This window comes from Lichenostomus cassidix, chromosome 4 (assembly GCF_008360975.1).
Source record: "Lichenostomus cassidix isolate B80296 chromosome 4, HeHo_3.0, whole genome shotgun sequence".
Classification (NCBI taxonomy): domain Eukaryota; kingdom Metazoa; phylum Chordata; class Aves; order Passeriformes; family Meliphagidae; genus Lichenostomus; species Lichenostomus cassidix.
Window position 1 is genome coordinate 71,246,840 of NC_139484.1, and position 144,179 is coordinate 71,391,018.

Consider the following 144,179-nt stretch of genomic DNA (forward strand, 5'->3'; position numbering starts at 1 on the left):
TGCTGTACAATCATTTATACATCTGCAAATTAAGGACAATGTGAGTGCAAAATGCAGTCCAATCATCATTTACAATGATGATTGATGCTGATGCTTCCCAGGCATCAGTGCCTATCTGAGGCACAAAGACCATGAGCATTGCTCAGTGCTGCCTGCTCTGAATTCCACAGGACAGAACAGAGGATCCTATCGAGCCTGTGACTTCCAGGAAGCATAATTCAATAGATACAGGACTGGACCCTTAATACATATCATGCAGCGAAAGCAGCTAATAAGTTTCTAATTCCATGATTATCTTAGAAAATATGGAAATAGGTTTATGACATTTGAAACAATATAAAGTTTATGTTAGGAGTAACAAGTCAGTTTTGTTAGAATTAGAAAATCTGATAAACCCAACCTTAAGGAAAGAGTATGACTGATTTTCTTCAGACTCTACAGAAATGTATTTGGTAGTTACAATACATGTGGAAATTTTCAGACAAAACTAATTTTTCTCAATTAAACAGAGCAAATATACAGCTTTATAGCAAAATCTTCCTGGTTGCAATTCTAACTGTAAGCAAACTGCTGCCCTGTAATCTGTAAAAATGAATCCAATATAAAAGAGATATTTTAACCACACCTATGTTGAAAATGACACCATGGGAACAAGTAAACCAAGAGTTATTGCTTTCTTTTTCTTAGCAATTTTAGATTTATGTTTGTACAATGATAGAAAAGTAACTTTAGCTTCCCAAAGTTTTCCCATTTGGATTCTATAGTTTTTTGAACAGTTTAATATTTTGGCATGAAGAGTTAAAAATCAGTAATTCTGTTGAATTATTTCTACAGGTTTTGGCAAGAAGAATACTTCTAATACACATATGGACAACATATGTATACGAGCACCATGTGTTGCTGCCCTCATTAAGGGTCTCAAGACATTATCCTAAAGTAAATAATCGCTATTGCTAGTACATTATTTGAAAATAGATCAACTTTGATGACATGATATTGCATTTGGGATATTTATCTGTCTAAATTTTAATTTACATAGAAAGTATCTTGGGCTGATGTCTTCCCACAATTCACACCAGTACATGGGGAGGTCTGGCTGGTTTCAAAACATTGTGGGATAACAAAGAGCAAAATCTCTTTGGTATTAAATTTGAAATTAATCAACGATTTCGACACAATATATTGGTCATTCTAGACTTGCCATAATACCATATAAAATTAGGCATCCAGATCAAATTAGTCATCTAGACTTTGCCTACAGTCCACAGTGAGAAAAAAGTGTCACCAGGAGAAACTCCTGGGAGGAAGCATATCTTTACTGCAGCACCAACTCTTGGGCTTCCTGATCAAGGCTGCAAGAACTCATACAAACCTCAAACCATCAGGAAACTTTCAAACAATATTAAGAACATCAGTGCTCCTGAAATTCTTAAGTGGGAAAAAAAAATTAAAAAATATATATATACTTGGGATATATGTATGTAAAGATAAATAAGTAAAAATAAAATTATTTGAAACAAAACAGCTCCCCACAGTCTTGTACTCTTTCAGAGTTGATTTGCACTTGGTAGAGTGACATTAAGGAAGAAATTAGTCACACATTCCATTGCTGAATATTTTTAACCTATATAATGAAACATTTATCTACATTTTCAAAATTTCATGAGTCTATTACATTGATGTAATACTTTCACTTTCTTGATTACTGGTATTCATGTTCATATGGTTAGGTTGTTATACAATTTTTTCAGGAGAAATAGGTCCTCAATGTTTTACAATGTTGAGACAATATAGAGGAAATAATTACTAATGGACATCAGTACTGAGAACATTATCTACATTCTCCAAATCTTTTTAAATATACCTAACATAATTTATGTACTTTTAGGATAAGCAAAAATATACAGAACTGGAAGCAACTCATTTCATTTCCTGCTGAATATGTTACATCAGTTGTTGCAGTTCATTTAATACTCTATTTACTTTCCATAGGTCACCCACTAGGTTCTGCTCATATCCATTACTAAGATATTTACTGAATAAATTAGTTTTCACTGACTGGTTTATTTATTAAATTATTTATCCATTGGCAGGTAATTAATACTCAGAATAATTATACTAATGCTGTATAAGCAGTCTGGCCAGCAGGAACTTCAGTTTTATGTGAAAATGGGGCTTGCTTTGTATGTGTTTTTCAGTAGCTGATGAGTTCCATCCAAGAAAAAATACATGAAAGTAATCTGGAAAAAAACAGAATTGAGAAAGTGATATACCACTATTTTAACTAATGAGTAATGCTTTCAAGAAAGAATTTTTTTTTTTCAGTATAAACTATCTGGACTTCAGTTCAGAGAGCATTTAGAGGTTATATACACTTCCCTGTAACTCCTTAGGTCAACACTCCCAACAGAGGTTACATCAGCATTTTTGAATTTCAGAGGCATGATTCTTCTTCACATCCACAGGAAGAAATTTTAAAATACTGTCACGAACTTCTCAGTCACTGATGCTTGGTTTTCTTCTAGCTGGATACATCAGATCCATTGATGAAACTTACTACCTAAGGGAAAAGAAAAATTAGTTAGACATATTACACACGAATCTTTTAATAGCAAATATTCCAAAGAGAAGGGCATCTTGGATTACTTGGCTCATATGCCTTAATTCTGAGTATAGTTTTGGTACAGTTTTGGCAGCTACCTGCTGGAAGAAGTGTAAGGAGAGTTTTCCTCTGTGCAGATTGTTCTTGTAGCAGCAAGTATTTGTATAAAATTTCTCTTACCTGATTTTAATTTCTAAAAGTTCAAAGATCATTGTGTAGGCTAAATTAGTTGTTGGCTTTCCTGTCATCAGTGCAAAGAAATAGGTGGGGTAAATCTTTATTTGGATGGCCTTCTGTTAGAGTAATATTAAGAAAGAAGGAATCAGGAGGTACCCATGTCTTCACATTGCCTTTAACTCACTAACTTAGGTCAGCCTTTAACTTTGAGATGGCAAAAGTTAAATAAGATGTCTGCTCTTCAAGAACAATCTGATAAGTGGAAAAATTGGCATAATTTAGTTTGGCAATTTATATGTCTCAAAATTAGAGACAAGATGTGGATTGATGAGAACAGAGAAGTACCCTGATAATGATGGAAGTGACCATTTGGCAGATCTTTCATACAGTATTGCTCAAGTTCCTCCTGGGACAACTTCAACTAGAGTAACTTGGCTGGTCTCCAGAAAATTTTGCAATATTTTAAAATGGGCCAGCCATCCTCTCATGCCTCCAAATTCAATACAATTAGGTACATACAAAATATTGAAATTTTTACGGATACTTAAATGAATCCTGGAGTGATTCTACTTACACCAAAATAAAAAGTAATAATTTTTTTTCTTTTCAGTTTTAAAGCAACTGTCCTAAACCCTACATCCAATACAAAATACAAGGCAGTATTCATAAAATCATCTCTGTGGTAGAAGAACCTTGTCTATGGCATCTTAACAAAGGGCCAAAAATTAGTGTACTCTTGAAAAATTTAAAGGAACCATGGTTCCCAGTGGGGTCTACAATGAATTTGCAAGAAGCAGGTGGGATTTCTAGAAATGAGTGAATTGCATGAAGGAGATGTACCAGCAGTCATTTTTCTTTCACTACTTCCAATAGTGTTATCTCTAGGTTCAGAAGAAAGTGAAAAGGACTTAAAACTTTTGAGCTGAACAACAATCCCTTTAATCATCTGAAAACTTGCCTACCACTGATGCTGATTTCCCTTCCATTCACCACCTGCATTCATGCACATTTTGTCAGCTGTTCTGATGTGTGAACACAGACTTCCAAACTGCATATGACAAATTACAGGAAATGCTATTTGTGATCTCTGTCACATTGGAGTAAGGTGCAATCAGTTTACAATAATTAAGATGAGCAGAGTTTGTTCTTTCTTGTTTATAACCACCCTGAAACTGGGATCACTGTAGAGTTGCCCATGGTACTTGAATTCCTTTTCTAAGAACAGAGCAACATGTACTCTTATTCTGTAAATGCTGTATGTGGCTTGTAACACTTGCTGTTTCCCTTCTGTTGATTTTACAAATTTTGACTTTGACTCTAAGTAGGCAAGAAGAGGCATCTATGGAAGAGTAAACCTTATATTATCCTCAAAGCTTCAGGAACAACTGCAATGCTCATTGTCCCCTGTTGAGTTTCAGACTCTTTGAACTCCGAACTAGAGGCCTATGATGCCGCTGCCCACTCCTGGGGCATCCTGCATCGTGGGCACTACAAGCTGCCATCTACTCTGCCTTCCCCAAAAGCCAGCCTTGACTCTCATTGACAAAACAGCGATTAATGGCCAAGTGTGACAGCTACACATCCAACAAAGCAGAGCAGCTCACACCATCTTATGTGGAGCACTAAGTCTGCTGCTGAGGGAAATCAATGGCATCAGGCTGGCCTTTGTTTTTATAATGCTGACTGAGACAAATGAGTTGTTCTCCACCCTGGGAAACATATGTGGTTTGAATTCTGTATGTCTCCTGTGAGCAGAGTCATTGTACTGACGTGTTTTTAAGCAGCTTTCCATCCTGTTAAGCAAAGGTTCCTGACTGCTCCTTTAGGGTCTCATAGTAATGTTCCTTCCATAATGCTGTTCATATTTGTCCATTATTTAAACTGTTTGTACAACTGCTTCTGATACTGGAGTATATTTTTGGGACACAGACCTATTAGCAAAACAAGATGTTGAACCTGAGTTCTTGCCAAAGTTTTGTACGAAGTTTCACCCACTGGATCATTTCCAGTCCCACATGCGGTGATTCTTAGCAGATAATAAAGATGTCTGCTGTGCACATTACCCTAAGAAACCTGTCCTCCTCTTACAAGTCTTTCCCATTCTTGAAAGCTGTTGTAATGTCAGATGTTTCTAGCTATGACAGTTCCTCTTTCCACAATGAAAAATGCATACTCCTAATCTCTTTTAACTACTATGTTTACTTCCCACGGTCTCGTTCTTAGGATAGTATTCAGAAATGAGAAGCAATTTATCCATCTCTTTTCATGTGATTCCAACTACTAAAACTTTGCAGTAATAGACCTTCAGTTGTTATAGGGACTGTTTATATATAGTTAATTATAAATAGGTCTAATAATTCCATTTAGTATTCACAATTTTGTTTATTCTGATCATACTAGAGATATTCATACACGTTAACGTAAGACTTTTTAAAAGTACTAAGTCTATATGTAAAATAGCGTAATTTGAGTGTTTTGGGGGAAAATGTTAAATGGAATGTTGCTCATGATCATTATGTACATATTGAAGCATATCTCTCACGAGTAATTCCTGTGTTGCTTGTGACAGACAGGTGTCAGCCACTGCCCAGGTGAACTTCAGTGAAGAATCTCGATGATAATCATGGAGGTTAGTGTCCAGTTCATAGAGACAAACATGGTGTATCATCATTTTTCACTCAGAGTATTAGGAATCTTTTCTATTTATAGCTGTGAAGTAAAATAAGTAAGCCAAGACTCCCTTTTAAGCTCATCTGTTAGTACCATCCTAGTTAATACAGATTTGCATAATTAATTTCTGTGCAAATACACTGCAACTATTAGTACCCCTGCTGGAAGTAGGCACCTTTAATGTGTTTTGGATTTGTGTTTCTTTTAATTCTATTTCATATTGATCCACACTTAATGGATTAAATTATCTTCAAATTATTGGTTAAATGCTTTTAATCTTGAGTATGTTGCAAAACCATGAAGTTACCCTGTTCTCTTATCTGCAGAACAGTTTTTGAGGTGATCATGTTTAAACAGTAAAATGTCAGAAGGGGAAAAGAAACCCAAAACTCCTATGGTATGAGGAGATTAACTGTAAAGATAAGGCAAGATGCTTTTGGGGCATCAGTAGGCTTTAATCCTGCTAACAAACAGCAGTGTGCTGACTTTGGGTGCTGTCAGGATAGGCTGGCAGTGCCATCAGGGGAACACGTATGCATATATATACATGTATGTGTGTATACACGGGAGATAGACATACAGATATATACAGGATGAATATATAGATGGACAGACAGACACATCCTGTGCATTATACACACACAGAGAAAATGTATCCTCTATATATCCTCTACATATGTATATGCATCTATACATATGCAGAATACACACAGATATGCTTGTGCATGTAAGATGTATTAGTGTAAAGCGGGAGCAGTCGGGTGTCCGTCTGTCCTCTGTCCGCCTGTCCCTCTGTCCTCTGTCCGTCTGTCCCCTGTCCGTCTGTCCCTCTGTCCGTCTGTCCTCTGTCCCTCTGTCCGTCTGTCCTCTGTCCGCCTGTCCCTCTGTCCTCTGTCCCTCTGTCCTCTGTCCCTCTGTCCGTCTGTCCTCTGTCCCCTGTCCCTCTGTCCGCCTGTCCCTCTGTCCTCTGTCCGTCTGTCCTCTGTCCCTCTGTCCTCTGTCCGTCTGTCCCTCTGTCCGCCTGTCCCTCTGTCCTCTGTCCGTCTGTCCGTCTGTCCGCCTGTCCTCTGTCCCTCTGTCCGCCTGTCCCTCTATCCGTCTGTCCTCTGTCCGTCTGTCCTCTGTCCCTCTGTCCTCTGTCCGTCTGTCCATCTGTCCGTCTGTCCCTCTGTCCGTCTGTCCGCCTGTCCCTCTGTCCGTCTGTCCTCTGTCCCTCTGTCCGTCTGTCCCTCTGTACCCGGCCAGCTCCCTGCCGCGCGCTCCCGGCCCGCGCAGCCCCGCGCACGCGCACCGCCGCGCAGGCGCGCTCGCCCTTTCCCGCCGAGGGCCGCGTCCCGTTCCCGTTCCCGCTGCTGTTCCCGCTGCCGCTCCAGCTCCCGCTGCCGCTCCAGCTCCCGTTCCCGCTCCAGCTCCCGGCCCCGCTCCAGCTCCCGGCCCCGCTCCAGCTCCCGGCCCCGCTCCAGCTCCCGTTCCCGCTCCAGCTCCCGGCCCCGCTCCAGCTCCCGTTCCCGCTCCAGCTCCCGGCCCCGCTCCAGCTCCCGGCCCCGCTCCAGCTCCCGTTCCCGCTCCAGCTCCAGCTCCCGGCCCCGCTCCCGTTCCCGGCCCAGCCGAGCTGACGCCGCCACCGCCTCCTCCTCCCCGCTGCAGCCGCCGGCGGCTGCGGATCCCCGGGGGCCGCGGGCGGAGCGCAGCGGCACCATGTCGGCAGCACGGCGCAGCGACGCCCCCGGCACGGCGCGCGGTGAGTGACTGCGGGCGGCGGGCCGGGCGGGGCCGGGCGCGGTTCCGGCGGCTCCGGTTGCCAGCCCGTCGGTGCCGAGTCCCGGGCCGAGGGCGCTCCATCCCGGCGCTGTCTCTCGGGCTGTGTCTCCGCTCTGAGGCTCCTTGCGGCGCACACCGGCAGCAGTGCCGCGGGAGGAGCGGGGGGCGCGCCCTGCTCTGCTCCTTGCTGCTCCTCGGGCCCTCCGGCAGCCGAGGGATGGACGGGTGTTTGTGTTTGCCAGTGCCGAGCCAGCCCGGGCTTTGAGCGGGCAGGCAGCTCTGCGCTCGAAAAACGTGCTCCTATCGCGTTTAAATACGGTTAGATTATGAAATGCTCTTACGTTTTTCAGATGTAATAGTGTAGACGTGTAGTATTTATATAATTGAACGTGAACTGGCCAGTCAGCCTTGTCTCCATCCCTGGGAAGATGATGGAACAGATCATTCCAGAGGACATCACCACTGGAATGCATGTAAAAGGAAAATGCATGTAAAAGGAAAGAAGGCCATGGAATAGTCAGCATGGATTTACCATGGGGAAATCAATCTGATAGTTTCCTATCATGGCATGGCAGCATGGGTCAGTGAGGGAAGAGCAGTGGGTGTTGTCTGCCTTGACTTCACAAAGGTTTTTTGACACTGTCTCCCACAATACCCTTGCAGGTAAGTTTAGGAGCTGTGGGTTAGATGAATGGATGTTGAGGTGGATCAAGAACTGTCTGAATGGCACAGCTCAGAGGGCTGTGACCAGCAGAGCAGGAGGCCTGTAGTCCATGGCATTCCATGGGAATCGATAGTGGGTCCTGTCTTACTCATTTTGTTTATCAACGGTCTGGACAATGGGATAGAATGTACCCTCAGCAGGATTTCTGGTGGTACAAAACTGGGGAAGTGGCTGATAAACCTGAAGGCTTTGTTGCCATTCAGTGGGACCTTGATAGGCTGGAGAGTTGGGCAGATGGAAACTTACTGAGGTTCAGCAAGGGCAGGTGTAGGGTCCTGCACTTGGGGGGGAATAACAGCAAGTGCCAGCACAGGTTGGGGACTGACCTACTGAAGAGCAGTTTTGCTGAAAAGGACCTGGGAGTCTTGGTGGGTGACAAGCTGTCCATGAGCCAGCAGTGCCCTTGTGGCCAGCAGGTCCAGGGAGGTGATTCTCCCCCTCTACTCTGCCCTAGTGAGGCCACATCTGGAGTGCTGTGTCCAGCTGTGGGCTCCTCAGTACAAGAGAGACATGGAGCTGCTGGAGAGGGTCCATTGAAGGGTCATGAAGATGCTGAGGGGTCTGGCCTATTTCTCTTATGAGAAGAGGCTCTGGGAGCTGTGCATGTTTAGTCTGGAGAGGGGACAGCTGAGAAGGGATCTCATTAACGCAGGTTCCGGGAGGATGGTGCCAGACTTTTCAGTGGTGCCCAGCGACAGGACAAGGATCAATGGTCATAAACTAAAACAAAAGTTTCACTTGAACATGAGAAAGAACTTTTTTACATAGAGGGTGGCTGAGAACTGGAAAATGCTGCCCAGGGAGGACATGGATTGTCCCACTCTGGAGATATTCAAAACCCACTGGGACACATTCGTGTGCAAGCTGCTCTAGGTGACCCTACCTTGCCATGGGGATTGGACTGGATGATCTCCAGAGGTCCAACCCAAACAATGCTGTGAACCTCAATTTGTGAAGTGTTTCTCATGCGTATGAAGATGTATAGACTTACTGATGTGCTGTTTTTGCTGTCACATGTGAAACACTCCACGTGCAAAGTAGGAGAGTGTAAGAGAGTGGTGTGGGAAACTGCTAGAACTGGATGTCTAAACTTACTGCATGGGTTTAAAGTTTATCTAAATAGGATGCATAAAAGAGCTAATTAAGAGCAGAATATTAAAAATCAGCAGAATGAAAATCTCATGAAATATAAACATACTTAGTTTTTCATCAGTGTCAAGTTTTACCAAAATAAAATATATGTATTGTCCTTAAACACATTTTAACAAAATATGGTACGGACAAAATTTTTAAAGACATTTACAATTTAGGGATGTTTCCAGCTCTTCAAGGTCTGTGTACTTTTCTTCTGAATGTTTTTGAGTCTCACAGTGCCAACTTGTGCTGGGAAGTGATATGCTGTTGACAGATGGGGTCCAAACAATTTTCAGAATTGATTGCATGGGGAAATCAAGAGACACCCTCTAGTGATGGTTATTTTCTGTTACAGAAGCTCATTTTCCAAGCATAAACAGAATAGCTCAGCAGTACTTTTCAGAAGAAAACTAGCTGCTAGTTTCCGTATGTGATAAACATTTTGTTTTCCTAAGTATTTTACTCTGTTTCTTCTGCTTCTGAAATACCTGTAATTTCTCAGTTTTTGTACAATCAAGTCAAAAGTACAGCATGTGGTATTCTGGATAGATTGAAGCATTGGTTTACTTAATTGCAGTATAGTTTATCTGTCTGTTTGGTTGGGGTTTTTAAAATTGCTTCTCACATTTTGAGAAAGACTACACCTTGAGCTGAAGCCTTGATGTATCTATTCAAAACTTATTTCAATTCCCCCTCCTCTTCAGGATTCAATTTGACAGATTTATAAATAATTTAAATTTCCATGTTCTATATATTATAGTTTTGAATATGCTGACACTGCTGTTAACTATTGTGTTGCCCAGTTATTAAGTAAAAGTAGATTTGAGTTTCTCACTTCTTTGTTAGAGTGATGATCTGTGTATGAGTTTCTGATTATTGTTTTCTTACCAACTAGTAATTAACCATTTAAAAAAAAAAAGTAATATCTCCATGCAATTTTCCAAGTGCCATTGAAAAGTCCTACATTGTCTGTTTGCTCCACTATCTTCTTTTGGTTTTATTTTAATGCATGTGATAATACATCATCTCTATTCTGAGGCCTTTTTAGTTTGTCATGGCTGTCATCATGTTACATTAAATTTATGGTATTAAAAGTATACACACCCCCACACTGCTTTTTTTTATGCAATGGGAACTGTATTTTAATACAAGCGGGAAGTAGATAAGGTTTTTTGAACCATTAATTTGTGACGTCCCTCAAATAGGTGGTTTATTTTCTTCTAGCATGGAATTATTACCATTCTCAGCCCACTGTTGCAAGCTTTTCTTGAAACATGCCCATCAACTACTTCCTCACTTAATATTCAACATAGTCTCTGTACTAGTCTTTCAAGCTTTCAGTCAGTCTCTACTATTCTTAATGCAATCTGTTTGCAGAAAATCAGTATTTTGCTCTGACCCAGTTATATGTGTGCTTAATGCCTTTGTATCTTTCTTAAATGAAATGATGTGGTTATATGTCAGCCCACTAGTCAGACTAGTAAATAAGAGTTTCAAAAGAAGAATTGCTTTAAATAAGAAGTCCATGTCTGATAGTTATTACCTTGTGAAGTCAGCACAAATGATAGTGTTGTATCCATGAAAAATACAGCAGCGTCTCTAGGATCTATGGTGGAAGTTACCATTCCCGATTTCATTCAAGTAACTGATGCTTGGTCACAACGTTAATGTCTGTCTTGTGTCTGGTTTCTGCACCCTTTGAGACACTTGAGACGTTCTGAGTGTGTCAGTGCAGAGAGCTTTGAAGCCACACAGAGATCTAATGGGTTTGGGCCCCTCTGAGTGCAGACAAAATCAAGGGAGAACATCTACTAGATGACATTTTCAGGTTCTTGGGTTTAATTTCAGTTTGACTATCCAGCAGACTTGTTAGACCTGCCTGATGTAAGATATAGAGCACTGTAGGATAATGATTGTACCACAGCACAAAAAGACACTGCTGGAGAAATATTGTGTCACTATGAAAAGCAGGTGAAAATGGAAGAAGGTATGTAATTTCTTTACTGTTTCAATCAGACCTGTATCGGGTTTTATAGCACATCAGCATTCAAAATTAGATTGAGACAGCTCTGACTTAAAACTTACAAAATGCCAGGTAATTCTTTATGTATTTTTAATAGAAAAAAAGTGTGCTTAAGCATTTTTTACAGTGGTTCATAGTATATAATGAAAGGTAGATCTGTTGCAGTTAAAGGCATTTAAGTGATACTTTTTAAGGACTGAATTCCAAAACATGCTTCATTCATTCATATTTTTTCATCCAAGTTCTTTGTGTTGGAACATGGGACTCCAGTATAAATGGTTTTATTTTACATACATTTCTTTCATAAAATACTTAATTTAAACACATTACCATTTTTTTTCTATTTCAGAGTTGCCACCTGTTCCTTCTACATCAAGGACAGGCTTTATAGAGCTTTCTGTTAGGCAGCGAATGAGAGAGAAACTAAAAGCAGCAAGGGTGAGAATCCTTCAGAAGTCCTGTTTGATTGATCAGTCTTATAAGTAACACCCACTTCATTTTGCTTGCTCTGTGCTTTGTGAATTTGAGTTGGGATATCCGCTTTTCTGTTTCTGAAGCCAAAAGAGTATTCAGTTCATCAGTACAGTTATGACCTGTATTGCTGTATTTCTTCTAGAGTTTGTATTTAATTTATTCATAATAACATAAAAGGTATCGTTTCATAATTCAAATGATACAATCATTCCAAGTTCCTTCTGTGCTTTTTGTCAAAAAACTTTTTACATTGTTTTGAATGCAATGGATTTCTTTGTACATTTACTGTGCAATTTAATAAGGCATATTAATTTATGGATCCAGAAAATCACTTAAGCTGATTTTATAATTAAAAGATTCTGTCCCTAATACAAACACAAGTGTTGAGTTCCTGGGAATTATTGTAGCTTTGATCTATTTCTGTTTCTATTACAGCTAACAATTTTTTTCATTTGTTTGCTTAGACAAAAGCTGAAATTACTTTATCACAAGAAGACTCCAGTCTACAACCAAGGCATTTAAAAGGCATCAGAGAAAGAAAATCAGAAGTCAGACTGGATAAAACGGTAAAAAAGTGCATTTTATCTTGCTATTCTTATAATAAGAAAGTGAATGTGAAACATGGAAAAAATCAAAGACTGCACTCTCTTGAAGATCCATTTCATTTATCAGAATTACACTTCTGTTGGGATTAGTAACCAGGAAGGAACCATTCTGATTGTTGTTTTTATTGTATGTATTTAACAGTAATAATTTGATTACATTGATTACATTAAAAGACTTCTACTTTTAATATGTTTGTTTTAGGAAAATGCAGAAGTGATACTCTTATTAGAGTTGTTTATTAATTTTGTATGAAGTGTATGTGAAACTTTCTACATGTTGGTTTTGTTTCTTGTACTTCCTTACACCACGAGGTATTGTTTTGTTGTTAAACAAGTGGCCATCAGATGGACAGAGTTTGAGATTTTCTTTTTGATCTTATTATTTTGAAGTGTAGGTGTAATAGATGTAAACTTGAGAAGTGTCTTCCTTTCATATAACAATTCAGGCCACAAGGAGGAAAAACAGAATGGTAGATGTGTTTATGTTGGCCAAGCCTGATGAAAATCACTTTGAAGCCCTTAAATGAACTTGGTGAAGCAACCTCAGAACCAGTGACTTTTACAGTAATCTGTGTGTACGGACAGATAAAGCTTCAGAGAGCTGGGAGTGGATAAACATGGTACCTACTTTCATGAAAAGGCAGGGGAGTGTCACCCATGGAGTTAGAGAGTAGCCTAGCAATAATTGTTTGAGAGAGAATAAAGCAAATGATCAAGTGTGTATTTCAGCGCCCAAACAATGAACATCACCTTTTTTAAACAATACCAAAGAGGATTTTACTGATTGCAGCAGGAGTTGTCTGAGAAGCTCCCTGATTCCTTTACCTGGGCTGCAGTCTCTGCCAGCAGCACCCCTGCCACTGCTGCCCAGCCGGGCTCTCTGCCTGAGGGGAGGATTTGCCACTGTTGCCTCCTTTTCTCTCCCTTTGGACATCAGCATGTGATTGCTTGTGTTCAGGAGTGCAGAAACAATGATCCTGTCAGCAGTGAAGACAATGAGCAATGAACCATTGCTTCATACTCTACAGTCTGTTTCTTGACCCAGAGGAATTAAGTAATGGTTAATGTACCCTTTTAAAAAAAAATAAATATACAATCAGTTCGTTACCCCAGTGGCACTGTTTCTGTTTTGTTATTTTTTCTGTAAAAATGCAGTATCTAATAACTGTAGTCAACTGTTTGTATTTTTTTATGATTCACTACATGTACATTAAAACTTATGTATATGTTTTTATGCAGTCTGATATTGATAAATTCAGGGAGATGCAAGAGGATGAGTCACACTTACCAGCAAAAGTAAAGTTCCGTGATTCTGTAAAAAAGCTTAAGCAAAAGTCAACAGTAAGTACCAATTCCTTCATTTCAATAATGAATATTAATTTAATTTAAGCTTTATATGACTTCATGATTCTGTTTGAAGAAGCAGCCAGAATTCACTCTTAAGCAGCAAAGGTTTTATTTAATTTAGAAATTCACAAACAGTATATGCCAACAATTGAAGTATGTAAAAGAAACCTTCGTCAAATATAAGAACGGCTTAGGATCATTTGATTAAAAACCCCAGAAAACTCTAGTAAATCCATCTGGACACAATTGCTGGAGTTTGCAGGAAAAAATGTGTCTTCTGTTTAAATCCTTTTTATTGAATGCCACCAGTTGGCAGTTAAAGCATTTTACAGACTAGTATATTGATATGTGTTAGCCACAAAGTACTACTGTTAATTCTTTTCTTAGAGGATTCATCCTAAAGCTAAAGAGTCCTGCGCCCTTCAGAGGCAAAAAGCTGTGCAGAAATTTCTCTTCAAATAATTTACTTGGGTATCTGCAGTATGGCCAGAATTTAAACTTTTGTCTTTCTGATTCACAAATGGTTTATATTTAAAACAATAAGCATGTTAAAATTAAACCAGGTAACCTTTTAAATAAAGGTTTGCAGGAAATATTCAATGAAATGCATAGCAATAGGGAAAGTTTAATGTATCATTTACAAATTTGAGTTAGCTTCAGCATTTGAGTGAGTTCTGTTTGAGATGAATTATTATAACAAATGTTTATACATGCTGCTGTTTCATATTACTAATGGGAAGATTTATTCACCTGCCCTAATTTTCTTATAATGCCATATTATAGTAGCTTTGTCTTCTTTTTTTAGTTCCAGAATGATTTTCCTTCTGAGGAAGAAGCATATAATTTCTTTACCTTCAATTTTGATGCTGTACCAGCGACTGTGAAAGCTGGAGCCAGGAAAAGGAATGGATTAAATGAAGAAGAGGAGGTAGAAGAGGAATGTGTAGAAACTCATGAAGATGAACAAGAGGAGGATGAAATGGTGTGAACTGTAGGATGAATGTTCATATTTTTATTGAGACTTCTATTAATTTTATTAGTCTATACAAAATGGCGTCTTTGGTTTCCTTAAAAATTCTGAAAGTGTACTTTCTCAAGAAACTTTCTTAAGAAGCAGACAAACTAACATGTTTGTACTTAACCTATAGGATGAAGATGCACACCTAGTTAAAGACGATTTATTCGTAGGGCAGGCGGATGAAGATCTTGTAGTAGTGAAACCTGTTGACTGTGAAAGCTACTCTGAGCAAGTGAAAAGGGAAAAAGAATTTCTCTTCATTCCCAGCATGTTAGCAGGTATGAAGATTGTGGTTAACCATTTGATTCCTGGGGTTTTGCATAGTGTGGCACCCTTTGATCTGCTGAATAAATCTTGTATCAACTATCTCTGCCAGTAGAGAGGTGTTTAATTGCAGCTCTCTGACACTGATCATCCAGTTGAGTCTGAAAAGGTGTGACAGGATGGATTGGCTGGGAACATGCACACCTCAGCAAGTCAGCTGCTACACTGGCAAGAAATAGAAACAAGTCTCCCAGTGGTGCATACTGGGTACCAGTAGAGATTGCAATGCCATGTCAACGTATTTGACGTTGCGTGCCTCTGTTTTTTCATGTCTTATAATTTACTTCTGACTATTTCCAGTGTGATCCACTGTGTTCTGATTTTGGGGATACCTTTTATTGTAACCCTCAGTGTAATCCCTCCCTGTTTTGAGATTGCTTCTTGAAAAATACTGAGTCCATACACACAGTGAAGTAGCCTTGCAGGTAGGCCTTTGAGAAGAATTCCACCTGCTGTTATTTGACTAACATTAACTTTTTATGTATGTTCTGTATTTTGTATGAGACTAGCTTAATCAAACTATTTATTAAGAGTAGGTCTAATTAATCTGAAAGTTTCACTTTCCATTGGAAAGATTTAGAAATGGTTCTCTAGTGAGTTGCTGCTCGAAGTTTTTTGCACTGCTGTGTAACCAGTCATTAAAACTAAACTCCACTAAGTAACTTGAAGTATTTTTTGGTAAGGAAATTTTTAGTTATCAGTTTATTAGAATTGTGACACTTAGTGACAATTTTATGAGAGAGCTGTCCTGATTAAAAAAAGATTATGTTTTAATTCTATATTTATTTTTTTTTCTTAGGTAGAAAAATACTTCTGACAGTATACTTAATAGGCAGTGCCATTCATTTTAAGATTTAACAAACTAGAACTAGAGTTACAAGATATTTTACATGGTTTTCTCTTTAATTTCTCATTAGTGCCTGCTTCTGAGAAGATGCCTAGAAATATGCAGCCCAGGTACCTTGAGGATGAAGGTCTTTACATAGGAGAAAGGCCCTTTGTATCACAGTCTAATCAAAATATTTTAGAAAACAGAATACTCAGACAGGACCAAGTAAGTCACTGCTACCTTTTTAGTTGTCATTTTAACCTATCAGTATTTTATTTATCTTCGTAGGTATCTTATTTTTGTTGTTAGGTAAGTGGATGGCCATGCTAATATTCAATATTTTTATAAGAATTATAATTTTGCAAGTAATTTCTTTATAAAGTAAGAAACAATATGTAATTTTGTTTTCCTTTGTAGGGGAAAGAGTGGTTTGGTGATGATGGCAAAATCTTGGCATTGCCTAATCCAATTAAACAGTCTTCTACTAGGCCTCCAATATTCTCACTTGAAGAAGGCATTGCACCAGAACTTGAAACAGTGTATAGAAAGGTAGGCTTATTTCGCATATGTGGTTCCTGAGACACAATTATCCCAGTGCTGCTGTACCAGAAACCCTGTTGACCTGAAGGGTTTTGGGCTAGGAACCATGACTATTGACTACTTTTTGTGATTCCACAACTGTTCTTTAAATGTGCTTTACTTTTTCAAGTATATATCTGGGGTTTTTTCTGTAAAAATGCATACAAAAGGATGAAGAGTTTAGCTGATAGTGATGTTTGAAATAGTAAAATGTCAGTCCATAACAAATATCTTCAAGTCTGTGAGCCATTAGAATCACTGTGAGGCACCCATGGATATTCTCATGCCAACATAGGGTAGTTCCTGTATTAGTGTATGAATAAAGTTTGCTCATGGGGACTGCAACTAATTTTGAGTAATATAGCATCAATTCAGATTTTTGGGAGGTTGTGGGGTTTTTTTCTTTGTTGTTTTTCGTGTTTGTTTTTATTTGCAGGGGGGTTTGTGGCTGTTTTTTATTCAATCACAGCATACCTACCCTAGCAAACAGCAATTTCAATGTGTAATCATCAGTGCAAATCAAAATAAGTTTCAATTAAGACTATTCAGCAAGCTTGAAGCAAGCTTTAATTGTTCTGCTTGCTAGAACTCTATTACCCTCTTGAAAAAGCTGACATTTAAGACTTTTAAATAGAGCACTCTTTTGGGACACATGAGTGTTTCTGACTGTTGATGTTGATACTGATCTAAATGTGGCCCTTTAGTTGATGCTGGTTATAAATATGCAATCCACAGGCTGCGTCCAGTACCACAGATCTATTCTGGGTGCTTCTGCAGGCAGGAAAAAATTGCTGTTTAGATCATGTAAAGATAGGCCAAGAGAACTTCGGTTTCAAGAACACCGTGCTTACATGATCAGTGACATAGAAGTATCTGAATCACTGTGGTAAGACCATGAGCTTAAGGATCCTTTATGGGCAGAGAAATAGTTAAAACATAAGGAATTCAAAGTTAGCATTTTTAGGACAGATTGATTCTTATTAAATATTTTGATGAGAAACTGAATGTGGAAGGATCAGGTGGACTCAAGTGTGTTTCATCGCCATTTGTGTCAGTCCTATAAAAGAGCTATGCAACAGCTAAATTCCCCTCCAAATCCCACTTTTTCCTGTTTTTAGAAAGGGACTGCAATAAACACTACATAACTAACAACTTCATCTTTTACAGTACCAGAATATCTCTGATGAATCTCTTCTGAATGATTCTACTGAGGGAACAGGAGTAGTCAGGCTGAGAGCAGTGTTAATTCTCTTCTGATTTCAGTAACTTGAGAATGTAAACCATGGATGTTTTTCGGTTGCAGCAGGTGAAAGGACTTTTTAAGCTTTGCTGCTGAAAGCTTTCATTGGCCTTCATCGCTCTGAATTTCCCTGGTGTTAGAATGGGGAAGCAAGTAATACATTTGCCAATCTGCACAATCTGCATGCTCTACAAGGAGAGCTGTTCTGTGAGAGCTGAACTGTTTATCCTAGAGCTCAGTTCTAGGAAGAAATAAAGCAATACTAAACAAATGTGTCAAAAGTGAGCTATCAGGCTGTGCTTTTCCTAATCCTGTGTCATTGTCTTCATCACTCAGCAAAACCTTCAGTATAAGCAGATGACTTCTTATTTCAGCCTCATGTGAAAAATTCTATAAAAATTCTATAAAAATTCTGTTGTGTAAAGTATCTGTGGTGGTTTTGTGCCACCCACTTGTCAATAAAGCAAGAGGTTAACACAGTTTAAGACTTAGTATTTAAATGTAGGCAGTGCTAAACAGGTCATTTTCTGACACAGAAACTCATTGAAAAACAGTGTTGTCAGAGGCTGTAAATCCTTTTTTTTTTTCTTTCAGGCAATAAAAATGACATCCACCAATCAGTATTTTGTTGGACCTGGAGATTTTCAGGGGATGTTTCAACTGGATATTGATATTTCTGGACTGATATTCACCCATCATCCTTGTTTTAGCCGTGAGCATGTGTTAGCAGCTAAACTGGCTCAGTTATATGATCAGTATTTAGCAAGAAAACAGAAGAATCTTACCAAACTTCTCACAGACAAGGTATGTTTGTTCTGTCTTCATAACTTACTGAGATGATGATGTGACAGTTTAAGGTAAAAGCTGAATTTGTCAGAAGCTAAAAAGCTAAATATTTGACTGAGGTTGATGTGAGTTCAGTGCAGAATTGCATTTTTAAGATTATGAATTTCTTTGAGCTTCAATTTTAAAATTACCTCTGAGGTAAAAGGAATACAGTAATATTTGCATAGTATTCCTTAGAGTATCCAAAATGCTTTCCAGTGAGTGATGGATAAGGCATTAAAGGATTGTGTACAGCAGCTCTCACAGGGAGACAGCAAAAGACATTATTCGAGGATGGAAGGGAAGTTAGTAAAGTTTAGTTTCAGCTTTCAAATCTAAGTAAAGGAAGCAGTTTAATTTCACTAAATTCTACAGAAGTAGAACCCATTTTTAGGTATATGTCTATGACAGATACTGTGTTCTAAATGCATACTGTTGCCACATTTACTGTGTCACTCTTGTGACGTGGCAAAAGCCAAGGCTGGATGTAGACTCTTCTGTTCCTGGCTCTGCTGCTGACTTGCTGGGTGAGCTTGGCTGGGCTGCTTATCCCCTGGGTACCACCACTCTTCCACCATATGTACATTGGAAGTAATGGCAGTGGTCTGCTCTTACAGTGGTGTAAATGTGTACATGAACATTAGGCATTGTCAGTACAATTCTGATGTCATCAGGGCACACAAGAATACTTGTCTGTCAAAAATTAGTTGGATTATTAAGTACATACACATTCAGATTTCCATAAATTAAAGGTGATGATGATTTTCTACATTAAAAAACTATTATAAAGGAAAAATAACCAATGTATACAAGCTCATTTTTATACTAGTGTAATGAGGGTCAGTAGGTGGTGTATAGATACATCTGAATTTTTATATAAAGCATTAGGTTATAGTTCTAATGATGGACAGATGTTTCATACAGTGTGTCAAAGTAATTCCTGGGTATACTTTGGTCTCTTAGTACTTTTGAAGGCTTTGCCTTAGTGCTCTGTGAAACAGGACATTTGGGTTCTCCACCTCCTCATTAAAAGAATCTATAAAACCATAGAATCATTAAGGTTGGAAAAGACCTCTAAGATTTTCAAGTTCAACCATTAACCCAGCACTATCAAGTCCATTGCTAACCCATGCCCCAAGAGCCAATCCTCACATCTTTTAAATACCTCCAGGGATGGTGGGTGTCCCTGCACAGCCTGTTCCAGTGCTTGACAGACCTTTCAGTGAAGAAATTTTTTCCTAAGATCCAGTCTAACCTCCCTGGAACTTGAAGCCATTTCCTCTTGTCCTGTCACTTGTTACTTGAGAGAAGAGACTAACATCTGTCTACAACCTCCTTTCAAGGGTGGTTTAACCTGGAGAAGAGGAGGCTCATGGGGAACTTTACCGCTCTCTACACCTGCCTGAAAGGAGGGTGTAGCCAGCTGGGGATCAGTCTCTTATCCCAGGAAGCCAGAGACAAGTCAAGAGGACATAAACACAAGCTGTGCCGGGGAAGGTTAAAGTTGCATCTCAGGATGAATTTCTTCACTGAAGTGTTGATTAGATATTGGAATGGGCTGCCCAACAAAGCAGTGGAGTCACCATCCCTGGAAGTGTTCAAGAAATGAGTGGACATGGCACTCAATGCTGTGGTTTAGTTGACATGGTGGCATTTGGTCAAAAGTTAAACTTGATCATCTGGGAGCTCTTTTTCAACCTTAATGATTCTGTGATTGTATTCAGTGATTCTGGGATTTTCTAGGTTTACTTTTAATGGCCCTTCCTCATCCCAGAAAAGGCTTTTGTGAAAGTTGGGGGTTTTTTTCTGGTCTTTTTTCACCTATGCCTTTGATTTCTGAGCTTTCAGAGAAGTCCCTAGATCAGTCTGTTCCCCTTGATTAGATTTGTTGCAGTGATCAAAGTCAGTAAATCTCCCTCATATATCCAGAGATCCTAATTAAAATGTCATGCTGAAGAATCACCTCACAGACCTGGCAAAGCCCTGTAAATACAGAATCAGGACAGTTGGTTTTCTGTCATGTAGTAACTACTTCTTTCCTGTCCAGTGTAGCAGTGTGTCCCTGCAACGCCACAGTCCAGGTGCATTACACTGGATGCCTTGTTAAGCCATGTGTTAATTGTTCATTTGTTTGTTCAAGCTGCATGCTTTGAGGAGTGCTGTGCAGTATAGTATAGAAGGTGGTGGTGGTGATCGTGTTCCTGTGGCTCAACAAAGCATACCTGAATACAAGATGGAGATCAGGTAGGTATGAATTCATTAAATTGTTGGTTTTTAAAATTTTATTCCTTTCTCCTTTACATGTTGGTACTGAACATGATTCATGTCAGACTTTTAAATTCTGCTGTAAATAGCTCTAGACGAATTTTGCGGATTTAAGAGTTCTCACTGATGAGTTGCATACAGTTTAGCCTGAAATTTTCATTCAAAAGTGGTCTAATTTGATTACTTTTTATTAATTACTTAGTAGCTATTTACTGGTGTGTTTTGTATGATTATAACATTTCAGTAGACTTCCCGCTGGATGCACAAAGCTTTTACAGTGCGATAACATAATTTTTTGGACAGACAAAACACCTAGTTTTTTCCATCCTCTTTCTCATTACATGAGTTTTCTTCATTTGCTTCCCATTCTTAGGTATTTTGGCCATGTTTTTGCCAATGGGTTAATACAAATGAAATGACAGAATTTTGTTTTACAAGATTACAGTTATTGTTCTTGGACAATAGCTGGGTAGTAAAAACATGTTACAGTTTTTGGCTCAGTAGTGACAGTTTGTATTATTTTTGGCAGTTGGACAGTGATGAACTGTAAATGTAAGCAGTATGATAAAAAAGAAGCTATTTTGGACATCCATGTTGAACAGCCTTTTAACTAGTAGATAACAAGTCTGAAAGTTTTTCACAGTCTAAAGTAGGCTATAGTGTATTCATTTAAAGAAACAGAAGTATAAAGTGATGTAATGGGTCACATGATAACACAGTATTAGAAAAATAATGTTTTTAATAACAATTCTACTTTCCACCTTGAAATTTACATCTGCTAAACATGCATCCACACACTCCTCATAGATTGGGAATTATTTCTTCAGATTTTCATTCTTCAAGTACACTTGAAGATGTACAATGTCTTGTACATTGGCATCTCTACTGAGCATAAAGTAGTCTGTAATGTATTATTTTGTACTGAAGGATGAAGTCTTCCTTCTATTTAAAATGGAATAGCTTTTGTTAGAATCTTATTAACATATATGCTAGAGGACAAGGAGCAGGAAATGTGCAGTCACCAACCCAGTACTTTGGGGACAGGAGCTCTCACCAGGGAAAGCATGAGAATGGTGATAAGAAGATTCACTGTGGGAATGAAATTCTTGGATTTTGGCACCAGCCCTGAGGCTTGCTTGATGGTGAATTCTAATTAGAAAGAATATTCCTTCTGTGTATCTTACATGTTTTTCTAGATCTTGAGTGCTTTAGTTTCATGTTACTATGAATCTGGAGGAGCTCAGCTGAAATCAGTGAGCTCAGTATTGCCTAAGTAACATGAGATGAGTTTGGTATTATTCTAGGGCTTTTCGTGTCTGTTATTCTTTCTGGCTACAGCTCTCTTATTGGAAGCTGTTACACATATGAAGCTCAGATGGGCTCAGGAATTTTTGCTGTCATGGCGTTCAGTACTTGGACCACATGTGTTGGTAAAATCATCTGACCTGCCTTGTCTTTCTTGTAACACTGCATTTCCCTGATGGTCAGTGTAGAACACTGGTGAGAAATTGCAGACATGTAGCATGGAAAATAATCTAATTGTTTCCTCCACCCTCCAATAACATATGTATACACTTTGCTTTCTGAAGATCAAAGCTGTAGCTTTCCATGGGCTTGAGGAAGAAATGTCATCTGAATACAGACAACTTTTGCAAATTAGTGATTTCAGCCCTACTGTCTTCATTTCCTGAAGCAGGAAGCCAACGTATGCTGTGGATTCTATGACTGAGGTTCTTGTGGGTGATGTGTTTTAGCAGAGATGATTCTCTACTAAAAGGTCCTACTTCCAAATCCAATACATTAGATAAGTGTGATTACTGATCTGTATGTTCCTCCTGCCTTTAAGTTTCATCTTCTAGTGTCACCTGGTAGACAAAAAAGAAAAGGTTATTAATCTACATGGATAAGTAATATTCAAACTGCTAGCTAGTGAAGTGGAGAAGTTACTCATAGTGCTTTCAGAAAAGTCTGCATTTCTTCATGTATTTTTTTCACTCAATTGGCTTATGCTGTGAAATGATGTATGGTGTCTGTCTTCTCTCAGCACTAACTCAGCCTCTGTCTTCCACATTCTCTGAATATTACAAGTAAAAATGTGTTAGTTTACATATTTTTTTTTAATCACAGACTTTGTTTTTCTACCAAGATACTAGTAGAAACAGCTTGTGCTGCACGGACATTTACGTCAGAAGTGTGTGATGGTCATTAAAAGTGCTAATGAATAGCTCTTTAACAAACAAATTAAAGGGTGAAAATGTGAAATACCAATTCTGAGACAAAAAAAAGGCTGTGTTAGTTTTGTTTGTATTAAGAATCTTGTACATCTGTCAAAGGAATTTTTACATTACTTCATCTCTGCAAGTCCTTTTTACTGGAGCGAGAAGCACGTGAAGATTAAAATATCTTTTGTAATGTACGCATGTAATAAAAATTAGTTCATAGCAGTAGTGTAGGTTTCCTGGGCTGTTGTTTATGTGAATTTACTTTAAAATGTTTTTAATTACATACAGCTGTAATAAGCATTTCAAAAAACTTTTGATATCTCTAAAGAACAGACTTAACTGAAGTCAGATCATTCAAAATACAAGAGACTGGAATACAGAAGGAAATCAGATCCTGCAATTTTCAAGTCTGGGTTTTATGCTTCTTGGATTTAAACTACTGCAGCCATCAATCAACCTGAAACCTCCATCACTTGGTTTTTGGTGTCTCAAGTTTTCAATCTATTATTTCACTGAGTTAGAAAATTCCAATTGATTTTGTGCTATGTATGTATATTTCTAGACAAACCAGAAGACTTCGTGATGCTGAACAAGAAAAAGACAGAACCTTGCTTAAGACCATTATCAAAGTTTGGAAACAAATTAAATCCCTCCGAGACTTTCAGAAGTTTACTAACACACCCATGAAACTTTGTTTGAGGAAGTATGTCTTGATAACACTTTTGTACATTATTTGCTAGCAGTGGAGTTATAATAAGATTAGTTAATTTGGAAACTTAGAATTCTGATATGCAAAAGTAGGGCTTTGAGCAATGCTGGCATTGGTTAAGCCTGCCACTATTCCTTTTGAGTTTGGGGAAGCGGGATGGTTAAAACGAGTAGTTACTGTAGCAGAATGGAATACAGGCTAATGAGTAAAGAAAGTTACTCTCCAGAATTAATATAATTATTTGCTATCAACTCTTAGAAGCATCTCTACAAGACTTTGTAAATCAAACATGCTTTTGATACAATGAAATTAATTCATGGAGAAGTAGGTTTCTGTTATATATTACAGTCTTAATTGTAACCCTTATGTAATTTTATGCAATATACTGGTAATTGTTGTTTTGAAGGGAAGAGGTTGATCAGAAATCAGATGAGAAAGCATATGAAGCAGAAATTCAGGCTGAGATAAAGGAATTACTAGAAGAATGTATGGAAGAATATGAAAAGAAAATGGAGGAGTATAAAACTGAGCTACAGGACTGGAAATCCTGGAAGAAGACACAGGTTTGTTTAAATCATTCAATTTCACAAAAAATAAAATTATTAGTGAATGTGTCAAAAATTTGTCCTCATTCAGAAAAAAAAATCAGGAAAGTTAGCATAAATTTTGTAATGTTCAGATACATTCTGTCTGCTTAGAATTTGTTAGTCAGTTAATCGTTAATTAAAAAATTAGGATGTATTAGGTTTTTGTGAAGCATTGTTTTTCTGCTATTGATTTTCAGCAGTTCAGTTCTTTCTTTCAGTTTGTTAGTTTTGCAGCATTCCCATTAAATTCATGCCTTTCTAGCAAAGAAAAAAACATGGATGAATTTTGTGCGTGTGAGTGGTGAAGCAAAATAATTATGAGGTGTTTCTAATGAATAACCAGTTGGTGTCATCTCATGTAAATCTATGTTTGGAAATGTCTCATTATGTTCAGGAACATCTGACTAAAAGATTTAATTTATATTCTAGCCTTTCACCTCCAAAAAGCTTTATTGCTAATAATCTGTACGGTAGTTAAGATGTCAGTTGTGCTTCAAGGGGATACTGAGAAACACAGGTGCTACAGCAACACCCTGCATCAGGATGGTCTTTGAAATAGACTGTGGCAAAATCAGGTTTGCTTTCATAGCTGGGTGGTAATGGGCTGGATACCTTGGGGTAATGGTGATTGTGGTTGAATATAATTATTGCCCAGTTTGAACACCCTGGGGTTTTGGATACCAAAGCAAAATAAAGCTTAAGGAAATGCTTTAAATACGGTTTTCAAGAATCTAGTGTGTCTGCTGATACCTTTATGGCGAGTTTTTTCATGTACGCGCAGGCTCTATGGAAGGCATTTCAAATATTTGAGGGGAAACTGATATGCAGGTATTGGAAATTCTTGTTATCAGAACACAAGTGGGCACATGACTCATTAGCATCATTGTCAGGTCACTTGTAGGATAAGATGAATAAATGTAAACCTTGAAATGAAGGCAGGTAGTCATGAACATTGATCCTAATGTAAACTGTTCGTCCACCAGTTATGCCTTCAAAAATACCATTGTGGCATCTTTTTGTTGTGCTAGTCACAAGCTGTCTTGAGACTGAGAAGATTGTGGTTCCTTCCTTTGAGAGTGAATGACCTTCCTTTCATACCCAGAAGTACTTTATTTTATTTTACTCAAAGTACTTTTTAACTTAATCACTGCTGTTGGTTTCTTACTAGTAGAGATCACATGTATCAAAGACACTAGAGACTAAATAAATCGGAAAGCAAATGCAAGGGCAAGAAGGATAACATAAAATTAGGCAAAGAAAGAAAGAATATTTTTAAAGAAAATTATATGAACAAGTTGTTTGGCTCACTACTTTAGTTAATGAGGAGAATCTGTTTGCTTTCCTTACTTCCTCTTCTGCTTATGATGTCTTAAGTCATGTAGTGGCTGGTGCTTCCAAGCAAGCTATACTTCCAAGTAATCTAGAAGTCTGTGGAAGGAGGAACTAGTTTGCAGTTGTTTAAAGCTGAACATGCATGTAAACACCAGAATTCTGCAGTTTAGGAGATGCTGGAAGGCATATTCTGTTAATTTATTCTTGTTTGGCATGAGGAAGGGATCATTCTGCTAATGCTATAGATATTGCTAAGCTAAAAAAACTTGTGCTCCAAAATTTGTGGCATATGTGCATTTGTTTTGTCAGTGTATGTGCAGACAATGCATCTCAGACAACTGTGTCTACTGGTTGAGTAATCTTCCTTCCTTCAATCCTAAAATAATGTTCGTGGTAACTCAGGCAAATGAGAATTCAGCATCTAGCCAGAATGTTCAAGAAACACACTGATTTTGAAAGTTGTTACGGAAGATTAAGTAAATGTTTTACTTGGAGCACATTATGGTTTTGAAGCATATGAATGGAATGTATTACTGAATTCTGAATCTGATGTAGTCCTTTACAGTGAGAGAAATCTTTTGTGTGTATGTGTGTGTGTAATACTAAAATTATACTGTCATTTTACTGTACATACACCATTTGTGTTTAGCACTTGTGAATCAAGAGAACAAAAGAAATAATTGCAGCAATTGAAGCAAGTTCACAAAGAATGTTGTTTTTATATGCAGAAGTCCAAGAAGAAAAAGAAGAACAAAGATACTCATGTAGATGAAGAATCAGAAGATTATGATTTTGGTGAGGAACGTATAAAACCCATCCCACCTAAAATGGCCAATAGCCTGGAAATAGAGCAACAGGTTAGAGAAAAAGCTGACAACTGCAGAAGGAAACCTGGAGAGCCTATTCTAGTTCCTGAGCTGACCCTCTCAGGAAGCATAACTCCAACTGACCAGTGTCCTCGGTAAGACAAATGTTGGCCAGCAAATTACCTTATTTGTGATTTTCTGTTATTTATTACTTGTATAATTGCTTGTTTATACAACTTCAGAAGCATGAGCTCACCATTCTGTTTAGCCTAGAGATGAAACTTCTGCTTCTGAAGTTGATATAACTTAATTAATTTTCAAGTCACATGTAACCTTGTACATAGTCCACATAAAGAATGCGTGTCTGCACGTTCCCTTTGAACCTTCTGATGTTCCTTGAGCATCTGCACAGAACAGGGGTGTAGATACAAAGGAGCTGGTTTCAGTGCAGAGTCTAGGTCACTGCTGGCAGTACCACTCTCACTAGCTAGTTGTTTACACTAGGTCTCTGCTGTAGTCAACAAGGGGTAAAGAAAGAAATTTTGTGCTAAACCAGACATTTCACTTTGGATAAAAGAAAAAAATGTGCTCGTTTTGTGTTACTTTCCACATTTGCACATGCAATTTAAAATACATCTGCTGGATTTCAGTAATTTAAAAACTTAGTTGTTTTGTACTTAGTTCACAAATTGCCTCATCAGGGAATGCTGCTTGGCTGTTGTACTCACAGTGACGGAAAGCTTCAAAATCTTAACTCAATTAGATAACATTTGTTGTGCTTTTGAGGAAGGAAGTGGAAGGGAATTTTTTTCCTAGATAACTTCTTTTATATGGAGATAGCTTTAGTGGATCCAAAATTTGACTTGATAATTTTAAATAATTTTATGTTCACAAGATGATAAAACAGCTGTTAAATAATAGCTCTAAAGTCATTCCTATGTAGTGACATTTTTGGAAGAATACCATCTTTATTTAGGAGGGTTCTGTCTCCTCATGAGAAATGAGATTCTTATTAAAAATAACCAAATAATAAAATGTTACTAAAAATTGTATGACAGCTTGTTTGACATATTTACAGAGCAGAAGTTTTGCGACGAGAAGATGTGAAGAAACGCTCAGCATTTATAAAAGTCCTTTTCAACTCCAAAGAAGTGTCAAGGACTGTTACCCGACCAATAAGTTCTGATTTTAGAGTTCACTTTGGACAGATTTTCAATTTACAAATAATCAATTGGCCAGAGAGTTTGAAACTTCAGGTAGATGATGATTTATCACAGTAACTTTTAAAAAGATGACATAAAATGTAATTACTCCTGTAATGCTTGTGTTTTGCTCTGTGATAGTGTTACAAAGACTGAAAAACCTGTGAAAGACCCATTGTAAATCACCAATCTCGTGCTCCTTCTTTGCTTCTCTAGTCACAAACCTTTTACTTTGCTGCTATATTTTTCATGCATATGCTTTATAGAGGTATATAGAACATAACTGTAGGTTGTATGGGTGGAACTAAATAATTGGGACTTGTGATTAAATATGTTAGTTAATTGGCCTCTTAATTTTCAAAAAACTGATTTATGTCACAGATCAAATTGCTAACATGGTCTTAAAACATTATTTTCCACTCAGTAAAACCATCATAATGTTTACTGGAGGGGAATAAGAAAAAAAAAATTCTAGTAACGTCCACAACTGCCCTTGACTTGATCATCAGCACAGTTAAATCAAGCCACTACCACTCCCCATTCCAAGTATGAATTAATAAATGATTCACATGAATACTTCTCAAAGTTAATACAAGATATATCTAGGGGAAGCAGAATCAGGATCCTACTTCTCCCTTTAGGAGACTTCTCTGGTTAGGTAACATTGGCAGTTCAGGGGAGGGTGTAAAAACCCCTTGTCAGCTCATTTATTTAAGGCAAAAATTGAAAAGGAGAAGGAATACCATTTTTCTGAATGGAGAAATTACTCACATCACTCTGAGCCTGCAGCTGGCTAGCAGAGAGGGAAGCAACCTACAGTGCTGCCAGAGCTGTGTGCCATACCCTGCCTTTCATGGTAAGGGAGAATTAGTGAGGCAGAATCCTTCCAGAATCTTCACCTGATCCCAGTGACTGACACAAGCAACTGTGTTTTGTACAGTGAGGCTCTTTAAAGCCTAGAGTTTGTCATACTCCTCTCAGGTACATTAGAAAAGCAAAGGAAGAATTCAGATCAAGTAAGCTGCTGATAGTTGAAATGCCTACTGATTGGATATTTTAGAAAGTAAATTAATACAATTGCCGTAAGTTATTTATTTCATGCTTAAGCCATAGTAAAACCTTTTGTCTAAATACCCTGCAAGATGTTTTCAACTTCTGAAGAATGCATAAGTAAATTTTTTAATTCTCTCATCGTGGTTTTTTTTCTAGATTTATGAAACAACAGGTATCAGCAGTACTACCTTGTTGGCAGAAGTGTTCTTACCTGTTCCTGAGACTGCAGTTCTGACAGGCAGTGCTCCTCTGGAAGAAATAGAGTTCAGCAGCAATCAGCGTGTGATGTTGGACCATGAAGGAGTTGGAAGTGGTAGGGACTCTTGTGTTCCTCAGTTCAATGTTTCTCGTTTTGCTGAAACTGTGTAGCAGTAAGAGGTTGCAGTAGGTTTCAGAGTAAATTCTGCTAAGAGCCTTTACAGCTTCTGTAACTGAGTTTTCCATAATAGCCATGCCTCTTATTATTGAAATGTGCTGTGGATTTTTTCTCACTTTTTTACTAATTTTTAGCTCTGCATGATAAAAATGTGTCTTTATTATTTGTCATGTATTAGTGGAGCTTTATGAGCTGTAGAAGATGTTTGGGATTTTTTGGGCATTTGAATAATCAGGCCTTTGACACTGCAGAGCAAGCAGATATCAATCATTGCAGCTCCGGTGATTTTAATGTTTTAAACATTAAAAAAACTAACTGAAAAACTGTCCGTAGAAGTGTATAGGCAGAGAATATTTTGTGCTCCTATTTGCTTTGTTGACAACCTGCACACACCTTTTCCCTGGGGCTGTAGGCTGAAGATAAAATAAGGGAGAGATAGGAAAAGGGGAAACAAGAATACATGGTAGCAAATGGAGCTTCCAAGTTTGTATAATAAATTTGAACAGCATTGTGAGATCACTGATTTGCATAAATTTGCCATGTATAAATACAGATAAAGCTAGAGCAGACTAGATAAAAAAATGAGGAGCTAAAAAATAGGGTAAAAAAATCATTACAGCAAATGTATGTGTAAATGTCACTGACTGTGATGACCAGATCTACAATTGTGTGTCAAAAGCTTTAGGACTGACTTTTCAATCATACATAAGTCTTTTGACTCTGAATTTCTGTTGTCTTAATAACAGTATGCTGAATCTGAAAACTCCCAGAAATATCAAATGGTGTGCATCTGTGGAGGAAAAAAAGAGCCTTTGGCATAGCCTTTCCTTCTAGTTCAAATGGAAAGCTTTCTGTAGGTGTAATGGAGTCTTTCACTCATTTTGTAGAACAGTGTTCTTCCTTACAACATGCCCCAGAATCATTGTTTCACATTAACCTTTGTATGTAAAGGCACAGGTTATTTGACTACTCGTTATCTGGAAGTATTTTTAAAAATGTTAAGACATTGGGTTTGAGTGCATAACTATACTAATTTGAATTTTTCTCCCTTGATAGGTGTGTCCTTTTCATTTGAAGCTGATGGTAGTAACAAAATGACTTTAATGACCTCTGGGAAGGTATCCAATAGTGTCTCTTGGGCAGTTGGAGAAAAAGGAATCCCCTTAATTCCTCCAGTATCTCAGCAAAACACAGGCATTCCAAGGTAATAAGATATGAATTTTCATGGGAAACTGATTGTACTAGTATTTAAAAAAAAGTACTTTCATAATAAAGAATTTTCATAATCCTTTTCCTTAAATTTAGATGTTTTACTTTGTGCTATAACCTTCCGCAGATATCTTTTGGTACCTGCTTTTGGTAAATAGATTTTAGTTAGATGTTTAACCTTGTAGCATATTATTTCTAGACAGTTAAATTCAAGCTGATTAATTAAATCTTACAATTTTCTAATAGAAAGTGAATATATTGTAGAGGAACCTTCCTGTAATCATTTTGCTATGAGCGGAGACTCCAGCTCTTTCTTATCTGAAGTGCGTTTGGAGAGGCTATATATAATTTGCCCTGAGGCTGCAAGTTAGTTATTGTAGATTATTTGTCCATTCTGTTGCTTTTATATAATTCTATGATGTCAAGATGATACATAAAAGCTGCTTTTGTAAGGCTTTTGGGTAACTTCACTGTAAACCCATTAGAGTTTTCCCATATTTATTAACATTGAGCAAGTATTAATACTTCTGCTGATTAGTTTGTCAAATTTTTATTTATTTAGAGGCTAGACATTGGCTTACAAATCACTCTGTTACTACTGTTGACCAAGCTGCAGCCATTCAATTTCTTTGCTGACCAATATCAGTATTCTGCTGACTTCAGTGAGAGTAGAATAGCATGAGATTAAAATGTAAAGATGGATTCCCAATGGCTGACTTTAAACTCTGGATACTACTCACTTTAATAAATGGAAAACTGAAGAACTGTAGAAGGAAACTGTCTGTGAAACACTCTTCTTTGAAACACCGTCTGGAGATGAACAGCTCTCTCTGACTTTCCATTGTCTGTGGGGAAGGTTGGAGACAGAATTTTCATGACTAATGTTAGCTTTTGCTGCCTGTGAGCTTTTTAGCACAATTGTGATTCAGTGCCCATTTGTTCAAGACTGGTGCCTAAAGATAAACTTGATGTTACTGCTTTGTGTGCTGCTCCAGTAACTGCTGGATATTTGGCTGATTCTATCCAAGCACAAGACAGACCCAGGAGTTTTAAAGCTTTCTTGAAAATACTCAAGTAAATAGAGAACAAAGACTCAAACTAGCACCCCTAACAAGAGGAGGGCTAACATCCACTCCTGTGGTATTTGGCTAATAACACGCATGTTCTGGTGTATTGGGCTTATGTGTCAAGGTTTGAGTAGCAGTGGGCCTTCAGAGGTGGCCTCTGTGAGAAGATGCCAGAGGCCTGGGGAGCAGGGCAGTGTACAAATGGCCTCCAGACTACCTACCATACTTCCTTCCCTACTATGAATACAAGAAAGTGAGCAGGAGCAACCAGAGGATAAAGACTTGGGACTTCTAGTTACAGGGAGGACCAAAAGCAGTGCTGCATCACAAGAGAGAACCCTGCAAGGGTTTCCCAAGCACAGGCAGTGTCCAGCCAATATGCAGTCTGGACACCACAGGCAGAGCAGAATGCTGGCAGCAGTCCCAGAAGTGATGAAGGGATGATTCAGGCCCAAGGTCTATGCAGAAACAGCAAGGAGAGGGCAGAGACGAGGGCTAGAATGCAGGTCTGAAGGCACCATCCAGGAGACAGGTCAAAGACAGGAGCTAAGATGCAGCCCAAGCAAGGGCTGTATGTGTGAGAAGTTCTTTGTCAAAACTTCTGTTACCTTTCATGATGTGAGGCAGTTTATCTTCCTACATGGTAGTATGCAGCAACGTGGAATAACGTAGGTATATCAGAGATGTATTAATAAGCACCTTCTTACCTTGTATGGAAGTTCCCTTCCACCAGTTCCTTCATATTTCCCCTTTGCTTTGCAATTGATCATTCCCTCAGTTTCATTGCTACAACTAAGAGCTGTGTACTGAAATCTACTATTCAGGTTGTGGGGAGCTTTTTGGATTTTTCTAAGATTGTTTTAATATTCTTTTTATATTGCTAAATCAAATGTGTTTTAGGTGTAAGTTCTGTCAATTATGTCTTTTTAGTGCTTTAAAAAATATTGATGCTATTGCATCCATTGGCACATCAGGCTTAACTGATATGAAGAAACTTGCTAAGTGGGCAGCTGAAGCAAAACTTGATCCAAATGACCCAAACAATGCAGCTCTGATGCAGCTGATCATGGTAAGTGGTGTTTTCAGAGCTGAAGGGCTAATGGAGCTGTGAAACTCCTAGTCCCCAGTACCTGCCCAGGCATGCCAGGGAGGTAGCAGCATTTGAATTTGTGATGGACATACTTGTGTGAAAGTTAAGAAGCAAAATGTCTACTAAAAATATGATTAATCCATTCAGTAGTGCCAAAAAATATCTATAAGGGAGTGTACATACTGATCAATTAATAAATTAAAAACAAATACAGATTTCCAGTGTACTTGTATGGTACTAAATAGGAAGTTGTTCACTACCAAGGATTGCACAAAGAAATCGGGGGTGTTGTAGAAGCTTCGACTTTTCTAAACAACAAATTGAGGAGCTATTTACATAGCTGTTTAATTTACATGGCTGTTTATTTACATGGCTATTTACAAGGCTGAAGTTCTGTAAATGGATTGCCTTTACAGTACAGCTTCCTAGGTTACTCTAGGAAACCATGTCATAGTTTTTGTACTGTCTGATCTTTTGTTTATGATACAAGGAAATAGAATTCTATTGTATTCTGTAATGTATAATTTCATACAACTTGCTCAAAAAAAAGGTACTGTAAAATACTTGGTGTTTCAGTCTGTGTGATCCATCTTTATTGCTTTTGCTTAAAATGAGCATCCTTGCAATATGCATGTACAACTTATAAAAGCTATTTTATAGATTTTTGTCACTTGGTGTGAAAAAGTTAATATTTTTGTTATTAATTTAGGTTGCTACAAGCGGAGAGACACATGTTCCTGATTTCTTCAGACTGGAACAGTTGCAGAAAGAATTTAATTTTGTTTCTGATGAGGAGTTTAATAGATCAAAGAGATTCCGACTGTTGCAGCTCAGAAACGAGGAGGTGGCAGAGTTCCGAAACTATAAGCAAGTCCCGTTACATGAACGAGAAATCAGTGAGAAAATCTTCCAGGTAGAATGTTATCTAAAATATTCCTTTTCTCATTGTAATGGTAATAATATTTGACTTGCAATTAAGTCAAGCTGTCCTTTAAAGACTGCACAACTGTGCTGGCATGAAAAAAAAAGAGAATTTTATTCCTTCAGTCTTTTCTAGTGTTATTTTCATCTAATTAAAATAGCTTCCTTCCAAGGCAATATTTCCACAGCTGTACTGTGTTAAGAGTTAAAAAAATCCAGAAAAATTGCTGTAAACACAAATGTTATAAGCTAGTCTTTGTTAAAGTTCAGACTTTTTTTTAAAGTCTCTCAACTTTTGTTTTTAAAGATACAGAAAGGTAATTCAGAGATAAATCAGGCTTAGACTTATTAGCTTTTGGGCGCTTTTTGTGGAGACAGTTAGAAGCAATGACTCTAACAAGAATTAAAATTTTTTTGTTTTATTACAGCCTGTTACAGATATTTCTGTTTTAGTACATTGTTCCAATTAGCTTACCCTGTCCTTGCCTGTCTGTTAATTACCTTATTGAAATGCAATGTGTGCATTTTTTTTATTTGGGTTATACTTCAATTATTTTATCTCAACTCTGTTATTAGTGTCAAGTCATGCATTTTTTTGTTCTTAGCAATTCATGCAGCTAAGGAGCATTTTAGTATGTTCATTGCCTTAGCAGGATCAGAATCGTCTCAGATTACGGCAACTGCTGTTTCATCCCTACTTCTTCTGACATAAATTTATTTGGAAAATTCCTTTCTTCCTTTCTATTGGATTATATATTTTTTAAAAATATATTTATTTTAACTCAGTCATATCTGGCTCTTTGCACTAAATATTATTATTTTTAAAATTTTAGATTAGTTTTGTATCTTTTATTTAAAGATATGCCACATCTTTGCTTTACCTTTCTGATCCAGTTTATTTTATGGACTAATTTAATTCATTTAATGTTACCAAAATTTGAAAACCATAGTTTAATAAATATGTTGATGGGGGGGTTGTGGTTTTTTTCCAATAAGGATAAATTGGATAAACCCATGATTGCCCATTCCAAGTTTATTTTATATGATGTGATCTTCAAAACTAAGTTTCAAGTGCTATTGTTCCTACTTGGTTTACTAGCTATTTGGCAAAGAAGTCTCTAAATTCGTAGAATCATAGAAATACTATTTGGAAAATATTCTCTGTAGATCATCTGGTCCTGCTTTTTACTGATGGTACTGTTGCCAGCACTAGATGAGGTCTGCCATTTATTTGTCTAGCCAGGTCTTGAAAATCTCCAAATGGGAGACTCCACAGCCTTTTTGGATAGCCTGTTCTAGTGCTTCACTATCCTTCCAGTAATTGTTCAAAAAACAACAAAGATGTCATGTCCAACCTCAGCCTTCCAAGTTGTATTTAATGGCTGCTTTCCCTTGTTGTACTGTCTGGAACTAGAGAGATGATTTTGGCACCTGTCCTCAGAGAGTTGTGGGCAGATCGTGCCTTGCTCATTAATCTCTTCCTCACCAGACTGATTAATTTGAACACCTTGCCCAGTGCAAGAAGGACTCTGAAACACTGGAGCAAGTCTAGTAGAGAGCTACCAGAATCTGTGCAGGGCTGAAGCACATGACCTACAAGGAGAGGCAGAAAGGACTAAGGTTGTTTTTGCAAAGCAGGCAGAGCTGAGGGGATTTCATAATGCATCCTTCAGGCAGCCAGCACTGCAGAGAAAACAGAGTGAGACTCATCTTAGAGGTGAGATGATGATAGATACAAGTTGCTCTAATAGATATTCCAGTTAAATATAATGAAAACATTTTTCACACTCTATTCAAGTTCTAAAACACATTGTCCATCAAGTTGGTAGAATTACCATTGTACTAGTTTGAAAAAAAAACAGTGGGAGATAGCAAGTCAGAATTACAATTTAATAGAAAAATTAAAAATAAATGCAATAATACAAGAAAAAGCACTGACAAAGTCAGATACAACCTGATACCTTGTTGGTCAGGGTGGTGGCAGCAGTCCAAGTGAAGTAGTTCACTTGAAGCAGTGATCCTGTGGAAGGTCTGGTCTCCACCTGAAGGTCCAGTGGTAGCTCTTGTCCTCTGGGAAGCAAGTAGACAGAGCTGCCTTGGGCAGTTCCAAAGCCAGGTTGTACCCAGGTGGGAATGCTTGGCTCCTCCCTTCTGGGTGGAGCATCTCACAAGAGGATGAGATAATTCCGTGAGTTATGTGGTTGGTTCTTGATAGCTCATTAACAGTTATCAGGGGTGAGTCACAGCAGGAGATAACAACCAGTGCCCCATCTGCTTTAACAGCCTCTGGAGGTGGTAGTAGAATACATCTGTATTGCAACCTGAGACAGCCATCTCTAGAGATACTGAAAATTCAACTGTCCAAGGCCCTGAACATTCTAATTGGAGTTGTTCCAACTCTGAGAGTCCAGATCAGATAACCACCAGAAGTCTCTTCAAAGCTGCATTATTCTAGGATTCTGACCTCTTCTTGTAGGTCATGTTCTCTACGCCTCTGGCTGTCTTAGTAACTCTTTAGTGGATCTCATCCAGTGTCTCAATATGCCTCTTGAATTGGCAGCTGCAAACTGGCTGCAGTATTTCAGGTATGCCCCCTCAAGTGTCATACTGGAGAGGCTGGTAATTTCCATTTGACTGTAAGATATGCTGATCCTTATGTATTCTGTGGTTTGCCTTTTGCCAAAAGAACATGTCATTGGTTGTCATTAAACCCACTTTTACTTCAATGTGGCTTTCCAGTCTGTGCCAGCACATTAAATTACTCCACCCTCAATACAGAATTTTGCCTTTTTTTTTAAATTGAGGCATCAGTTGTCATAGTCTTATCAAGAGCCCTCTGAACTATGGTTCACTCATTCATATTAACCACTCTTCCTAATCAAGTATCCTTGGCTAAATTGCTGGCAGTGCATTGTGTTTCCTCATCCAGGTCACTTGTGAAGAAACTAAATAATGCTGGCCTATAATCAATCCCAGGGGCACTTTGCTATTTAGAGGACACTGACTTGACATTTAGCTGTTCATCCTTACTGTTAGAGCACAGACCTGAAGATTAATATTACTGGGTAGTTTTACATGAAACCTAGTTGTGGTTCTAAAATCAGTGTGATTTGCAGACTGCCATTAAGCCTGCAGATCCTGGAAAACCCTGTTGACTTGTAAGCTCTGTTTTTTGCTTGGAAACTGGGTTTTAGCTTTAGCCTTTATTTATGAGACACTTTCCTAAGCTGTGAATAAAAGTTGCATCTGTCAGTAGAGCTTTCACCACAGTCCCTCAAAATAGTAAGCCTGAGAGATACTCATCACCATACTTCTGCCCAAGAACCAAGTGCAGTTCTACTCACCAAGTGAGTTTTATACCCTACGAAAAATAGTTACTAATTATTTTGGAAAGTACTTAATAGGATTAAAACACAGCTCAGATTTCAGACCATCTTCCAAGAATAATGCATCATTTCTGCTTATAAAGGATTCTTCTGATTGAAGCTTCAATAAGTGAAGCCACTTCCAGTTCAAATGGAATTTCAGGTTATAGCAGGAGGTCAAAGTTGAGCTTTAAAAGAAGAAAGGGAAATCTTCAAGTTACTAATTGTAATTTAAACCACATGAATCTCGTGACTGAATGGAATTCTTGTCTTTATTCATGGAAGTTTAGCCTATATTGTATACACTAGTATTAAAAACAGCTTTACAAACTTCTCACATCTGCTGTGGTTTACTGTGATCCATACATTATTATTAATGAAATACTTTGCATTTTTCTTATAAGTGATAAAGCATTGGATATATATTTAATCACAAACTGTAATAAATATCTTTAGGACTATGAGAAGAGAGTGCAAGAGAGGGATGTGATTGACAGCAAAAATTACCTAGATGCACACAGAGCAGTTGTTGCCAACTATCTACAGAAGGTAAGATGTTAAATATATGGATCCACCATATTCCTGTATGTTGCTTCTGTGCCTGGATGCTTTATTTCCATGCATACTAAAATCTGATTCATGTCTAAACATGACCTACAGGCATCTTTAAAATGCCACGTTCGGCCTGAAACTGATGTAATTCAACAAATGGAGGTCTGTGCTGTTTAATACTATTGAAAAAGATGCAATATACAAAATGATTAGCCATTCTGGATATTTCTGTCAGTTTTGCAAATTCTTCTTTGCTCCAGTGTCCCAGAGATTTGTACTGCTGAGTCCCAGGAATTCAGTGATTTCCCTCTCCTCCCTGTTTTCCTTGTTGTAGGCTGTGATGCTAAGAACTTAATTATCTCCGTGAAAGCAGCCCTAATCACTTCTAAACATCATTTAATGTAATACACAGTGTCTTGTCCTGCAGCCTAAGGCAGAGGTCATCTCTTCTATTACATTTACCTTCATTGTTGTATTAGAGTAACATCTTCCCCTTATATTGATTTAATTTATTTTTCTAGTTTTCATTATATTAAGATGACATTCTCTTTAAGCCTAAGGGAAAAAGAAGGAAATATGTATCATCTAACCAAGAAAAGTTTGCAGTTTCAGACTGGCAGAATAGCAAAAGTGAAACATGGCTACCAGTTTCTTACCAGTTGTGGAGATATCAAAAAGTGTATCAAATTCTAGCCTGCCAGCAAAACATGAAATATGATGATAAGGTTGATTTAAAGTAGGACAAAACAAATTGTTGGTTAGAAAGAAAGCTTCATGAAGGAATCATAGAGAAAAAAAGTGTTTAAATCTTCCAGACAAGTGCCAAAGTCCAGATTCAGTATGATAGTGTAAAAAAATTATTTTTGACAAAGCTGTCATATCTGTGTCAGCCCTGTATGTTTTGCATGGCATTGAACATATGGGTTTTGCAGCACGCTGGATAGTAGTGGAGTAGTACAGAGTAGCATACATTATACTACCTTCTTTTGCCTCTTTCTTAGATTAAGTACAAGTAGCCTTTTTAAAAACAGTATTTGGGTATTTTGCACTCTTATGAATTGTCAGATGGGCTTGAAAATTAAATTGCTCATATCAGAACTGAAATTCAGTTCACTCTGAAACATGATCTTTATATGTCTATCACTTCTGATCTTGTGCTAGCACAGAGTATAAAGGCATTACTAGCATTAGTGGTAGGAAAAAAGGACAAAGGCAACATCCTTTCAGTCTTCTTCCAAATAGGTGTTAGGAGAAGAGGGAAGACTGTAATCTCAGTGCTTCACTCTATGCCCTCAGCAAAGAAATGAAAGGAACTAAGAATTTTAAATATTTATTTGAAATCACAGCATTTGTAATACAGGCTTCACCAGTTGTTCTGTAGTCCAAAGTATTTCTTTTGATCCCCATAGCTGGTACCATATAGGTTTCTCTAAACCCTTTTTTGCAGCTTCATTTAGATGAGGAAAAGAGGTGTCTGTTAGTGTCGGTTATTTTCATAATTGTTTCTGATGGTGAGTTGTAAGCAGATGAAGAGGAATTTTCTGATTGTATCCTTCCATACATTCTTCTATTTGTCTAGCCAGTATGTTTCTAGAGAACCATTGTATTGGAAAATGAGCTGCTTTTGCATTCTAAAAAATAGCTGGTGGAAAGAAATTTTTCCTTTGACTGTGACCCTCTTAAAATTGGGGAAAAATGAAGAATTTGTATGTGGATGTTTTGTTTGTGTTTAATAGACAGAATGCAAATATTGGCAGTGGGTTTGGATTAGAAATGCACATTTGTCTTTTCTCACTCCCCATTCACAGGTTCGAGAATCAGTAATCAACCGTTTCCTCATAGCAAAACACCATTTTGTGCTCTCTGACCTCGTCAATGAAGAGGAGATCCTGAGCCTGGGGTAAGAGAGCTGTCTTTATTTGTTCCAAATAAAAAAACTGATGTAAAGCCACCTGCTTTATTTCTCTTTTGCAAAGTGTGTTGATGTGACTGTTGATGTGATTTTGTGTTTAGTATAATAGATAAACTTCCAATCACTGTGTATGAATCAGCAATGTATTGATAAACAAAGTGTGTAAAAACTTTTTAAAGAAAAGGTCTGGTTTTGGCAGAAATAAAGTGACAGCGTGTAAGTAAGATTTAACAGGATATAATGCATTTCAGATGAGCTGAGCATAGTCCAGCTGGTGCCAGATTAAATATTTCCAATTATCAGGCAAATGTCAGCGTTAGTAACACTATTACCAGTTCTACAAGTGATGCCTACTTTCAGAACCTGTGCCTATGCCCTGCAAATAGATTTTGAACTGTAATTTTTTTTATTTTACTTCCCATGTACTTCCGATGCTGATGCTGAATGTTGTTGTATATTGTTTATGTTCAAAAAAGATACTGATTTTGGAAATTACTGCCTTTTTTCTTCTAAGATTATTGCATTTTATTACTTGAGCACTTTCTTTGGATTTTTTTTTCAAATCCGATACATGTATTTACATGTTTTTACATGTATCAGTCATCACTGCATAGATTACTCTTAGGGTTGCTCACTTAAAATCTGTGTAAGTAAACAAATTGTGAAAGTTATTTTGTTCTTTCATGTAGAATCTCATTCTGTTCACTATAAACACAACACCCTTTTAATGCAGTCAAAGTGTTTTTTCAACCAGCTGTATAAATCTAAACAGTCCCATCTGCTGGAGATACAGAGACTTGCTCGCCTAGAAAAGACTTCATGCTTGGTTTTAGTTGATGTTTTCACATCACAGTAGAGAAAAATCCCAGTAAGACTTCAATTAGCTTTTTGTTTAGAATCAAATGTTTAATTTATATTTTTTTCATCATGAATACTTATTCATATTAGATTCTATTTGCAAAGCTTTATGCTTACCAAATTTAAAGTATACCATGACTTGTTTAAAGCATTAATTTAGTGAGATATTTCAGTAACTCATGATTTTGTGTTATTTGAACAGTAATTACTATGGGGGTTTTATATATAAGGAAGAAATGCCATTGGCTATCAGTTTTTAAATGTGATTTTTAAATGTGATTTTTAAATGTCTGCAGTTTTTATCAATGATGTAAACATTACATTCATCTGCATGAACAAAGCATACATCTTCATTTTATTGTTTTCCTATTTGTTTTCTTTTTTCCTTTGGTTCTGCATTGCCTTGGGTTATAAGTTCTGAGGGTCCAGGGTATGTTGCAGTATATTGATTTTTCTTCCTTTCTGTAGCCTGCTGTTCACTGTATATAGCTGTGTAGGTAGATGTTTTGCCTCTTCCATACAGTGGTTATCATCATCTGCTAGATCCCCTGTTTATAGCACTGTAGTTTAGGTCTATCGTGAAGCTGTGTAATTGTCTTGTTTGCATTTTACACAGTTTTGGGGAAAAAACCCAAAACAAACAAACTTTTGAAGTTATGATTCCTGAAATATAAGACAGAATTGGATTGTGCAGTACTAAATAATTGCGACATTTTGACATTTCAGAGAGTTTTGTTTGGCACTAGCAGGAGCAAATATTTCCTTTTTATGTTAGTGTGTAATTTTCATATGTGTCATGGAAAAACTAGAATGCTGGACTATGCAAAACTGACTGAATATCTGGTTTATGATTATTAGTATTTTGGGACTCGGCCTCTTTAAACTGGCAGAGCCAAAACGACCATTAAGGCCAAGAAGAAAAGAAAGGAAGAAGGTCACAGCACAGAATTTATCAGATGGAGACATAAAATTGTTAGTGAACATCATTAGAGCCTATGATATTCCTGTGAGAAAACCAGTGATGAGGTATGTTTAAATGCTTGTTTCCAGTACAGATCCATTTTCTGGCTTCTGCTGTTCTGAGGACAGATGGAGCAATGGATGTTGCAATTCAGCCATGTGTGTTGTTTTGATTCTCATGATAAAAACATATATATACATGTATCTTTTTATTAATGATGATAAAGAACTGATATTTTGTATTTTTGTACATTAATATAATAGTTCTTCGGTAGCTGTGAAATTCAAGACATGTTTTACCAGAAGCTGTCTGAAAAATGAGTTATGGCTTTGACAGCATTATAACTCTGGTACTATCAGATGAATTATACCTTAAGCAAGCCTCTTTATTATACTCAGGGAAATTTTAATTCATAATATCTTAATTAAATACCAAAACCAGATATTAAAAAATCAAGTTCTTCATTGTGGGGTACTATATTTGCCTCCTGAGTGTAGCATGTTGGTCTTCTCCTTGATGAACTGTTTAAGTTAATAACTGAGCCTAATGTGGCTCTGACTAATTTTAAAGGTGACCTTTACATTCAGGCACATTAAGACAATGACTGCACTGCATGATGGTGTGTCATGTAGAGACACTGAACAGTCTGGTTCAGTTCCAGAAGCAATGTATTAGTGCAGTGTTCTCTCTCTCCCTTAAAATGAATACACCTTGCATTTACCTCCAAGGTATTTCCAAGCTAGACAGTTACAGAATTTAGCATCATCGTTTATCTCTTACTGTATTAGAGGTTCTGTTGCATTCCTGTAAATAAGATGATACTGAGAAAAGCAATTCATTGACAGAAAAAAGATTAAAAATTCAATTCATTACCAATATTACAAAAGTAATTAAAACCCCATCCAATCTTTCTGCATTATATGATATCTCATTTTGAGCTTTCTACATGAATAGTTACTCTTTTATAGTCTCTAATGTGGTGTTATCACAAATAAAAGTTGTGTGGAAATACTATAAAAATAAAGATTTTAGCATTTATTTTCTTTACCTTACTCATTGGTTGACAAAGCTGAAATATTCATATGGATTCAATTTTGCCATAGAGGCCTTGCCTGAATACTGTGAAAGCTACACTGTTCATGAATTCTGCAGGTATTCAACTACTTGAACTTAAAAACCTGTAGCTCAAGGAGATTGTGTGGGGTAGGCATAAAAAGGTCTGCAGTTGATAAGCTTTTCAGAAAAGAGAGCCTCCAGGCACAAAATTCTCTTTTGCAACAAGGCTTGTAAGAACTGTACACTTGATACCCCTTTCTGGCATTTTATTTGTGTTGTTTGATCAAATAAATATCTTCCCAAGGTTAAAATTGTAACAAAAATATCAGTAATATTTCCAGAATTCTGTATGGCTGATAGAGAATGTGAGAGCTTCATATTTTGTAATGAATTCTCTGTCTTCCATGGCTGTTATTGTCTTTTTCCTCTTGTAGCAAACTTCAACAGCCATCGAAATCTTCAAGGTCCTTTAATGAGATGTTTGCAGCCTCTCCATCAGCTCAGAACCTACCTAATAGCCCAGACTGGGCATTCAACCAGGTATATTACAAAAATAACATTTTCTGTAAAGTTGTGAGCATTCCTCTTTTCCACAGACAGTAGCATATCACCATCAGAAAGATACCTTATTGGCAGGGTTGCCTTGCCCACTCCTTGATCTCCAAGAAGAGAGTAAAGCTGCAGAAGGTTCAGAGAAGGGTGGTAAGGATGTCAAATACACAGAATGGCTACTGCCCAGTTAAAAATGGTGGGGCTTTCAGCCAGAACACCCATAACTGTGGTAGAAAGGCACAAAATCACGAGTCATATAGACACTGCATAGCGATTGACTATTGCCTGGCACTGTAAGTACAAATGTGAGTGATGGGCAAATGAAGCTGGTAGGAATTAGGTTCAAAACAAGCCTCTAAAAGAAGGTTGTGGTTCTTCATGCAGCAGCTGCTCGGTGCCCAGATAAGTTTCTTCCATGTATTGTGAATGAAAGAGGTTTATTAGTGTTGAAGTGGGTATTGGACAAGTATTTGGAAGAGTGATCCTTTGGGAGTTACTTAATAGAAAAATCATTACAGACTTAGGAAAGTCTTTCATCCGAAAATGTTTGAAGTCTGGGAGAGTAATAGGAGGAAATACCATCTGTGCCTTCTCAGTTCTTACTTTTCTGTGTGTGTTGGCTGCTGGCTGTTTTCACAGCCTGTGCTTTGGGTCCAGTATACTCCTACTCTAAACCTTATGGCTGACACTGAAATTACATTTGCTTGCTATTCAGAACTAAATTTAGCATCTTCCTGAATGAAGATGAAAGACCTTCAGGGTTTTTTCCTGCTTTTCTTACGATTTTCCTTCAAAATTATAGCTTTTTGAAATATAGAAGAGGTTCTGCCGTATGCATTTGAATGTTAATGAAGGCATTTTTAGTCATGTTAGGGGTTTGTTTTGTCTAAATGAAGTTGCTTATCTGTCATAGAAGCCGGTTTCAGGGACAACTGGGATTGTAGCTGTAGGCTTCTTGGATTACAGATAAGAGGATACAAGTGCACTTTCTTCCACTGGTGTTTGGATCACATGTTCTGTTTCAGTACCTTCCCTGATTAGATAGCCTGTAGCTTTTCCACTCTCAGGAGAAAATGTGGTTTTGCCAGTGTATATAAATATATCAAGTATTCTGTATACACATAAACTTTTGAAAATGCTGGCATATAAGATATTTTTAAAAGCTTCATAAATGCTTAGAAGCTCATGAAGACCAATATTTAAGGTGTATTAAAGTTATATCTGGGCTGAACCAGCCCGATTACCAAAAAGTTTATTTTTCTAAATATATTAAATGTGGAATTTCATGTGCACTGAATTTCCACAGAGGTCTCTTTCCTTTGTTTCAATGTCTATTTATAGGTTTTGGTCCGTCCTTTTGTAGAAGTTTCTTTTCAGCGAACAGTCTGCCGGACAACAACAGCAGAAGGTCCAAGCCCCAGCTGGAATGAAGAACTTGAGCTTCCATTTAGGTATGGCAAAATGAAACCAAATTATTCCTGCTTAATAATAATTTAATTTGAGCATGCCAGTTTATCCACATTTTCCTGTACTGTTCAAATAACTTTTTTTATTTATTTAACCTTTATAGAGCTCCTAATGGTGATTATAGCACCCACAGTTTGCAGTCAGTAAAAGATGAAGTCTTCATTAATGTTTTTGATGAAGTCCTTCATGATGCTGTAGAGGTGAGTTCATAATTGAAAGACAGGGTACATTACAGAATATTGTGAGCTTTTTGAAGTTGACAGAACAAGATTTTCCATGTAATAACTTTCCCCCTCTTGTGCTTCTCTTCTATTTTGTCATTGCTTATGATTTTATATCTAGTCAATAATGCAAGGTTGTCAGAGGGAGCAATCTTTACAGTGTTAACCTTTGTACAAATTCAGCTTGTACCATGCAAAATGCTGCTGGAGTTGAACACGCGTATGCAATATGTTTTACTGATATTTAGTGAAATTGGAGATCCTAAAATTGAGAGGCATCATGAATTGTAATCTGAATTGTGTTCTTAACCTTAATTAGAATTTTTTACTTCATTCCAGGTGAGTGATCCCAGTTCTTGTATTTTTTATTAAGTATCTTGTTACGCTTTGTCTCATATCATTTTACAAGCTCTTTAGTGAAATAATAAAAAAACCTCCAAACCATCTATTGGTTGTATGTATTAATTTTTTTGAATGAGACAAAAATTGCAAGTACTAGTGACAAGGAATTTTTGTAAGCTCTCAGTGCTGGCATAACTCCTTCCCCTGTTGAATCCAGTGAAAGCTTTCCTAGTCAATTCAGCATACACAAAAATAGAAGCACTCAACATTCTTGAAAGCATAACACAAAAAAAAATAGTGCACTCACTTCACTTAGAGCAGAATTCTGTCCTCAAAACTGAAATGATAGTTAGTGAAGCAGAAGGAAGAAACTAGACTCTTGAAACTTGGATGTCATTCTAGAGATTTTTTTAAAATAATTTCTAGGCTGATCATACAAGATTTGGAAATCTCTGATAGGCACTGCACATGAAAACAGGATTTTTTAGTTAGGTTTTCATACCATTTTAACTTCGAAAAGCTTTTCTAAATACAATAAAACATTTCATTAGAAGACCAGAGCTTCATTTACTTTGTCTGAGAAGACACTTGTGGACTCCTTGTCAGAGTTTTGAGTTCTCCATCACAGGTTACACAGGACTTGAACCCTAAAGTGCAAGCATATGGTATCATGGACTGTGATGTTATGTTTTCAGCATCTGGTGTGCCTGAAAGGCGTGCAGGATTATCACTGCTGCACTAGTAACAGAACTGATTGTTACAGAAAATTATTACTACAGAATATTTATTAATACCTTGATTAAATTGTTTATTGAATTAAAGAAAATTAAGCTGTCTTACAAAATGTTCTGTTGGGCAACTTTTTAACAGGATGATTGTGAAAGAGGAAGTGGAATTCACACTCGTATTGAGAGACACTGGCTGGGATGTGTTAAGATTCCGTTTACTACCATATATTTTCAAGCAAGGGTAAGTGATTTTACTTGAAGTAAAATACAGAACTGAGAATGAAAACGGCTGGAAATGGAATGTCAGAGTTAATTATGTTGTCTGTAATTGTTAGTTTATTTTTATGGAATTGTTTGAAAATGTCTTTGAAACCACTGACTTTTTTTGGCAGATTTGGTGAGTATTTGCCAGTAAGTTCAAGGTTTTGAAGGGAGAAGAGAGAAATAACACATACTGAACCATGACAGTGCAGCCTGGCTTCCTTCAGTAGTGAGGTTAAAAGTGCAGATTTTTAAGATGGTTTTCCCAGTGGTTTTTGAGGTCTGTGGTATTGCACAGCCTAGATAGATGAGCTAGGAACAGTCACCTAGATAGGTGAGGAAATTTGACTGGACTTTTTTTTTACACTTTCCATGAATCACCAGATTTTCACCTTTGCCTGTTCCAATCCCTTCTTTCTTCCATTTTTAGAACTTTTCAAGAGAAGCTTTCTTCAAGAAATATCAACAGTTAGTCATGGGCGTGGTAGTAAAGAATATACTTCTTCACAAAGGAATGATTATTTTTTTGTTCAGCCACTCATCCTGGACTTAGTTTAAGGAAACTAATTCTTTCCATTGATAGTCCTATCATATGGTAATATTGCTGTACCACTTCTTCTGCATGGCAGTTGCTTTTATGTGTAGAATCAAATCATCATATCACAAAAGTTAGAATCTTCATGAAGTAAGAAACTGAGACATCAGTTACACTCCTAATGACACAGTAATTTGCTCTTCTCTGGCTGTATGGGGCACTTTTCAGAGCCTTAAGGACTTCAAGACAAACTGTGAGCCTTCTTTGGGTGGAGTGTAAGTCTATAGGAGTCTCATTTAATTTAAGTGCAGTGCTTGGTGATTTAAGTAGTTTTCTTGGGCTGTCTGCAAGGCATAACAGAACATAATTGCCATGGGATTCAGGAAAGTGTGGGATTCTTTTCATTACTGAGAAATTTTGGACAGCATATGTCTAATCAGGCTTACTCCACTTGTTTCTGCTAGATCATTACATACTGTGATCACCATTGCTGTAGGTCAACAAACAAAAACCAACAAGATCTGATGCTCATTTTTAGGGAATTGTTCCACGCTGAATGAATGAAATTCACCTGAAAAGTGTATCTGCTTACAGTCCTGAGAGATTTAATGGGCAGACTTGATATTTTAACAGACTGCTTACCAATACATATTGAAGGACACAGCCACCATCTACAATCCATCTTTGAGGATTTCATATACTGATGTTGACCTCTGTTCTTCATACTTCTTCTTGGTCTTTCTCTTGTAGAACCAGAGTAGCTCCAGAATTCCTCTCAGATACTCTTCTGACTCTCTGTGAGGAGGTGGTGGAGTTTGTGATTGCCTAGGCATAGTGTGAGTGCTTGTATAGATCTTCCCAGCAGTAGAGGTTCTTTCCATTTGAATAGGATTTCATATGGAATTTGAAAAAGCCTGATCAGCACAGTGGATATATCAAGGTGCATCTCGCAATTAAATTTCAGTAGCAAATGAAGTATTTCATCATCCTGTTATAATATACTGCAGTAGAAATTTTGAGTGATATATTTAGTTTTCTCCTCATAAAAACTTAATTTTGTTCTTTCATGTTTGATGAGCCATTCCAGTGAGTCATCTGTTCATTTTCCACATCCACTGAAGATACCCTTTCTGGTGGCAGTTGCCTTAATTGTGTCCAAATCAGGAGCTTAAATTTTTTCTTTTTCTCTTAAAGCTGGATACTTCCACTGTTGAAACCTGCCCAAGCAGTGTGGGGCCTGTCATCTCTTGTCTCATACAGCCCTTCAGAAAGACTTTATTCTCTGTTTTTGGTGGCAGAGGGAGCTACAAAGGGCTGATGAGTCCATCAGAGCATTCTGTGGGGAAGCTGGGTAAATGGGCCCAGTTCTAGTTCTGTCCAAGAAGCATCAGTACTTTCTGCATGGAAGGGGTCTGTCTTGGAAAGTGTAGTCCTGCAACCCATATTTTGCCATTTTTTCATTTCTCCAGGTAAACATAGCCATGTGGCATTTGCTGTTTGAAAGAAAAATAATGAAAGGCTGGCACTCTTCTCTGTAAACTAGTGTGTATGATTTTCATTTCATTAAATATTGATGTTCATAATTTGCAAGAGAGACTGAAATCAAATTGTGATTAATATATTTAACAATGAGATATCTCATGTTTTCCCCACAATTAATCAACATAAATGACATATACTCTCATTTTATTATTTTGTAACTTAGAGTAACAATCAAAAGAAGAAAATATTTGGACACGAGTAGCAGATTTATGTGAAAGAGAACTTTTGCTTTTTTGCTTTTAATGAAAAGTATTTCTCTGTATCTGTTGTAGATTGATGGTACGTTTAAGATCAATATTCCTCCAGTCCTCCTTGGCTACAGCAAAGAAAAGAACCTGGGAATGGAGAGAGGTTATGATTCTGTGCGAAATCTGAGTGAGGGCTCATATATAACACTGTTTATTACCATTGAACCACAGCTCATTCCTGGAGAGTCTGTCAGAGAGAAGGTAACTCATCAGTAATTCTTCATACTCTTGTTCTTTGTTTCCAGTGGTGCAGATGCATATTAATAGGTCTCCCTAGTGTACCAAAGGATGTGAATGCACATACAGAAGGACATTCATACAAATTTAGTGTGGTTTATTTCAAATTTTTAATCTCAGTTCAGTTTAATTAGGTGCATCATTAGGTGAGATGTGCACTTAATGCATGAGAAATAACTGGGCCCAGGTATCAAATTTTACTCTTAAGAGAAAGCAGATTTGTATTCATATCTGTGATCATGTAGTTTTTCCATGTACTTCTGTAAACAATAAAGCATTCATGTGAGAATTTGTGAACAGTGGACGAGAAGGAGTGGCAGGTGCAAAGAGTATTTTCTAGCTTCTGTGTTTATACTTGCTTCTGTGTTCAAATGAGCATTTATTATTTATGGCTTCATGCATGCTTCCAGATCTTAAAGATAATAATTTCTAAACAGCAGCTGCTATTTTATTCACTTTCATTAGTAAACCAGAAAAGTGCCTTAGACTAACAACAGTAGTTGTTACAATTCTTTGCTTCAGCTCTCCAGATGCAACACATACACTTATTATAGAAAGATTTTGGCATAAAATGAAGAAAAACTAACTAAATAATTTGCCATCCTTTCTTCCTATTCCTGACCTGTAGTTAAATTTGAAATGCTTGTGTGGTGTTTTAGGATGCTAAGCATAATATTAGTTTAATTTTATGATACCTTTTTTGTTCCTTTACTTACTTTTTCCTCTCTTTCCTGCTGTCCTTCCTGAACCTCTGTATAGATGAATGAAATGCTTAAGAAGGTACAATATGAATAAATCAGTTGAGATATTCCTGTTGTTCCCAGTTTAAGATTTGGGTTTGTGCCATTCAGCAACCTTTTTGCAGTTTTTTGTTACTTGACTGTGACATAGTAATTGTTTTTTTGCCAGTAATATTTGCAGTAAATTGGTACATATAAATTTACAAGGTGCCAGAGGCTGTACTTTTCTGCTGTTAATTATAGTTGAGAAGAATCACCACTCTGTGCCTTCTCTGCTGACTTGGAGGTCTAGCTAAAGGGCAGTGCCCAGCTGTTCCACCTCAGGTTAGTTTGAGAAAAGCAGTAAAAATTACAAAAGCAGCTTATTTTAAACAAAAATATTATGAAGGATGAACTTTAATTCTCAGCACCAACAGTATACAAGGAATTCTAAGTAGATAATTTTTACTGATCCTAATACCTTTAAGATGACATCTTAGGTGACATATGAGGAAATAATTGTCATTGTTATATAATTAATACGTGCTTTTGAGTCCTACATTTTCTTCTGAAAAATCTCATCGAAAAATATTGAAATTTTAGACACCTCTGAATTGTAAGGATTCATCTAAAAACCACTTGAACCTTCTCTGCAAATATTTTGGCATTGAACAGGGTTGTTGCAGTATTATTTATATAAAAATCACTGGGATTTTATGTGTAATGTCAATTGTGGTTTTAATGGAGTGCTATGGGAATAGCATATAGGATTAGTACCTAACCATAATTGCATAGTTTTGACTTAATATGTGGTGTTACATCCTCATCCCCACAGTGTTACTTGGCCATAACTTTCACTTTATTTCAGTGCTTTAATAAAGCCAGCTTATACATATAGATCATTATGGGCTTTCATAAGTAAATGCAAATTACCTGATTTTCCATTACCTTGACCTTTCTTACATGTCTGTAAGCAAAACTTTATACCACAAGGCAAGTTCACAATGCTATTAGGAGAGAATTTAACACTCCTCTTATTATCCTGTAAATGGTGAAATATGGCCAAATACAGTAAAGAATTAAGTCCAAACTATAAATAAAACTGGTTTCATATAAATTCTACTTTCTTTTGAAGTTTGAGACCCAAGAAGATGAGAAACTGCTCCAGGCAGCAGAAAAATATGAAGCTGAATGTACATCAAAGTTTCCAAGCCGCCAGTGCCTAACAACTGTAATTGACCTTGATGGGAAAACAGTTTTTATTACCAGATATATCAAACCTCTGAATCCACCACAGGAGCTTCTTGATGCCGTCCCCAGTAGATCTCAGGCAGCAGCAGTAAGTACTTAGAAAAGATAGCAAAGTCTCTGATGTACAGATTTCAAGATGTTTGTTTGTTTGCCTGTGCCATGTCCACATAAGCAAATTGCACCTTTGTGTCTCTGCTGTACAGCTACATCTTTTGCAAAGTAAAAACTACAAATATGAAATAAAGTAGTAATGACTATGTGTGATACACAGTAAGTTCAACTATAATGATACTGTGAAATGATAATTGTCTTCTCAGGGGAAAAAATAAGTAATTAATGAATATTGTCCTTTAAAAGACAAAGAATTATGCCAAACCTCAATGGCAGTAAATCATATCAGTCTTTGATAAAAGTTCTAAAATGAGCTAGTTGCTACTGTAATGAGGTTACTCAATGTTTTGTCATTGATATCTGTGGAAACAGCAGTATTCTTCACATCTGGTGTAATAACACTTGAGCATTGTGAATTAAAGGGGTGACCTGCTCTGTTTTGTTTTCTTGCAGGAACTGGTGGCTCGATATGTTGCTTTGATTCCTTTTTTGCCAGATAGTGTGTCATTTGCTGGAATTTGTGATTTATGGAGTACGTCAGATGTAAGCAATGCATTAAACAGAAGTTTTTTATCCTCTTGAATGTGATGTTACATCCTATTGGCCAATATTTTTGGGGGGAGGTTATACTAGATTAGCTCTTGAGGTCCCTTTAGACCTAAATTATTCTGTGATTCTGTTATTGTGAGGACTATTTTCCTTTGAGCCACTTATTTCAAAGAATAAGGAACCAAAACAACCAAAAGTTGCTCTTCTGATCTGAGCCAAAAATTTTATCTTTGATAGCTTGAAATTAGCTAAGAATACTTTGGAGCTTTAAAGTGTCTCCTGTTTTTCCTCACTTATAAACTAGTCCATAATATCATAGTTATGCACAAGTGAAAGGATGCTGACTGATGGTGACTTTATAACTAGTCTTAAAAGGGATCACTGTCATTCCAAGGAACTACAGAAATGAAACTGCATGTAGTGACAGCAATAATGGGATATTTTGCTTTCTCTGTCACATAAATCCTGTCATTTACAGAATAGCAGACATTGTTGATCATAGATAAAATTTTTATGATCTCAGAACTTTTCTGAAAAAATGTCATTCTAAAAAAGGACAAGGACCCTGGTTCTTGTGAAAAGATCTCAGATCTCATGGATTCTTACACCATTCACTCTTCATCCTGTGTGTTGAAGCAGTGGCCAATAAACAGTAAAGATCAGTTGCAAAGATCTGAGAGGACACCTTGCTTCCTTGCTTCAGATGTGTCAAGAAACATTATCAAATATTGTAAGTTGATAACTGCCTAAAAAGACTTTTTTTTTTAAATACCTCAATCAGCAATTTCTTTATCTTCTGGCGGGAGATGAGGAAGAACATGCCGTGCTCTTGTGTAATTATTTTCTTGGCATGGGCAAAAAAGCCTGGCTTGTCATTGGAAATGCCATTCCCGAGGTAAGAGGATTTTGTCATTTGGCCAAAGTGTTAACTTTTATTTTGTGAAGTCTTTGGCCCCCAGCAATGGATAGTTGTTTCTTGCTGGGGTGTTTTTCCATGATATTGTCTAAACATTGGTGCTGGGAACTTATTATTTTCAGCAAAGCAAATAAAAAATTGAAAGTACATCTTAGTATATGTCTGGGTTTTTTTCCTGGACCTCTGTTTCTGTGCTTAAACTGGCAGTAGTTGTTGACATAATACAGTACCAAGCATCTGTAACCCTAGATGTGACTTCAGCTTGTATAAATGGTGCATCCAGGACACACTGATGGAGACAGTCCCTTCACAGTATCTCAGTCATGGATACACAGACTGTGACAGAGTTTGTGTGGCATTTGGTGTAGGTTCAGAGGTGACAGGAGAGGGTTAGGGGCATGCAAGGGATTCCTAATGGTACACACACAGCTCCTGATTCCCTCTCTCTGGCTGATGGCAGAGCTGCAGCAATGGTAAAGCTAGGTGAGCTCAGGCTGGACAAGTCCCTGTCCCTCCCTCTGACCTGCTGTAACGCAGGCAGGTGAGGTGTCTGCTCTGCCTTGGGCTGCTGGGAGCCACTGAGGCAGCAGTTGGGCTTAGACTGGCTCAGAACTGAAAGAACTCTGAGGTTGTTTTGCCCCTTGGGAAATGCCTTTGTTCTGAGATTTCCAAGTAACCAATACTGCTCTTTTCAAAAAGGTGGTAAGACTATTTATAATGCAAATTTCTACATACATGTGAAAGTTTTGCTGAAGAGAATTTTGGTAAAAATTTCTGTCCAAACTAGTCTCTTAAGCACATTCTGAGATACAGCAGTGACCAGAACAGGTACTCAGATACATTCCTTCCCCTCATAATCTGATGGAGGTGGTAATCCTTAATAAAGCATTTTGTAAGGAGAGGATTTATTCCAGGTATTTCAAGATAACTGGAAAATATAGGAGATGACAAGAACATAAAACAGTTTAGGGACTCCTGGTAGAGAATATAAAGAGAGCTGGGAAATTCCTTCCATGCCTACGTGAGGGAGGCTGGTGGCTGAGACACCAAGTGTGCTGCCTAGGTGGAAGTCCTTCAGCTAGGAGATTTCCTGTGAGTGAGAGCTGTGGCAGTAGCCAAGTTGGACCTGTTGATAACTGAAGTGGCATCTGGTAAACATTCCTGTATGTGGAATTTCACATCTGTTTGTAGCTGAAACAAGACAGCTTTCAGAATCTGTATGTTAAGAATGGCTTGGAGCTCTGTATATCTAACATTTCTGTGCCACATTATTATGTAAGTGTTGAACCAGTAATGAACCTGTAAATTCTTCCAAGTAGTTTGGAAAAAAACACTCAACCTCAACAGAAAAAAGTTAGTATTCCAAAGAATAAAAAGCATTCTGTCCTTGTAGCCAGTTTTCAAACATCTTTCTCATACTTTTTTTTTTCCTTCCTAGGGATCAACTGCTTATGTATTAACTTTGGAACAAAGTCAGTATGTAATTTGGAATCCCAGTACTGGATGTTTTTATGGGCAGTATGATACCTTCTGCCCCTTACAAAATGTGTACTGTCTGATCAGCTGTGATAATGTAAGTGTGCCCAGTCTTGCCGCATTTCTCTACACATAAGGGTTAGTAACTTATCTTTGTTTAACCTATGGCATCATTTTTTCATCATTGTAACTACATTTAGGCTGTCATTTATTAACAATATTATTCAATCTTAAGCAGGTTTTTCAGCTACTTTAAATACTTATGAAAGATTTTTTTAATCAGCATTTGGGTAGATTAAGAGATCTGTTAATATAATTTTCATTACTGAGTTTTACTTATATGTCTCCCAGTGTGGATGGCCTAAGATTATAACTGCTTAGGTGAAGAGTAGTCATTCCTCAAAGATAATAGTTTGCATGTAAAACATGACTGAAAAATGAGAAAGTATAAACGAGTCACTTGAGTTGTCTGTGTGACACTGGGCACAGCCTGAATGGTTCAATATGCACAGGAGAGAGCTGGCACCTCAGGGCACAAAAGCTATATTGATGATCTGCCTGGCATCAAGTCCTCCCATTTATTTGCAAATGCACAAGTAATACTAATGCACATTCACAATATATTATTCATTATGTAAACCCTCCGAGATAGTGTGGGGAGAGAGGAGAGATTGTAAGAGCTCTGCAGCTCTGGGCAGGCGAACAAGACACCAAAGACTGGGAGCTGAGCCTGTGCTGAGAGGGTCAGAAACCCTGGGAACTGTCCTGCCAGCAGCATTCCATGACTTGGTTGGAAGCCAGACCTCACAGGTTCTGGACACACAAACAGGAACATGATAACGAGGTAGAAAGATGTGTGAAAGTCTGAAAATGAGGAAACTGAAGGCAAAATAAAAAGAAGAACCCTAGACTTTATTTGAATGGAAACTGGAAGATGAGTGTAAAAGTTTGCTCCTCAGTTTTTTGGAATGCCATGCATTATAAGTTTTGTTTTGTTATTTAATCTTCTATGTTCTATTGTAAACACAGATCATGACTTTAGATGAGAATTTAATATTCTAAAGCACATTTATTTTAAAAGGGTCGGTTGTTTGGTTTGGGGTTTTTTTTAGCAGTACTGAACCTACAGTTAGGAAAAGTGTAACTCAGTTGTTAATTGCTGGAAGAAGCCACTAAGGACTCGAGGACTGACTTGAAATGCAGAGCACAACAGCATCTTCCAAGGCAACTAATTCCAGTCTCCATGTGACTCTGAGCAGGTGGGCTACCAGCAGAGCCACACCACCTCACATCCAACTGGGGCAGAACCAGTTGATCCTGGAAGGATCTACACAGAACCTCTGTTACAAAGGGTCACACACACTGATTAGCACATTCACATTGTAATTGCTGGTACATTTTGCAGCCTTAGCATAGTTATTTAAAGGTTGTTTGAACAAGAATCCTACAGTGCCAGCATGCTCCAGACTAGGCACAGAGGCCAAAATTAATGTCTGTAAGGGAGGGGAGTGCAAGACATGGGTTCCATTGCTGACAAAATGTACACAGGAGCTGTGTCTTTTGTGTCTGCAATCTCTCCTTGTATTCTGCAAGATACACTTGAAATAGCAGTGGTGCTGGGGTGCAGCAGCTACCAGGCATCACAGCCTCAGCTGCACTAGGCTAGGGTCTTGGAAGAATTTAATCAGAATTCAGAAAAGACTTGTGCAACAGTACAGAGGGGTGGCAGTGCAGCTCAGAACAGCAGAAAAAATTGCTACAGGAGGTTAACATTGTATAGTATTTTATTGCTATATAAGTGGGAGTGTGTGTTCCTTGGGTGTGATTATATGCTGAAAGCTAAACCAAATTTGTTTTCCTGTAGGTTTGGTTTAATACGCAAGAATATGATTCCCCAGGAAGGATGAATTTTGATATCAGCAAACCAAAACACTGGAAGTCATTCTTTTCAAGAAGTTTGCCATTCCCTGGTCTCAGCAGCATTCAGGTATTGATGGATCTATTGCCAACTCACTAAGAGGGGTTGAGACTTGGTATAAAGAAGCAGATACTAAGTTCCTTGGACTTTGGCTAAGTATATTTATGTAATAGCATTGTTTTTTAAAAAGATTTCCCGGTTGCTCCTTTAAAAAAAGGAAAGCAGGAATACTGCCAAGAGTTGATTTTATACAGAATCAAAGCTTTTTCCCTCTGACTATGTAAGATCTCAGGACGACAGTGAAATAAATGGGACGAATCTTTAACACAAATATATTTAAAGCAGTAGCTTGGTATTACAAAGAAAATGTCACCTTCTGTCTTGTGGCTAAGAAGGTATTTTTTTCAAGCTGTATGAACATCCTTAGTAAAACCCCAAAGTTTTCTGTACAGTAATCAAAGGTGTAAGCAGTTGAAATTTACTGGGGAAAAAACCCCCAGCATTACACACTAATATCTAGTTAAATTTTTATAATGTTTCTACCAAAGAATAGATTATTTTAGTGTAATTGTAAACTCCTGTGAGCATTATCAAGGCAGAAACTCCTGAAGTTACATTGTTGTATGTCTAGAAGAGATTGCATATTTTAATATTTGTTTTATTTATTGCTAGCCTGAAGAATTAACTTATGAGCATTCGGATAAGGCGGCTGCGCTGGAACTACAGGGCAGGTAATTCCACCTCCAAAACAAATGCCATCAGTGCTGATATTAGAGCATTCCTAGGTACTCATGCCTAAGTCCTAAAAACCTGCTTTGAATGCCAGGAGAATGGCCAAAAAAAATAATAAGGTATTGGTTCAGGGCTTTTTTTAATTCTCTTTCTTTAACAAGAGATTGCCAGATAGAACTTACCAATCATTGCTCTGCAGTTTCCCAAAGAGCAAAATGATGTGAGGGGATGAGAGCAGAGGGTGTAAACTAAAATGGGGTTGTAAGCCTGTGGCCTTCCATGCAGGCACTGACAGTGCAGACATTACTACACAGCTATGTTGGCTTTTCTGCACATCTAGTGAGCAGTAAGTTTAACTGAGGTCATTTGTGGTTCTCAGAATCTGTACTGTCTGCCAAGGGAAGTTAGTTCAGGTGTCCAATACTAAAATTGTAATAATCAGTCTACCCTATTTCAGGATTGAAAAGATATTAAAAGATAAGATTATGGAATGGAGACCAATGCGCCCGACGCGTTGGAACAGATACTGCACCTCCACCCTTCGTAACTTTCTGCCACTGCTGGAACAAAACCAAGGCAAAGATGTAGAAGATGACCATCAGGCAGAACTGCAAAAACAGCTGGGAGATTACAGGGTACAGTTGTGAACATAAATGGCTTGTGCATAGAAGCAAGAAGTTAAATCCCTAGAATTTAGTAATGCCACTCTATGGTGTAGAAGAGTGTCCTAACCTAGTTATTTCTTCTACTACCAAAACTCAGAAGAGATTTTATACCAAAGATAAACCATTGTAATATTTATAGAGTGAAGGAGTGATGATCTGGTTCATTTCATTTGTAATGCTGAATATAAAAAGTTTCTGCTGAACATGAAAATAAGAATGTAAAGTTAATAGGGTGCATTGTTGTTTTTTTGCTGCATCTCAACAGCCACTACTGCCAGTACATAAACACAAGTGCTGTCTCCCAGCACCAGCTGCTGTGGGGCTGATGGGTGCAGCAGCTCTCAGGGCCAGTCAGTAGGAGCCTGGTACTGGTGCTGAGCAGTGCCACACAGTCTACTTACAGGTGCAGGAGCCCAAACAATGTTTTTCTTCAGTTTCCTAGTCTTTGCAAGACAGAAGAAAATTGACTGATGTGTTCACTGCAGCCACTGGAGACCTGTGCATTCTTCCTCCAGGCTGTTGGAAGGGCCTTCTGCTTTCCACATGGAACACCTGTGACAGTACTGCACACAGCTCTGGCCAGCTCCAAAATGAGTTGAGGTGTTCCTCTTGGGCAGGAGACATTTGCTCAAATCCCCAGCCCAGAGAACACAGCGATTTAAAACCACCCACAAGGCAAAAAAGTGATGAAGTTCTGCTGTATGTGTTCATTAATTTAACTTTATTGTAGTGGATTCTAAAAAACTCCACTTCCAACTTAAACCAAATTAAAAAGGAAAAATATCAGAAGCTTGCCTAGAGTATGTGAAAGAGGGAGGTGTTATCAAAATACAAACATAGCCTTTTCTATTGCATCTCTTCAGGCTGGTGATAAAGAAGATAATCTGTTTTACTCAGCATATAGATTTTTTAAAACTGTATTTATTCAAGTGCCTTCACCTTTTCTTCTTATATACTTTTTTCTCTTTCCTTCTCCCAGGTCTCTGGATTTCCTATTCATATGCCATATTCTGAAGTGAGACCTTTAATAGAAGCTGTACACAGCACAGGAGTTCACACTATTGATGTTTCCAACGTTGAATTTGCTCTGGCCGTGTATATTCATGCTTATCCCCAAAATGTTCTCTCTATATGGATTTATGTTGCTTCACTTGTGCGAAATAGGTAGTATAGACCAGTCACAATACTGCAAGAAATTTGCTTATATAGGTGTAAATACAAGATTTCTCTCACTGCTGATTTGGACTATCCCAAGTATTTTAAAAATCAAATGAAATACGATTTTGAGTAGCTTTATTTGCCCTAAAACCACTGAAGATACTAATTATTGCTAAGGAGGAGACTGACAGAGTAAAATTCCAGTACTAATAGGAAGTTTTACATATTCTTTTACAGCTTCCTGTGGGACCTCACACTCTTAAAAGCATTACACATGCATACATATAAGTGACAGCGCAGAATAAAATGTTTCCTTGGCATTCCTTCATGACTGTTTTTAGTCAGTTTATCTACAGACCTTCTTCCTCTTCAAAGACACTTGTAAATAAAAAGTTTTCCTGTACCTCACTTCATGAGTTTTTAGCTATGAATAAATTCATATACCAAAATGCCATCAGTAAAGGTCATACTTGAATTTTTAAGAGGTTGCTTCATATCCTGCTCTATATTTTATATCTGTATTAATGCCAGCACCATTTAGAGGTGTAAGACATTTTCTTAAGAAGTTAAAGATGAAGATTCAATAAATATTTTTATCAAACCTTAAGTGGAAGCTCATTCATTTTATACAAGAATTTGATTAGATTACTTAGGAGTATGAAATCCTTGTCTGCAAGTTAGCAAACCTGCAAGTGAAAAACTATCAAAAGAATAGTTTGCTAAAAATCAAATTCACTCACTAGAATGTAAGTAGTTGTGCTGTTAAGACTGATAAAAATATATATCCTTTTCCTGCTGTTAGCTTGCTAATCAAACTCTTCCAAATAAAAATCACAGTGGGTTGAGCTTAGGAATAACATGCATCAGGACCCTGTACTTGCCTTTATGGAATTTCAGATGGTTCCTTTCTCCCCATCTCCAACCTGTTTAGGTCCTTCTGAAGGGCTGCACAGCACTCAGGGGAATCAGCCTAGAGCTCTGTCCAGCTTTGAGTTGTCAGTGAACTTGCTGAGGAGGCATCTGGACCTTCATCCAAGTCACTGATTAAGAAGTTAAACAATCCTAGGACCAGTATTGAACCCTGGGGGACACCACTAATGACAGGCCTCCAACTAGAGCCCTGCCACTGACTATGACCCTCTGAGATCTGCTGTTCAGCCAGGTCTCAATTCACTTCACTGTCCACTCATCCAACCCACACCTCCTGCGTTTGCCTATGAGGACCTTGTGGAATAGAGTGTTGAAAGCCTTGCTGAAGTCAGGATAGTCAATATCCACTGCTCTCCCCTCATCTGGCCAGGTAGCTGTTTCATCAAGGAGGGAAGTCTGGTTGGTCAAACAGTGAATCCATGCTGATTATTCCTAATCCCCTTGTCATCCATGTGGATAGAAATTGCCTCCAGAATGAGATACTCCATTACCTTTCCAGGGATAGAGGTGACACTGACTGGACAGTAGTTCCCTGGGTCTTCCTTAGAAGACCAGGGTGACATTTGCTTTCTTACAGTCCTCAGCTACCTCTCCTGATCTCTGTGACCTTTCAAAGATGATCATGAGTGTCCTTGCTGTAGTATCTGCCAGCTCTCAGCACTTATGGACTAGTTGAGGCTGGGATTGCTGCCACAGGTTCCCTCCCTTTTACAGACCCCACCAGAAAGTACAGTCAGCACACGATGCTTTGCTGAACACTGATGACATCTCCCAAGTTCAGTCCATGGCGTATCTGCAGTTCATTCCATCCTCAGCTGTGTGTCTACCACTCTGCACAGAAAATACCACCCAGCAGCAAGCAGAAGCTCCTGTGGCTGCACCTTCCCAGCCTCAGAAAGGACAGTTCTGGGACACAGGCAGGTAAAAGCAAGCCCACTGTGTACATTGTTACCAACAGCCTCAGCCAGCCTCACAATCCATCAGCCTCTGGGCAGCAAAGGCCATTCAGTGCAGCTTCCTTGAAGACACTGATCCAGTCGCTGGATCAGTGGTGTCCTGTAGGCTTCAAACTGAGCAGAGCATTCTGCTTCTGGCCTATAGTCAGCATTAACCACCACCAGCCAACTCCACACTAAGTCTACATTCACCAGTGTTTTCCTTACTTTTCAGTTTAGCATGAGCAAGACAGTGTCAAAACTTGCAATTTATTGTAACCTCCAGCTCTGCCTGCACACCAACTTCCCAGACACCAAGAATCTTGAAAGCTACTATGTCACCGTGACTGCTGTTCCAAATAAATACTACTCAAAAGAATTTATCCAATTAGGAAAACAGGTAAAAATTACTAGCTTATATTGTCAGTCTTAAAATTGGGCAGGATAGGGAAAAAACACGAGCGTACATCTGTGCCACTCATGAGCAGGTGGCAGTTGAAGTTTACAGCTTGCCATGGGCTGCAGTACTCATCCCTCACACAGTGGGCTCTCCCCACACCACCACACACACACTCACACACTACTCCTCTCTTCCTAGCATACATTTCACTCATCAGCAGATTCTCTGCCAGTCTCTACTGTCCAGAGAGGAATCTTTATAATTATCAAAGCAAGGGAGGAAATGTATTGCTGTCTTTCATGGAGTTCAGATTAATGAAAACTGACTTCCTTGGAAGTTGTTTCAAAAATGCAACTCAGCAGAGTCACAGGAATCATAAAACCAAACTAAAACCCTCACATACACTGCACAGTTCACAGCTCTGCAACCATGACACCCACCCACCTGCCCGGCCTCTGCAGCCTTCTAGCACAGCACTTTATACCTTAAAAGCATAGATATTCAACTACTGCATACATTTTTTATTGGTGGGAATGTTTTATTTGAGTATTTCTTTCAAGCCCAAATACAAAACCAAATGCAAAAGGAAGGTGGCAATTTCCCTAATTTTGCAATATAGAGAACGACTTCAGGATGAGAGGAAAGGGGAAGAAACAAGGCTCCTAAAGATGTATAATTGTTACCCAAATGCAAACAATACAATTCAGATTCTCTGCAGAGTTTTATATTGTACTTATGGATTCAAAATTAAAAAAAGAAAGTCACCTAACACAAAATAATTCAGTAAAGTATATTTAAGTGCCGAAATTGGAATAAAGTGGCATTAAAAAAAAATCTGAAGATTTTCCCATCTTCCCCAAATTATGTAAAGTAAAACCCAACACCCTTCAAGCCAAATGAGGTTGTGAGATTGTTACAACACTGTACAGTACACTCATAATTAAGATTTTGAAGTTGTGGGCAGGGTCAGGCTAGTATAACAAATCTCACTCCAAGGATTGTTAACACAAGATGCAAACTGTAAGTAAAGTGCATGAGAGGAAGCCTGCTCAGCTAAATGAAGTAGACTGAAAGATCAGAAGTCAGCGGTCATTCGCCAGAGCGGCAGCAGGCCCGAAAACCACACTGCAAATTCTGGCATCCACTGGCGGTTTCAGCATGAGGACCTGCACAAAAACAAAAGAAATGTGAAAAGAAGAAAAGGCCACTTACTTAGATTCATAATTCTCATAACCTGGTGATTCAGAAAATGTCTTGATTTTTATAATGTACTACAATTCCTTCAGCACCGTGAAGTCCAAAATGCTGTCAGTACTATCATGGTGTAAAAAACTCATTTGGAACAGGTATTTTTCAAGAGATTACTGCTCCATAGTTTAATCCCATGAAGATAACACATCCAAAATGAAACAGAAGTACCATGATGAACACTAAATGAGCACATTTAAGCAAGCTGTTACAGTCAAGTTTCAGAACTGAGTGTTTTTTGACAATGCATTTTTAATTCCCATTTTTCAAATTCAGATGATGACATCATGGCATTACCAAAGAAACCATAACCTCCAAAATTATGTCTACGATAATGGAAACAGTTTTTTAGTCTGGAAGGTTTTTTTCCTCCATGAACTTCATGGTTGGCCAGACTTCTTACATACTCTTGACTGGAAATTCAAAAACTAAAGAGAGAATCCCCTTCTTATCACTGCAGTTATCAGAAGCCATAAGGCTAAATATGAACCATTCAGAAAGAAAGAACAAATTGCAGGCACAGACAGTACAAACCAACACTGTGACTCTACCCACCTCCACTTACCTTCACATACTGTTACCCCTTTCATTTAAAATCTTAAAAGTGACCATGACATCAGAAATTATTGTATTTATTCATACAGGATTTTATTTCCTGCAGCCACGTGCCTGCTTTGAGACCCATTTACACTCAGGCTGGCTGAACTCTGACACCCAACAGAAACTGGAAGTGGGCTGCCAAGCCAGCTCAAGCTGGTAAAGACATAACCAGGACAACACAAATTTTCCCCATTTGCATGCAGAAACAAATTGACAAATATTTCAGTTGTTTTTAATGTATTTGGAAACACTAAAAAAATGTTGTAATTAACTAGGGCACCATACCATGTCTGACTTTTTTTTCCCCCTTTAACAGTAAAGTAATGTTTCAAATAATTTCCAAGAATCTGGTAATACTCTAGACTGTAATTACATTAAGATGCATGAGACTGAATAAAACAAACCTGGAACTATAATGAAGGACAACAGTTACTTTAGTGAACTTTTCATTGGTCAGTAAACTCATTTTCTTTTTCAAATCTTTTTATTCACCTGAACTAAATTTTGATCCTCCACGTCACTTACGAGCTAGAGTTTGAAAGCCTCTTCATAAGTCCTTTAGAAAGCAGACTCGGTGCTTCTGAACAGCTGGTTTAGCAGAGCATGTTCTGTGCAGCAGCATTTTCCAAGGTGTAGCTGACCTTCCCAGCATTGCCACAGCTACGCAGCACAGCAGTGATTTTGAAGCAACTGTCACATTTCTAGCAAAATGCGTGTTGACAAAATGCACAAAACCACAACATCCCAAGGAAGGGAACACTCAGTATAATTCAGTATTGTTTTCCATCCTTTTCTTGCTCATTTTAAGAATGTTATTCCTTATGCTCCTAACTGCAACATACAAACTCCTAGGTCTGACCAATGCTCCATGTGACACTCCCTTCACCACTGTCAACAGCCAAGTGTTATCTAAGGACATGATAGAAGTCTATCATGCGCACCTTTGGTGTTTTACCAGCATAAATAACTGTTGCAGCAGGGACACTGAAATCCATTTCCTTCACTATTTGTTCATGGCTCAGTTGTGCATGATTTAACCTCTTTTTAAACCTCCTGATACTAATTCCTTCCACAGTTCCCCACAGGAAAAAGTTCCAGAACTTCACTGCACCATGGATCTGCTTTAGATCAGTCACCCACCAGCTTCATCCAGTGTCCCTGGGCTCGAACACTGCAGAATTTGCAGAGTTACCATGGCACATTCACCTCATCTACTGCTTTCCCAGTTCTGTAAACAGTCATCCCCCTTTTCAGCTATCTCATTCCCAGATTGAAACATTACAGCCTTTTGAGTGCTCAGCTCCCTAACTTTTTAGCAGGCCTCTTCTGTATCTTCTGTAACTCCATTACACTCTCCTCAGGATGGGGAGACCAAACCCGCATGCAGTGCTCCACATGTGAGTGCCCCAAGGCTTCCAGGACCATGCACAGCACCCTCTATCTTGTTCTCACCACCCTGATGATGGTAACACTGGTGGCTTTTTTGGCTGCTGCTGCAAACAGGAAAGATCTCAGAATTAGCACCAACAGCTCTCTGAAATCATTATCTCCATGCTGGAACTGCCAGCTCTGAATTCAGTTTCATGCAATCACACTTTGATTATTCCCAGCCACCCAGACCTTTAACACACATATAGCTATAGTGAAGCTTCTTAGAAGTCATTCTGGAAATCATCACTATCAGTATCGTTACCTGAAGAACACACAGCACCAATCAAAAACTTGGGAATTACTGTGTGCATGCCTTACACCACAAGAGAAATGCTGAGTCAGACTGATCTCAGCACAGAATTCTCGGGAAGAGAACAGGGAGGAAGTTGCCACCTCCTAGGTTTCTCTCCTGAACAGTGACCATTAAGCCCTTCCCTTTCTTCCTATCCTTTAGTTAGCTTTCAGTTTTTAAATTTAAACCACTCTTACAGCAACTTAAGATCTCAAAAACTTGGATACTTCTAAGTTACTCCTAAGTAATCATACCATCACTAACTTTCCTTTATAGCCTATGATAAAGAATTTTGATGAAATATTCAGGGTTCAACCACACCTTCTGAAATCTGCCTTCCCCTGTATTCTTTCTCAGCATATACAGGCAATTCCCATAATTTACGAGTGTGTTTTATGCTCTTATTATAACAAGGTAGTAAGTGTTATTAATGGCTGTTTTAACAGTAAGGCTATTTGGCTCTGAGTTATCTATGGTTTGACATGTCAGTTGATCTCCTCCACCACAGGTCACTTATCTCCTCTACAGAAGCCCTAGTGTTCCTCAGTTTGTTCTTTTACACTTGATACGGACAGCAAAATTCAGGTGCGCTTGCTTTTGATAGCCACAGACACTGGGTTTGTTTGCCTGGTTTTATTTACTGCCACTGACCTTTGGCTGCATCTCTTTGGCTTTGTAACCTCTGATGTCCCCAGTCTTTGCTGTTGACCTCATTTGGACCAGACTTTGTTTTTGAATTTTATGTTCAAATGCTCTCTTTAACCTTGCCAAAAAAAGTCCTGTTTCCTCTGGACTCTGTATACAAGGTCTCCAATTCCTCTCACCTCATGGATGCATTATGTTAAGCAATATGGTAACTGCATATATTCTTTTCATATTGTCCAGAGTGATGACCATTTCAATGTAACAGTGGGGATGAATCACTTCCATAGAATCACAGAATGGTTTGGGTTGGAAAGGACCTTTAAAGGCCATCTAGTTCCAACCCCCTTGCAATAACCAGGGACATCTTTAACTAGATCAGGTTGCTCAGAGCCTCTTTTAGCCTGACCCCCTAATGTGTACAGGGATGGGTCTTGCACCATCTTTCTGGGCAACCTCTTGCAGTATCTCCCATCTTCATTTTGCCCATTATTGCTTTCAGTACAGCCCAGTTAGCAATGCATTGTGTATCTAGGAGGACACCGCTCCACACAGCAATTTTACACACTACATATGTTTTGAGGACCAGCTGATGATTTTGACTGAACTTGTGACAGTTTGGATGGGCAGGTAGAACAAGAAACCACTGGCTGTTTGTAGTGTCAGGTTCTGGCTCATGTAATAAAACATCTTGACAGGGACGAGCCAAATACCATCACCACTGGACTTAACAAGGAGCCCAAAATGTAGTCTTTTAAAACAACATGTGATGGAAGTGTGGGGAAACAATTGTACATGCAGTGGATTATCCAGAGAAGCACATTTCACAAGGGGCCCTCTGACTGTGATGGCTTAGTAAATGCTAGCAGTGAAGTGCTAAATTAAATATGTTTTGGGTTCACCTGGGAAAGCAAAGTTAATCAGATTCTCATCTAACCTGCCCCAGTCTACATTACCAGTTTAGTTACTCCTAAATTGGATTATTATAATGCTCTTTACATGCATATCTGATTAGTCAGATGCTTAGGGGACTCAGAATAGAGGTGAGGTCTGTTTACTTGTGGTGAACACATAAACACGTTTGGTAATATAAGAGAGGAGCAGAGCTATTTGGTTATTCCATTTTGTTACATGTACTAGCAGAACAAAAGCTAGTCAAAACTCCCTAGAAAGAAGTTTGTCGTTCCATGAAGAACACATGAAAACACAAACCAAGACCATGGTAAAAGAACCACTCCTGCAGGGCAATTGGCTGCCACCATCGTATCATATCATAAAATATCATACCATATCCTTTCAGATATTTGTGAGTACAATGGTAATCTGCAGAATTCAGACTGAGACTGTGCTCCCATGTAAGTATGCATGCAGTAGTCCATACATCTTAAAAGAACTTGCAAAGTCTTGGCTCCACTGATGAAATACAGATCAACTATGACCAATGACATTCTAAATACCAGAAGAGTGAATCATCAGAATCACAACTTTATTTCATTAATGCTCTATGTCTTTAATTACAGCACCTGAGGACTACATAATTAAAAAAGCTCTAGAAACTGAATCATACTTAAATGCTGCAAAGAGCTACTGCTGCAGAAATGAGGGAGCCCCATTTTTCTAATCTCAAAGCTGAAAGCACTCCAGTCTTTGAAACTGAGAATACAGTCAGAAGAATGGACACAGCTGGACAGAATAGCCTTAGGAAAATAAAAACTCAGTGGCAAGATGTAACTCGGACATTGAACTCTTCTCGCTGAGCTGAGTGTGATCCACAACCAGATCTGTTTTAGACAAACAAAATCAGCCATTAGAAGGGATGGATATTGACAGATTTGTTTTCAGCTATAGCTGAGGGTTATCCAACTCCAAGTCTCCACCATTGTGAAAAACATAACAGAGCCTAAACATTAGTATGCAAACAAAAAACTGACATCAAACTAACAGAAAACAAACAGAAAGCAGATCTGGAAGTGTGTGCAAATTCAAGGTCTCTGGTCATAAAAACAGTACCATGTTGCTGGTGTGCAACAGCAGTCAGACTCAGACCCAGCCACCTCACCATATCTGCTCTACCTTTCTAGTTTTGCTCTCCTAAAAAGGTAGAGCAGCCTATAGTTAGACCAGCACCTGCAGAAAATACAAAAATTGCAACCAATGTGCCTACCAAACACGTGCATCAAGCCCTACACAAAGAAATTCCAATGAAGCTGGGTTGTGTGCAGAGGGTCTCATGATGCTCAGTGTTTATAAAAAAAGAAAAACCTGAAAATAAGCTGCAGGTAAAAGGAAAGCCCTTATTCATCAGCAGATGACAAAGTCATATCTTTATTATTCACAGATGGCTAAATTCCATGCTGTTGACTCAATTTTTTTTCTGCAAGATAGACAGCTTTTCCAACATGACCCCAGAATGCACCTCCTTCCCCAAAAAAAAATCACTGATAAGGTGGTGGGCAAAGAAAATTCTTTGCCCACCAAAGGAATTCTTCTGTACATGTTTACAGATCAGTAGACTTTTTGCAGCAGTTAGCGATACAATCTATAAATGTGCAAATAAACAAACAGCTTCAGATATGGATTGATTTAAATGAAACAGCCACTGCTTTCCCTAGTTACTTTAGAAATGCCAAATGATAGAGAAACAGCTGTTGTAGGAATCCTGCTGCCCACAGAATGGAATAAGACATCAGTTTCACACTGAACAACTCCATCACTATGAAGTTTGATTGAAAATACAAGGAACAGAACCCAAATAAAACTGCAGGGAATTCATTTATAAAGGCTATTTTCCACTTCAAAATTTTGCTAAGGACACCCCATTTAGTTTTTATAAACTTCATTCTTAAAGAAAAGAGCTATTAACTTCTGAGAGGACCCTATTTCTCAACAGACGTAAAAAGCCAGATCATCACAGTCTCACTGTCCTGTGCACTTCTCTCTATAGCAGTAACTGTTGATCCAAAGGCATGCATGATGCTTTAGAGAACCAAGCAGAGCTTATAGGCTCCCAGATTCCAGCAGGCAGTAAAAGGAAGGAAATAAACAGGAAGAGGATCAGACAACTTTACAGAATAATTAAAAAATATTCTGTTTAAATTTAAATAATTTCTCGAGGATATTATGAAACAGCCAAGCTTTAAAGTGGGGGACTGACACACCTAATTGGGCATTTTAAATTAATACAAAGATGTTATGGTGTATTTTATAGGGACAAGATGAAAAACAGAAACGTCTGAGGACAAATTATGTCTAGTATTACTGACAGACATATAAACAGGAAAAGTAGCAAGCAATCAGATGTAAAAGGAAAAGGCTTCTAACTGGTCTTTGAAGACATCTTTAAACTCAACATAATGAAGGAAAGAGTCAGTGTAGGATTTTAAAAAAGGAACCTTAAAATTTTTCAGGTGGAAACGAAAGACAACAGAAAATAGATTTTTAAATGCTGTAGTTGAGACACAATTGGAAGGAGGTACCAAAAAGCAAGTGTCTCAAAAAAAAAAAAAAGCAGTCAGTATCAAAAAAGTGCATAAGTACAAAAACTATGGAAACAAAATCCAAGCGCATCAAGTTGTATCAATTTCAATGGATTGAACACCCAAATATCAGTACAGATTTACTTGCAGTACCAAAGCTCTGGCATCCAGTACCCTGGCTGGGGCTGCATCTCAATATGGGTGCAAATTATTGAGCTGAACACCACAAACAACCAGATAATACAATTTTATTTTACACAGTTAGCTTGTACAATCCTGTGCACTCAGTTATTATCCTCTCTTTCCCTTGCCTTCTGTTGCACTTACCTGTTTTAAATTCACACAAGGAATACAAGTCACACCATGGTTCCCATCTCTAATGCTAGGAATGCTTACTGGACCTAACATAATAGACTGAATTCCAATATGGTAAACACTGAAAAGACTTGCACCATGACCAGATTTAATGCATTTATCCAGATCCTTCTCCAGCTTAGATCCATCCCTAAGTTACTGACTCAAGCAAAACCAGAAAAAAAACTAAATTACATTTTCCGTAAGGACATGTGATGGTAGGATCAAAAATACCCTATACAAAAACTAATGCAATATGGGAGGTTTGCATGGCAAAACACATCATTATTTTCCTAAAAATCTCTGCTTTGATACCAACCTAATGAAACTTCTGTCTGAGGTTATGGGACCATACAGAAAACATACAACTGCATGGTTTACCGTGGAGATATGGACAGGGCAAGTGTGTATCAGCAGGTATATGGAGACTTACTTTCTACCCCCCATTAGTTATGCTACACTAAGTTAAGAGATACAGGCACTAAAAATGCTTTCCTAGGCAATACAGAACTCTACTAGTGTCAAGCCAAAAAAGGCCCCAAACAAAGAGGAAAAACTGATTTAACAGTAATCATTTCGTAATTAATCTGTGAAACACTGTCATTAATCTGTGAAACACTGTGCTACACAGCCATTAAAAAAGGTGGGGGTTTGGTGGCTCTTTTAAAAAGTGTCCTTACACCGAACATCACACCCCAGAAAAGCATCACATCTTCATAAAAAGACATTACCGTTAATGTTGTCACAGTAGTAAAAGTGTTCATCTTTTAGAGAGGGGCATGCAGAAACTAACTCCTGCAGACCTGCACCAGTTACAGTGAGACACCCCGAGAGGTTCAGGTGCTCCAGATGCGGCAGTCCTCCTCCCAGAGTCAATGCCCTGCGGACACACAGAAGAGACGCGTTAGGAGCAGCACAGCGTGGCACTGACAAGTGCCCCACATCACCCAGTCACACACCTACTGCACCTCGTATGAAAAACACACCTCCTGTACACCACTGGTAGTTCTATACCCTCTTCTAAAGGGAAATCACCCCTGAAGCCACACAACAGACCTGAAAAATGTAGAGATTTCTACATAAACTAACAATTCCTGTAGACAGATTGGAGTGGGAAACCACTTTTTTTATGGATTAAGCCAGATATAACCGACTATTTCAAAGAACTACAGTCATTCTTCTTCAAAATACCACTGATTTTGGCAGCTCTTACAAGGTGATGTGTATTCCTCATCTCACACTAAAACCAAGACACTCCTAATTTTGGTGTATTATGCTTCCCAAAGTTTGACTTTTTTGTTAAATTTATTTTGAAATCCAAATTTGTGTTTTCCTAGTACTGACAGCAGAGCTTCTCTCTGCCAACACACCATCTTAACTATTTAAATGGAATTCTCTAGCTTTCCTCTGAATGCAAGAGAATTTGGCTGCTGATGCAACAGGCACATGGACGTACTGCACCTGAGCAATCACTCCACATGACCCTGCTCACTTCTCGGTGAGCTCACAGAGCAGCAAGCCCAAATTCAAGCAGAAACAAGCTCACTCACCGGAAAAAGCCAGCAGGCCTGAACCACCAAACTGCACATTCAAGCTAGGACATAAAACTGAAGATGCCTTCAGAGCATCACTATACAAGTTTCTGCTGTCAGCAGGCAGAAGTGGAACTGTTGGTCACAAAACCAACAGCTGGTCACAAAATCAGGTAACAACTTCCATGAAATAAACTGGCATGTGTTTGTATTAGGAGATTTCACTGTCTTTCTTCAGGGACTCCAAGTATTCTTGTGAATACAAGAAACACTTGTTGTAACACACTCAGCTCCTAAATACTTTTATCCAAAAAGCACCAATGGGAAACCAGCAACGCAATTAAAACCTTGCCGTGACTCAGTGGCCAAACATCCCTTTGCTCCCAGATCCCTGACTCATGAAAAACCAGACCAGTGACATGCAAAACACACACAGCACAGCCTAATCAGCACCCAACAAAACTTGTCAGGGCAAGTCCACATCGACACTCAAAGAGAAACAAGCTCCAACACAAAGCCCAGATATCTGAAGCATACCCTGAGGAAGGGCAAACACTGGTGAGTGAAAGTGTCAGAAGAATCACTACAGAAGACATCTGAGCAGCTGGTACTACTGAACATCAAATGGGGACAAAACCTCAGGAGAGACAAATCAATGCCAGCAGCACCTCACACTATTCCTCAGTTTACTATGGCAAACAGCACACGTATGCATGAAATCTTCCCACTCCAAGAAGCTTAAATTAGCCCTAAGTGCTGCAGCACACCTGCACAGGAGGCTGCAAGTACCTCAGCCTCATCCCATTTTCAGTATGAAGCATTCACTACATTTTTCTGACAATACAAAGTATCAATGGAAAATATCAAACAGAAAATTCTGTAACTCTTGATCTCATCTCAATGTTCAAGTCAAACATTTTTTCTGCTCCTTTAACTGTTATATGAGATCATATTTCACATATTGTTCCGCACATACAGGAGGTAATCACATCCAACCATTAACCCAGCACTGCCAAATCCACTGCAAAACTATGTCACTGAGTGTCACATCCTTTAAACACCTCCAGGTACTCGACCACTTCCCACAGCAGCCTCTTCCAATGCTCAAAAACCCTTTCAGTGAAGAAATTTTCCTAGTGGCCAATCTAAACACTCTTTGGTGCAACTTGAGGCCATCTCCTCTTGTTACTCGAGAGAAGAGACTGACCCTCACCTGGCTACAGCCTCATTTCAGGTGGTTATAGAGAGCAGTATGGTCTCCTCTGAGATTCCTTTGCTCCAGGCTGAGCCCTCCCAGCTCTCTCAGCCACTCTTTATCAGACCTGTGTTCCCTTTACCAGCTCCACTGCCCTTCTCTGGACTCACTACGGCCCCTCAATGTCTTTCTTGCAGTGGGGCTCAAAACTGAACACAGATCTGAGGTGTGGCATCACCAGTGCAAAAACCAGAGGGACAGTCACTGCCCTGGTCCTGCTGGCCACACTATTGCTGATTCAGGTCAGGTGCCATTGGCCTTCTTGGCCACCTGGGCACAGCTGCCTCATGTTCAGCTGCTGTCAATGGGCACCTTCAGGTCCTTTTCCACCAGGCCGTTTTCCAGCTGCTCTGCCCCAGCCTGTGGCAAAGCCTGGGGTTGTTGTGACCCAAGGGCAGGACCTGGCACTTCATCTCACTGAACAGACAATTGGCCTCAGGCCACTGATTCAGCCTGTCTGTAAATCATGTCATTATCCAGATAGGTTAAACAAGATGTTACTCCAGTTTTACAAAGCTCCAAGCACATTGATAGGCATAATGAAAAACCTGATGAATCAACACAATTTCTTAACAAGAAATCACTAAGGACCAAATCTAAAAGTATTAATACTGTTCAGAACAACAAATTCACAAAAACACTTGACTTCAAGAGATAGATACGAAAGATTTTATTGTTATCTCCAAAAGAAAAGCTGGAAAAAGTTTTCAAGTCTAGTACTATAATTATTTAAGAAGCGAAGACCACTTAAAACTTACTAGAGTTTCTTCAATAAAAATGTTTCTACTGAAATGAGGCAGATTCATCCCAGAATGGCCCAACAAATAAAATTTTACAAAAACATCCTGCAGGAAAATAGCTTGAAAATGTCTCCTCACCTGAGAGCACGGTCTGTTATCTGGTAACATCCTGACAGACTGAGAAACTGAAGAACTCGTGCAGTCTCTTCATCTGTTTTTTCACTCCCGGAGTGTGAAGAGTCTTTTTTCTCTGACTGCTTAGTCCTTATTGGTTTTTTACACAGTGCAGAGGACTCTGGAAGTGCTCGAATAGTTCTTAGTGCTGTCCCAGCACAACAAAACGAGTGACCGCAGTAAATGAAGTCAGTAGAAGCACAGTGCTGCTGCCACCCTCTAGTCCTTAACCCATAAATGTCTCTATTGTAGCACGATGCAGAACAATTAATATGGGATGTTGGTTCCATAAAACAAAATCCTTCGACATTCCTGTGTCTCCACTCTGCAGCATCTTCAATGTCAGCTAAATCATCTGCATCTAGCATCCACACATAAGCAGAATTGAAGTTTTCTGAGCCATCAGGTTTAGTCCAGTGCTGCTCACCATTTCCTCCCTGAATGAGGTTTTCATTGCTGATTTCATGCAAACAATTGTACTTCTGGTTGGACTGCAGAGTAATCTCTCTGTTTTTCCACAAAGTCTTAGCATTCCTATTTCTGCAGCTTTTCAGAATACCTCTGGTGTGATGAGCTGATATGATACCCAGTGCTCTGGAAATCCTCTCTATAGCCACATCGGTAATTTTTTCACATCCAGACAGATCAAGGTGGCGTAGATTTTGACAATACCCAACTGAAGACCAACTGAAATCAGGAGGGAAAAAAAGTGTTTGGTTTGTTGGTGGTTGAGTTTTTTTTAGTTTTTGTTCAGAAATAGCTGTTAAGGCTAAATATACAAAAGAATATTTCACAAGTAAAATGCTTATATTAATTCACTTAATATTCAAAGAAGCTACCCCAGACTAGATTTGATACTCCAAATGCCTAGAAAAATTGTCTAGAGAAATGTGAAATCAATAATGAATCAGTAACAACTCGTATTTCTCCATATACTGAGACTCAAAAGAAGTCCAAAATTGCTATATACTGAACAAATGTTTTAATAATAGATCAGACTGCAAGCACCAAATACACACATAACAGTTTCAAAAAGCAACTGCACTATACTCCAGAGAAGCTACCAAGAGACATCTGAGTTATTAAACACCACAGTTAACTTCTCATGACTGAAAATACTGAACTAGCAAATTTCACCCACACCCATCCCCCCAAAAATACATCTGAGATTCACTATTCAATTTGAAGTATTGTAACAATTGTAATTTCTAATATTTTGAGTTTCTCAAGCTTGGCAGTTCACAAATACTGAAATGCCAGTGTATTTAGATCATATGTCCTCCTGTCCTTCCCCATTTCTTCCAAAAATACTAGATGGATTCCGGAAACAGATCCTATGTACAATATTAATTATCCCATCATTAATCAGAAATCACACTTTTTCATTTTAACAAAAGCTTACTCCCTCAGCCTTATCTTTTTCAAGTGAAATGGAAATTTTATCTACAGTAATATTTTTACACTGTTAGCTATGAAAGTATACTGACCTTTAGCTATCCATAGTTAATGTTACTGTCATTTACTCTCTGCTAGTGATTATTTATATTTAGAGCAAGCCAAACTAATTTTCTGAGTTACAAATTGGAAGTGTTGTAAATACAGATACATGAGGAGTGGCAAATAAGGTAAATTTTAGTAGATATTGACAAAAGCTCAGAAAGACTGATTTCTGGATCCTGAAAATTCTATAAAGCTTTTATTTCAAGTAAAACTTCTTGTACAAGCTGTAGAATGCTGCTAGCAGCATCCATGCTGGTAAGATTTTCTGTGGTGTTCACATCACCTGAGAGCACTGCATGATGTAAATGCAGAACACTGAAACACCTGCTGAGTTTCAACACCACAGTAAGCACTGGTGCAGGCTCTGCATCCACACAACATCCCACTGACATCAATGGCATTCCTGCAGGCCTCAGTAAAACTCAGGAATCCACAAGGCAGTACACCTAAGCCTTAGAGCTTTGCCTACCATTTGATTTGAGTGTCTGAAACAGCAGTATTGCACACCCTACCAGCTGCAGCAGACCAAGAGAACTTCCTTAACTGAGCAACTCCACAAAAATCTACAGACAAGTTGTTAATACTAGAGAAAACACAACTATTGTTATGGATAGCTTTACAATGATAGGTAATAAGTATCCAATAGCGAAGACAGAGAATTTTAAATGGCCACTACAAAGTTACATGTTTCACTTGGTATTTCAGTGATTTGTTACTCTGGTTTAGCTCCTAGTCACAAGTCACATGGGAGTTCTGAATTTGATTTCTCTATTTCTTTCTTTACAGGCAATGGACTAAGACATTGCCTGTCCCCAGCCCCCCAACCCCAACCCCCTCCCCCCGCAAAAAAGCTGGATTATAATTTTGGCTTTTAAAGGAAACAATTATCTAACCTTTCAAATACAGAGTCTGAAATATCAGTTTGAGTGAGATCCAAATATTCCAAGTTGGGGCAAAGCTCCAAGATCTGTCTAACCTGAAAAAAGAAAGGAAAATAATCAGTAAAGATACAAGACAGTAAAGCTGCATAGTGTCTAGAGACAACCCTACAAATTAACATTCTTTTGTATTGCAACCCACTTACCCTACACAAGCATGTCAGTTATTAATGAAAGATTGCATAGCCACAATTATTAAATACAAGTTTCAGATTACACACCATTTTGCTGGACACTGCAGAACTGTAGGCCAATACCAGTGTCTTTACTGAGGAGCCTACAAGTGGGAGGACATGATGAATTAGGCCATGAAGTAAACGTTTTTCCATTTGTGCTATATTAATGGCAAGTGAATCTTCAGCTGCTTCTTCTGCAAAATAAACCCAGAGAGAGACTTAAAATATGTTTTGAGTCATTTGAAATTCACATTGCCATCTTATTTTGAACACATCATTGGGAAACTAAAGAAAGGTTAACAGGGCACAGGTTTCAGAAAGTACCTTACATCAAACTTTTTCTGAATTCCAGCTGAATGTACTACTCAAGCCTCATCTTTAAAAAATAGACGTTTGTCCTTCTGACAGCCTTTAAGAGTTTAAGGCCAATGGCAAGTAAAAACTAGAGTCTTAACAGAAAATTATCATTAAAGGACTTGGAGAAGTATCTACTACAGAACATGTACTGATCAGGGCTGCCCAAGGCAGCTGTTTCCACCAACTTGCTTCAGATATCAAAATACTATCTCACAAGGCATTTTACATACAGACATACATATATATATATACACACACACATACACCTATATGTATGATTTAATAGCTTAAGGCAAATCTTAAATCAAGCCTAGAGTGCATCAGGATGCAAGATGATTCATCCAAATTTTCTGACGAGATGAAGCCTAGCTTTGACCTCCAGACACATCCCTATAACTCTTCTACCTGCTCTCACATTTCCTCTTTCCTAGAAAAATTAATTCCAGTCATTCAAATCAGATGCCTGCTTCTCTCCTGCGAACCTCCATCCCCCTTTTTTTCCACTCAGCTTGTTTCTCATAGCTATATCATCTTCAGGAAAAACAATTCACCAAAATCAGTTTTACCTACCAGATTCATCTATGTCAGCATCTTCATCCCATTCCTGGAAAGCACGACTTTCATCTTTTCTATTTTTCACCCATTCCTCATCAGGTTCAGTCTCAGTGTCTGTTGCAGGGCCACTGTACCAATCACCTACTCACCCCCACCCCCCAAAACAGAAGGAAAAAAAAAGTTAATAATTTCTCACTGCAGCAGAAAACAGCACTGATAACTTTTCAGTATATTGAAAAGTGACCAAACTTAAGAGACATAAATGAATTTTGAATTCATCTCAACTAAGGCTGGACTAAACCTTAACATAATTCTTTGTTTGATCTTTATCTTAAAACTTAAAAAAATTCGTGGAACAGTTTCAGTACCATCCCAGAACTCACACCCTGTTATGCCACTCTGAGACATGACTGCTGTCCTCATTTGCTTAGTAGGGACCAATATGATCACAAAAATAACAGAAACAGTCATGGAATATTTGGACTGTCTAGGTGCTCAGGTTCTTTCTGGTAAATAAATTAACCGTCAGCTTTTAGTGTAACACTTGGCTGAAGATATCTCTCTTTTCCTCTGGAATATCACAAATACACAGTCAACCAGCCTGGTTTTAGTCTCTGCACATGACTACTCCAAGATCACAAAAACCAAATTCTTTAAGTACCCTATTTAAAACAGCCACACAATACTTGATAACATACATATGACTCAAATCAATACACAATCATTTCTAAGAACATGTGGATGAACATGAAGATCAGCAACAGCTCTGCTATTTTAGCTGGTGGAGCACCCCCTCCCCCTGAGGGTTATTGCAAAGGCATTAATTTACTTCAAGCTTGGGTAAATTGCAGTGCTGGGCTCAGGATAAGCAGCTCTGCTGCCTCCCTCGATGTAGACATGTTGAAAAACAAACCACCTTATTCTACTACCTCACAGGGGTAGAACCCTATTTTTCCTAAAGAAAGAGCAACTCCTGTTAAGTAGTATCTAAAAGAACAAGGTTTTTTACAAGTAACACAATGACAATGAAATCCTTATGGATTGTCAACCATGAAGTGAAAAAAGGTTTTGGTTACATTTCTCATTGTCTTTAACCCATCTTCATATTACATAAGAAGCCTCAGAAGCCTTCTGTGTACTAGAAGGGGGAAAAGAAGTTAAAAACTTAACTAAGCCTACATAGAACTACAGTTCTTTTCCCCTCCCTGTGACGGTAAATCCCATCTGAGAAGCTTCCACCCAGTTTAGAGCACTTCTGCACAAACAATTGCAGTAGTACAAACAGTTGTACGTCATGAGTCCAGCTTCCTGCTGTGCCCAGCCAGGTTTAGAAGCACTCATTTTAAGTAGTTGCCAATTATCTTTTTTTTGTGTGTGTAGCACTGAATTATCAAGACAACTATGTTTCAAATGAGAATTTAAGAACTTGAACTTTGAAGCCTCTCTACTCAGTCTTTGGAAGCTCAAGAACCAAACTGTTGTTTTCAGGAAGATTTATCCAAACAAAAAAAAAAAAAAATTCAGACCAAAAAGTTATTTAATTCCTCTCTGCCTTGTACAAATTTTAGAAGCCATAAAGGTTTGGCCAGAAAGAAGTTTTTAGTTTTTATGTACCTCAAAAGCTAAGTTATATAAACACAGCTTTCTCTCTTAAAATGTTAAAGGCACACAAAATATTTATTAAACAGCACAGACTTTCTCCTTTTACTGAACTACACTGACAGGGCAGCATTGTGAAGCCTGTAGTGACATACTCCAGTGATTCTTTAATACTCACATAAATATGGACATAAAGCTACAAATACACTCTGATGGCTTGTAACTGGTCTCACCTGAATACACAGTATTTTGTCTATTTGAACAGGTACTTTTGCAAAGTTCACATTTCTCAACAGGAAATTCTAATTAACAGGAGAGTTTGAGGGGAACAAGTTATAAAAAAACACTTACTGCAGTAGAAGTTATTGAAGTAATATACCTAAAGAATCAATATGAAAACTAAATATTCATTCCATTTTCTTTGAAGCTTGAATATAAAAAGACTAGATTGTGAGGAAACATTACAACTTCACTTATTTTAAACTTCCTTTCTGCACTTATGCATTTTATTTCTACCTGATAACCTAAGAAAATTTTACTGATATAGGTGTAACAGCAGCATTTATAATTCAAAATGCCTTAGATTCTTAAATAATTCAGATGTTTTATCAGTAAACATAGTATTAGCATTCATACAAGCAAAAAAAGGGGATTTTCCTCAGTAAAACTAGGTAACAGTTTGGATACAAAATTTACTCATGAGTTGCAACCAAGACAACTTCTAGTTTCTTAATTCTACAAGATGGAAGTATGTTTTGGGGGTTTTTAAACATTTAATCAAGTTTCAGGACACTATCCTTGCCAGAAAGGTACACCCCACATCTTCAGCTGTCAGGCTCATTGTATATGATGGCCTATACTAAAACACTCTTCTTTATAGGCTCAAAAATTCTGATAATTGATGTTGCTTTCAAAGGAACTAAATGTAACTTACCTCTGGCCCAGCGAACAGGGTAAAGATGTTTCCACAGAGATCCAGTTTTAGCCAACTGTGACCATTCAGTGCTTACTTGACTACACTGACATAACTCTTGGGGGTTAAGGTAACTGAAAATGGTCACCATTACTTCAGGAGGGAGATTAGTAATATTTGTGGTGTGCCCTGTTACTTCGGTTTCTGAAATACAGAAAGCATGTGTTAAGTGAAGCACAGCCTCACAGCTTTAGTAACAGTAGTGCAACTCACATTTTGACGAGAGCAATGGAAAAAATGTTTCTGAAAAAATTTTAACAACCATTAAAGATAGGTATTGATTTGGCTTTAAAAAGTTTTCACTGCAACATCTTGAACACCAACAACAAAAAAACAGCTCAGTTTTCTGTTTGCCACTTTCTCAACTGGCTCATTCATTCAAAAAAAAAGTAAATTAATGCTACTCAACTACAGAAAGATAAAAGCAGTACCTGCTAGAAATGAAATGCTTTAAGAAAAATGCCTTCTGTTGCAGATGATACAAGTGCCTGGTTTGCCACATTCCCAGGAAACAGTACTAGCACGTGGAACCTACCAGCTGGGACCACTCTCGCTGGAAGTGCTCAGCCTCTTGACTGGGACACAGAAAAGTTCATGCTCAACTCTTTGCAGCTGTCTGGTATTTTATTTCTAGCTCTAACTGCTAGCATCAACAATTTTAACTTCTGCATGGTGATAAGCCATTCATGCTGTAAAGTAATACTAAGTACTAGATTAGAGACTAACATTTTACCACTGTAATTGACACTTCGATAGACAGCAGGGACCATTTCCAATAGCTCTCCCTGATCACCACACTGCAAAGAGAGCTGCAAACTATATAAAATAAATTCACAGCTTTGGTTAGAGAGGCCTTTTGCTTTTTTAAGGGATTTTTAATGTTTTGTTTCAGGACAAATCCCTTGAAAAAAAAATATTTATAACGGAGTTTTCAGGAGTTCTTCAAAATAGCAAGTTCTACTAATAGTAGGATTTTATTTCTAGAGTACCTAAAACTTTTACAGAGAGAGAAGCATCAGATTTTTTTTTTTTGCAAGGAATCTTCAAAAGTGACCATAATGCAAACTTTACCATGTGATAAGCTATTGCTACTTCAAAAAATATAATTAAATACAGTTTCACTTGATGAATCAATGTATTTATTTGTACAACTAGCATGCTGCTGCAGGTAAATTACAGAGAATTTCACATGAAAATGCAGTTAAGCCTGCACAGGATGGCAAGCTATGAGATTTCCTTCCCTTTCTAAAAAAAATGAATGCAAGACACGTATGCTCCTCTCCTGAAGTCTAAAACATAATGATTGCAGAATTACTATTGTCCCAAAACTGCTACTCCAGCTAGATTTAACAGCAAGTAATGCCACAAAGCTACATCTGTCACATTCATCTGTTAAGACTCAATAGTATTTCACAGAATGGACCATGATCTTTTCTGAAGGCTTCACCTGGAGGGCAGAAAATCACCAGTTGAGTAGTTCAGAGAAGTCAAGTTTCATCAAAAAAAATCTGATTACAGAGCAATTTGTCAAGCTTTTCTAATGAGAGCAGCACATATTACTAACATCACAAACTCAGTTCATGGAGCTTGCTCTACGTATCAGTCTCACACCCCAGCATTACACTTTTGGTACATTAACTCTCCTTCTTTGGGGCATCACTTCCTTTTGTTAAGAGTGAAAACTGCAAATACTGACAACTTAGGCTGACTCAGCAGGCACAAAACAAGCCTGAAGTGTACTTAAGTAATTATCCATTTATTCTAGCTTTTGTCAGAAAAGGTAGCTAGAGAGAAATGCAAAACAAATATCCACTTTCAGAACACGCATTTCATCTGACCTATTCACACGTTACACATTCCTTTGCATTATTCCACATTCACAGTTCCTTTCTCATTCCTGAAAGGCCCAAGAAAGTTAGGCAGTGGAGCTGGGAAGCTGAATGCTTTTAATTTGAAATACTGTCACTTGGCTAACTATTCTGTTATTAAAAACATCAACAGAACAAGCTAAAAAAGCTGTCCTGAAAACAAAGAATGAGATGTTGAGTCTGAAAATAGAAAATATAATTTCAATGGAGGCATGAAATTAGAAGTTAATTACTATTTTCATCTGTTTATTGTATCAAACATTAGCATGGGAGGGAAGGGAGCAAAAGAAGGTTGAGAACACGTAAACAGTGAAGTACTACCTACATTACAACCTGCCAAGATGCCCATATCAAGCAGTAAAGTTCCTGAAGTTTCTAAACTGGTTCGCAGAAATGCCCATTTTATAAGAACTACTCTGTCTGTCTGCACATAACTTTAGGTATGTCACTGGTGTGGCTTTTTATATAAAACCTGCAGTTTGAAAGTTACTTTAATTAGATGCTTCACCTTGATCTGCCTTCTCATCCACAGAATACTTAAAGACCTTCTGAAGCTCTTCTGCTTGATTCCACTTACTGAGACCTTTGAATTCTGCAGCCTCTTTCTGTGAGCAGTGCTGTGCAATTACTTTCTTCTTAATATCTTTCAGCTCTTCATAAGTGAAGTATTCCATCAACATTGGCTGAAAAACCTAACACAAAAGAAAAAGGGGAAAAACAAATCTGATGCTGACAGAAATAGTCAATAATGCTACAAAGACCTACCAAGACAGAATTTCCTATTTCAAATTCTCTCACAGCAAAACTTGCCATTCATTAAGTGACCCTAAGGACAGGACCATGGAAGTTTTGAATTCTAACCCTCTGCTTTCTAAGAGATCACTGCACAGTATCAGGCAAGCTGCTTTAATTGTTTTCCCCACCAGAAAAAGGAAGGGATTAAAGTTGCTTAACCTGTATAACTTATCAAGGTACTCACCTGGAAGGCAAAGTAGCATAGAAGAAAAACATGAGAGAAGACTTCCCTTGAACTGACTTCAGAAGATGCTTCCCAGTTTTTGGATACCCATAAATCATCAGACTGGCAGTACTAGTCTATGTTTGAAATATAGGTCAGAAGCTGTTTGGGAGTGTCAGTTTGAGTCATGAAGCACTGGTTTACAGGATCTCTCTTTTCTCATTTAAGTTTTGCTACATATCCATTTTAACTACTTGCTGCAAACAAATCCCAGCGCCAGGGGACTTCTGTTATCAATTTTTTCTAGAATCAGAATTTCATCATAAATTTTCAATATATGCAGTTTCAGAACATGTCATTTTCCAGTCAGAGAACTGAACAATGACACCATAATCCTGCATGCAAATTAACATAACAATAAAAACAGAGAATTGAAAAAAACAATCTAAGCTGTTTGTCCCCATTCAATCATTCCAAACCCCAAGGAAGATCACTGTTGGATCTGAAGAAAATTTTTACCTACCTCCTCTTCCTCTTTCATATGAGGAAGGAAATCCCTGGTAAAGGCTTCCAACCTCTCCTTCAGCTGTTTCGCATAGTTTAGCTGTTCATATTCATTCTGAGAAGAAAGCAAGGATTTAATGGTTACTCGATGCCATCCACTCACTCAAGGACTGAACTGTCCAATAAAGCAGTGGTTCAAAGGAAAGCCCATTATGCCCTTCCCATGCATGCAGCAGGTTTACTCTGTTTCATGGTAAGAGTGTGTTTACTTTATGACACTGACACTGTGTACTGGCCTGTTAACAGGCAGAACCAAGTATTCCCTTCCTGCCTGATTCCAATTTATTTTCTTAGCATATATGAATTCACTTGTCTAATCCCATTTTTACTTTGGAGCAAAGACTGAAATCTGCCAATCGACAATCTCAAGCAAAGTTCTAAGTAGTAACAGAATAATTTAAGTATTTGCATGGTTTGCATATGAAGTATTCTAGGATACAACAATTCTACTGCATCTTTTAACTGAATGCATTTTACCTTAATTTTTCTAAAACTCCAGCTTCCAAATTATAATTAGAATTTACAATCAGACATACTGTACAGATTTTTACTTTGGAAACTGAAAGAACTCTTAAAGAAGGATGTAATTGACACTTAAATGTTCAGGTTAGGCCAACCTCACATATCATTTGTTAGCTTATTCTGTGAGCCAGTAATAAGAAGTTGGTTCTGAAATCTGCCAGTAATTGCAACATTCTGAAATTCCTCCTAACTCTTACTGTAAATGTTCTAAGTTTTTATTTTCCAACTTCTACAACATCAAGAAGCCCTGACTATTACAGAGACAAACTTAAGCCATCAGTTTAAATTAAACTAATCACACACTAAAAATAGTTAAACAGGTAACGTATCTAAAGAGAACTAAAGAAATCTGGTTTTGCACACTGAAGAAATCAAGTAACAGAATAACACTGGCATCCTATCAGAGAAGACTTTACACAAAGCCAAGTGTTAAATTTCCCTTTCTTTCACTTTCCTTCATTTCCTGATTCATTAACAGACAAAATATAAAATTGAAGGCTTAATATGCACAGGGAAAAATTATTTGTAGAGTTCCCAAGTCAAAACCAACTTTAGATAATAAAATGGACTCAATCAACTGCATATTTAATATTTTTCTAGTTGTAAATCTAGACCACACATACTAGGAATGTAATGTGGGATTTCAAATGACTACTGGAGACTATCGTTCTAGGAGTGTAGGAAGTGGGAGTTGAATTGGGTACCCCAAGAGAAAGACATGGAAGAATTCAAGAAGAATTCTGCTGGAGAAGACTAAAAGGTAAGTCACTGTCAAAAAAGCCATCTGGAGAAATTATATTTAGAGTTCTTTGACAACTGGATCATTAACAACACTACTGAGCTACAGATTACTGGAAGGAGTACATGAGTCACAGAATAAAACAATGCTGCTTTTTTCTGTAAGTCTGGGAATCACCTCCATTTGTGACAATCACACAATGCTGTGCACCACAAAAATAAAGTTCCTTGAGGTTTCCTAACAAATTTTAAAAAAAACATTTCTATTGCCAGAAACTTTTGACCAGTTAGCAAAACAGCCTTTTTATCTGAAACTTCCATGTTTTCTCTCCAAAACACCTCCAAGTTATACAGTAATGACTGTCTGTCACAAAACACACCTATGAAAAATTTTACTAGACATTTACTAATTGTGGTGAATGGCAAAAGATTTTGTTTCAGACTAGAAAGTATTGAAAAACCGTAAATGTTTCTTCTTCCTCCTTAGTTTATTCATATTAAGAAGAGTCAAGGCAAACTAATCTGTAATCACAGCATATTTTCCTTAAGTCACGAATCTCTCTTATAGTATACTTACCTTTACATTCTTTAACCCTTTCTCAAAAAGGCTAAGCATCTCTGAGAGTTTGTTGTCCGAGTGCACGTTGTACACTGTCCGGCTACGCTGCTGAAGCAAACCAATGATACACTCATTCTCAATCTGCTCGTGCATCTTAAATTCCTTGAATGTGGCATACAGAGATTGCAGCAGAGCCCGAAAATCATTGTTGTTGGAAAAGTTGGTCTTGGATAGCTAGAAGAAAGAAAAGTTCATAAAAAGCAATGAAAATCATGTCAAACTCAAGTTAAATCCTTAGAACAGGTATTAGCTCCAGGGATTCATTGCTCCCCTTACTTATAAACAGCTGAACACCTTCAGTTTTTTTACATAAAATAAAGCCAGTAAAATCAAAGTTGTATTTACGCAACATAAACCACATATTGTGAAACACTGAGGTACACAAATGCAGAAAGATTTCCTGGCAGAAGTCATTGCAATCTCCCCAGCCCAGCAGATTACTGAAAGGGTTTCCCAGAGCCTTTTAGGCTCCCCTTTCCCAGATCCACATTTTTGACCATACCAAAAAGCCATTAACATAGGCCCCCGAGTCCATCTTTAGGGATGTATCATCCACAAGGAATATTGAATCCTACCAGTGAATACAAACTATATTAGCCATTGGAGAAGCTTTCCAGTGGAGCAAAACCCAAAAAATCAAGGCAGCATAAAATTCTAGGCAGTACATTTTTACGTGTGTACAGTCACCACTGGCAACAATACATTTTAAAACTGCATTTTCTTTTGGTAAATATAGAAAACCAGACTCTTTTCTATTCTTATGCTTTATTCCACGTACAACTTCAAGCATCATAGTCTACAGCAGTATACAAGACCAAGCATTCTAAAAGCAGACTTCAGATTAGAAAACAAGCTACTGGAATATTCAGAAGTGGCTTAGCTACAAAGACTCTGGAAGCTATGGGTTTTAAAAGAAATGGGAATCTGAGACATAAATATTCATGCATAATGCTTACATCAAAAACAAGTACAAATTGAGATAAGCACAGCTTTTTTTCATTAAAAATCCCCAAATGTACTTATTCGTTGTGACATTGCATTGCCACTTCCCGGCAGCCACTAGCAAAACGCAACTGAAACACGCTGGACGTGTGCCAAGTCCTTATGCAACTCCAAGTCAGCAGTGCATACTGTACATTACATGCTGTACATATGAGCAAAATTACTCTCACTACGGAAAGATAAATTTACTCAGCCTCAAAAGAGAAAACAGGGCAAAGTTAAGAAGGTTTTCTGGTTTGGTTTTTTTTTTCTATACACTTTAGACCAACTACTGACAGAAGTCAGAAAAAATTGATGTCTGTAACACACTGTTTGGATTTGAAGCACACGCCGTTACATATCACTAAGGTGAAAAGATCTTCGCTCCAAAGGCCATTTCTATCCTACACTGTGCCCAGAGAACGCAGCACTAGGAGCAGTGCTGAAGGCTTGACTTTCCACACTTTTCAGTGTGGCAAAAGCCTGAGCAAGCACAGGATATGGGAACAGAAGAAACTCCTAAGGACAGCCTCCTCACCTCCCGGCACCTGCAAGTCAGATCTCAGTAACTAAGTGTGGTTCCAAAGCTAGCATTTCCTTTGGTTAAGGACTGTGTTGATACAGTTAATTTTACCCATAAGGATCCACAAAGTGACCGAAGGCAATCCCCAAAGACCCTTTCCCTCCAAGAATCTCATGTGCTACCAAACGCTAAGCATTTTTATTGACTTAAAAATGTACATGAGACTCCTGAAGGGGGTAACAGGAAGGTAACACAAATCTAATATATTTTGCCGTTGGCTTTAAAAAAACAAATCATAGAATCAGTTCTGATAAAAAAGTAGCACCTTCTCATCCTCTTGACTCGAAGCCTTTTCAAGACTCAAAATGTTCTGTTGAACCTACCTATTGTCATCCACAAACCTGATATAAATAAAGAATCTCTTTGTGCATGCAATTTAGGAATGTCCGTTAGAAATGGACTGTTATAGAAGCCATTGTAACATGAAACACTTGTATATTCACCTCTGCTACTGAGGCTTCCAGCAGATATCCAACAGATTAGGAACTATGGAGAGGATATTGAAGTTTAATAACTATACTTGAATCAGAAATCACTGTATTAAAAAGGTCAGCCAAAGCTGAGAGCAACTGGCTTTTCAGAGGACAGGTAGCCTAGCAACAAAGTCACTCGGTCAGATCTGTAATTTCATTACCAGGACTGATGAAGTCGCATGATGGGAACCAAGACTATTAACAGACAGCAGCTGCTCCATTCCAAGGTCCACTTTTCACCAGCTCTAACAAGGAAAACTAGTGCAGGAGTTTAGCAGTGTAAGAAGAAAACCACCACCCCCCAAACTCAAAGAGAGAATGGCAAGGGCAAGGAAATGGACTGTATTATGGAATTTCATTGACTCACCAAAAATATAAAGCATGGTGCATGTGAGATCCCTGGACAGACTTAAAATACACCATGCTAAACCACAGCCACTAATGTTCAAGGTATTTTGGAGCTTTCTGGGCTTCTGAAGACATTACTTTTAAACAGCTGGACACTACAGCACAACTGGTTTTGTGTTTGGAATGCAAACTCTAACTGAGGAGCAGTACCACAAGAGCAACAGTTTTGGTGGCTCCTGAAATTTAAGAATTATTCGTAATCCAAACAGGCTGAGCAACTGGCCAAACAGTCAGTCCTTTGTATTGCAAAGTCTGTTTGAAACACTTCAGAGACCTACGGCTGATGCAGGCATAGTCTAGAAGTAGCCAGAAGCTTTTACATTCAGTATTAATTTTATTTATTAAACCCTTATTAAAAGAAAATAAATGATGCAATTAAAGCATGGCCATGCTTGAAAAATCTCTGTAGCTCAGACAATCATATGCCAGTTTTAGGTGAGTCTCCAACACACTGGACTATAGAAGAGCTATTAACACAGTCAAGACCAATGTACAGACTTGTAGCAAAGATACGTCTTTCCCAACTGAAACATACTATTTAATTTTTGTGCTTTAAAAACAAGATACTAATACTGGCAATACTAACAGCAATTGCTATTTATAAAGTGTTTCATGTTCATGGCACTCAACTGAAAAAATATTCTACATTCAACTCTTGCATCTCCCTTGTGGATTTAGTGCTTTCATTAAAAAAATGAAACTTTCTGTCTGATGAAGACAGAGATTTCAATCCACAATTTTGTGAATAAATAAGGAAGCTCAAGACTGCTAATTAAATCACGAAACAAAACACAGTATTTGCTTGGATTTTGGAAGTGTTTTACACATGTGACAGTATGGGAAAATGTCTTCTTAGAAGAAGAACATTGGTTTTCCACTAATGTTAGTTTACAGTGAGTAAACTGAAACAGCTTTTTGTCAAAAATACATTTAATGACTGAAAAAAGTTTGCTTCTTCCTTAAAAATATCCAAGCATAGTATGAACTGTCAAGAGAAAGCAGTAAAGAGGAACAAAGTACACTGCTCTTACCAGACAAGCACAGCAGTCAGCAAAGTCTATGCTGCATGTAACTCTCTCAGTTACAAGTATCTCTCTTACCAACTATAAGCCAGAAAACTACAAAAATACGAGGAAGGAGAATAGAAGAGGGAAAATTGATTTTTCCACCCTTCCCACAGATTTCACAAATTTAAAATGCTACAATTTCTGAAGGTTAAAAAGTTTAATGTTGCTAGAAACTTACAAACTGCCTTATTTCAAATGAAGGTTTTCCCTATCAGCACCTGCAAATTCTGAGCCACCACTAACTTTAAAAGTTCAGTCTGGAATCTAAAAAAAAAACTTAAGACTTTTTTTCTTCCTGGTCTTCTTGATCAATTGCTGCTTTTTCACGTGCCATCCCAAGTAACATTTTTGACAGGTCATTCCTCTACATTCTGATTCCCATGTGTAACCACATTAAGACTTATACAATCAGCTGACATCCACAGGATGTGAAACAAACAACATAATATTCCTGATGATCAAGACTAGATTTCTACCACTAATTAACTCAGCAGATTTAAAACTAATTTAAAAAATAGTAAAATGCTTTTCATTATATAGCTGGTAGACCATTTTGATTAAAAGAAAAAAGATAAGGATAAATATCAGGAAAGAGTTTTTCACCCACAAGGTGTCTGGGAACTGGAACAGGCTCCACAAGGAAGTGGTTCACAACACCAGACCTAACAGAGTACAAGAAGCTTTTGGACAATGCTGTTAGGCACATGGTGAGACTCTTGGGGTTGGGATTCTTGCACAGGGTCAGGAATTGGACTCGATGATCCTGATGGGTCCCTCCTGACCCAGGATATTCTATGATTTTACTCTACAATTCTGTGAAAAAAAAACCAACTTATTTTTAGAATAGAATAGCACCAGGGGAAAAAAAGCAGCATGGCATTACTAGTCAGCTACATCTTTTCACTGTTACATTTTAGCACTCTGCATGCGCAATTACTATTAAAAAAAAAAAGACAAATCTGGATTTTGCAGAGGTATTATCCCAATATCAGGCACAAGAAAAAGGAGGAACAAAGACCATAACAAGGTGTGCCTGTGTCAACCCCAAGAGCATGCGGTTTCATGTTATACTTAATCTGCTGGAAATTAGGGCGTGGGGATGGAGGAGGAAACACACAGAGGGAGCAGCCCTGTCTCTAATTGTACATTCCTGCTGCTTCCCTCGAATGTGTGCTAGCAGTCATGCAGCTGCAAGATGAACCCACCTGGTGTACTAATCCAGGGAGGAGCTGTGCCTTTTACTGTGTTCATTTTCCACCTCATCAGAGCACTAGTAACACCCAGTTATAAGCCATGTCTTACTTAGGAATCCACAAGAAGTTCAGTTTATATCATCCCCAAGAAACAACTCGGGTGCTGATGTAGCCTAGCAAAGAGAATGACTGTCCTCAGTGTCACCTCTCCTTGGCTTACTCTTTATGTAAAGGTTTATGAAGTGAACAGTAAGAGAATTAGCTAAACTACTTCACACTTCACCTGTTCATGTGAATGAAGCCTTAAATCAGAGGAGAAACTAGTTTTCTACCCTGGGCACTTTTCTTGGCAATGGGTCAACCCAAAATAATAGAATTAGTTAGGCAGGAAGAACAGGATGTGGCAGAACTCAACAAGAAATCCAAAACTTTCAAATGCCCTTCTTTCTGTTGTCGTCTTCCCTATGCATCCCTGTCCTCTGTGTTGTTCAGTTGTTTTGCATCATCACTAAAATCTCTAAATAGCTTTTAAAAAAACCTAACCACACAAAAAAACAAAACAAAAACCACAAACCAAGACTAACCAACAAACAGTATACTAACTCAAAGATTCAGGCACACAAAATTACAAAATCATTTTGTTTTCAAAGAACGCTGGCAACAGGGAAGGTAAAATCTCATATTCTATTTTGAAAGGCTAAGATCAAGCAGATAAATGGCAAGCATAAGGGTACAGTGAAAAAACCTACTGTATTTCCATTTTTATTGGAATCTTCCATATCACTGTCTTGTACTACATCCACAGTCAATTTTGTCTAATGAACATCTATAGATCAGGTTTTGAGCCATGAAGAGCATTTCACAAAGAGACCTGAAAAACAACATGAGCCTAACTCAACCAGATTTTCAGTGATGCAATTCCTACAAGTGCCAGAACCCCCTTGGGGTTCACAGTAGAAAGCACAGCTCACAAAGCACTGATAAAATCAGCTAAGCTTCCTTCATGTGATTTCGACAGGTAGAAGTCTACCAAGAATGGAAGAACAAAGGCTGTCACCAGGTCTGTAGAGAAGAACCAAAAAAAAAAAAAATTAAAATCAATTAAAAATCTACTAAATCCATTAACTTTGAGGGCCTTGAATGAAAGCATGATGAACACCTACAACTATGATGTTATTTATGCATCTGTGTCACACCATTCTAGATGCCATGGAAGACTTCCTTCCCTTCTTATAACCTCAACGATACAGGTTCCTGCCAAAACCTGGTGTTCTGGCCTTCTGTCAGGACATACCTGAAGTCCTGAGAGTGAAATCTCCCACTGCAGTAACTCACAAAACAGAACCACAGCAAAAATGTCTTTGCACTTCTGCATCAGTCTCACTGCAATTTCCTAACACAACAGAAGGCACTGGAAAAATTCAACACTCCAGCTTAATCCATCCTGGGCACTAATGGCAAAATCAAAAAGCCAAGTCTCTCAAGAACTACAACTTGCACTATTTAATCAGTCAAGGCATTTTCTAGGATAGCTGCACAAAACCTGTACTAACACTGCACACCAATTACAGTTCATGGATTTTTAGAAGTAGAGAAGGACAAAGGTGGGTTGTTACTGCTCTCCAGAGCAGACTGGGAGAGAGGATGAAAGATCAGAGCAACATGTGAAAGGTGAACAGGAAACTTTTTTCATACAATTCAAGGGCAAAAATAGGTAATAAGCAATTGCTTGGGGAAAAAAAACTGCTACTATGTCTGCCATAAGAAAATACCCTCAGGTTTTTCTTATAAGGGCAAAAAAAAAAATATAAAAGCATCTGGTAAGTAAGAAAAAAATAGGTGTTTTGACGGACAAAATTAAAGAAATGGTGAGAAGATAGCAACAAGAGCTAAAAGTGTCCTGATATAGGGAGCGAAATTGCTATGCAGGTCTGATGAGCCACATTTTATCACTGTTATTCCCCAATTCAGACCTCCTGTGACACTTAAAATACATTTACTTTAAAATGCAGACATTTAAAACACACTGTCACTTTCAGATTAATTTTCAAAATATTCTTCTTCAGAAAAAAAAAAAATAATTTGAAGTTGTCATTTCCCAACAGGTATGGCAAGAAGTTATTGAAGTATTCAGCATCCAGAAGCTAAGACAGGTAACTGGTACAGCCCCCGGTGAAACGGACATGGACAACAAATTGCTCACCTATCTCTGGATGCTAATGAGGAGGTTTAAATTCCTCCTCTCAAGGAAGGAATTTCCTTCCATCTTTTGCCTGCAGTGACAGCATAGCCTCTGTCTGCAGACTTCCTAGGACTAAACATCTCAAGTAGCTCTTTCATTCTAAACACAGGTGAAGGCAGATGCTCAGTGCTACAGAACATTAATTGGGAATAACTAAAAACTATGAATTTCTAAATCAACACACACCTATTTGAAGTAACACTGGAAAACAAATGGCAGTGCATTGAAATATTGAAAGAGGATTTCAAAAGAAGAATGAAAGCTATACCAACATTTTTTTATTAGAAACACAGATACACTTATCTTCTTGGAACAGGCATTTTCTGTTCTCAAGGACATCAAGGGAATAACATGTCACTTTGAAACAGTAAGTCTTAAGTTAATAATTTGTCCAGTTTTTCAGATTTCAGTCCCCCTGGCTACCATAAAAGGTGTGATCTTAATGTGGTCACACAGTGTCCTGTCCAGTGCTTTACAATGCCAAAATAACTTCATTCAGTAGTATTTTTCACTCCTGAACAGTTCATCATACTTCAGATGACATAAGAAAATCACAAATTTAACACATGACAACAATTCATTCTCTTCAGCAGAAGCCAAAGCTTGCAAGGAAGAGAATCAACAAAGATTAAAGAGAAATGTGAGTTATCAAAAGGTACTTTCTATGTACATGAAAGTTTTGAAAAGAATCCTACAAAAAACAAAACAAAAAAAAACCACCCGAAAAACAAGAACACTTGACTGTAGGTAAGTTGAACAGAAGAGCATTTAGACTTCAAATCAGGAGCACAGAGAACACAAACTGTAGGAGAAGAAAAGCAATACTTTAAGTCACCTATTTAACAGGAAAGACAGAATACAACAGTAAAACTTGATGTCTTCTTTGCTCAAGTCTTCGTGAGAAAATTAATTAAGAAAAATATTCATGGCAATTAATTTTTAGCAAAGAGTCAGAAGTGTAGCCTAGAAAAGAAAAATACCAGTTAAATATTTACACAAGTTCAACGCATTCAAGTCAGCAGAATATGACAAAATTGATCCAAATTTCCAGGAAGAACTAGCCAAAGTAATTACTGAACCATGAGAAATAACTGCAGACATCTTTTGTAGAAAGATGAGATCACAGGAGACTGAAGTCAGGCAAACAAAAGGACCTTAGATGTTTTTGCTCAAACACCCAAAGGTTTCACAATAAACTGTTCCCTCCTGCCATGGTTCATCCTGTTTCCTCCTCCCATACCATCAACCTGGTTCTGGAGCTTGTTTCACCTCTTAGTGAGCCAGCTTTACTGAATCACCTTTCGCTTCAGTTCCCTAGATGAACTAGCTGCTCATCAAGGGGCCAGACAAGTACAAAATCATCAACAATTAACCCTTCCAGCAGCAGCCAGTTATTACATCCACTCAGTCACAGTATGAAGTCTCACGCTTGTTTTGAGAAGCAGACAGAAAGACATGAACAAGCCATCAAACACCAGTAACTGCACTACAGCATTTAAGAGTGCAACCTGCCACCATTTTTCCTGCTCCTAAACCACCCTAAACTTGCTGGGCCATTCTCTAACACAAAGATTTGAAAATATTCTTTGGCTGCAGTAACTCCACAAGAAAGCAGGAAGTTTGAAATCCCATTCTGCAAGACCAGGTGTCCTGTTTCTGGGGAAGCCTAGCCAAAATTTAATCACAGTCTGTATGTAGACCACGGTCTGCTACTTGAGTAGTCCTGATCTTGAAGCTATGAGAAGTAACAACCAGCCAGCACAGATTTCTTTAGAAAAAAGAATCTGCCTTTCTTTTGATAAGGTAACCAAACGACTTAAAAGGAAGATGATACATGTTACAGACCATGATTTCTCTAAGGTTTTTGGTACTGTTTTGCCTTACGGCAAACTAACTGAGTCTGCAGGAAATCACAGGGTAGTTCAAGCAGTTGAAAACATGGCTCAAAAGCCCAAGCTACCAGTTTCCAGCCAAACCAAAATGGAATTTTCATTATGAGCTGAAATCTGTGTTGCCTCGTTCACGACAGATACGGTACTCTGAGGCACAGCTAGGAATGCTGGCAATACACAAGTGTCACATTCTCGAGTGTGGAAAACAAGGCCATAATGCGACAACAGAAACTGCCTCACTGGACATCAGCATGCTGACTTGGATGAGTGCATACTGGTACATACAGGATAGGAGTCTAATGACAAAAATGAAAGGGAATTTGAGTATCAATCCTCAGAGAAGCATGAGATTAAAGATGCACAAAGCCAGCACGCTGCTGTTAAAAAAAGACTGCAGAACAACAAGTCTGCTCTACTCGACACCAGCATTGTGCCGTTTTGCACAAGATTTCAGGAAAACACAAACATAATTAGGCTGAGGTTTCACAGTTGCTTCAGTCAATGTAGTTGCTGGCTGTCACAGTCCCACCCTCTGCCTCCCACCGGCTTCAGTACTGATCTGACCAGTGGCTGCTGGCAGCGCTACATCAACAGAAAAACTACCCGGCTTCAGAAAAAAAAATGTTTTCTGCCAGTTTAGAGCATTTGTGAGTCACCTCAAGCGCTGATGGGAGCAAGAGAGGCAGGCAGTCAAAACAGCAGCAGTCAGATAGCTTAAACTGTTAGAGAATGGCAGCTTAGTCCTGACAAAAGCAACAAGTACACCGAGGTACAGAAAGCATGACCCATGTGATGAAGTCGAATGAATCCGTTTGCTTAAGCCAGAGAACACATAACTAAGATGGAGGACACGGCTACAATTGCAAATCGGCACAAGATCTCTCTGAAAATCAAGAACGGTTCACTAGAGATGGGAAAACAGAATCTGCTCTATTTGTAGCAAAGATGACGTCAGGCATTAGGACAAGCATTTTAGCTATAAAGACTGTCTGCTGTGGCACTCCACTACCTACAGGGGGGACCTCCTCAGAGCACAATCAATCTTCTTCCCATCAGAGTAGGAGATAGATTTAGTAACAGTGTGGACTTCCTTATTAAACGTCATTTTAATTACTTTTATTATCCAAGTCCATAGCCCCGTGTACAACACGGGTAAAAATGCCATTTCAGAATGCAGCAAAGGTACAGTGAGATCTTTGCTAGCAACAGCTAAAAAAGTAAGGTAACTTTCCTAAAGCACCAAACAGCTTAAATGCCCAATTTACTGTTCAGTCTCAAATGAAGTCCTGGAAGAACAAAATAAACTCTGTCTCTTTGTACTAAAGGATTATTGAAGTGCCTACATACTTTATCCATCAGTAACATCATAACTGTTGCTCTGAGAAGCAAAGCATGGGTGAACCCATTTCACCCTCACTAACATTTGGTGGAATTTACTAAAATCAGACACTAACAGTAACTATATTACAGATACAGGGAACCCAAGGAACACGGGTAACATGTAAATCACAAAATTAAAGAACCCTCAAGGTCAAACTAAACTTATAAAGAGCACGGCTTTGGAGATTATAATTGCCATGTAAGAAGAACTACAGTCTTATCTAATTACAGCATTTCAATCACACAACAAAAAAATTCAAACACAATCTGGAAGTTTTTCTGGTGCAAAGCTAGCATTGTAAAAGTCACAGGCAAGGCACAGACTCCAAGTTCTGACACAGGGTTAAAAGATGCAAAATTGAATGCTTTAAAAAAAAAGTGCCATTCCTTCATGCTTGCACTTCTTCAAAGGTAAAAGAGAGCAAGCAAATTCCTGTATAAAAACTGCTAGAAAATGAAAGATTATGATCATAACAAAACTTGATAGTTTTAATCAAATTTACCAATACTTAGGAAAAACACTAATTCCTGCCCAGGCAGTTTTATCGGGCATGGTAAACCTGATCAAAACTTTGTAGGAGGCTCGACAAAAGTGACAAAAATGCCTCTCTAGGAACAAAACTCAAGTGACTACAAGATCTGGAGGCTTAAATGAAACCTTTTCAGCTGCTGTTAACAATATGCTGAAACAGCTACTAGGGATAACTGGGGAGGAGGAGTCCCAGGTGCCTGTTTCCATTCAAATAAAATTCACTGTTATGATATCACAAATTTTCCTGCCGCCACAGATTAATGTTGATTGCAAATGTACTCTCAGATAAAAGGCAACGTGAAACTACACAAGGTCTCACCTTCTCCTCCCCCCAGACCCTGTGCTCAGCCTGTTCAGTTAGCAAACCCTGCAAAAAACAGCTCTAGGTCTTCTTCAACCTATTAGCAAACCGAACAGGCACACGAAAGGATCTGATGAATCCCAGAGGAGTGCAAGGTGGCATGTGGAAATCGGGAAGGAAGCCTGAACTCCCCCATGCTGCTGGCAGCAAGCAAGCTATTATAACTGCCTCTAATGTAACTTCGCCCTTCTTTTAAATGTCTGCAGCCAATCTGCTTCTCCAAACAGCCATTTATGCCCGGAGATGGGAGGCACTACTTCTTTCAGTAGGAGTGCTGGCTGTGAAGTATTTGCCCAGAACCCTCCCACAACACTCAAAGCTGCTGCAGGGAAGTTTGCCTTTCAGGTGACACACCAGCCTCGATTACTTAACTACTCTGATGCAAGAACAAAAATTACTCTTGTCCACGAGCAAAATTACACATATTTATAATCAAGGAACGCACCTAAGGTATCTTTAAGGCACCCAGCAGCCGCACGCTGCGCACAGAGCCGCAAGCACGGTCCCTCGCAGCCCGTGAGCGGGCAGCACGCCCCGCGCCCGTGCCCTACCCTGCCCGGCCCGGCCCGGCTGACCGACACACGGCCGGGCCGCGCTGCCGCGCACGGAGCGCCAGGCCCGGGGCGGCTCCGCCGGGCTGCCCGGGGCGGGGGGCGCGCTCCCTGCGCGGGGCGGGGCGGAGCGGAGCGGGACACGGCGCCAGCCGGCCGGCCCGGCAGGGCGGCGAGCACGGCCCCGGACAGGCGCGGCGGGGAGCGGCACCGGCAGCCCGGGAGGGGCCCGCGAGCCCCGCGGCAGCGCAGGGCACAAGTTGCCGGCGGGGCCGGGGCGCTGACAGCTGCGCACTCCCCGAACCCTCCCGCCCGCCCCGGGGCAGCGGCGAGAGGGCCGCCCCCGCCCGCTACCTTGTCGCAGTAGAGCCCCACGAGCTGCTTCATGCGCCAGTGCGGGGCGGAGAACACGTCCACCTCCTCGGGGAAGGGAGCCATGTTCTCCCCATGGAGCCGCGCCGCTCCTGGCGGCGCGAACGGCGGCGCGAGCATCCGCAGCGCGCGTGCGCCCGCCCCGCGTGACCGCGCCCGCCGGCCCGCGCGTGCGCGGCTGGGCCCGCCCCGGGGCGCGGGGAGCGGCGGCGGCCGGGCCCGCCTGGGCTCGGTGTGCTGCCCTGCTGTGTCCGGGGAGGGGTGAGCTCCCTGCCCGAGTCACAGCCGTCGGTCCGTTCGGGTGCGCTGCCCTACTGCCCGCCTTGAAGTTCGATGCCTTGGCAACGCTACGGTAGTGGATTGTTGATGTAAAACACAAGTTACGGACAGAGTTTGGTCGGAAAAGACCTCTGAGGTGTGGACTCCAACCTCTGACCGAACACCACCTTGTCTGCTATACCATCGCACCGAGTGCCACGGCCAGGCTTTCCTTAAACACCTCCGGGGATGGTGACTCCTCTATCTCCCTGGGCAGCCCATTCCAATGTCTAATCACCCTTTCTGTGAAGGAATTCTGCCTAATGTCCAACCTGCACCTTCCCTGCAGCTGCTCAGGACTGTGTCCTCTTGACCTATTGCTATTTGCGTGGGACGAAAGGCCGCCTCCCGCCTGGGCACAGCCTCCTCTCAGGTGTTTGCAGAGAGCAGTACGGTCCCTCCTGAGCTCCTCCGGGCTAAGCACCCCCAGCTCCCTCAGCTGCTCCTCACTGGACTTGTCCTCCATCATCCTCTGGACTCACTCCAGCACCGCAGTGTCCCTCCTGAGCTGAGGGGCCAGAGCTGGACACAGGACTTGCAGTGTGACCTCATCAAGAAAGCTCCTAGGAAAGCTATTTGTGTGTGTAGAAGTATAAATTTTACAGTACCATTTTGCTGATATTGAGACAGCATTCCTGAAGGAAGATTTTATTTTCATTTTGCAGCAAGAAAACCAGACACCTCCTGCTTACCCAGCTCGGAAACCATGAGAAACTAGGAACTAAAAGAGACCTGCTATGCTGTAAAAGACAATGGTTACACAAACTGAACTAAACACGTGCATTTACATGAAGAAAACACTTGAAATACATGGAGGAGATGACATCAGGAATAAAGAAGCTGTGGGCAGATGAACTGGTGTTTGTGAGGTAACATGTAAGATGGGTCCTAAACTGGGCTGCAGCGGGAAATCTGCACCCAACCTTTTGCAACATTTGTACCAAACAAGTAAAGTTAAATGTGTTTGTTTAACATCCAAGGCAAATGGACCAGAAACACCTGCCTGTGATACTGATCTGCTTATGCAACATTTCAAAATAAACAGGAACATTTGGCAGAATTGAGATCGCACATCGATTTGACAAAAGGTGTAACTGCCAGCCAACATTTACTGTAGTAAAATTCTCAGCCAGCATTGCAATGTTTAGTAAATGTCACAAAAATACATTGTCAAACATGCAATAGATGCAGCAGGCCTTCCTGACTGAAAACTATTACTGCACAAAATCTACGTTGCAGATACTAAATATATTAGAGCTAGCTAGTTTATAGGTGTAAGCAATTAACTGTAAACATGTTGAAATATTCTGAGCAAAGTCACATGAATTTTTAGTCTGGTATTCTTCAACATACTAATGCTTGGGAATAAAATGCTGGTAAAAGTAATAAATAGTGAAATGAGAATGAGAGATCATGTTATGAGTCTTATCGAGCTGGCACTGTGCACGATAATCTTTTTATCTCTTTATCTAAGGAAATGAGGCTTAAGCAATTGCAGTACTGGGTGTTTCCTTTTCCATGAATCCTTTCCACCTCAAAGGACTTTTGAACACACTGACCTACTTAGCCATCTTTGCAAATATGTACAAACCTTGGAAGGTTAAATTCTTACAACTTCGGGGTGGTAGAAAAAAAAAGCAGTTACATATGAGGGAAGAAGGGAAGGCAAAGCACAGATGTTACACAGCTGGGTAGCCAGCACACAGCTGTATTTACTGCTTGGCTAGGGAGCAGAGCTCTGGGTTTGGGCTTGAGCATGTCATTCACAGAGAGTGTGACCTGGCATACAAGGGGGGCAGGTGAGACCTTGTGTTACTGCTGTAGATAGCCTTATGCATGAAGACACAAAACCTTAAGAAAAAATGTTTGAAGTTCATTGCTCACGGAGGAGCTTATGAGCCTTTTCAAGGTCCTTATGAGCTTTTTCAAGGCCTAAACATGTAGTCATACAGAATTGAGGTTATTCTGCCAGAAATTCATGCTTGAGTAATAACAGAGGATTAACGTTCCCACCTGGTACACCTTCCTACTGCTGGAAGTTACCACTCCCATCTGATAGAAATAACAAGAGAGAACACGTTCATTCCTCATCTGGGGCTTGAGAATGTAAACATATGCTGAATTTCATGGTTGTTTGGGTTAATATTCAGTATGTGAACTACAGGATCTCCAGAGCAGATATGCTGCCAATTTTCTCACTGCTTCATGGGCAGTAACTTCTAGGAGAGAGGGCAATAACTTCTTCTAGTGGAGAGGGACAGAGAGCAAGGAACAGTGATCTGCATTCAGCATGAATTGCCAGACCTCAGGAGGCAAGATGGGCAGCTAGTTTGTGGCAGTGAATTACAATACTACAAGAGAAATTACCTTATAATGGGATTAAAATACTGAATTTTCATGGACTAGTTTAAGGGGAGACTCAGCAATTTTTTAGAAGAATTTACATGGAGAGAAGATTCTGAGGATGGAGTCTTCATTAATGTAACAGAAAAAGACATTGTGAGAGTCAATGATTGGAAGCTAGAAGTAGACAAGTTCAGGACAGAGTTCAGGTTTGACTCTCAAGGACATCAAACCACTGGACCAATTTCTCTGAAGGTGTATTAGTTTAGCCATCATGTGATGTATTTAAAACAAAACTAAGAACATAAATTAAAAATGGCTACACTGAGTCAGGTAAGAGGCCCTTCTGGCCTGATGTATTTCTAGAAGTGGCCAGTGGAGAAAAGAAGCTCAACAGGGGTTGAAATGGGGATCCCAGCAGTTCTTGGATCCAATTCCTCTGGGATGTTATGACAGGTTGTCTATCTTTTAGAGAACCTGCACCTTCTTCCCCAAGGTGCTGCATCATAACCTAGTTGTTGGAGAAAAACTCAGTATCTGTCTTTATGACTTCTTAACTTATACTCTCTATTTTAAGCAAAAGTTTTAGCCTTGATGCAAAAATCAGTGACAATTTCTGCATATTTCTGTATAGAAGATCACATCAGTGGTGCCTCTGGTTTCTGTTAGACCATGAAGTTACTGAGCAAAATTTTATTGCAGAAAACGTGATAATAAAATATTCATTGACTTCCATGGACTATAGAAATCTCTAAATCCAAAGTAGTGGCTTGAAACCATTTGATAAATGTGCTGGTGCTCTATCAGCATGGACATAGAAAGGTTAGGAAGAGAAATAGGAAGAAAAATAATTAGAGAAGTATCAGGAGTAAAGTACATAATTTCCTGTTTCTCTACAGTATCAAGCACAACATTGCATATCTATTTCTGAGTAAATCTGGCTTTCCTGAAGACTCTGCTGCAGGTAGCAAACTAATTGGTTATCTTTCTATCACATTTACAGCAGAAATCCATCATCAGCAATTTATTCAATGATCAGCAAGATTTTTCCCTTAGCCAAATCCGCCTGTTGAGTACCAGTGCATCAATGTAAGTGTGACACTACATAAATAAATACACCAATAACATATACCTGAGGTACAGACACTTAATAGACAGAAAAAATAGAACCAGTGTGCTGCTCAGAAAGATGAGTCCATAAACAAAATGCTCAGAGGCTGAATTTTTTTTATTTTTTGAAGGGGAAAAAAACCATGTGGTTGCATTTGTATCAGTGTATGCCACAGAATTTTTATTCTGAAGATTAGATTGATTGGTGCCTTTTGATGTTCTAACAGAGTACTTAGGGAAAAGAACCTGGAGGAGTGTAACAGCAGAAGTTGGAGACATTTGTTTAGTGCACAACATATAAGTCTTAGTCCTTATGTTTCTTGTTCTGATTGGTTCATGACTGCAAGGCAGGTTTTTTTTCATGAAGGTATGATACACATATCATCACACCAAAATGTCACTGTCATTATCCAGGGTAGAGATGGAAAAAGAGCTGACTAGTGATACCCCTCCATGTGATGCAAGATAACTTGAGGACTTGGATATTTATGCTATCATTGCTGTACCTGCATATTTTAGACCTTTTTTTTGTCGTTCTTGATATATATTTCAACATTTTTTCCAGCCATTAGAAAAATAGGTCCAAAAAGTGTAGTTCTTTTAAAATGAAAAGAAGCTGGTTTAAAACATGTTGCTTGCAAGCATTTGTTGATGGTTTAGGAAAGTGCAGTGCAGCAATGAGTATTAAGTGAACCAAAGGCATCCTAAGTACTTAAGTGGTAAGGTTTTTTTTCCTTCCTTTACGAAATATACTGCAATTCTACTCAGTTGTCACCAGGTGGCCTTAAAAGTATCTTTTTTTTTTTTTTTTTTTTTTTCTGAAGAGGGAAATAGTTTCGACACGAGGAAGTGATGTATCCCTGTGCTGCAATTGTTCCAGGAAAGTGTTAGTTATAGTTCCCAGCAAGGCTTATTTTTCCACCTCTGTCTTTTGTGTACAGAGCTGCAGCTACTACTGAAAATATTAAACGTTAAGACTAGAAGTTTCCAGTTAAATTGTGACATTGAAGTCTCCTATTTGTATTACTTTTTTTTTTTAAAGAAATTGGATTGTCAAAAATTCATGATGATGAGCATTTTTTTGCCTCTTTTACTTGTCTCTGTTCTGTTTATGAACAGCTTCTCAGGAGTGCAGGGAAGGAAATGGAAAGGTGAAGGTACAACTCAAAATCTGGAAAGTATTTTCATTGGAAGATGCTATGATTATATTAGAATTGTGAACCCTTCTGTTGGGTAAGTTTTGCTTGTTTCTGGATTAGTTTTTTATGCTCTTTATAAAATGGTTATTAATCAGAAGCCTGATGTTATGCTCCTAGTCCTTAAGTGATCCTATTGAAGCCAACATGCTTGTAGCTGTCGGGCTGTCTGGAAACAAAAAATTAACTTTGATGGATGTCATATTTTAAGTAGTGTAATTAAGGCAAGACTTTTAATCCTTCAGTTCTTTATTTCACATTTCTTTCCCCTCTCTCCACCCCCTTCCCCCCTTTTTGCTGTTGTGTAAGGAGAACACCACACAGAAATGACAGGGATGGTGTTTTTGAAGTACCAAATCTGACAGTACTCCTGGGAACACCAGCTTTGCCTGTCATGCCTGTATGTCAGATCATGTAAGGAGGAGAACAGCTCATTTATAGCTATCCTGTGGTACTGAAGGAAACTGTTTAGCTCATCCACCTGAAAAATCAACTGCTCAAGTAGGGTTATCTGTGAGCTTTCATTGGCTGTGCTAGTTACACTAGAGGTAAATCACATGCTTTGCTAACATGAGCACTTTTCTGTCTTCCTTGCATTGTAAGGGCTTCAGTAAAAAGGAAAAAAATAAGAAAGTCAGTCTCCTGGAGTTCAGACAGGAGACTGAACTTTATTCTGCCACTAAAAAGTTGTCCTAATAGTGTGAAGAGGTATTTGCAGAGGGGACCTGGTTGTGTTCCTGCAGCATTGAATTGCTGTATTAAAGAGTGTTAGATTATATTGCAAATATCACCTCATTTCCCCAACCTCCCATTTTCAGTTCCTCTTGCAAAAGGGGAAGATAGAGAATTTAAAACAAATCGTTGCTTTTAGCAAAGGCAAAACAATATATTTCTTCCCAATAACATTCTTAACTTATCAGAAGTGTTTTCTTTCAAGTTCCTTATGAAGGAAAAGATAATCCTAATGAAAATAACACAGTGCTTGAACTTCAGCAGGACAGTTCAAGCTTGGCAAGTTTATAAACATGCTACAATGGAAGGTGTAAGTAAACTTTAAGTGTAGATTTCTACACACCTACAGTATAAAATATAAAATACTTGAACTTAATTACCAGTTGTGTAGGTAATCTGATCTTGTAGTGGGCTCTAGATAGGTAGAGCTCCTGTAGGACTTAATAGATGTCACTTCATTTATATATGAATAATAATACAGAATATGCTAATGAGCAACGTAAAGGATATTTACTGTGGAAGTGTTATCGTTAAATGATTTGGGATTTTAGAGATGTAAATACAATATTCTGGAAAGCATTTCTACATGTCTCATGTTTATGATAGTTTTGTGATCTAGTGAATTCTGATGACATTTTCACAATATAATTTTAGAATTGAGAAGTTTGAACATGTGCATCAAAGTATTCTTGCTCAGAATAGCATGAAGCCAGGCAGGACATTAGGACCAGTTTCCTGAACTTAGACGAAAAATGTCATTATTAAAAGAAGAGCTGCACAATCGATTTCCTATAATGTGGGGATTTTTCTCTTTCCCTTAGCTCTCTAAGCAAATAATGTAATCCAAACAACACGGAAATTTCATATTGCACAGATGCAAAACATATTGTAATTATTTATAGCTCTTTCTGTTCATTGTCTGTTTCTTAGTTGCCCCCTGGCTAGATTTTACAGAGGCATGACCACCTGGATCGGTTTTGCTTCTGAATTTATGTGCAAATTTTCTAAAAATGCTTTGCTAACAAAAAGGAAGATAGAAAAACTTGTCTTTACAGTGCAGCGTAGTTAAATCATAAAGATGTTTATAGGAACATAGGAAATCATTTCCTACGTTAAAACAGAATATGCAAAATCACAGTTAAAAGAGGCATTTTACAAAATGCTGTGGCCTTTGAATGTAGAAGTGAGGAATTTGAATGAAGATCATATTTGACATTTCCTAGCAGGAGTATGCTATATAACACAAACGTTCCTGTAGTGCTTTTCCCCCATATTTGTCTATTTGTAGTATATAATGGAAGCTTTAAAAACAAATTTTAAACTAACTAGTATGAAGTTAATCTAATATGACTTATTAGTGTGTATTAAGATTAGAAGGAATTGTCCTGAACTGCAGTCCTTCCCCACCCTGTAGCTCCAGTAAGTATTTTTGCCAGCTAAGAAGTTTTGGGTATAAGAGCAGAATAATCCTTTTGATGTACAAGCTGTTCAAACCTGGATGAGAAGTCATGAAAAAAAAAAAGCAATATGTGAATTAACCAGAAAATTACTGATGGATTCAACTTTCAAGAAAGATGTTGAAATTTCAGTTGATCACAACTTGCAAGTACTAACATAAGTGCTTCAAGTAAAAAGCTCTTTAGCAAAATTAAATGTAAGTATATACAATTGTCAGAAGCTAAGATAAAACACCTTGAAATCAGAAAGAGGGTGCAAATACTTTTATTAAGTAAATCTATTTAAACTGTAGAACTACTGATCAAGGATCATATTGTGTCCGTGAAAATTTTCAGGTCTAGATCCATATCTGCTTACAGCATATAGGGAATTTTTATGTAGTTGTCAGAAGCATGACCAGAGATTACTGTAAGAAAATCTGTGGTCTGTTTCCTGCATAGCTCATCACAAGGGGTCCTTGAAAGTGTCTGTGACACTCAGTGTATTTTAAGAACCTGTACCAGCAGAAACTGTGCTCTTCATGGAGGATATTAAATGAGCAAAATACTGTAATGGCAAAGTTTGGTTTACTTATCAGGACTAGTGTTGTTCAAGCTAGAGCTTTGCGATGATAGCTATTCATGTTAGGAAGGCTGTATGCACATAACATAATTATTCTGTTGTGCAGAGTGTTCCTGGCATAGATATTGTCACAGCGTTATATGGGGAAGGTACTGTAAAAAAGTGGTGAAACTAGGAATTCCCTTCTTAATTACTCCAGGCAGACTCAGAGCTGTGACTGGTGTGATCCTGAAAATCCAAAGAGATAGGACACTTCCATCTGTAGATAGCATGTCTTGTCCTTCCATGGAGGTTATTGACCCCAAGACAGAGCTGGCAGAAGGGAAACGTTGGAGTGCACAGCCTAGCATCTTATTGCAGGCCTCCTTTCACACACACTTGAGGTGTTGAATGCTAACAATATTCTTGTAGCTCTTGTAGCTACTACATAGTGACACTGTGTGTCTCACACAGTCCCTGGTCACTGTACTCATTCCAGCAACATAAATCTGCACAGTCCTAGGGCCTAGAAACAGAAGGCATCTCTTTGTCAAAATCATTATTCTACCATGGAAACTTTTTAGCAACTCATCCTGCACTTGAATCTGACATTTTAAGAGTAATTTTGCATTCCAGAAGTTTTGGATATTTAGCTATGGTTTATTTGAAATGGCTTTTTGAATCAGGAAAATTTCAAAGAAAGCTTTTGTTTCAGTATTTCTACAGTGCTGGATAGCAAGCTCATTGTGTATACCATACCTACTAAGATTTTTGTTGAATCATAATGTGTTTCTAATTCCACACTGTAAATGCAAATATTTTCCTTGCTACTTTCCTTGCTTCTTACTTATCTGCTGCAGTTATGATTCAGAAGACAAGATCTCTGTGCTCTTCCTGAACTACAAGTTTTTTACCACCCTGACTTCAGTTTTCGGCCTTAACCTTATAGGGATTTTAATTTGGGTATTTGAAGGAGTTAAGAATAAATAGCTTTCTTGCTTTGTTTTGAAAAAAACAATTTTGCTATTTGTTTGTTTCAATGATTACAGTGAGAAGAATTGTTCACAGATATGGGAAGCATTTAAAAATGCATTTATTAACAAGGATCCTTGCACCATTCTACCTAAGGATTATGCATTATTTATCAACCTGTCGTTGCACACGATTCCACCTAACAAGGTAATGATTTTTTATGTTAACTGCCCTGTGACATTCAACAGATTTTCCGTGACACAGTTCAAAATTGATGAGTCATTCTGTGGCTGACTTGTGAGACATTCTTTTTCACTCATCTGTAGTTTATAAACTAGACTCAGACTTGATAGCATGTTTCAATATGTTTGGCTCTATTTATTTTATGCAGTAACTTCTCAGCAATGTCTTTCTTTGTACTGCAGAGATCCCCCATTTTTCTTGCTGTGCTCCGGAGCTCTGCCATCGTCCCTGAACTTCTACTTTGCCCCTAGTTAGGTGCTCTGCCTGCAAAAGGCTGTGCTTGCTATCATCTTTTGCTTTTACTCCTCACAGCTAAGTCTCATGACAATGACATGTTAAACATTGACATGTTGAACAAGCAAAAGCAGAAATGAGAGAGGACGTTGTTCTTGCCAGAAAACAGGAAGGGTTTGATGTGCTGGCAATTGCAAAGAACTGTGGAAGTGCAAAAGACATGTTGTGCTTTAAAGTGGTTTTTCCTCTAGCACAATTACTCCTCATTTCTAAATGATACAAGCTAAACCAACAAATACTACTGTCAGCATAGCTTAATCCATGAAGAGTTCCACAAACACAGAAATAACATCTAGACATATGATTTTTTTCACACCATGAGCTAACATGGCAATGTGAGAGATTTCTGGTAACATACATCTGGCTTATAAATATCTTCTTTTTTTCCTCCTTCCCCTAAATCTTGTCTGCTGAGGCAGGCAATGCTAGGCCTAACTGTATTTAAAATAGGTCTATATCCCTGCCCATCAAAGTATTAGTGTCCCTCAAGTCTCTTGTGCTCAGAATTTACACGTCTATAAAATAAAAAGCTTTGGTCCTTTAAACAGATAGCTAACATTTCTGGTTACTAGTTCAGTTTTGAAAGAAATACCCAAACATGTTTTAAACTGTTTCCAACAACCCATAATCTCATTGTGTCCACACCCAAGTGTTGGTACATTTCTTCTCTATGTCTCTTTTCGCTGTTTTTATATAGTCTCTCTTCTGGGAAAATAATCAGCTACTAGTCAATAGCTTTGCCGCCAGAGGACGTCGCTACATGTCTCTGGGTGATACACTGTTCGGCTTCGTTGGAGATTTTTTAAACTGGTGTGGGCAGGCAGACAGTCCTGGTAAGACAGTGGATACTATACTAAATATTTGTCTGTAAAACCATAATGGAGACAGACTGCTGTGTTCTGGAGAGACTAAATTTTCTCTTACCCCATAAAAAATCAGGGATATCTTCACTGTCTCATTCTCTCTTGTATTGTGTGAATATTTAACACTGCAGTCAGGGGAGTACACAGTGAAATCTAAATGGTGCTGCAGTGGAGATAAACCTCTTTCTCAGTCATCTGCACCTGGAGCTCTCTGCATCCCAGGAACAGAGTTAGAACCATTTCAGCCAAATTACTGAATCCACAGAATGCCACTGTTTGTGTAAACTACAAAGGATGGAAAATTTTTGAAAAAATACAGCAGTCAGCTTTCAGTGCTATGTCAAAACATCTTATGGGTCCAGTGAGTAATGTGCAAATATATTTAGTTGCTTTCTAAAGTCACTTTTTACAGCCAGTATCATCTCTCTAATAGCACAAATCACGTGCCTTCCTACAGGACTGGACTATGAATCCTGCCCTACCACGATGGAATGTGAAACCAATGCAGTGGAATCTTTCTGGAGGATGGCCTCAATCACTGTAAATAGTGTATTAGTGCTGACTTCATACATCCACGGGTGTGCCTGGGGTGGTTTAGAAAAACATTGCCAGTTCAAAACAGACTTAAACCTGTAACTGTGCTGGATTATTTTCTCTGATATGAATATACTGTTTTAGACTGGCTGCAGTGTTTTAGGAAGAAGAACCTAACTTTTACCTTCGATAGATAATATGTTAAAATTCTGTGTTAGCTTTGTTAATATAAAGCATATACTAAGCACAATAAGCACACTGATTGTCTACTGATTACAGGTCCTAAGTGACATTTGACAACCTTGCTGAAAACCTTTTACTCGCAGATAAAACTCAACAGAGAATGCCAAAATGCTTTCTTCCTGTGCTGAAGAAACTATTTATAGATGTGACAAATAGCTTGAAAAGATTCATTGAATTAAACTATGACCTGTTGGGTTCCTGTCCGTTTTACTGCAGTGACCTGCTAGGGTGCTAGACTAATAATATTTTTGCAGTTCTGGTGGTAAAATTCTTTGTGGTAAAATTCTTTCCTTAGTCATTGTTGTTTGCAATAAAATACCAAGTCATGTGACAAATCTGTGAGTTCTGAAAAACATTGTTATCTATTACAGTATGCTCAGCAAAGCTCTGGGGTGATACATGTCTTGTTGAATGGTTCTGCAGATGGAGGAGCTTATCCACAGCCAGGGTAAGAAAACAGAATGATTTATGGCTACAAAAAACAAACAAACAAGAAAAAACAAACCAAAAAACCCAAAACCAAAAAAAAACCCCAACAGCCAATTATTTGGGTCTTTTGCTTCACAAAGCATGGGAGGTGTACCAGAAAGAATCTGTTGCATCAAAGTCTGCTGAGTTGTGGGAACAACTGTTAATTGTCCCTAGCTGAAGGAATTAATATGAAGTGGGTGGAGACAATTCTTTTGACTCCTGCATTTTACAAACCAATGTGTCAAGCAGGGTGAATGCTCTTTGGAAGCTGCCTTCAAGTCAGCCAATATACCGTTGCAAAATGTGTGACTGCAAAAAGATGAATATTAACAAAATTTCTCTTCAGGGACATGTCAAAGTAGAGGATATTACTACAAGCAGTGTAGCTTCTGTCAGGCTAGGAGGAAATTTGGTAAATTCCAAAGGGAAAGAAGGGAAAGAATTTCTCCATGACCAAGAATCCAAGAGTGGAAGTAGTTTGAAATCCATTATGGTTTCAGAAAGCAAAAAAAAAAAAAAAAAAAGCTTGTTGAAAATGATAAAAGCAAAGATGAGCTTCCTATGAGCTTCCTCTTCTCCTTAGTTCGTTTTATATTAAGGATGGGTGTATATTCCCTGATTCACAAGTGACAAGTGTGTACTCCATGCAGAAGTTCATCTAAGCTTACATTCAAAATTTATTGTAAAAGTACATCCTTCAGAACTTTTACTATGTGTCTGTAGTGACTGCTTACCTTTGGTGAAAAATACATCTTTCATTACCTCAGTGTGCAGAAAAATTCAGGATGCCAGAGGTTTATATCCAAAAAGGAGATAGAGGTGTCCTGTAACTTTATTCGAATGCAGGGAGAGGCCATGGGGCATTTCCCTTGGGGTCTCTCCTATTGTTGGAGGACACCACCTCCGTTTTGTCCTGATTTCCTGGCTGCATCGTCCTCTCCCTTTCCCCATTGGCTAAGGTACTTGAAAGGTACAGACTTCCCTAACTGCCTACTAAATGTCCCCCTCTAATATGCACTCCTCCCTTTGGTTTTTTGTATCTCAGTTCCTCTTTAAATTCTGGAATTTAACACGGGAGCTTTGGTTGAGCAACATTCCTTGTCCATCAGTAACATTCTTCTGAAAGGTTTCTCCCATTTCTTATGTCATCTGTCAGTCTCTGGTCTTATCTACAGGCAGACTCACACAGTCTGTTTGCAAAGACACGTTCCTTTTATACCTTTCATTGGCAACTGTCCTGTCCAAGGCACATAAATAAATTACATCTTTTAAAAACCCACAGAAGATATCTTCCTGCTGTGTGTTCACTGAAGACAAAAAATTACTATTGAAAAGCTAATATTATCTCTGGATAGGAGAGAAACAAGAACCACCTTTTCCAAAACACTTACTATTTACCTCTGTCCCCCAAAAGGTCCATCTCTGTACACAGCTTTCAGCTAATCATGAAGACTTATACAGTCTGCTTGGGTTGGTCAGGTGGTCAGCTGGGGTCAAATCTTCTGCAGATGGTAATACCTGGCAGGAGGCCAATACGCAGAACCTAGTATACATTCCTTGTTTCAGAAATGGATTCCTTATTTTTGTTAACTTACAGATTCCTTATTTCAGAAATGCCTTACACAAATTCATTCCACCAGTTCCCTGGGATGCTAGTCTGGTGGTATTTTAATCGGTGAAATCACCACTGAAACACAGCCTGCCAAGGAGAAAACAAAGCCAGTTACTCCATCTGTTTTCTTTGCTGTGTATCTTCTGGTCCATTTATGACTGAGTTTGTTTGAGAGCTTATGTTTGAAAGAGGCTGCAAGTTGAATAATTAATAGCAGAAGGTAATCTGAAAGGTCTGCCTGTCTTCCTAACCATCTCTCTGGTCTGTTTTCAGGTATTTCAAAGCCACTTTCAAAGTTTATTCAGTTTTAAAGTTTGTGCACTTAAATCATCATTAAGTCATCTGCTATTTCAGTTAAAATTTATTTCTCATTTCACAGCAAAATAACTGCTCATTCACACAGTATGAATTCAATTGGCAGACTTCTTTACTAATATAACCAGTTCAGAAATTGGTTTTACTGAAGTCAGTTGCACATTGTTCCTCCATGGTTTCTGACTCCTCTAGTTAAAGATTTCTCAAAATTTGGAAGGAAGCTTCCTTTCTTTTGGCAATAAAACATGCATGAATGAGTAAATGAGTTGGAATCTTCATTTTTTGTTATATTTTCACTATGTGTTTGACAGGCTTGGATGCCTTGGACAGATAGGCAAACCTGCTGTCGCTGCTACTGGTCTCTGGTCAGGCACCACCATACCAGACTTGACCAGAGAAAGCAACTCATGGTATCTGCCTCCTCCTGTTCCTCTTCTCCAGAAGTTTAAAATAACTTGCAAACTTCATCAACCAACTGACACTGGCAACCACCGTATGTCTTGTGCTTCCACAGCAGAGCCGTATTGTCACTGCTGGTCTCATCCAGAAAGTGACAACTAACAGTCCTTCCTTCTTTGTGGAGGTTTCAGAACATTTAAAAGGGCTAAGAGACAATGTAGTGCTGATATAGACATTTAGGAAGACACATGATAGGCAAATTAGCAAATTAGAGGACACACCTAGGCCCAGACTTGGACCAAGCATTCAGTGAGGACACAGACCTCATAAGCATCCTAAGGGGAAACAACCTAAAAGGCTGGAAATCATTACACCACATCTTGCTGACAGGGTTAGAAATCTGTGGCTTTGAAATGCCTGAATCTCACAAAAAAGAAAAATCAATGTACAGACTTTAAAATCAACCTTTGCCTTTCATATCTTCTTAAATTAGATATTATGAGGAAGCATCAAATGCTTTTTGTTTTGTTTTTGCATTTTTAAACGTTCTCTTTATTCTGATTCACTTTTAAGTGGTAACTTTTTTTGTCTGAGTTCCTCAAAGATGAATATGAAAATAAAGCTTTAAATGCCTTTGACCTTTGAGGACATTTACAACATTAATCAGATTTTTCTAGTCTGTGTTGAGTCTAATTGTAATCAGAAGATATAAAGTTGAGGAAGCCCATATCCTGAAGCAGGATCAGAGCCTTTGTTAATGCAAAGGAGCAAAAGACTATTTAATTTTCGTGTTCTTTATAGTTCTAATTTTTTTTTCTTGAATCAGTTTTTTTGCAGATTATGAAATACCAAATCTCCAGAAAGACCATATCTCACAAATTGTCATTTGGGTTGTGGATGATATTGAAGGACCAGATATGTAAGTTTAAAAAATTAATTTCTCTCCTCTTTGGATCTGTCTTTAAAATTTTACATAATCTTTCTATTTGATCATATTTGCCTACTACGTAAACTAAAGTATTTTAGATGTTTTCACGAACACAGAAGACACAACCTGCCATTCCTAGACAGTACAGAAACACCAGAATTAGACAAAATATAAATAAATTCTAATATTAGAACTGGGGTAAACTCTTGATTAGATGTGTATGTAGATCTCAGACCTTGAATGAAGATAGAGCATGAACAGCTTTACTGAGAGTCAATCTGAATTTCAGATTAAGTACTGATGAGTGATATTTCTTTCACCTTGCCATAGGCATTCTTTTCATTTTCACCTATCGGAACTCTTTGAAAATTTGCAGAAGCAGACAAATGCCAACAGGGCCTCCTTTTCTCTCCATAATTAATCCAGTAATAAAATGTAGGCTTTAAAAGTGTCTAATTTTGCTGGTAATTTAATTAACGTAAACAAACAAGTAAATAATAAACAAATAAAACAAAACTGACCAGTCCAAACAGAATAGTCTGTTGTGTATTTTACCACAATGCTGTGGAATCCTACATAGCATAATTCAAATTACTATTTCTCAGCCTTTCTCTCTAAATCAAAGAATCATATCCTCAGGGAGGGGAAAAAATACACAACTCATCTTTGCAAAAGTTGCCCTTATTACAAAAAAAAGACAAGCACTGAATGTGAATTTATCTTTCAGTTAATGGATGAGAAGGAGTATTTGTGTATTTTTATTTATTGCTTTCTACAATTTTGTTGGTCTCCATATGATTTCTTTAGTCATGGGTATTTACTGACCAGCAGATAAGTAGCACTGGCCTTAATACTTTATGTTGATGCAAGTTCAAAGGTCTCAGTAGGTTCTGTATTTATGCTAAACTTTCTTGTGCTAATTGGATTACAAATTTAAAAATCAGTGGTAGAAACAGGAGCTGTGTTTAGGATTGTTTCTGGGGTTTTTCTCTCTCTTTGTGTTTTTCTATTACTCAGCATTCAAGAGAGATAGCAAGCCTCTAAGTACAAGTATAATTCTCATTTATTATAACCAACTTATTCTGTAAAGACAGGTACCATCAACTTCATCACTACCTAAATAGCTGCCAAAGAATATTACAAACAAACCAGTTACTATTTTACAAAATTATTATTTTTTCTGTCTAGTCAAATAATAAATGTGGGATTATTGGTTAATAAAATCTGAAAAAGCTACGCTGGCTGAAGCTTATCTTCCAGACTCTGTAAAGTATAAATTGTGAAACAACTGTAATGTAAGCAAATGAAGCATAAATAGCAATGTACACCATTATTCTGGAGGTGTTGTGGGATACAGAAGAAGCAGAGTAATTTACTATAATATACAGATTTAATTTACTATAATATACAGATTTACTTTACTAATTCCATCAAGTTCAGTGAAAAGCAATTATATAACAAAAGACTTGCAATAATATTGAAATCCTTCCTCACAGAGATTCCTGTGGAATTCAGAGTGTAAAGACATTAGAAACCAGGCTGAAAACCCTTGGTTATGATGTCACTTGCACTGACAATTACAAGTAAGTGAAAATCCTTTATTAATATGGTGTATTTGCAGAAACACCTTATCTATTTTGATTCTTACTTTTTAATACTGAAGTGCCATTAATGTTGTGTCTTCAGGAGGAACTGATATGTTGGAGGGAGAGTGTCACATTTTTCAGACTTGGAATACTTTGGTTGTGAATGGAGCAAAATGCTACGTTGTATTGTATGGTTGAGTGGAACATTGTACTTACTCAGTGTCAGACACGGAAGATGGCCTCATGTATTTGGATTTAAAATCTAAACAACAGTTAAAAACACTATTGGATGTCTGCAGAATTACCAGTTATTCACAGTAGGTTTCACAGCACTAGTCATTCCCATAGATTGTAAGATAAATTTAATGAAGGGAAGCTTTAACATGTTAATATTGTGAGTTTTATTCATTTTTTCACGGTTTTTTTCTCAGTTGTCTGCCTGAAAGATGCTAAATAAAATGATATTTTAACAGGTCTGTAATGTTCTTACTCTGCCTGGATAATCCTGATGACTCTAAGTGTGCCCTTTCATCGTAAGTAAAAGGAGTTCAATCCATCCTCAGTGTCATTACAGCCGAATAAATTATGCCGAAGTCAACAGTTCAACAGATTCCACCTCTACCAGCTATTATGTATTACCCATGTTCAATACACAGTGTTCTTGAATTTATTACTTACTGTGGATTGAGTTAGAGGTTTCACAAATTGTGCACAACTGTCTGTGAGCACCTGCTGATCAAAATTAGCTATTGATGGGTTCTCATTGATCACACTGAAACGCTGTATATCTCTGATGTAAGAAGTTTGTGCCTATCTCTGTTCTGATACAAAATCTATTACAAATTTGAAGTTGCTTTCATTAATATTGTTTCTTGAATAATCAAAGTATGGATCAAATGGCAACAAATCTAAAGGACCTTTCTCCAGCTACTGGAATTTTAAGTTCTAAATTTTGAGGAAGTTTCCTTTTAATCTTCCATTTTGTGTGAAACTTAATCTCTATGTTTTAATGTATTTACCTTGAGCCAGTGAATATCTACAAAGAATGCAGATTACATCCAAGATACAACTTCTTAATTAGCAGGCATTACTCCCAAACTTCCTACTTATCTGTATTTTTCTTTATTATATAAGGATTAATGTATTACATATTTCAGTTAATTTACAGTAAAGATTACTGTTTTCAATTCTGACTATTTTTCTTAATCTATATGCACACATATAGATTAAGATGTAGGTACACATAAGATACTTGAACATCTGAATATGACTACTTCCTCACAGTTTGGAACTTTGTAGAATATATAGATACATAAGCACTGTTTTCTAGTTATGCTATTTTTATGGATAATCCATACTTTATTTATAACTGTCCTTTCTTCCCTATTCAAGTAAATTCAACGTAAATTTTTCTTTGTTAATACCTATCTGATATTGAAATGATAACTTCTGCTATGGAAGTCCTGACTTGCTGCCCTTGGTTGTGGCAGCAGAGATGCAACTCCAGCTTGCCTCCCTGTGGGGAGAGGCTGTAGTGCTTGCAGTACTGAAAAGGGAGTGGATATCACCTTCTGTAACATATGTCCAGTTTTTAGTACACACTTACAGAGAAAGTGAGTATTCCCTGTTCTTGCTGGTCACTGAAAACTTTACTCACTTTGTCATGCAACAACATTTATTCTCACATCCCATTTGTACCCCAGCAGCAGCATATAAATGTTACAAAAACAGTGGTTTTATAGATGGCACTGATAGCTCCAGACTCCTTCTAGGCAGTAGATCACAGAACAGACTTCCTATTAAGGCTTTTATGAGTTACAAAATGGTACTTGCACAGTGGAGTAAAATAGGGTTTACTTGTTCTGCCACTGAATGATAAGGCTTTTGTTCACATGTCAAAGGAAAATACAGGTATCCCCTGCAAAATAATAGCTGTGAACATAGTAATAATATTAACAAACTGGAGGGAAAAGCACTTCACAGGACTTCAAAAAATACAATATTGTGATCTCTTAACTGAAGATTTTTCTCCTCTCCCAGGTTTTAAATAATTTTCCTCAAAGTTTTTTGATGTGGATATGTTCCTCAGCTGAGGAAACCTGGATGAGAAGGCTCTTGGAAACCATTAATGTGTTTTTCCTTTCAGCTAAGGGATGAGCATGCAGTTCTGCAATATTGCCACACAGAGTTTGCAGTGTGTAAGCAGGGGAGCAGCTGCCCCTTCCTTTCCATCCATGGCGGTGCTTAAAGTAACACAATCCCTGGGGTATTTGAAGCACCAGTCTCACACTCTCCTGGGGTAACTACTGAGAAACTCAGCTGTTCTCATCCTCCTTGGGAAAAGTTTCCTTGCTTGTTTCCTTCATGAGCACTCTATTCAATCCTGCATGCATGGCACTGTAATAAGTTTGATTTGTTTCATATCTATCCCAAATCACAACAGAGCTTCCCAATCTGAATGCAAAACTATCATTCCCTCTCCCTAAAATTTAAGTAGCTTAAATACTACAAGCCAATCAATACTTACATTCTCCCTGACATCACTTACTTCTTTGCAGTAAATAACAGCACCTTCATTGAAGCTAGCTGCCCTTTCAGAAAGAGCCTTAAGCAGATGCAGATAAATTATTTGATGATTTCTTCTTAGATATGTTTTCTGTGTGGATGGATCCCCACTCTGTGATAGTCTATTAAGTGACATGGGGGCATTTTGGTCAGTAGGGGTATCACTATTTGGAGGGTGTATCTGTTAGGAAAAGTTTCCTTTGCAGAGTCTGTGTGTCCAGTGTAGACTCAGCGTTGATACTTCCAAAATAAGCAGTAAAATAGGCATGCAGGCTCTGATGCATCCCCTTTCATGAGGTCTGTTGGGTATTCCAAGGCTGATAGCTGCCCTCTCAGCCTCCAGAGAATAATGTCCTGAGCCCAAAAACATCAGAGTTTGGCAAGTGACTTTTTGTGACCACAGTTCCTGGTACATTGGCATAGCAAATGAGAGAACCTGATCAGGGTAGCAGAAGGAGGGACTAGAAGGTGCTGTAATGTACTTTGGGGCTTCTTGCATAGTGGTAGTGCCCCTTAACTCCTCTCCAGACTTGAACTATGCTCTTGCTGAGTCAAATTTGGACTTTGGCTTGTTGACACCGTGAAGTTAGGAAAAACTTATGAGTAAAAAGTAACCACTAGATGGCACAGATGGCTTAAAAATGTAAGGAGGAGGGAAGCCTTATGCAGCCTGTTAGTGGTGGTATGTATTACTTGCATTATTGCAATATCAGAGAGACTTGGAAGTGGATCTGGATACTGCTGTACCACATGCTGTGGAAATACAGTCCTCCACGACCACTGCTGTCTGGAAAAGCACTATAAAATCACAAGCATAAGGCCAGAGACAGCAAATGGATGTGGAGAGACAAGAAGGCTCTTGTGTAAAGGTAGAAAGAAGAGTTCCCAGGGTTTTGCAAAGATATTCTGTTTATAGAATCATGACAGCCAAAGGGAATCTCTTGGCAGGCTCATATAAAGAAACTTCTAGCTTAGCATTTGGACACAAACTTCACCCTTGGCAACAAACCCCTGATATTTGAAAGAATCCTAACTCAGCTCTGTGCTGTGAACATCCTGTTTGTTTTCTCTTCTTCAGATCTGCACCAGCAACACAAAGAGGACCTATATCTTCAGACAGAGGAGGCAGCTGGAACAAGCTCGTGTTTGTTTCTTTTGTAGGCTTTTTGTTCAGATTTGCTTTAGTGTACTAAGTTAATCAACTGAATCTATATCCTCTGTTTGCCTTAGCTGGCTATAAAGTTGGCTTCAGCTAATTTCGAATTGCAGTTTCAGCCTACTCTTGGGACTGGCACACCTGCATATCAAAACCTTGCATACTAGATACTGGCTTCTTTTAGCATCAAAAATTATCCTACTGCTGCTGGAAAGCCTCACCCTTCATTTTCTTTTCTTGATTAGAAGAAATCCATTGCTATTTCCTCTTATCTTTATTCTCCAGAATTAACCTGACAATAATAATTCCTGTTGACATATTTCAGAAAGAAAAGTGACACTGTGCCTATCATATATCACCTACAGAGATTACTTATTTGTAAAACTATCCTAGCATTTGATCTTAGAAACTACGTGACTGATTATCATGTTTTGGGAAGGCAAAACATGAACTCTGGTGGGAGAGATCTTAGATTGCTCACTTGATACAAGATACAATAGCTAAGAGTGGAAAAGTAAACTTATTTTTATAAGTGGTCCAATACTTGGGCCAAACTTAAAAACTAGGGCACAGCAAGATTCTGGCTGCATACTTGTATATAGTATTTTACCACATAATATCAATTGCTTCGTCATCTGCACAGCTGTTCCTCAGCTGGCTGTCTCCTGGCCACTGGATAGCAGTCAGAAATTCCAGGTCCAGAAAGTTCCACAACTTTTCCACCACAATGTGATTTATGGTACATCAAATTCAGATAAGAACCTGCCAAGTCAGACATTGGCCTGCTTGCAGTGAACTCAGATATACTGAGGAGAGAGCAGATGCCATCCTGAAGGTTTCTTGAGTTATTTTGTGAATTCCAGTGTTCCAGCTAGATGTACCTCTAAACCACCAAGTCATCCAGCTACCAAGATGACACATATATCTTCAGAAAAAATAGTTGTTCTACTAGAGAGTAACTTTATTAGGTTACTTTTTGCACATCCTGTGTTAGTTTCTGTGTTATTTATTTGTGTGGGTATTTGGTTGCCAGGAAACTGGGAGAGGATGTTACTGTTATCTCAGATTTAGGAATTCATAGTAGATTTACATCCTTTCAGTCTCTGATACAACTGTACCATGTTGTATGTTTGAAAGATAAAATATCTAAAATATGTTGTTGCTTGTCTTGCTTCCCTGCCTCTAATAATCTTTAATCTGATTTTAATGCAAATCTCTTTATATTACACACATATTTGGGTTTGCCTAGGTCACAGCTGGGTTTAGGCTCCAGCTTGAAGGATTTTTGTGTCTTTTTCAGACAAAAAAAGTACCAAAAGTACTGAAATCAGAAATTTCAGATCTTTGAAAATCTGGGCTGTATTATGCCTCAGAATTGTTCCCTATCTTTGCTGTAACTTTAATCCTTTGATTAATTCCTTCAACATCTTTTTTTATTTATTGTTTTATGTTGTATTGTTTACATCAGCCACCGGAGTAGTAAGAAGGGTCTCTGTAACACAGTCACATCTCAGATAGCTAAAGCCAAGCAATTTTGCTGGATCTTCTATTTGCCCCCAGCAGGTCACATCATGACATATTTTGGGCCATGATCCGTAGAAATATGTGTGTGAGCTTCCCAGGTGTCCAAGCCATCTGCAGGGCTGGTGTGTCCTACCTACTGACCTGTGTGACAGTGTGTGGGAGATCCACAGAACAGCTTCATACCATTAACCAGCCATGTGCCTCTTAGGCAACCTCCGTCCATAAGCCAAGCATCCCAGCTGGCCAACTTTTGCTTTCCAGCTTGTGAGAGCTTTCCAGCCTCTGCATGTAATCGACTCCAGCAGTGCAGGCAGTGCTGGCAGTTACATATGGTACCAAACACACTGTAGAAAGTGCTAAATATTCTGTTTGGAAAAAAAAAATTAAGTAGGATAGCTACAATTCAAACAAGTGAGGTTATTTACTACATAATGTTATATCAAGAACAACAACTCAGAACTTCTTGCAGTGTTTTCCCATTATTGCAACTCAGTAGCAAAGACAGCAATTTCTGTTCTAATACCTGTTCAATAAAGTGTCTCAAACTTGCTTTAAAAACTTGGGAAGATTTGTGAAGGTTTTTAGCTAACCAACTAATACAGCTAATAAAAAAAAAAGCAACAAGGCAAAGTTCTAGATGCACAGGTTTCCTGAGGTCTTAGAGGCAGCAAATTTCAAGCTGAGTGTGAATCATTTGTTCTGATTTTAACATAAAGACTTTAATCTGTGCTAAGGAACCGTGTGACTGGCGTCTCGGAAGCTGAAGGGCAGAAGTGTCAGCAAGGAAAGAAACAATAAGGTCATTTGTTACTGCCAGAAGGAGGGAGACCCATGAACATGTCTTTTTTAATTTCTACATCTATAAGGATGTGAACAGTACTATTTACAGATATGTGTTACACTTAAGTGGTGACAATCAGCCAGGTGAGCCTATGCTATGTCTAGAACCCTCAGGAAATGCTCTGATTAGCAATGTCTCGTGTAAGAGCTGTGCCAAATGTGGAGAAATCATACTGTCCAAAAGGCATCTGCCTTTCTCCATTAACTCATACAAGCCTGGGAAAATTCACAAATATAGATTCAAAATGTTTCATTCATTTATATTTGTACTAGCAGTACTACAAAACAGCTGTCTCCAGATGTGAATTTGAGGGAGAAAATGTTTCAGATTAAAACAATATGTATATCACTTAATTTTGAGTCCGGTTGGATGCCTAAATCCTTTGTAGATCTTTTAATATCCAACTACTTTCGGCAAATGAAAACATCATGTACAGGAGCATTACAAGGTGTTCTGCATTTCTGCAGACAGACCTGTGGAAGCTACTGAGACTAAGGCAGCATTTCCTGCTGGGCCCATTTTGTGGACCACTTAAGAACTCAGTTATCTCACATTCTTCATTCCTATATAGAAGTAAATACAGTCTCCCCTTCTATTAACATACTTTTTCTTTTCTGCTATATGTGTTTCAGTCACTGTATCTGACAAAAGCTTAACTCTAATTCAGAGCAGTTCCTTTTTCCAGCATGTATGTGCATGCACACATATACCTCTGCTCTCACCTGCTCTGCCTATTTTTAAATGCAAACTCTTGAGTGCTCTGGAGTAAGAGGTTATGAGAATAAAGAACAACTTGATCACCTCTCTTCCCTTTTTATACCACTGGTGTTTATTTTTGTCATATTGGTCTTGATGTGATATTCAGCTGGCATGACTATGTTTTCAATCAACAATCTTAAATGGAGTGAAATGTGACCTGAAACCTCAAGAATTTGAGTAGTACTTTTTGTTCCAAGAAAGGTAACTCTTTTGACAGTGCTCTTCTCAACTGAATTATCTAGAAATAATTCTGATGTATTTTGCTTCAACAATAATGTGAAGTGGAAGAAGAGTGGTTTTAGCAGAGCCAAGAAGTTTGGTTTAAAATAGCTCAGTATGGAGAGGCACAGTATCTTAATTTAGCCAAATGTCACGGTGGCTCAAACACTTCCGTTTTTTTTATTTTCAGGTTTTTCCTAATTCCAGCTTCTGCCCAGTCTAAATTTACTTGTCATTTTATGTAAGAGGCAAAGAATATAATCTGTCAGTTTTTGTTTATAATCTGCAGGTGTCTGATTTCATCATTTCCTGAAAATTATGAAGGCAAACTCAGAGATCCTCATTCCCTTACGGCAGCAGCTCAGTTCCAGTGCAGGCTGGCAGGGAGACTGGTGCAGGAAATTGGAGCCTGGGAGTGTGGCACGTATGTCCCCTCACACTGTGCCAGAGTGTCCCTGCTGCCTGGCAGCCCCCCTGCTCCTCCTACCTTCTCCCTCTCTCTGCAGCCGCAGCAAAGGTGAACCTGTGTGGCTAGCACAGTTTTTCCCATGAGAAGTTTTCTTGTGTTTTGTAAATAAAGATAAAGTTTGGATGTTTTTGGAACAGTGTCCCAGAACTTGGGCAGTGCAGGCCTGGCCAATCAGGCCTGGGGGAAGGCTTCTGACTGACCAATCTGGGTGACTTTTGAGAACTCTATAAATGTGATGAAATCAAAACAATAAAGGGCATTCCTTCTTGCCACTGAGAACCGATGCATTCATTACTCTGCTAGCTGCTCAACAGCGACAAACCTGCTCAGTTCAGATGAGCTACTTTGTATTTTTAACAGAATATGTGAGCAGAAAATGATGTCGCTGGAAATTCTATAAGAGGAAAACAAGGGCAGAAAGTATAGTATACATTTCCTTTCAGCAGCAGGCAATGCAGTAAATTAGTCTCTTCCTTGTGACCGTTTGACTGGGAATACCTGTGGGCTGTGGAAGCAGTAAGTGTGGTAAGTTCCCTAAGTGCAGACAGACATGATACTCCAGAATTCCTCCAGTATGTCTGGAGTATCTTGAGTTATGCCTTTAGTTACAATACTTAACAAAGAAATATATTTTAACCAGTAGCTGCATTTGTCTGGGCATCTCTCAGTGATTACACCTGATATGGTCTAGCATCAGGCATGAATGCTTGGATAAATAATCAACAAGGAATCTAAGTATTGTAGGCAGAAACCCAAACTATAAGTCAAGACTGTGGCAAGTGCTAATTACCAAACTGCAGGACAATTAATTTTTTTCCCATTTGCAGCAGGTAAAGTCAAGAATGCTAAAGAAATGACGGTCATTCTGTATCAAGGTGTGATACACAGCGGTGAAAAAGCTCCTAGGTCACTTTGTTCCATTTTGAAGAGCAGCAAGCAAAGAAGAAAATGACTAGCAATAAGTATCGTGTGGAAATTTGAATCTTCTGATACCAAATTCCAGCTGTAGAATGTGCTGGCCTGTGTTGAGCTTCATTCTTACATATCCCTTTGCTTTGATTAAAGGTACCAGAAAATCCAGGGCTAGTATTTCCACAGCTCAGAATGTATGCTCTGGGCTTTCACCCAGAACTTTCTGTCACCCCTGCACATTAGCATGGGGTTATATGACATATACCACTTGACATGTATCAACTGAAAAGTAATTAGGGACAGTAAGCATAACCAATAGTCTTGTAAACTGCAGCATCAAATCCCAGACAGGTATTTAAACATATGTATACAAAAGCATATTTTACATACATGTTAACTGGAAAATATATTTGTCACATTTCTTGGGGTTTTTGACCTTTGACCCATCACATGACCCATCACATGAATCCTTTCCAAGTGTCATACCTACCCTGTATAGTCCTTTTAGGAGTAATTGTACTATTTACACTCTCCTGGAGTCAGAGAGCCTATTTCTGTATCAACTCTGTTTCCTTGGCTGCCTCAGTAGGATGGGAGCCTTATGGGTATTTCTCTTCAGAATGTGTGAGCAGCATAACAATTAGTACTGGCCAGAAAACAAGCACTCAGTTTCATGAAAGTTGGTGAGATTACTGCATGTGCTTTTCCTCTACACTAAATTAAACTCTGAAAAATGCCTTGTACAAGAAAAGTACAGCAGCCTCTTTAGAAATCATGGTACCATCCCTCACTAATAGGATGTAGCTTTTGTACAGCTCTCACTTACTTGCAAACCTGACAATCACAGCTGTTTAAATTTTTTTATAAATTAAATAAGTATTGAGTAAAAAATTTTTTTTTCAAATCCTGGTTCAGGTTGAATACATGAGTCATTAAACATGGATCTCCCACTCTGCAGAGCAGTGCTTTAAACAATACATTTTTGAATGTGTTTTTCTAGTTTACCTAGGACATAATTTTCTGACATGTCTAACTAGAAAGGCATAACAAAAAGTGGTGAAGGTGATACAAAAGAATGAAGCAACCTGTTTCCCCAAACTGTTCTGGAGCTACCCCACCTCCCTCCCCACCACAGCAGTGTGTTTGTATGTAGGAAATCTCTTGGCATGTTGCCATGTTCCTTGACAAAATCAATGCGTAAACCCCAGCTATGACTTCGTTTTGTTACAAATTCACCACTTTGGCTAAAGAAAAAAGAAATTGGGAACTCCAAAATACAAGAAGCAGCACTGGTGGCAGCAGGAAATTCTTGAGGAACAGCAAAGCCCAGGATGCACCTGTAGAAGCTTTACAACAAATCAAAATTTAAGCATCAAAGAACATATATTTTAAAGCATAAATTTATAATAATGGTGAGCAAAACAAACATCATTCTATTGTCTTAACAATAAAAATTCTCACTGCCTATATCAGTATTTCAGTTAGTCCATATGCTCCCTAAAATTAATAAATTTTCTCTCTGCTAACGGAGTGCTTTTATCCGGAATAGATGCTATTTGCGTGGAGGGGAAAGAAGGTGGCAGAGAACAAGTTCTTAAAGTTGTACCACCAAAATGCATCTGAGCCTGAACTGTCATAAGAAAGGGGGATCCCATCCACTTGCAGCAGTGCATTAACAGTTTCCTTAACGCAGCAACATTTCTTCCGGGGACGGTTTCAGTCAGATTAGTAGCTCCAGAACTGCAGTGTCCATCATTTGTACCAAGCTAAGGCTGCCACAGCTACACAGCTAGTTTTAGGTACCACTAGCAAAAGCTACTCCTTTGAAATTTTTTAAAGAACCACACACATAACTTGTGTGCAACTTATCTGACTTTCTCTAAGAAGCTAGAGAAGGAAATGCATATTTTTTCTGCAGGTGAGCAATAAAAATACTATTACCATAATGTCAAGACCAATATTTTGCGAGACTATATTAGAAACTCGCTTGATTTGTCCCCTTTAAACTTTAAATTATGTCAGTTTGCTACCATTCTAACTTCAATGGACCACGTGACATTGCAAGTCCAAGTATACTGGGTTTTGATGTATGTGACAAGATGAATTTGCTCTGTTGCACTAGGTGCCAATGGCTGTGTTTTCCATGCTGAAAGCAGTGCACTGACCTGGTAGTCCAACGTGAGGAGTAATGTGCGTCGCACGCCGACATCCCCGGGTCTCTTCACCTGCAAGCCATCTGTTTCCTGGGTCGTGGCAGTTCTGTGCCACCGACAAAGGGAAAAGCAAAATGGTTGGTCATTTTTTCACTGATGTCCATGGAGGTGCAACTTGCACAGTACACCAGTACATGCCAGGATCAGACAAGTATAAGCTTTCTGAACATCTGGCAATTTAAAAGAGACCCAACAACAACAAAACCGAACCACAACACCCCTTCACACCCCCCAGTCATTTAAATTCAGCTTTAGTGAAGAATCTGCTCTGCTGCTAGCATGCTTTACTTGTGTCCCGCTCCGCTGTAAAAGGGAGACTCGGGAAGGATTCTTTTAATGGATTTCTCGGACAAAACATGAAGCACAAACGCGGCAATATTATATCTGAGAACTGTTTATTGGTAAAGAAGGGTAACCGTTCCGACCCATTGGGGCGAATCACCAAGGGGGACAGAAAAAGGAGCAAAGAGGGGAAAAGAGAGGCGGAGAGGGAAAGAATACCAGACAGATCGCTACCGCTGTACCCCGCGCGCCCCGTCGGCGAGGTTTGGCAGATGGAGCTGTGCGCTGCGAGCTGCGAAAGTCTGCGTGGCTCCCGTGGCGGCTGGGCGCGATTTCCAAACAGCAGCAGCCGCGTGTGCCTTCCGTGGGCGCAGAGCAGGAACGGGACTCGAGGCGGTCAGGGTCGGAGCACGGTGGCTGCGGGCAGCGGCGGCAGCTCCGGGCTGGGTGCAGGCAGGGCGCAGGCGGCGGCGGCAGTGGCTCCGTCGCAGAAGCAGCGAGGCACGAGGTTGTCGCGGCGACGGAGCGGCCTCGGGCAAGCAGCGAAGCAGAGCAGGACACGGGCAGACAGGACAGCCAGGGAAGGAGCGGATTGCAGAGACGACAGTGCGAAGGGGGTGAGGGGGGCACAGCTGATCCTCCAGACGAGCCCCCGCTCCCTCCGAGAAACGCAAAGAAAAATGGCCCTGGGCTGTGTCGCAGCTAGCTGCTGTGATGTGCTTGGCCCTCCTACAGCGTGACTTCCCCGCGCACTTTTTCTGCGCGTTTTTTCCCGGGCATCCGGGGATCTGAGCCGCCAGCGAGGCGGCGGTGCTTGCGGATCGGCCGTGGAAGCTTCCTGTCTCCTGACTGCTGCCAGGCGAAGCCTCTCTGGGGACGGAACTATCAGGCGTATACGGACCCTAAGGTAATATTTTCTCTTCATGTATAACACCTGTTGAGGCATAAATAAGAATCAGATTGGTCTCTCACACATGGTTTTCTTTCCCAAATTACAATGTCTCTGTGGATGTCTCACTCATTGGGGAACAAGGCTTTGCCTTTCCCCAGGAAACAATGGAGCTGGATAGCCCTTGGGCGACATCACTGTCTTGTTGGTCCATCCTCTCCACCCTTGAATTTCTAAGGGCTGGGAACTCCTCTTTGTGGCTCCGCTAAATGTCCTGGGGAGTGAGATATTATCATCAATTCAACAGAAAAACCACCACTACAGATGAACCTCCCCACACCCAAAACCAACCCCAAAACGAAACAATAAACACATAACGTATAAAAAATATAAACATTCTCACAATGCTGTAACAGTGACGCTTCAAACAAACTCAGAATATGCTGAAAAAAACCCCCACTGCTTACAACCATTCCACAACCATAATACCTGTGTGCAAACAAAAGATTAAAACACTAATTTTTCTGGAAATAATTAAAGTTTCATGTTTGGTGGGTTTTTTTCACTCTTCCCTTTTCCTGGCTTTAATTTAACGAACTTTTTAGTTAAGGCAGCCTGAAGGCACAAAATTACAGATGGTGCTCACTCATCCTAAAATTGAAAACTTCTTTCCAGAGGTTATTGTTTCCAGTTGATACTTGCCACTTCAAGGGATAAGTCAGTAATTTCTAGAATGGAAACAGCTCTTATATTCCTGAGAAGGAAAACTCCCTGAAAAGATCTCTGTCCTGAGGAAAGGGATTGCATCTTCTTTCCTTCACATATGATCTAACTTTAGATGTCAACCCCTCTCACAGAAACTTTGGTGGAAAAAAGTAAAAGTAGCAAGAGGTCCTTATTACTTATAGACTGTGAATGAAAAAAAAGAAGCAGATTATATACTTGAACATATTGAATATTTGAAAACCTTCTTACAAAGCCTGCTTTTAGAGATGTAGAACCTGTAGCCTTTTTGAAATTTGGAGCAGTTTGAACAGCAGATCATGGAATAACTGCAAGAATAGGTAAACAAAATATACCCTTTACAGGGTTCCTGGTTATGTATCTAACCCACTTAAGAAAAACAAAAACAAAACAACCCTGAGTAGTGATATCTATTTAAATAAACACTTTTAGAGTCAGCAGCCTAAGTTAGGTTCTTTCTATCATTTTTATAAGCTTCTTGAGGGCATCCCAGTGAGCTGGACTCAATCAATAACTGCCTTTGCTTTATTCAGGAACACCCACACTCCAGGTTATTCCTGTTCCTGTCAAAACAAGACTATTTCCTACTGTTTGTTTGCACCTTTGTTTACTTTAGCTGAATCTGATAAGGGTTGTATTTCAAGACGTGAAATTAGCAGCAGCTACCTAAAATTTGTGTTCTCTCAGGGAAAGCAGGTCCTTGTATGTCCCATCCATGACTCATTTCTTTCAAGGGGAGCAAAGAGGAATGAGTTATGATTTGAGTCTGGCCCAAAGTACAGCTTTGTAAAATTATTGTAAAATGTTTAAGGGAAGGCATAAGAGCTGTATTTCTAGCAAAAGGGAGGAGAAAAAAAAAAGAAAAAGAAAAGGAAAAAACCCAAACCAAACAAAAAAATAGGAATTGCAGGACTTGCTCCAGTAATATGGGAGAGAAGAACTTCACGCAGAAAAGCTCCAAGTCTATGGAACACCGTGGAGCTCCTGAGGTATTACAGGATCTTTCTCAATGCTTGACTTAATGAAACTAAACTGAAAAACTCCTTGTACTTCTCAGGACTCCTGTTTCAGAATTGAAGAAGAGTTTGCAGGCTGGAAATCTTGTCCATGTTTTTTTTTTCTCCTGCTGTGCCAGCTGTTCTGGTAAAAGTTGTTATCTCCTGCAAATCTTTCTCCGCAGAATAGTGTATTTATGTTGTTTCTTTTGGTGGTGTTTTTTTCACTTTCAGGCTTGATTCACACAAGTAAAAACCTCATTTCTGTTTTAGCAGAACTCTAAGGGATATAAAACCACTTGTAAATCTCTCTGCTTTCTGAAAAAGGAGTTAAGGGCTAACAAAGTTAAAGAGGCCACTTTTAAGAGAAAATAACAGATAAAGCACAGTATGTGCCTAAGTATTTTGCTGAATATGATGAAATTAGGCATATTCTTAAGTGAAACAGGGCCAAAACATCCTCGTTGTCTCTGCTGGAAGGCTCCTGAGAAATGTGAACAAAAAAAGCAAAAAATCTTTCAAAAAATGCTTTCAAAAGCATATGAGAAGTACATAGGCAATGGGATTAAGAAATACGCAGAAAATTTGACCATGACTCCTAGAATATTTGTAAAGAGATTGAAAATCAGTTTCAAACAATTCAATTTAAAAATCCATGGTCATGAGTACCTTGACATCTGTGGAAAGCAGATCTTTCTCATCATATTTTGTTGTCCCAAATTTACTTATGAAAAAGAATGCTTGGAGAGAAGCAAAAGAGCAATCACATCTCCCTTTTTCTTTTTTTTTTTCAAGTTCCTAGATGCCTCCAGAAATTAATAATTTGTCGAGACACAAAAGTTAAATTTTTAAAAATATAGCTCTATTTAGGCATTGTTCTTGTGCTGAGAAAGAAAATTAATGATCAAAATGGAACTAGAAATCAGTCTGGCATCTTAAAAAAGAAGCCCAGTTCAAGGCAGTGAGGGTGGTGAGTGAAGGTGATCTCATTAATAAAACAAAGCCTGGAGTGTCTTTACAGAAGGATGGATTATGGTGACAATCAAGTGAAGGATGCACTTGAAAGGAAAAGGGATATTTGGGATATTTGACTGTGGTGCTCTGAGACAAAGCTTGATTAAAAAATTGAGAGAACAGTCAATCCGCCATAAATGCAGAATTGTGTCCTGCTGTTTCCCACACAATGAACTCCTTTATGGGCTGACTCCTGCTCTCTGTGCTAAGCTCCACCTCTGACAGGATAGGTATGACTTGGACCCTTGAAGATTTTCAATGTTGGCTTGTGTGTTGCTTTTTTTTTTTTTCAAATACACTTCAGATCTCCTGAGCAACACAAAGGCTTAGCTTGTCCTGAACCCAGGATTTTAAAATTGCCCTCATGTATAAAGAGGAAAAATTAATACTTTACTACCTGAAATACAAATAAAGCATCCTTTGACTAAAATTATTGAACCCTGGCAAAATATTATTTTAAGCTGGGCAATCCGATGCTATTTCCATGCTAAACAGCACTCAATCTCTACAACGGTAATGTGGAAACTCACTGGTTTAAGCAGGGGGTGTGTGAAGGGAATTACTGCTCCTGATAAAAGCAAAGGTATGCAGTCAAGCAGCAAGAAAGGAAAACATGAAATTAGGAATTCTCCCTTCTGGATTATGAAGAGACTTCCATCACATCCACCAGCTTTTCCCAGGATACATTGCTGTATTTTGCCTGAATTGTTCTCTTCTACTATGAAAAAGCTGCTGTCTTAAGTGGAAAAAAAAAATTACAGTATTTCAATTTCTACCATACAGAAGGTTTATTATTTCTGTGAAATCATTGCTTTGGTCTCTGCCAGACACTTGAATTGTCTGAACACCTGATGCCTGCACTGGCACTTTTTCCCTGCAGAGATCTGGCAGAGGTTGCTCATCAGCTGAAGCCACTGAAGTTCCACACTAATGCAAGAGGAGCATCTTTGCCTTTGGAGTGGGAGCTCTGCTTGCTATGCATCCAATCAAAATTGCCCTTTCCATGCATTTTGTTGTCAGCTCAAAGCACAAAGTGCTTGTTAGTTTTCCCATCCAATGTTGGACCTCACTCAACAAATAATGAATCATGGGTGTGTTGTGCTTCTATCCTTTTTCACCTTTACCACTTGCTAATTTTGGAACTTGAAGTTTATAATTACAGCGCTGAGCCAGGGCTCTTGGCTTGGGAAATGAAAATGATTTAAAGGGAAGCTTAATAGCTGCATTTTGGTTAAATACACCACGAGGAGTTGAGTCTGACCTACATTAAAAGCTTAGAGAACTTCTCTTTCTGCAGATGAATAGAGGGCCCTAACACTGAGTGGAAACACATTAATTTCTCTCTAAACCCCTGGGATCAGAGCAATAGAAATGGAAGGGTTTTTGTGGGACCTCTCAATGCTTTTTTCAGGGTGTTATGTGGCAGTGCACTTGGTCAGTTTGAGTCAGTGGAGGACATGAAGTGAACATTTTAGCAGAAAATTGGAGTGATCTCTACGTCACTGAAACTGCAGAATAGACAAAACCCCCCCAACAATATTTTAGTGTTAGAGAGTCCAGGCATTACTTAATATTTTTTGCCAGGATGTTATTCTGGCCAGAATGTGTAACAGAAATAATTTTGTGCACACATAGCACGGGTGAGCAGAGAAAATAAATCCATTATACACATATTTTACTAGATTTTTTAGATACTTATACAGTCAAAACTTATAGAAATTCATTGGTTTAATGTTCATTGGTCCTAAGATGTTCAGTTCTTAATATTTCGTTTTCTATTGGATCTGAATTTGTTGGCTTTGGATGCTAATTAGGTCCTCATTATTAGCTCAATGTTGCAGAGCAGGTGTCTCTGATCAAGCCAGGGGTGAGATTGGAGCTCATGTTCGTTAATAGAGCTCACCTGGTGGGACAGTGCCCTGGAAAGAAACTTAAAACACTTTTGCTGTGGGACAAAAGCAAAGAAAGTCCCTGACTGAAGTTATATAAAACCGTTTTTAAACTGTTACATATTCCAACAGCCTGAGGGGGACACGGGGGTCAGTGAGGCGCTGCGGCTGCCCTAGGGCTCTGAGGGCTCGGAGGCTCTCTCAGAGGAACGCGCTGAGAGAGGGGAAAAAGGGCGGGAAAATCCGGTCTGCGCCGGCTCGAGCTGAGCCCGCCTCTCCCCTCAGAGCAGCGGCGGGGAAATGGCAGCTGGTGTGTGCTTGTACGCGAGGCGCTGCGGAGCACACGTAAGCCGCCCGGGAGTTCGCCCTTGGGCAGACCCCGACCTGTGGCACCGAGGAAGGAGGGGCGGCATCATCGCAGAACTCCAGAGCCTTCCAGTTTGTGAGGGGAGAAGTGGAGGTGAGTGAGGGTACAGCGAGGAGTACATAGGGAGGGGAGTGCTGGAGGTCGAACCGGCTCTGCCCGTCCCGGTCGGGCGCGGCACCGGGGGGAGGTGGGATAGATAAGCGGTGTGTGAATCGCCTCAGGGCAGCCCCTGGGCTGAGACAACCATGGAGAAGAGACAGCTTCGATACAATGTTTCACTTCGTGAGGGGAAACTGTGGGACTTGTGAGGGCAGAGCACCAGCTTCATAGGCAGGAATGTTAGAGTTCCCTGGCTGTAGGCTGCGGGATGAGCATTTTGGAGCAAAATTGAGCAGTGTGGGAAAAAAAGCTGCAGTAATCTGTGGAGGACATGTAATGGACATTATTGGCGGGAAAACCTGAGGGAAACCCTGTAGCTGAGAAAAACGGGACAAGTCTGAGGTAATTTGTGGAGCAAAGGCAGAGGAAAATGTGTGATAAAACCTGAGGTAATTTTTGCGGGGCAGAAGAAGCATCTTTGACAGAAAATCTGGAATAACAAGGGTGATGCCTGGAAAGCTAGGCTGAAAATAAAGCCCTATAGAGCAGGTATTTATTTATTTATTTATTGCAGCACTGGAGGTGAGGGGGATTTCTCCTCCTAACTCAGCTGCCTTTGTCAAGTGGTCTACTTCATTTATACCGTCAATATCGCTTAATGTTACTATGTTATTATAGCACGTATTAACGTTATAGCATATATTGATGTTGCTGTGTCATCGTATATGCGCCTCAAGGAATTTGCATGAGATAAGCTGATAGTTTTAAATAGTTCTTTTGCACTGCACTTGCGCCTCCCCAGTTTGGTGGTCCTGAGGGTCTTGTGATGAAAGCTTTTCGACTTTTTCCTTGGAGATGAACCATTATGGTGTTTCTTGTTCTGTCTGGTTGTAACTGGTATGAATTCTGTATTTTGTGGCCGAGTAGCTTTAAATTTTTTTGGCTTTACACTGGCTTTACATTGAATTTCTCATTACTGCTATAGTTGTGATCTTTGATGCTACCTGGTGAATTGGTGATTTTTGTGTGTTTCTGTTTATTTGGTGGTTTTGGTGTTATTTAGTTTTGTTTCTTTTTATTGCTTGTTTCTGGTTGGTGGGGGTTTTTTTGGCGTTTTGGGGCTGGTTTTGGGGTTAGAGGTTTTTCGTTGTTTGGGGGTTTTGTTTATCTTTTGGGGGGTTGTTTTTGGGGTGTTTAAAATTTTTTGGGTGTTTTTGGGGATTTTATGGTTTTTTAAAATACTGTGGGGGGAATTTTTTGTTTGTTTTTTAATTTTTGTTTCTTTTTTTGTTTTTTCAGGGCTTTTTCGGTTTTGGCTTTGTTTTGTAGTTTTTTTGGGTTTTTAAATTTTTTTGGGTTTTGTTTCATTTTTTCAGGGCTATTTTTTGTTTTATTTTGGTTTTGGGGTTTTTTAGGTTTTGGGGGTTAAAATTTTTGGGGTGTTTTTTGGAGGAGTTTAAGGAGTTTTTTATGGATTTCGCTTTTGGGCATTTTTTTCTTTATTTTTAGTTCTTTTTTGTTTTTAATGGGGTTTTTTGGTTTTTTTCTTGGATTTTAATTTTTTTTGCTTTTTATTTTTGAGGGGTTTTTGGGGCGGGATTTGGGGCTCTTTTATTTTTAGTTTAATTTTTTGGGTTTTGTTTCTGGTTTTTTGCATGTTTGGGTCTGTGTGTGGTGTTTCGTTGGTTTTTTCGGGGGGGCTTGGGGGGCTTTTGGGCATTTTTGGTTGTTTTTGGGGGGGTTAAGAGGTTTTTTTTTTTATTTTTGGGGAGGTAGGTTTTTTTGCAAGCTGTGGCTCAGCTCCAGTTGTACAGCCAGCTGTCAGTCAGGCGCTGCGGCTGCCCTGGGGCTCTGAGGGCTCGGAGGCTGAGAGGAGCGCGCTGAGAGAGGGGAAAAAGGGTGGGAAAATCGGGTCGGCGCCGGCTCGAGCTGAGCCCGCCTCTCCCCTCACAGCTGCGGCGGGGAAATGGCAGCAGGTGTGTGCTTGTGGGGGAGGCGCTGCGGGGCACACATAAGCCGCCCGGGAGTTCGCCCTCGGGCAGACCCCGACCTGTGGCACCGAGGAAGGAGGGGCGGCATCATCGCAGAACTCCAGAGCCTTCCAGTTTGTGAGGGGAAAAGCGGAGGTGAGTGAGGGTACAGCGAGTACTACATAGGGAGGGGAGTGCTGGAGGTCGAACCGGCTCTGCCCGCCCCTGTCGGCGAGGCACCGGGCAGGGGAGGGGGTCGGGGTGGAATAGATAAGTGCTGTGGGGATCGCCTCAGGGCAGCCCCTGGGCTGAGACAACCACGGAGAAGAGACAGCTTCGATACAATGTTTCACTTCGTGAGGGGAAACTGTGGGACTTGTGAGGGCAGAGCACCAGCTTCATAGGCAGGAATGTTAAGAGTTCCCTGGCTGTAGGCTGCGGGATGAGCATTTTGGAGCAAAATTGAGCCGTGTGGGAACAGAAGCTGCCGTGATCTGTGGAAGACATGTAGTGGACATTGTTGGTGGGAAAACCTGAGGGAAACCCTCTAGCTGAGAAAAATGGGGACAAGTCTAAGGTAATTTGTGGAGCAAAGACAGAGGAAAATGTGTGATAAAATCTGAGGTAATTTTTGCGGGGCAGAAGAAGCATCTTTGACAGAAAATCTGGGATAACAAGGGTGATGCCTGGAAAGCTAGGCTGAAAATAAAGCCCTATAGAGCAGGTATTTATTTATTTATTGCAGCACTGGAGGTGAGGGGGATTTCTCCTCCTAACTCAGCTGCCTTTGTCAAGTGGTCTGCTTCATTTATACAGTCAATATCGCTTAATGTTACTATGTTATTATAGCACGTATTAACGTTATAGCATATATTGATGTTGCTGTGTCATCGTATATGCGCCTCAAGGAATTTGCATGAGATAAGCTGATAGTTTTAAATAGTTCTTTTGCACTGCACTTGCGCCTCCCCAGTTTGGTGGTCCTGAGGGTCTTGTGATGAAAGCTTTTCGACTTTTTCCTTGGAGATGAACCATTATGGTGTTTCTTGTTCTGTCTGGTTGTAACTGGTATGAATTCTGTATTTTGTGGCCGAGTAGCTTTACATTTTTTTGGCTTTACACTGGCTTTACATTGAATTTCTCATTACTGCTATAGTTGTGATCTTTGATGCTACCTGGTGAATTGGTGATTTTTGTGTGTTTCTGTTTATTTGGTGGTTTTGGTGTTATTTAGTTTTGTTTCTTTTTATTGCTTGTTTCTGGTTGGTGGGCTTTTTTGGCGTTTTGGGTCTGGTTTTGGAGTTAGAGGTTTTTCGTTGTTTGGGGGTTTTGTTTATATTTTGAGGGGGTTTGTTTTTGGGGTGTTTAAAATTTTTTGGGTGTTTTTGGGAATTTTATGTTTTTTTAAAATATTTTGGGGGGAATTTTTTGTTTTTTAATTTTTGTTTCTTTTTTTGTTTTTTCAGGGCTTTTTCGGTTTTGGCTCTGTTATATAGCTTTTTTTGGTTTTTAAATTTTTTTTGGGTTTTGTTTCATTTTTCCAGGGCTTTCTATTTTTTGTTTTATTTTGGTTTTGGTTTTTTTTTTTTTAGGTTTTGGGGATTAAATTTTTTGGGGTGTTTTCTGGAAGGGTTTAAGGAGTATTTAATGGATTTTGGTTTGGGGCATTTTTTTCTTTATTTTTAGTTCTTTTTTGTTTTTAATGGTTTTTTTTTAATTGGATTTTAATTTTTTTTGCTTTTTATTTTTGGGAGGTTTTTTTGGGCAGGGTTTGGGGCTCTTTTTATTTTTAGTTTAATTTTTTGGGTTTTGTTTCTGGCTTTTTGTGTGTTTGGGTCTGTGCGTGGTGTTTCGTTGGTTTTTGGGGGGGCATGGGGGGCTTTTGGGCATTTTTGATTCTTTTTGGGGGGATTAAGAGTTTTTTTTATTTTTGGGGAGGTAGGTTTTTTTGCAAGCTGTGGCTCAGCTCCAGTTGTACAGCCAGCTGTCAGTGAGGCGCTGCAGCTGCCCTGGGGCTCTGAGGGCTCGGAGGCTCTGTGAGTGGAGCGCACTGAGAGAGGGGAAAAAGGGCGGGAAAATCCGGTCTGCGCCGGCTCGAGCTGAGCCCGCCGGTCCCTCAGAGCAGCGGCGGAGAAATGGCAGCCGGTGTGTGCTTGTACGCGAGGCGCTGCGGGGCACACGTAAGGCGCCCGGGAGTCGCCCTCGGGCAGACCCCGACCTGTGGCACCGAGGAAGGAGGGGCGGCATCGTCGCAGAACTCCAGAGCCTTCCAGTTTGTGAGGGGAAAAGCGGAGGTGAGTGAGGGTACAGCGAGTACTACATAGGGAGGGGAGTGCTGGAGGTCGAACCGGCTCTGCCCGCCCCTGTCGGCGAGGCACCGGGCAGAGGGCGGGGTGGTGGGGGGAATAGGTAAGTGCTGTGGGGATCGCCTCAGGGCAGCCCTTGGGCTGAGACAACCACGGAGAAGAGATAGCTTCGATACAATGTTTCACTTCGTGAAGGGAAACTGTGGGACCTGTGAGGGCAGAGCACCAGCTTCATAGGCAGGAATGTTAGAGTTCCCTGGCTGTAGGCTGCGGGATGAGCATTTTGGAGCAAAATTGAGCAGTGTGGGACAAAAGCTGCAGTAATTTGTGGAGGACATGTAGTGGACATTATTGGCGGGAAAACCTGAGGGAAACCCTGTAGCTGAGAAAAACAGGGTTTTTCATGTCTGAGGTAATTTTTGGAGCAAAGGCAGAGGAAAATGTGTGATAAAATCTGAGGTAATTTTTGCGGGGCAGAAGAAGCATCTTTGACAGAAAATCTGGGATAACAAGGGTGATGCCTGGAAAGCTAGGCTGAAAATAAAGCCCTATAGAGCAGGTATTTATTTATTTATTTATTGCAGCACTGGAGGTGAGGGGGATTTCTCCTCCTAACTCAGCTGCCTTTGTCAAGTGGTCTACTTCATTTATACCGTCAATATCGCTTAATGTTACTATGTTATTATAGCACGTATTAACGTTATAGCATATATTGATGTTGCTGTGTCATCGTATATGCGCCTCAAGGAATTTGCATGAGATAAGCTGATAGTTTTAAATAGTTCTTTTGCACTGCACTTGCGCCTCCCCAGTTTGGTGGTCCTGAGGGTCTTGTGATGAAAGCTTTTCGACTTTTTCCTTGGAGATGAACCATTATGGTGTTTCTTGTTCTGTCTGGTTGTAACTGGTATGAATTCTGTATTTTGTGGCCGAGTAGCTTTAAATTTTTTTGGCTTTACACTGGCTTTACATTGAATTTCTCATTACTGCTATAGTTGTGATCTTTGATGCTACCTGGTGAATTGGTGATTTTTGTGTGTTTCTGTTTATTTGGTGGTTTTGGTGTTATTTAGTTTTGTTTCTTTTTATTGCTTGTTTCTGGTTGGTGGGTTTTTTTTGGCGTTTTGGGTCTGGTTTTGGGGTTAGAGGTTTTTCGTTGTTTGGGGGTTTTGTTTATATTTTGAGGGGGTTTGTTTTTGGGTTGTTTAAAATTTTTTGGGTGTTTTTGGGGATTTTATGTTTTTTTTAAATATTTTGGGGGGAATTTTTTGTTTTTTAATTTTTGTTTCTTTTTTTGTTTTTTCAGGGCTTTTTCGGTTTTGGCTCTGTTATATAGCTTTTTTTGGTTTTTAAATTTTTTTTGGGTTTTGTTTCATTTTTCCAGGGCTTTCTATTTTTTGTTTTATTTTGGTTTTGGTTTTTTTTTTTTTAGGTTTTGGGGGTTAAAATTTTTGGGGTGTTTTCTGGAAGCGTTTGAGGAATATTTAATGGATTTTGGTTTGGGGCATTTTTTTCTTTATTTTTAGTTCTTTTTTGTTTTTAATGTTTTTTTTTTAATTGGATTTTAATTTTTTTTTGCTTTTTATTTTTGGGAGTTTTTTTGGGGCAGGGTTTGGGGCTCTTTTTGTTTTTAGTTTAATTTTTTGGGTTTTGTTTCTGGCTTTTTGTGTGTTTGGGTCTGTGTGTGGTGTTACGTTGGTTTTTTCGGGGGGGCTTGGGGGGCTTTTGGGCATTTTTGACTGTTTTTGGGGGGGTTAAGAGTTTTTTTGGTTTTTTTTGGGGAGGTAGGTTTTTTTGCAAGCTGTGGCTCAGCTCCAGTTGTACAGCCAGCTGTCAGTGAGGCGCTGCAGCTGCCCTGGGGCTCTGAGGGCTCGGAGGCTCTGTGAGTGGAGCGCACTGAGAGAGGGGGAAAAGGGCGGGAAAATCCGGTCTGCGCCGGCTCGAGCTGAGCCCGCCGGTCCCTCAGAGCAGCGGCGGAGAAATGGCAGCCGGTGTGTGCTTGTACGCGAGGCGCTGCGGGGCACACGTAAGGCGCCCGGGAGTCGCCCTCGGGCAGACCCCGACCTGTGGCACCGAGGAAGGAGGGGCGGCATCGTCGCAGAACTCCAGAGCCTTCCAGTTTGTGAGGGGAAAAGCGGAGGTGAGTGAGGGTACAGCGAGTACTACATAGGGAGGGGAGCGCTGGAGGTCGAACCGGCTCTGCCCGCCCCTGTCGGCGAGGCACCGGGCAGAGGGCGGGGTGGTGGGGGGAATAGGTAAGTGCTGTGGGGATCGCCTCAGGGCAGCCCCTGGGCTGAGACAGCCACGGAGAAGAGATAGCTTCGATACAATGTTTCACTTCGTGAGGGGAAACTGTGGGACCTGTGAGGGCAGAGCACCAGCTTCATGGGCAGGAATGTTAGAGTTCCCTGGCTGTAGGCTGCGGGATGAGCATTTTGGAGCAAAATTGAGCCGTGTGGGAACAGAAGCTGCCGTGATCTGTGGAAGACATGTAGTGGACATTGTTGGTGGGAAAACCTGAGGGAAACCCTCTAGCTGAGAAAAATGGGGACAAGTCTAAGGTAATTTGTGGAGCAAAGGCAGAGGAAAATGTGTGATAAAATCTGAGGTAATTTTTGCGGGGCAGAAGAAGCATCTTTGACAGAAAATCTGGGATAACAAGGGTGATGCCTGGAAAGCTAGGCTGAAAATAAAGCCCTATAGAGCAGGTATTTATTTATTTATTGCAGCACTGGAGGTGAGGGGGATTTCTCCTCCTAACTCAGCTGCCTTTGTCAAGTGGTCTGCTTCATTTATACAGTCAATATCGCTTAATGTTACTATGTTATTATAGCATGTATTAACGTTATAGCACATATTGATGTTACTGTGTCGTCGTATATGCGCCTCAAGGAATTTGCATGAGATAAGCTGATGCTTTTAAATAGTTCTCTTGCACTCCACTTGCGCCTCCCCAGTTTGGTGGTCCTGAGGGTCTTGTGATGAAAGCTTTTCGACTTTTTCCTCGAAGATGAACCATTATGGTGTTTCTTGTTCTCTCTGGTTGTAACTGGTATGAATTCTGTATTTTGTGGCCGAGTAGCTTTAATTTTTTTTGGCTTTACACTGAATTTCTCATTACTGCTATAGTTGTGATTTTTGATGCTATCTACCTGGTGAATTGGTGATTTTTGTGTGTTTCTGTTTGTTTGGGGGTTTTGGTGTTTCTTAGTTTTGTTTTTATTGCTTGTTTCTGGTTGGTATTTTTTGGGGTTTTTGGGATTAGGGGTTTTTGGGGTTTTCTCTTTTGGGGTTTGGGGTTGTTTAGGTGTTTTATGGTTTTAATTTTTTAATTTTTTTCTGGTTTTTATCTTTTTTTTGTTTTGGTGGTTTAATTTTTTGGGGTGTTTTTTGCGGTGTATGTGGAGGTTTTTATGTTTTTTGGTTTTGGGGAATTTTTTTTTTGTTTTGATTTTTGGGTCTTTTTTGGTTTTTCAGTGTTATTTGTGGTTTTTTTTTATTTTGGGGGGTTTTTTCCTCTTGGCTTTTTTTTCAGGTTGTTTTGTTGTTTTGGGGATATTTTAGATTTAGAAGTTTTTTTGGTTTTGAGTCCTTTTTTTTTCCCTTCTTTCTCCCTTCTTCCTCCTTCTTGCTCCCTTCTTTCTTCTCCCTTCTTCTTTGGTCCTTTTTTCCTTTTGTTTTTTTGCTCCTTTTTGGGTCTTTTGTTTCCTTTTCTGGGGTTTGGGGATGTTTTTTGGGGCTCTTTATATTTTTTGTTGGGTTTTTTGCATGTGTGGCGTTTGGTTGGTTTTTTTTGGCTTTTTTTGCGGCGGGGTTTAGGGGTTTTTAGGCTTCTTTGGTTCGTTGTTTTAGGGGGTTTGGTGGTGTTTGGTTTGTTTTGGGTGGGGCTGGGTTTTTTTTTTGAGGGGGGGAGGTGGTTTTTTGCAGTTTGTTTTTTTGGTTTTTTGTTGGGGTGGTTTTTTTCTATTCAGTGTTAGGCAACTAGTTAAACATAATTTAGCCATTACATTGCATAGGAAGTTATAATTTGAGTTATATTTGTATATAGAAAGTTACGGTTTAGATTATATATCACTGTAGAAAACTGTGATTCGGGTTCTAAAGCAATAGCAAGCTGCGATTGGGGTTCTGGCTCTTCTGCTGGAGCAAGCTGTGGTTCGGCTCCTGTTGCTGCAGCCAGCTGTCAGTGAGGGCGATGCGGGTTTGCAGTGTCTCTGAGGGCACCGAGGCTCTCTGAGGGAGGGAAAAAGGGTGGGAAAAATTGGTCCTCGCCGGTTCGGGCTCAGCCTGCCGCTCCCCTCAGAGCTGCGGCGGGGAAATAGCATCAGCTGAGGATGAAAAGGCAGAGAAAAATTTGTGATAAAACCTGAGATAATTTTTGCGGAGCACAAGGAACATTTTGGAAGGGAAATGTGAAGAAGTCTCAGGAGGACAGGATGGGTTTTTTGGTGCATAAGTTGAGACAACCTGTAGGGGACGTTTTGGAGAGAAAACTTGAGGTACTCTGCAGGGGGTAAAATGTCATGTTGTTTATAAGAAAACCTTGTATGAGGTAGAGGAAAGAAATTAGCTTTTTTTGATGTGAATTTTTTGGGGTGAATTTAATGTCATTTAGAGAGGAAAAATGAGCATTTTTGAGGGAAAGTCTGTTGTGGGGCAGAAAGCAGAGGTAGCATCTTTGACAGAAAATCTGAGATAACAAGGAAGGATGATGCCCAAAAAGCTAGGCTGAAAATAAAGCCCTATAGAGCAGGTATTTCTGTATTGCAGCACTGGAGGTGAGGGAGATTTCTCCACCTAACTCACCTGCCTTTTTCAAGTGCTCTGCTTTAATTATACAGTAAATATTGCTTAATGTCACTATGTTATAGTATATATTAATGCTGTAGTATATATTGATGTTACTGTGTCACTGTATACCAGTGCAAGGAATTTACATAAGATGATTTGATGGTTATAAATAGTTCTTTTGCACTGCACTTGCGCCTCCCCCATTTGGTGGTCCTGAGGGTCTTGTTGTGATTAAGATTCAAGGTGTTCTTTGCATCTGAGCTTTTCAACTTTGTCTTCAGAGATGAACCTTTATGGTGTTTCTTGTTCTCTCTGGTTATGACTGGCATAAATTCTGTATTTTGTAGCCAAATGGCTTTGCATTTGCCAGTTGCTAATTAATACTATACTTGTCAATCTTTGAAGCTCTGCACTTGGTGAGCTGGGTGTTTGTTTATTGTTTGTTTGTCTGTGTGTTTTTCTGGGATTTTTTTGGTTTGGTTTTTTGGTTTTTTTTGGTTGGTTTTTTGGGGGGAATCTTTTTTTCTTGGAGGTTGTTTAGGGGGAGGAGATTTATTTGGGGGGGTTTTGGGGGGTGGCTTGGCAGCTTTTTTAGGGGTTTTTTGGGGGGGGGTTTGGTTTGTGGTTTTGCTTTATTTTGTGTTTGGTTTTTTCTTGGTTTTGTTAGTTTTTTGCTTTTTTGTTTGTTATTTTGGGGTTTTTGGCCGTTTTGTGTTTTGGTGGTGTTTTTTCTGTTGTGAGGGGTTTTGGGTTCTTTTGGGAAGGGTTTGTTGATTTTTTTTTTTTTTTTTTTTAATTTTTTTTTTGGGGGGGTTTCCACTTGATCAGTTCTTTGGTTTTAGGTTTCTTTTTTTTCCTTGTTTTTGCTTTTTTTTTGTTTGGGTCTTTTTTGTCCATGCAGTGCTAAACCACTAGTTACCCATATATTAGGCATTACATTTACAATTTAAATTTACAATTCAAGTTATATTAGTATTTACACAGTTTTGGTTCATATTGCTGTAGAAAGTTTTTGTTTAAATTACATTGCTATAGCAAGCTGTGCTTGAGGTTCTGAAGATACAGCAGCCTGTGGTTGAGGTTCTATAGCTACAGCGAGCTGCACTTGGGGTTCTATTGCTATAGCTGGCTGTGCTCAGGGCTCTAGCGCACTGTGATTTGAATGAGGAAGCTATCTTGTAACTCCCACTCAATTTATATAGGCATCTGGACATAGGTGATGGTTTTAGCAGAAAAACTGATGTACTTTAGAAGAGCACTGGCGTGGCCAGAGTGGAAAGCTGAAGATAAAAGCGGTTTAGAAAAGTTGTTTGAGTTGTGATGTGCAAAACGGTGCCCTTATTTCTAAACTGGGCAGGGAAAATAAGTGTGGCTAAAACTGTTTTTAACTATGGACTTTGTGAAAGCTTTATGCCTAGAAGGTTTTATAAGTGTAAAGAAATATGTACAACATTTTGTTTTTTGGAAGAAGAGATTGCAAACCAAATATCTTCATAGAAATTCATGTCATTTGTTATGATAATGATTAGACAACAAAGTCTTAATCAGATGTATTCAGTACAGAGGGCAGAATCTGAAAAAACAAGTACAGTGTAACACATTATTTTGAAAAAGTATTGAGGCAATAATATAAAACGGTGAAAAAATAATTGTAGGACTTAATGTCACTTAGCAATACCAATGACAAGGGAAAGTATCCTTCACATACACCTGAGAAATAACAGAGTGCTGTCCCCAGTCAGGGAGGGATTTTGAAATACACATTCTATGAAAAAAGTATATTTGAAGACCCACTATTAGAGTTAGGAAAGTGGTGGCTCGAGGACGTCGCCGTGGGGCTACTGGGTCACCGTCACCTTCAGGGACAGGGGGTGAGGGTTCTTCAGGCCTCACCTTGTTGTTGTCCATTGGCAGAAGCCGTGGGATGACAAGGTGAGAGGAGCCAGCGAGAGAAGAGAGGTCAAGAGTTAGAACGTCGAGGCAAGGCGAGCGCAGCGGTGGCCTGGAGGCGAAGAAGGGGGTACGAGAGTAAAGGCCATAGCTCCGTGCTGGGCGACCGCCCCTGTAAGTGAGAGGGGCAAGGTCTTTGTTGTTGGTGTTTTGCCAACGTTGTGCTCCTTTGGCTGCCCGGAGGGGGGGGCCACCTTGTAAGCAGGGTCAGAGCCCCTCTCTCCGCACTCGCGTCGGGGACGCGGAGCTCTCCCGGCCCCCCAGCCCACCCTGTAAGCAGGGCGCAGGGCTTCTCCCCGAGCCCGGCAGCTTTCTGCCTAGTCTGCTGGCCCCTGGCCAGCGTGACCCCCCCGTACTCGGGGCGCGTCACGGCCTCTGACCCCGTGCCACCCCTGAGTAGCCTCAGGGTGGCGAGGCCCCTGCGTGTCGTCCCCGAAGAGCAGGGGCGAGACCCGAGGCTTTTGCCTTCCGGTCGGCGGTGGGGACGGTTTCTTTGGTCCGGTGGCTGCACAGAGCTTGCTCCCCCTTCCGGGACTGCGTTCCCCCCTCCCTTTGTCCCTCTGTGTGTAGTTGGCGTGCGTGAGCGAGTGTGGCTGCACTTTAGACCCCCTTTAGAAATAGGCCAGCCTAGCTTAGACGTCCCAGGAGGGAAAGAGGAGCTGTGTGCAGGCACTTGGCTGAAGGAACCCTCGCCATGGCCGGGCGGGGGGGGAAAGGCTCAGGCCTTGGCCCTGCTTGCCGAGGGCGGCACCAAGCCGCTTAATGGCAGCGTGGGCACGCTGACCTGCCTGTAGCCAGGGCCCGGGTCTCTGCCTGCGCTGCGCGGCTGCCAGTCCTGACGGCATCAAGCCGCTTAGTGGTAGCGTGGGCACGCTGACCCGCCTGTAGCCAGGGGCCGGGTCTCTGCCTGCGCTGCACGGCTGGCCGTCCTGCAGGTGCTACCGACCTGCTGGCACGCCACGGCCCCATAGTCGGGGCACGTGTCACGATTTTGTGGAGCCCCTTTGTCCCCAGGAGCAGCCCCGGGTCCCTGTAACTCAGGGCTGGAGAGGCTGCTCTAGGCAGGTGACAGGAACGAGAGCGCTCCGTGGCGCTTTGTTGGGAGTGCCGGGCCACGGGGGACGGCCCCGTAAGTGGGGTTGTGTGCGTCCCCGGGCCTCGGCGGGCGGTCGGAGGGACCCCCTGTAATCAGGCGGGTATCCCTGGCCCCGGCCTTTTAGGGGCCTGGGGCCAGGAGTGACGGGGGGCCGGGCGTGTGCCCTCCCTGTCCTCGGGGCTGGGCTCCCGGCCCCTGGGCCTTAGGCCGTGTTCGTGGACTGGCTTAACTGTCAAGTGTGGAGTGTCGAGTATCAGTTCCTGTCGCCGTGGGGGAAGGCCGAGCTCCGTGGCCCCCGGGTGTCGACCGGCCTGTAAGCAGGCTTGCGTGTCTGGGAGCCTCGGTGCTCCCTCAGCCGGCAGCCTAGGGGGGGGTTAGGCCCCCGGAACCGGAGAGGAGAAGGAGCCCCCTCCGCAGGCCTCGGGGCCCAGAGCCGGTGCTCTGGAGTCCCGGGCACTTTACAGTCCAGGCAGCGGCCGGAGGCCCCCGTAAGCAGGGCTAGCAGCCTCTTTGGCCGCTGCTGTGCGTGCCCAGCTTCATTTGCCCAGAGGGCCTCGCTCCCAGCGTCGGATGGGACTGCGCCGGACGTCGCGATGGTAAGCCGAGCTGAAGCTGGGGGCTTTAGTGGAGCTGGGGCGGGGGGCTGGTGTCTGTGGGTAGCGGCTCGAGGATCTCCCCCTGGGGCTGCTGGGTGGCCGTTCCCCTCAGGCGTGGGAGCCGGAGCCTTTCGGTGCTGAGCGTCTCGTCGTCTGTTGGCAGAAGCCGTGGGATGACGAGGCGAGAGCTGCAGCGTCGAGCTCAAGAGTGGGACGGCGAGGTCAAGAGCGAGCACGGCGAGAGCTGCAGCGGCGAGCTCAAGAGTGGAACGGCGAGGTCAAGAGCGAGCACGGCGAGAGCTGCAGCAGCGAGCTCAAGAGTTAGAACGGCGAGCTCAAGAGTTAGAACGGCGAGCTCAAGAGTAGAACGGCGAGCTCAAGAGTAGAACGGCGAGCTCAAGAGTAGAACGGCGAGCTCAAGAGTAGAACGGCGAGCTCAAGAGTAGAACGGCGAGCTCAAGAGTAGAACGGCGAGCTCAAGAGCGAGCACGGCGAGGTCAAGAGCGAGCACGGCGAGAGCTGCAGCGGCGAGCTCAAGAGTTAGAACGGCGAGCTCCAGAGTTAGAACGGCGAGCTCAAGAGTTAGAACGGCGAGCTCAAGAGTTAGAACGGCGAGCTCCAGAGTTAGAACGGCGAGCTCAAGAGTTAGAACGGCGAGCTCAAGAGTTAGAACGGCGAGCTCAAGAGTTAGAACGGCGAGCTCAAGAGTTAGAACGGCGAGCTCAAGAGTAGAACGGCGAGCTCAAGAGTTTGAACGGCGAGGTCAAGAGTAGAACGTCGAGGCAAGGCGAGCACAGCGGCGGCCTGGAGGCGAAGAAGGGGGCACGAGAGGCCCTCTGGGTAAAGGCCATAGCTCCGTGCTGGGCGACCGCCCCTGTAAGTGAGAGGGGCAAGGTCTTTGTTGTTGGTGTTTTGCCAACGTTGTGCTCCTTTGGCTGCCCGGAGGGGGGGGCCGCCTTGTAAGCAGGGTCAGAGCCCCTCTCTCCGCACTCGCGTCGGGGACACGGAGCTCTCCCGGCACCCCAGCCCACCCTGTAAGCAGGGCGCAGGGCTTCTCCCCGAGCCCGGCAGCTTTCTGCCTAGTCTGCTGGCCCCTGGCCAGCGTGACCCCCCCGTACTCGGGGCGCGTCACGGCCTCTGTCCCCGTGCCACCCCTGAGTAGCCTCAGGGTGGCGAGGCCACTGCGTGTCGTCCCCGAAGAGCAGGGGCGAGACCCGAGGCTTTCGCCTTCCGGTCGGCGGTGGGGACGGTTCCTTTGGTCCGGTGGCTGCACAGAGCTTGCTCCCCCTTCCGGGACTGCGTTCCCCCCTCCCCTGTGTCCCCCTGTGTGTAGTTGGTGTGCGTGAGCGAGTGTGGCTGCGCTTTAGACCCCCTTTAGAAATAGGCCAGCCTAGCTTAGACGTCCCAGGAGGGAAAGAGGAGCTGTGTGCAGGCACTTGGCTGAAGGAACCCTCGCCATGGCCGGGCGGGAGGGGAAAGTCTCAGGCCTTGTCCCTGCTTGCCGAGGGCGGCACCAAGCCGCTTAATGGCGGCGTGGGCACGCTGACCCGCCTGTAGCCAGGGCCCGGGTCTCTGCCCGCGCCGCGCGGCTGCCAGTCCTGACGGCACCGAGCCGCTTAGTGGTAGCGTGGGCACGCTGACCCGCCTGTAGCCAGGGCCCGGGTCTCTGCCTGCGCTGCACGGCCGGCCGTCCTGCAGGTGCTACCGACCTGCTGGCACGCCACGGCCCCGTAGTCGGGGCACGTGTCACGAGTGTGTGGAGCCCCTTTGTCCCCAGGAGCGGCCCCGGGTCCCTGTAACTCAGGGCTGGAGAGGCTGCTCTAGGCAGGTGACAGGAACGAGAGCGCTCCGTGGCGCTTTGTTGGGAGTGCCGGGCCACGGGGGACGGCCCCGTAAGTGGGGTTTGGTGCGTCCCCGGGCCTCGGCGGGCGGTCGGAGGGACCCCCTGTAATCAGGCGGGTATCCCTGGCCCTGGCCTTTTAGGGGCCTGGGGCCAGGAGTCACGGGGGGCCGGGCGTGTGCCCTCCCTGTCCTCGGGGCTGGGCTCCCGGCCCCTGGGCCTTAGGCCGTGTTCTTGGACTGGCTTAACTGTCGAGTGTCGAGTGTCGAGTATCCGTTCCTGTCACCGTGGGGGAAGGCCGAGCTCCGTGGCCCCCCGGGTGTCGACCGGCCTGTAAGCAGGCTTGCGTGTCTGGGAGCCTCGGTGCTCCCTCAGCCGGCAGCCTAGGGGGGGGTTAGCCCCCCGGAACCGGAGCGGAGAAGGAGCCCCCTCCGCAGGCCTCGGGGCCCAGAGCCGGTGCTCTGGAGTCCCGGGCACTTTACAGTCCAGGCAGCGGCCGGAGGCCCCCGTAAGCAGGGCTAGCAGCCTCTTTGGCCGCTGCTGTGCGTGCCCAGCTTCATTTGCCCAGAGGGCCTCGCTCCCAGCGTCGGATGGGACTGCGCCGGACGTCGCGATGGTAAGCCGAGCTGAAGCTGGGGGCTTTAGTGGAGCTGGGGTGGGGGGCTGGTGTCTGTGGGTAGCGGCTCGAGGATCTCCCCCTGGGGCTGCTGGGTGGCCGTTCCCCTCAGGCGTGGGAGCCGGAGCCTTTCGGTGCTGAGCGTCTCGTCGTCTGTCGGCAGAAGCCGTGGGATGACGAGGCGAGAGCTGCAGCGTCGAGCTCAAGAGTGGGACGGCGAGGTCAAGAGCGAGCACGGCGAGAGCTGCAGCGGCGAGCTCAAGAGTGGAACGGCGAGGTCAAGAGCGAGCACGGCGAGAGCTGCAGCGGCGAGCTCAAGAGTTAGAACGGCGAGGTCAAGAGTAGAACGGCGAGGTCAAGAGTAGAACGGCGAGGTCAAGAGTAGAACGGCGAGGTCAAGAGTTAGAACGGCGAGGTCAAGAGTAGAACGGCGAGGTCAAGAGTAGAACGGCGAGGTCAAGAGTAGAACGGCGAGGTCAAGAGTTAGAACGGCGAGGTCAAGAGTAGAACGGCGAGGCAAGGCGAGCGCAGCGGCGGCCTGGAGGCGAAGAAGGGGGCACGAGAGGCCCTCTGGGTAAAGGCCATAGCTCCGTGCTGGGCGACCTCCCCTGTAAGTGAGAGGGGCAAGGTCTTTGTTGTTGGTGTTTTGCCAACGTTGTGCTCCTTTGGCTGCCCGGAGAGAGGGGCCGCCTTGTAAGCAGGGTCAGAGCCCCTCTCTCCGCACCCGCGTCGGGGACACGGAGCTCTCCCGGCCCCCCAGCCCACCCTGTACGCAGGGCGCAGGGCTTCTCCCCGAGCCCGGCAGCTTTCTGCCTAGTCTGCTGGCCCCTGGCCAGCGTGACCCCCCCCGTACTCGGGGCGCGTCACGGCCTCTGACCCCGTGCCACCCCTGAGTAGGCTCAGGGTGGCGAGGCCCCTGCGTGTCATCCCCGAAGAGCAGGGGCGAGACCCGAGGCTTTCGCCTTCCGGTCGGCTGTGGGGACGGTTCCTTTGGTCCGGTGGCTGC

At 40.0% G+C, this 144,179-nt stretch overlaps 3 protein-coding genes and 2 long non-coding RNA genes across 9 annotated transcripts in view; 4 read left to right on the forward strand and 1 right to left on the reverse strand.

The window, feature by feature from the left end:
• Positions 1–6,592: 6,592 nt before the first annotated feature.
• Positions 6,593–58,110, forward strand: CC2D2A (coiled-coil and C2 domain containing 2A). 4 transcript variants are annotated; one of them, XM_085059848.1, is made up of 35 exons: positions 6,593–7,190; positions 11,441–11,529; positions 12,030–12,131; positions 13,410–13,511; positions 14,323–14,499; positions 14,666–14,813; positions 15,777–15,913; positions 16,106–16,237; positions 18,102–18,311; positions 20,473–20,576; positions 23,382–23,522; positions 23,935–24,091; positions 26,176–26,408; positions 27,332–27,509; positions 28,665–28,821; positions 29,941–30,088; positions 32,091–32,229; positions 32,960–33,163; positions 36,993–37,085; positions 38,897–38,988; positions 40,717–40,884; positions 42,310–42,415; positions 43,769–43,878; positions 43,998–44,094; positions 45,328–45,426; positions 47,796–47,972; positions 48,768–48,788; positions 49,863–50,066; positions 50,543–50,632; positions 51,420–51,533; positions 52,993–53,127; positions 54,895–55,017; positions 55,621–55,679; positions 56,138–56,315; positions 57,325–58,110. In XM_085059848.1, exons 1-35 carry the CDS (start codon positions 7,148–7,150, stop codon positions 57,511–57,513), a joined length of 4,656 nt encoding a protein of 1,551 aa, XP_084915974.1. In that variant the 5' UTR covers positions 6,593–7,147; the 3' UTR covers positions 57,514–58,110. The 4 variants fall into 4 exon arrangements, with proteins under 4 accessions (XP_084915974.1, XP_084915975.1, XP_084915971.1 ...); XM_085059845.1 differs by lacking the exon at positions 6,593–7,190 and adding an exon at positions 7,714–7,873; XM_085059849.1 differs by lacking the exons at positions 6,593–7,190; positions 23,382–23,522 and adding an exon at positions 7,713–7,873.
• Positions 58,111–60,285: 2,175 nt separating this feature from the next.
• On the reverse strand, positions 60,286–95,057 carry FBXL5 (F-box and leucine rich repeat protein 5). Of its 2 annotated transcripts, XM_085059850.1 has the most exons (11): positions 94,897–95,057; positions 82,838–83,053; positions 80,960–81,055; positions 79,987–80,170; positions 77,572–77,754; positions 75,054–75,179; positions 74,172–74,320; positions 73,906–73,988; positions 71,477–72,199; positions 68,543–68,691; positions 60,286–60,934 (listed from the first exon to the last, which is right to left on the reverse strand). In XM_085059850.1, exons 1-11 carry the CDS (start codon positions 95,032–95,034, stop codon positions 60,858–60,860), a joined length of 2,124 nt encoding a protein of 707 aa, XP_084915976.1. In that variant the 5' UTR covers positions 95,035–95,057; the 3' UTR covers positions 60,286–60,857. The 2 variants fall into 2 exon arrangements, with proteins under 2 accessions (XP_084915976.1, XP_084915977.1); XM_085059851.1 differs by lacking the exon at positions 77,572–77,754.
• Positions 95,058–99,576: 4,519 nt separating this feature from the next.
• On the forward strand, positions 99,577–117,963 carry LOC146438825 (ADP-ribosyl cyclase/cyclic ADP-ribose hydrolase 2-like). Its single transcript, XM_085059852.1, has 9 exons — positions 99,577–99,918; positions 103,661–103,790; positions 104,818–104,953; positions 105,441–105,523; positions 106,132–106,208; positions 109,384–109,476; positions 110,982–111,068; positions 111,545–111,604; positions 114,715–117,963. Exons 1-9 carry the CDS (start codon positions 99,749–99,751, stop codon positions 114,827–114,829), a joined length of 951 nt encoding a protein of 316 aa, XP_084915978.1. The 5' UTR covers positions 99,577–99,748; the 3' UTR covers positions 114,830–117,963.
• A 20,396-nt stretch (positions 117,964–138,359) lies between these two features.
• LOC146438826 (uncharacterized) lies at positions 138,360–141,664 on the forward strand. Its single transcript, XR_014851945.1, has 3 exons — positions 138,360–139,034; positions 140,975–140,994; positions 141,480–141,664. It is a non-coding gene; the product is annotated as an uncharacterized LOC146438826 (long non-coding RNA).
• A 717-nt stretch (positions 141,665–142,381) lies between these two features.
• The window catches only part of LOC146438827 (uncharacterized), a 2,643-nt gene continuing 845 nt past the window's right edge, over positions 142,382–144,179 (forward strand). The window contains exons 1-3 of the long non-coding RNA XR_014851944.1: positions 142,382–143,173; positions 143,337–143,527; positions 143,695–144,179. The exon at positions 143,695–144,179 is cut by the window's right edge and continues 845 nt beyond it. This is a non-coding gene — a long non-coding RNA (uncharacterized LOC146438827). The remainder of the gene's footprint in view (positions 143,174–143,336; positions 143,528–143,694) is intronic.

Excerpts from the sequence above, each read along its gene's own strand:
- CC2D2A (XM_085059845.1), top strand. The coding sequence starts at position 7,774 with ATGGCATGGCAGCATGGGTCAGTGAGGGAAGAGCAGTGGGTGTTGTCT. Across the intron at positions 18,312-20,472 it reads CCAAACTTCTCACAGACAAG|CTGCATGCTTTGAGGAGTGC; the intron begins GTATGTTTGTTC and ends TGTTTGTTCAAG. Across the intron at positions 50,067-50,542 it reads GTAGATCTCAGGCAGCAGCA|GAACTGGTGGCTCGATATGT; the intron begins GTAAGTACTTAG and ends GTTTTCTTGCAG.
- FBXL5 (XM_085059850.1), bottom strand. The coding sequence starts at position 95,034 with ATGCTCGCGCCGCCGTTCGCGCCGCCAGGAGCGGCGCGGCTCCATGGG. Across the intron at positions 80,171-80,959 it reads ATATGAAAGAGGAAGAGGAG|GTTTTTCAGCCAATGTTGAT; the intron begins GTAGGTAAAAAT and ends CTTTTGTGTTAG. Across the intron at positions 60,935-68,542 it reads CTACTGTGACAACATTAACG|GTCCTCATGCTGAAACCGCC; the intron begins GTAATGTCTTTT and ends GTTTTTGTGCAG.
- LOC146438825 (XM_085059852.1), top strand. The coding sequence starts at position 99,749 with ATGATGATGAGCATTTTTTTGCCTCTTTTACTTGTCTCTGTTCTGTTT. Across the intron at positions 103,791-104,817 it reads ACACGATTCCACCTAACAAG|TCTCTCTTCTGGGAAAATAA; the intron begins GTAATGATTTTT and ends GTTTTTATATAG. Across the intron at positions 106,209-109,383 it reads GGAGCTTATCCACAGCCAGG|TTTTTTTGCAGATTATGAAA; the intron begins GTAAGAAAACAG and ends TTCTTGAATCAG.